General features: G+C 46.2%; 1 protein-coding gene across 1 annotated transcript; it reads right to left on the bottom strand.

The window, feature by feature from the left end:
- Nucleotides 1-24,728: 24,728 nt before the first annotated feature.
- Nucleotides 24,729-134,865, bottom strand: LOC147726527 (granzyme A-like). The gene is made up of 5 exons (XM_086962945.1): nucleotides 134,723-134,865; nucleotides 132,173-132,317; nucleotides 89,478-89,622; nucleotides 77,301-77,567; nucleotides 24,729-24,981 (listed from the first exon to the last, which is right to left on the bottom strand). The coding sequence occupies exons 1-5, from the start codon at nucleotides 134,787-134,789 to the stop codon at nucleotides 24,823-24,825; spliced, it is 783 nt and encodes a 260-aa protein (XP_086819071.1). The 5' UTR covers nucleotides 134,790-134,865; the 3' UTR covers nucleotides 24,729-24,822.
- Nucleotides 134,866-144,179: the final 9,314 nt, after the last annotated feature.

Below are 144,179 nucleotides of genomic sequence, written 5' to 3'. Positions count from 1 at the left end.
CCTTTCATGCGAATTCCCAAACCTCAAAAATAATTGTGTTATAAAATTCCCAGGGTTATATCATCTCACTGGGAGGCCCATTGGAATCCCTTGGTTACATCCACAACTGATGTTAGTAGAATTCACCCCTTTGGGGCTCCAGATGTCTATTTGGATTTGTGGACAATAGGCTAAACTTGGATTTCATAAGTTACAAGACTTCTTATAAAGTGAGAGTTTTATATCCTAGCAGGAAATTAAAGAGCAGAGCATTAATACAAATACCTCCTTTCTTTTCAGCTACATTCATATTAAGAAATTCTGTTCAGGTTTAATAAACTCAGATAGTAGCGACGGCTCTCAACTGGGGAAAGCTTATTTAATACTTAGAAGTAAAGGACTGGGGAATCGGTATAGACTGTTTAAGTCCGCAGAGAATAAACAAATATTTTTAAATCATTTAGACAGAATTTTTGAGTCTATTGGCTGCTGCCTTAATTTCCAACAATGGTAATGATTTAACAAAACGAGCTGCAAGGCAGTAAGAGCAGCTAATCTAAGGAGGATGGCATTTTTCAGTAACTGGATTATCTACTAAACTCTCTCCAGACTTCATAAAATCTATAAAGCAGTTGACCCTGAGTGTTTCAGATGTCAACAAGCAATTGGGGGACTGGTTACATGTGGTGTTCACATGTACCCACTTAATACATTTTTGAAAGAGTGTTTATTTGGAAATTGGAAAAAGTCTGTCAGTCAATCTCCCTCCCAATGCTTCTGCTGCCCCTTTAGGGAGAAAAATGGTTCATTATGAATTCACTCTTGATCAGCGACAATTTATCTTTATTGCCACCTTGGTAGCAAGATCGTTAATTGTTGCCAATTGGAAATCGATGACTATACTGACAATTTCCTAATGGTAAATCAAAATGCAAATAGTTTTTAGGTGGGAAACTACCTATTCAACAAGTATTTACAATACAATGGTTTCGCCGTTGGAAAAGTTAGAGCTATTGGCATTGCTCATGACATTTCTTTTTTTTTTTTTTTACTTATAAATAAATGGCATTTCCACGTGTCACTTTTATTCTCTCCCAGGAATGTGCTGCCATCATTCTCACCTAAGATCCCATTACTTGTTAGACATGAGGGCTGATAATCGAAAAAACAAGTGTAAGAGCTCATATGTTGAGTAGTTCTTCTTTTTCAATATGTATTGCTATGAGTGTATGCGTGTTTGTGCTCACATCAATTAATTTAGAATATATTTGTAAATTAATCCACCTGCCCTGGCCACTCCCCACTCCTCTCCCACCCTGCATTGTTATGGTGGGCGAGAAGGTTTATTATTTAACTGACAGGGGAAAACTTGGTCAGCAAATGCTATGAGAATCAAAGTAGATGCAATGCCCCCATGACTCTCCAGCCGCACTCTGGGACTGCATACCTTTGCTTCGCCCACTCGGGCGACCTCATAGACAGTGGTCATTAGTAAGAATACAGTGAAACTGACTGAGGGAATACACCATTAACTACTAAACACCTTTCCCTAACACTGAGTCTCAGAGAACACACAAGGCCTATGAATGAATCTGCTACACACGATTAAACGCGCCAATTAGCGACTTTAAAAATTACCCGTTTTACCTGCTCACTTCGGAGCTTACCTTATAACGGGGGGGGCGTAAATAGAAGTGGCGTAGTAGGAGGTAGAACTTGTTGGGGTTGGGGGGGACTGGCAAGTATATGGCGCCCCACCACCCCCCTCCCGATACGCCACTGGGCGCAGCGTGAACAGTGGCACCAGAGAGACTTGCCAAGAGACATTGATGTATTTTATTACCTGAATATCGGTAAGGGGGGCATTTCTCATTCCACAATACAGCTTTGAACATACATTTATTAGACAATGGTCACAGCCTTCTTTAGCAACTGAGGGAGATTTCAAAGTGGCACGTTTGTGGTGGGCAGACCGACATCTATGAGGGCCAACACTAGTGGCGTGGCCGGATAAATTGACTTCTTTGTATACACATCGCCCCACCAGTGCGCACCCCCTACGGAAATAATACACTGAGTTGAACAAAACACCCCATGGATAACTTAGGGGCATATTACCAACAAGTAGCGATATTTATCGCTAAATAGGCTTAGCGACGATTTTTTTATCGCTGCCTATCGCTGGATATGTTAGCGGAGAAAACATGCTATTAGCAACGTTTTTCTCCATTGTGCTAAAATATCCAGCGATAGCGGCTAAATGCGTGAATATCGCTGAGAATACAGCGATATTCAAGCACTAGCGACGAAATGCTCTTAGCCATGTTATTCACCTCCCATTGGATAACATGGCTAAGAACTGGTCTGGGCTGGTGTTAGTATTTGGAGATATTCGTGCTTAGCGCGAATATTTCCAACGCTACGCCTGCCTTGCTAATAGGCGATAGCGACGTTAGCGACTGCTTTCAGTTGGTTGGGTACGCCCACTTTGCATGTCATTAGCGATAAACATCGCTGACATGCAAAGCGGGCCCCAAACCGCTCACTATCGCCTAAAAGCTGTCGCTAACATCAGTTAGCGACAGCTTGCTAATAGGGCAATAGAATTATTGCCGCTTAGCGGCCGAAAACTGCCGCTAAATCGCTGATAATTGCCTATCGCCCCCCCCTGGTAATATGCCCTTTAGTTTTTCTTATTAGTGATAGGAATAACTCCACTGATCCATACCCTTTACCAACACAACCCAAGAGCATGCTAATATCATAATGTCGAAGTATTTACCTCTGCTTCTTTAGTTGGGAAATGAGAACATTTCGCAATCCCAAAATATAGATCTTCTTTGAGATAGTAAAAAAAAGTTGTTTAGTCAGATGAGTTAAAAAATGTATTACATCTAGAAGTATGCTACATGGCCAGAGAAATTATGGTGTTTTTAATGTATATGCTATGCTATGTTATAACGATTTGTATGGCCTAGCTTATCACCTGGGAGGGCATCCAGGCGCTGGAGCAGTAACTGTGCTCATGGGTGGTGCTGCTGGTTAAACAGTCAGGTCTTAAGTTTCTTTCAGAAATTGAGAAGCGGAGTAGCAGTCCTGATATGTTGAGGAAGTTCATTCCAGTTCTTGGTAGCGGTGAAAGAGAAAGCGCGCCCTCCTGTCTTACTTCTGTGGACGCGGGGCACTTGTGCAAGGGAGAGAGAGGTGGAGCGTAGCTATCTGGAAGCTTTGAAGAGTTGAAGTCCGTTGTTGAGGTATGCTGGTGAGGTGTTGTGGAGTATTTTAAAGCTTGGAGAAGCAGCTTGAATTTGCAATCTTTCTGGGTGGATAGCCAGTGTAATTAATTGAGGTAGGGATTGATGTGAGTGCTTCTGGGGGCATCTAGGATGAGTATTGTGGTGGTGTTTTGGAATGTTCTGGAATCTTTCAGTGAGCTGGTTGGAGATGTCAACGTAGAGTGCACTGCAGTGGTCGAGTCTACTGGTTATGAAGGCCTAGGTGACCATGCGTCTTATGTGTTTGGGAAGCCACTTAAAAATCTTGCGGAGCATTCTGAGGATGAAATAGCAGAATGCAATCACAGAGTTGACCTGTTTATTCATCGTGAGTTTTTTGTCAAGGATGATGCTCAGGTTACTTGTGTGGTCTGTGGAGGTGGGCATGGGACTTAAGGCATGTGGCTAATAGGAAGAGTCTGAAAGGGAGTTCTTGTTTCCAAAAATCAGAATGTCCGCTTTGTCCGTGTTGAGTTTAAGGTTGTTCTCTCGAATCCAATTGGCCACACTGGATATGCAGGAGGTGAAACTGGTCATTGTGGTGTTGTGTCAGTGAGGGAGAGGATGTGTTGAGTATCGTCAGCATAGGAGACAATGTTGATGCTGTATGCTCCCAAGATGCAGGGGAGGGGTGCCATTGTACACCTTAAACAGGGCTAGGCTGATGGAGGAGCACTGGGGTATTCTACAGAGGAGGTTCCTGTGTTTAGAGGTGAAAGTGGAGAGTCTGACCCATTGAGTTCTTTTGGAGAGGAAGGAAGTGATTCAACTCAGGGCAGGGCCTTCAATTCCTGAGTGCTGGAGTCTGGCCATGAGGGTGCCATGGGAGATGGTGTTGAAGGCTGCTGAGAAGTTAAGCAGTATGAAAGCAGCTGTTTCCCCCTCCGTCCATGATGGACTGTATGTTGTCTATTGCTGCCAGGAGTGCAGTTTCTGTGCTGTGGTTGCTGTGGAACCCTGACTGGGTGGAGTCTAGGAGGTGGTGCTCTTCGTGATGGGTGGAGAGTTGCCTGTTGATCTCTTTATCCACGGCTTTGGCCAGGAAAGGAAAATGGGTTTGTCATTGAGGGTTTCGTCAGGGAAAATGTTACTTTTGCATGTTTCCAGATGTACGTGAAGTATCCGCTAAGGTCAATCAATCAATCAATCACAGCATTTGTAAAGCGCGCTACTCACCCAGGAGGGTCTCAAGGCGCTGGGGGAGAGGGGTATGTTACTGCTCGAACAGCCAGGTCTTGAGCTGCTTCCTGAAGGAGAGATGGTCTTGGGTTCGTCGAAGGTGGGTGGGGAGGGAGTTCCAAGTCTTGGCTGCCAGGTAGGAGAAGGATCTTCCTCCGGCGGTGGCTCTGCAGATGCGTGGTACTGTGGCGAGGGCGTGGCTGGTCGATCGTAGCTGGTGGGTGGGCGTGTAGAAGGTCATGCGGTCATTGAGGTACTTGGGGCCCAGGTCATGGAGAGCCTTGTGTGCGTGGGTGAGGAGTCTGAACGTGATTCTCTTGCTGACGGGGAGCCAGTGCAGGTCTCTCAGGTGTCCGGTGATGTGGCTGTGTCGGGGTATGTCCAGGATGAGTCGTGCGGGGGCGTTCTGGATGCATTGGAGTCTTTTTTGAAGTTTGGCTGTGGTTCCGGCGTAGAGGGTGTTCCCGTGGTCCAGTCGGCTGGTGACGAGTGCCTGGGTGACGGTCTTCCTGGTTTCAGTGGGGATCCATCTGAAGATCTTGCGGAGCATGCGCAGGGTGTTGAAGCATGAAGATGAGACGGCGTTGACTTGTCTGGTCATCGACAGGGAGGAGTTTATGATGAAGCCCAGTTTGCGTGCGTGGTCCGTAGGTTTGGGAGCGGTGCCCAGGGCCGGGGGCCACCAGGAGTCGTCCCAGGTGGAGGGTGATGATCCTTGTCTGAGTTCAGTTTAAGGCGGCTGTTCCTCATCCAGTCGGCGACGTCTTTCATCCCTTCGTGTAGGTTGGCTCTGGCTGTGGTGGGGTCGTGGGTGAGAGAGAGGATCAGCTGGGTGTCGTCGGCGTAGGAGATGATGTTGAGGTTGTGTTGGCGTGCATTGGCTGCGAGGGGGCTCATGTAGACGTTGAAGAGGGTTGGACTGAGTGAAGATCCTTGTGGTACACCGCAGATGACTTCGGTGGCCTCGGATCTGAACGGAGGGAGGCGGACTCTCTGGGTTCTTCCGGCGAGGAACGAGATGATCCACTCCAGTGCTTTCTCTCGGACTCCGATGTTGCTGAGGCGCTTCACTAGGGTGCGATGGCAGACAGTGTTGAACGCCGCAGAGAGGTCCAGGAGGATGAGGGCCGCTGTTTCCCCGTTGTCGATCAGGGTTCTGATGTCGTCGGTGGCTGTGATTAGGGCAGTCTCGGTGCTGTGGTTGGCCCGAATCCCGGACTGCGAGGGGTCGAGGGATCCGTTCGTCTCGAGGAAGGCGGCAAGCTGTCTGTTGACGGTCTTCTCGATGACTTTGGCCGGGAAGGGGAGGAGCGAGATGGGACGGTAGTTCTTGAGGTCGATGGGGTCCGCCGTTGGTTTCTTCAGGAGGGCGGTCAGCTCGGCGTGCTTCCAGCTCTCCGGGAAGGTGGCGGTGTGGAAGGAGGAGTTGATGATGTCTCGGAGATGGGGTGCGATGATGGCGTCGGCTTTGTTGAAGACATGGTGTGGGCATGGGTCGGTTAGTGATCAGGAGTGGATGGAGTTCATCGTGCGGGTGGTGTCTTCGGTGCTGATCGGGGTCCAGTTGCAGAGGGTGGTGGTGGCGGGCATTGGTTCGGTGGTATGGTGTGTGGTCTGTGCGTTGAAGCTGTTGTGTATTCGGCGATCTTGCGGTGGAAGAACGAGGCGAGTGAGTTGCAGAGGTCTTGCGAGGGAGTGATGTCGTTGTTTCCGGCGCTGGGGTTGGAGAACTCTTTGACGATGCTGAAGGTTGGAAGAGTTGATGATGGTAATGAGGTTGAAACTGATGAGTGTGCTTCCCAGGTTGTACATGTGGTGAGGATAGGGGGTCTGTGGTGAACCCTGAGTCGATGGTCTGCCTAATTCTGGTGGTGTCATCTGTGATGAGAGGGGACCAGTTCATTAGAAGGTGGGTGGGCATGGTGGTGGTGGGGTTTATGTGATGATGTCTTCCATAGTGGATTGGGGTGCAAACATTGTATGGATCATGAGTATTGTCTTGTGAAATACAAGGTTGTCACAAAGGAACTGGAAAGGGGTTATGGTATTAGAGGCTGCTGTTGATTGGTGGATTCTTTGACAATCTTGAAGAGTTCTTGGCAGGAGTTGGCGCAGGATTTTAGTCTGCGCACGAGGGCAGCTTTCATGGCTTCTTTGATATGGGTGTGGTACCTTTTGAGTGCAGATTCGCAGATGTCTCTAGAGGTGCTGTCATGGCTGGTTCGCCATTTTCTTTCTAGTTTGTTGCAATAGAACTTGGAGTTTCTTTTGTCTTCCATGTACCAGCATGCTTGGGCGTGAATTTTGTATGCCTGACCTTCTTAATGGAAGCCAAGGTTTTGACGCAGTCAGAGATATAGTTGTTGAAACTGGATAGGTCGTTCTGTAGGCCGCCTGTGAGGATAGCCTGGTTGGATCAGAGAGTGTGAGTCCAGTCTGCTTCTGTTATGTTGTTCCAGTTGCAGCTAAAGTTGATGGCTGGCTTTGGTTTGCTGAAGTGGGGTGTGTTGACAAGTGTACGATGGAGTGGTCCATCCATGTGAATGGGGTGAGGTGGCTGAAGGTAATCTTGTTGCTGGCTATGAAGACTGGGTCGAGTGTGTGTCCTACGATGTGAGTCGAGCCTTGTACGAGCTGTGTGAGTATGATATTGTCAATGTTCTGCAAGAGGTCACTGGTGTTTCGGTCCTACGGGTCATTGAGATGAATGTTGAGGTAGGAAGTTGTTGGATCTAATGGCAATTGAAGTGATAAAGGCAGTGAGGAGGTTACTGAACATGGTGTGGTGTCCTGGCAGTCAATAAGCAAGGCTGCCTGAGATGGTCGTGAAGAGCTTATATATAGTTGCAAGTGCATGTGTTCCATGAGAGCGGTTGATTTTTCATTACGGTTTTACAGGTGTTCAATTACTTGCACCCACAATGTGTGTCAATGCCTAAGAAAAGATGATCACTTCACCTTTGAGTGCATTCTGGTATTTTCAAACCAGACTAGTTCCTTCAGATATGAAGTGGGCATACTACGTAATTCATTTAGTATGTATGGCTCTTAATGAGATCCAATAGGGTGAATATCATTTCCAGAATCTGTTTACTCACTGCTACCATGTTACAGTCGTTAGTGATGATGCTTTACACATGTTATTCTAAATGTGCATTATTAATAGCATGGTGAACAATAGATCTACACTGATATTCATTTGTGTACACTGACATGGAGGTAATGCGGTTGAAAGCTATTTGCTATGATGTTTTAAAGTGTCTTTTCTTGATTTATGCTAAATAGCCCTCAGTTAGATCTCGAAACCATTTTGTTAAAAAAGGAAGTCACAGTATCATCATGTTTTCTACTGATGTTTCTGCTGCATATAGTCAACCAAGAAGAGGATTTGTTTATTCTTGAATTATACTGCTCTCGAAGATGGGCTTCCAGTTTTGTTACTGTTTTCAAGGACCTTCCACTATTGCATTCATTCATTCACAGTGATTCGCTGTTAATTATGTAATCACCTCCAGAAGACATTCAGTCTAAGGGTCTTAATAAATGTTCATGTAGTGGGTTAGTTCTAAGATGGTAGGGTTGCATGACAATTTAACGGTCAACAACCTTTACAACGCGGTCAAAACACCGCAGTGCCATCACAACGCAGATTTTGAAAAACGCAAGTGGTTACCATAACTTGCACTGGAGGGCGCTCTAGACTAAGGAATAGTAGATTTACTATTCCAACACCTTCCCTACTGTACGTAGGTTGAAGTTGGAATAGTAAATTATACTATTCCTAAATTCAGCACCCTACAGCTCAAGTTGTGGTAACGACTTGCGTTGTAAAAGCTGCGTTGTGATGTACCGCGATCATTTTGATTGCGTGGTAACATCATACATCCCTACTATTGATGCTGTCCGATTTCTGACTGGTTTTCCTGCACATTTGAGACTTGGCTGATTTTTTATTTTGCTTCTTATTTTGCATTGTTCCTACCACTGAGAGCTCTCATAGCAATGATTTTATACATTTAAATGACATTTGCTCGATCTGCACTTTATAATGTCTCTTTCGTACTTTTTTAATTTTGTAATAAACCTTCATTGTTTTCCTAAATTCCACTCCGAACACACTTTTTGAGTCACTCCTTTCTTTAGTTGACTGTATTTTCAAATGCTGTTTTACATCTTCTCTCTTGGACATAATAACTTGTGCTTTGAGGTTAACACTGTCCCTGATCCACCTAACTCCTGGGCACTATTGAGATGTAAAATTTAGGGATGCAATGAGTTCCACAGTTTTGAGGTAGCAGCAAAGGGTTTCAAAGTTAAGGGGTGCGTTCAGCGACAATTTTGGCTGCTATTGATAGGCTGGCTTTTACTAAATTGGTGAGCCCACCTTTGGATGCTTTGCTAAATCCTTACCTGCTCCAGTGCTATTTCTGAGCAAAAGGATTGTTAGCATCAGAAGAATGGAATGATTCTTTGGATTGAGAGTGCTCAGTGTGCTAGTGATGCATTGCGGGATTTGTAGTTCATAGTGAGATCTGTGTTGAGTAATGAATTGTTGGACTGTGTGTGAGTATTTTTGGGTTTGTGCTGTTGATTCTTGTTTCAGTTTTTTGTTCGAATAATGTGATTTGGATGTATTTGTCATATTGGTATTTGCTTAGAAAATCAATCAATCAATCAATCAGAGGGCTTAAAGCTTGCTACTCACCCGTGAGGGTCGCAAGGCGCTAGGGGGAGGGGAGATTCGCTGCTCCATGTCACTTGAAGAGCCAGGTCTTGAGGTCTTTAATAAAAGACTACAAAACAACTATTCTTCAAACGAAGGCAGAATATTTCTCTGCTAAAATATTAGCCTCTACTAATAAAACCAAAGACATTTTATCTATAGTGGATGAACTTTCAAAGCTAGATCGAGTCATTGCCAAACCTGTTCCATCGCAATCTCTGTGACTCAACACTTTTTTTATTGAGAAAATAGTTACCATCAAATCTAGCATCCCGAAATCCTCCACCCCTCTGGCCTCTTTTCACTCTTGTATGAATCTGGCATTTTTAGACCAAATTCCTTTAATCACCAGAGAAGGCTTCCCTGCCCTACTTAAAAAAGTGGGATCAGGCTCGCCTACGGATATCTGTTCTCCCCCCATTTTGCAGGAAATCTTTTTACGTTGCCCGGACCCTCCTCTACTTCTTCTCAATTACTCCCTTGTTCAAGGAATTGTTCCTAACTTATTTAAGATGGCGGAGGTTGTCCCCTTTCTAAAAAAAACAGTTTGGATTCTTTAGCACTCAGCAGCTACCGTTGTATTTCTTGGCTGCCTTACCTGAGTAAGGTTTTGGAAACTCATGTTGCCACCTGTCTTAGTTCTTTTCTAGAGCAATCCCATTACCTGGATTCTCATCAGGCTGGTTTCAGACCAGAACACTCTACTGAATCCGTGATTTTGGCAGTTATGGATGAGTTGAGAAGAGGAGCCGATCAGGGCTCAACCCAGGCCCTGGTACTTCTTGACCTGTTTGCGGCCTTCGACGCGGTGGATCATCTTCTTCTGATCAACCGTGTCGGCTGCACTGGAATTCAGGGTATGTCTCTGAAATGGATCACTTCATTTCTTAGTAACCATTCTCAATCGGTGCGTCTTGCTAGTTTCAGGGAAGAGCAGACAGAATTGACTTGTGGGGCTCTGCAGGGCTCCTCTCTCTCACCCTTACTTTTCAATCTGTAAGTCCTCCCCTTAGTTCTGATATTGCGTAAAAGAGAGGTCGTGCTCTTCAATTACATCGTGATCTTCAATTACGCTGACGATCTTCAGCTGATTTTTAACATCAACACCTCTGCATCATTTGTGTCCAGCTTCCAAACTACTATGGGCCTTATTTATGAAGGACTTGCGCCGCCGCTGCGTCACTTTTTCCCATGTTAAAAGTGACACACCGGCGGCGCAAGTCCTTCATAAATAAGGCCCTATGAATTTTATTAGGGATTGGATGAACACCAATCAGCTTAAGTTAAACCCAGACAAAACTGAGTTGATTTTGACGGGTGGTTTGGCCAACCCCTGGAATTCCAACTTTTGTCCTCCACCCTTAGGAGTCCCCCTCTCCCAGTCAGCTCGGTAAAAAGTCTGGGAATTGTCATCAGTAATGATTTAACTATGAAGGCCCAGATCAGCTCAGTGGTCTCTGAATGTTTTTTCCATCTCCGAAGAATTCGGAAAATTAGCAGATTTTTGTCCACCGCAGCTCTGACCCAAGTGGTGCTTGCTTTAATTATCTCTCGCATTGATTATGCGAATTCCCTCTACACTGGTATTCCAGCTTACCAGTTACATAGGCTGCAATTGGTACAGAATCAGGCAGCTAGGCTTATTTTTGCTCAACCTAAGCCCCTTCGTACGAGCCCATTATTGGAAAGCCTTCATTGGCTTCCTCTACCCCAACGATACCTATTCAAACTTGGTCTGTACCATCTATAAAGCCCTTTCTAGATGCGGCCCTTCCTTCATTGCTTCTAAAAAACAGAGGTATATTCCAGATTGTGATCTACATCCATCAAATGTAAATCTGCTGGTTTACCACAGTTTTAAACAAAAGAAAGATGGAGGTCTCAGATATACCATTCTGGCCCCCCAGTTCTGGAATACCCTCCCTTCAAATTTGCTTACCGCCGGCTCTTACACTGAGATTGGAAAGCTACTTAAGACCTAGCTATTTACTCAAGCATATATTTAAAGTCGTTCACTGTTATATATCTGCCGTCTTTCCTCAGCACCAAGAAACCGCCTGGTCAACGTGCGCTCTACAAATTACCTATAACATAAGATAACATAACATAACATAACATAACATAACATAACATAACAAAGGTAAGTACAGGTAATAATAGCATAATAAATTTCCTTTTTTCAAATAAATAATTCAGTTGAAACGCAGTACGACAAGCTCCTTTTTAAGATGTCCGCCAGAAGCACTGTCACTCGCCTCTGTCTGTGTTCACTTCTGATGCCTGCATTGGCTGCAAAGTGCAGGGAAGGCAGCCAAGAATTTACAATGCCCAGTGACCTCAGCACACAGTTAAGGCTCTTTGTCTGCTACTGCTTGCGACTATCACAGAAGTTTTCACCTGGACCCCTGGCTACTGCTTATTTAAGTGGAGGAACCCTTAGCCTTAGATCTTAGACTGTGCAAGAGGTGATCTTGATGGTTGCTGCTGCAAAGGGGGACGGTACAGAGGAGTCCCCTGTACGACGTTCGGTGCGGAGGTTCTCCTACATTAATGGACAGTAGTTTCTGAATGGCTTTTGTGTCCCTATTGAATCAGTGCAGTAGCAGCGCCTCAGGTGGAGCTCCAGAGGCCTGGAGGATAATTATTCCAGCGATAGCGATGTTTTCCATGGAACATCGCTGGTTTTCCAGCGATGTTCCATGGAAAACGGTGATAACCTTGCTGATACGACCCTGTGGTCGTATCAGCATATTCCACCTCCAATATAAAGTATAGGTAAGTCAGCATTTTTGCAGATGTTAGTTTTTGGCGAAAACCGCGGTTTTCGCCAAAAACTGACGTCTCCAAAAATGCCTACAAGGAGTACTGCCCAGTGACGCCCACTTTACATCTCATTAGAGAAACAAAGTGAGGTGCCGGGAAAACGGGTGCTAACATGCGATAATGCATGTTAGCACCACCTTGTAAATAGCGCAATTAAAATATCACCGCTTTAGCGGCAAAAAGTGCCTCTAAAGCGGCGATACTGCCCTTGTTAATATGCCCCTCAGTACCTGATGAGTTGTCAAGTGAAGGCAAAAGTCTAGCAACACATTTCCTAGAGAAGTGTGCTCTTCTACAACCACCAAACACATTGAAAAAACTCCAATCAATATTGGGTTTTCAACATTTTGGCAGAATATACACACCAGTTTATACACAAAGGGTAAAATAATTTCATGATTTAATTAGTCCAGACTTTTCAAGCACGCATTAGACACCACAACACACAATTCGGTGCTCAGTACAAGCTGACATACTTGCTTCTAAACACTTACACACAAGTGTTAACCCCACAAATTTGGTTATGTGTGTCATTGAGGGACCCTCAGGTTACACATATCACATTCAATGAGGGTGACACTGTGGCAATTGCATAAATATCACACCTATACACAAATGCAGAAATGTGTTTTGCACCAACAGAAAAGATACTGATTGCTGTATTGAAAGAAAGATCATTGGCTCAGGGAAAACTAATAATTGTCATGACCCCGCTTCCAGCCTTAGAGGCTGTCACACAGGCCTGCATTCCTAACAAAAAAGCTTTACATCCAAGAAGGATACAGTGGGCCAATTCACTAACAGCAACAGATGTAGATTATGTCTTTGACTCTACATTACAGACCGAAGCATACCTTCAAAATTAAATGAATATTCTATGCCCAATGAAATAATGCCTCTAGATCAGTATGAGTTCATAATCCATACTGATGGTTCTGCCCAGTCTGCAGTAAGGACAAAACATCACTACTTAGCTGCTTGCATCGCAGTTAAGGGTAAAACAAAGAGTGGAGAATTCCAGCCTCGTACATTAACACACAGTCACTGGGTGATTGCATTGCACAGCTGGCTGAGCTGAGAGCTCTACTTCTGGCACTTGAGAATACAGATCCTGAATTCCCCACACTGAGAGTGTTCATTTTGTATTATTGGGTCCAGTCTTTTAATGAGTATCTGTACTATAGGAGCCAGAATGAATTCAAAGATTCAAAAGGGTGCACAATTAGGCATAAAATGCTATGCAAGCAAGTGGCAAAACTCAACGCAAGTTTACCACAGGGTCATGTTCTTCACACGCTGAGCAACCAATATGTAGAATACACTGTAGGGAATTCACAGGCTGATGAAGCCATAAAGTCAACGGTGCAGACTGCTGCTATCACTTCAGGGACTCGTTCCAGCACAAGTATAGATTGAGACAATATAAAGGCTGTCATGGCCTTTACTGTGGTACTCCATACCAAAAGGTTTTCCAGCAAAATACTTCTATTAGCCAATTGTGCAAAACATTCCGTTCCTTCATCTTCCCAGAGTGGGGGATAGAGTAATACCTAATTCTGATTGCAGGTTAAAGCAGCACATGAGGGTCTAGCATCTGTTCATACATTGATAGCAACAATAATTTCACGATTGCAGCAAATCTAATAGTGGTAAGGTCTGCTTCAAGCAGATGTAAAATTTTGACACAGTGGTATCCTAAAAGTCACGCAGTGAAATCTTGTAAATTTCACTGCGTCACTTTTATGAGGCTTTCCTGTGTGGGAACGCCTACCCTGCATAAATTATACCTGATGCATGTATAATGTCACGTAGCGCTTTATAACATGACACATCTCCCTAGATGTATCACGTTGTAAATTTGCCGCATTTTTTATGCCGCAGTTGCATCACAAAAGTGATGCAAAGGCAGTACAAAAGTGCTGCATGGGGCTGGTAAATCTGCCCTATGTCCTTAAATGTGACATCTGTAAACAAATAAAGGTTCCCCCTTAGCTTGCCCATCACTGACACCTCTATAAGCTGCTGGCTTGTGTCTATGTGGATACCTGTGCACTGCTAAATTACTATTGTTCTATAAATACATCATGTTAACGGTAGATTCCAGCAGCCTGATTCATGTAGGTAAATTGCACTCGCAAAGGGCCAGATTCTCCGAATCTGGCCCTTAGCGAGTGCGATTTTTGCATTTGGTATTCATGATACCAAATGCAAAAATCGCTATGTAAGAATTCGCATATTTGCGTGGAATGGCATTTAAGGAATCTCTAATAGAGATTCCTCAAATGCTATTCATGACACACAACAAAATTGCGATTTTGGACTTTTGGGGCCGCTATTTACCGACAGGTCAGACCTGTCGGTAAATAGCAAAAACTCAGAAAAATGCTTTTAAAAGCATCATTCAAAGTTGCATGTAGCACACACACATGTCCTTTGGACATGTGTGTGCGCAACACCTGTCCAAAAGTGCATTTTAGGGGTGCTACAGGGCGTCCTTTGGACACCCCTGGCACCCTTAAAATCGCTATCTCAGTTGCGAGTAGCAAATTGCTACTCGCAAATCCCCATTCATTCCAATGGGCCTCTTGGCCCATAGGAATGATTGGGGAGTATTTGCGAGTAGCAAATTGCTACTCGCAAATAAAGAACATGTAGGAATCGCTATTTAAGTAGCAATTCCTACATGAATGCCGTTTTGCGTGTCCTCAATAGCGATTCGCTATGATTCGCTATTAGGGACACGCAAAACGGCATGTACATGAATCAGGCTGCTGCTCTCCAATCCTATGGTTTTGGCCAAAATTATCAGCTGACGCTTGAACTGTTACAAAGGACTTGCAAGTCTTTATGGGCACATATGTTGTAGTCACATTCCATTCAGATCAGGGTCTATTGTTTGCCTCTAAGACTTTCCGAGATACCATAGGTGTGACTGTGCACTACTCTTCCCAATACCATCCTGAGGGAAATGTGATTATGGAGAGAAAAATCCATGACTTAAAGCGGTCTTTAACAGCTAAAGTATTAGGTTCAGGTCGCTGTTGGGTCCATCACGTGTTTGGGGTACAGAGAGTCTTAAACAATCTGCCAAGAAGATACTTGGGTGGTTGGACTCCCTGCGAAGTCCTATTTGGGATTAAGATGTAGACCCTGACAGTCACAGTGGTGGCGAGAAAGCCTTTTGATATCAGTGAACGTTTGGCTGTCTTACAAGAACTGAACAAATTCCGAGACGGACACAGCAATGAACTGCAGAAATGTTCTGCCATTGGTACAGTGAAGGTAACGCCGGCAACTCCTGGTTGGATACTAAAGATCGGGGATCTAGTGCAGGAGAAAATACTGGACAAGAAGAAGTTCAGGCCATCTTACAGAGTGCCAGTGCTTGTCCTGGGTGTTAAAGGTACCAGAAATGTACTTTTACCACCTCTTGGGGCAGCAGACACAAGAGATTTGTTTTGATTGATCTCATCAAAACACACTTATGTGCTGGTTCTACAAAGTAGGTTGCAAAGTATCTTGGGTAGTTACCTACCTCTAGGTACCATGCACGAAATCTATATCCAAGCTTTAACTAACAATAACGTTTGTTATACCCAGTTGGGGACAGCTTATACTGTAGTTTCAACACTTCTATTTACGTCTACAAACACCACAAAATTATCAGGTTGGATTTCAGCATAGCAAGCAAACAATGAAGTTCTATATAACATCCCACAATTAGAGTTATCTACCAGTTCTACACAGCTTCCCAAGCCTCTTAAATTTGAATAAACTCCCTCTGGCTACTTTGTCGACTTAGATAACTTTTCTTCAGATTCGTCTAACCCATCGCCACACTGTGGACGATGTGCATTTTTAATTTGCCTTTGAAGACATACTTTATCCTACTCTGGGTATATTTGGATTATAATTTTGTTACTTTTCCTCTTCCTTTGGATTGGTTTTATGAATGTCTTTTTCTTGCTTCTGAATGGACTCCATCTCCCAGAATGATATGCTGTTGAACTGGTAAATGCGGTTTCAAAGTCCCATTCTTCATCACACAATTGTGAAGAAACATGTCCCTTGTGAACATTCCTGCTGTTCCAGTTCCTCTTGGAATTGTTTGGGCTTTGGCACCCTATGATATCTTTGGACCAATGGAAACTTTAAGAGTTCCTTATGTTTTTCACATCACACTGAATGATGTCAGCACTCTTGGCAGCATCTCTATTTCACAGATGTTGATACAAGGGTATGACTTTTGGAAAGATAACATTGATTTGAAATCTATCTGGGGAACTATAGATTTGTTTTGAGCATGCCTTAAACCAAAACAAATTATTTTCCTGATCAAAATGGTGCAGCAGACATCTTAGCTCAGCCAAAATAAAGGATATGAGAATTTGGAACAATTCACAAACTACACAGAGGAAACATTCAACAGTATGCGTCAGAATGGTAAATACAATTCTTCCACTTTCGGTCCAGAGGAATGGCTAGTGTAGCCATTAGAAACTAATGGATATAAAAACAATAGGTTGACAATGGTATAGAATAGTGCTAGCAAGTAAAAATAACACATGTAAGGCAGGTGTGATGAAGACAGAGACACTATGCCATCCCAATACGGTCTGGTATAGGGGGAAAGCCCATCTATCCAAAATATTTAAGGAATGTCCGGAGTACCACCACAATCATAGTAAGAAGGTCCGTCACTCAAGCGGGTCCGATCTTGTAGACTCAGCTTCGATCCACAGAGGGTACACACAGACAGATTGCTGGTTCCATTCATTTCTATTCCATATAAATGATTAACGACAGCCAAAGCGTATTTCATTGCATTCAACAACTTTTTCAAGGCTTCAAAGCAGTCTGTCAAGACAAGTCATCAACTGGGACTGCAGGGAGGATAATCTCAGACTATCGAAAGTCAGTTCAAAGTCTGAGCTGTTGTAAATACATGTGTAGTCAGGACCTTGATAAGTCAGGAGCACTAAGTGTGACCAAAACCAGACCGCCTCGATTGCGCATGTCTCTGTGAGCAGAGACACGTGTTTATATAGAATAAACACATTAATCATTTATATGGAATAAAAAAAATAGAACCAACAATCTGTCTGTGTGTACCCTCTGTGGATTGAAGCTGAGGCTACGAGAACGGACCCGTTAGAGTGACGGACCCTCTGACTGTGATTGTGGTGGTGCTCGGGGCATTCCTTAAAGTTACTAATGGATGTCCTGCACGTTTTCATAACAATGCGGAAGAGTTTAGGATCAATAGGGCAGACCCACAACACTCAGGAGTGGTAACACCATTTAGCATTGAGAAGTTATGCTTAGATTTGCTATAACACTCAATGTCAGATGAGGTGAACCAACACTTGTCTCTTCCTTCTGATGACATGGTCCTGCAGGATTTCTTGTTAGGTCCTTGAAAATGAGGTCAAACGTGTTTTTTGTATGTAATATACAATGAAGTATGTATGTTTTCGCAGCAGGAAGCTGCTGAGGTAATCTGCTATTGACATCATACAGAGTGACATGTCCCTTTTATGAAATATGTCTATTATGCTACTGAGCTGGATTTGCAGCATTGGTTGCATTCCAGGAAAGTATTTAAACGCCACAAATGTGTATTTCCCATATAGCTTGAAAAACGATGGCCAGGAAAGATGCAACATACACGATGTTACACATATAAAAACTAGAAAAACTCCTTTCACTGTAGCGGAGACACCATCAGCAGAATAAATAACACATAGGTTTCCTTCTCTGCTTATTTAAACTTTTCACTTTAAAGACTGCTTACAACACTATCAGTTAGGCAGGAATGAGGCACTAGGGGAGGGATTTGTACATGAGGCGTGGGCCTTACCTTTCACTTACAATGTAGAAAAGGTACAACCGAGGTTTCTCTTAGCGGTAAGACTGCAAGAACATTATAGGTCATTCTTTGGTTTGCTAGGAAGTTATACTTCATGGGGCATGTAATATATCCAAGGCAAATTTGTCCTGTGATCAGAAAAGTTCCCCAGCTGCTGTAATTTGTCCAGCGTTCAGATTGCTTTCTAATGAGAGGTATTTGATATTGAGCAACCAAGGTTGCTGTGGGATGAAACCGGGAATATCGTTTTTGGTGATGGTTTCTAGGGTCGTGATTTGTTCTACACAAGTAATTTTTCCACCAGCCCACACAGTTAGGGAGGTGACAGTTTTGCCTTCAATTACAATTTCAAACTTGAACTTTGATGCTTTAAGTAGACTGAAAGCCATATTGTTTTAAAGGAAGTTGCCTTAACATCTGCATGGAAGATGTTTGATCTTCAGTTTGCAAGGTCTTCTGAAATATAGTTGTTATTCCACACTAACCTCCCAAACCATTTCAGGTAGCTTGTGCAAGGGAAAATCAGGAGAAAGCACTCAGGAAAATAGGGGAGACGAAGGACAAAGCAGTAAAAAATTAGGCAATAGCAGAAGAAAGCACTCAGAAAAATGGGGGGAAAGGAAGGAGAAAGGAGTAAAGAAATTAGGCAAAAACAGCAGAAAGCACTCAGAAAAAATTGGGGAGAAGAGGGAGAAAACAGTAAAAAAATAAGGAAAAGCAGAAGAAAGCACTCAGAAAAATGAAGAGGAAGCAGAGCAGCAGCACGAAAGAACTGGACATGGGGCCTGCTGATTGGGGTCATGCTGCGGCCTCCATTAAGTAGGTCCTGGGAGGAGGGAGGGGCACTGGGAGGCAGGGTTAGGCAGGAGCAGCAACTGAGGAAAACACAAGGAAAAGCAGTGAAAAACAAGGGAAAAGCAGGAAAACACACACAGAAAAACAGGGAAAATTATGGAAAAAGCGGTAAAAAACCCGAGAAAAGCAAGAGAAAGCACCCAGAAAAACAGGGAAAAAGAAAGAGAAAGCACTAAAATACCAGGCAAAAGCAGAAGAAAGCATCCAGAAAAACAGGGGGTTGTAGCTAGAGAAACAAGCATTGTCATAGCCAATACGTCTCGCCTTTGGGACCTCATAAGTGTTTAGACATGCAACAGTTGATGTTTAGCACCAAGGATATTGTACTGCATAACTAAATACTTATAAGAGTCCAAAGGCGAGACCTATTGGCTATGCCAATGCTTGTTTTGTTTGCAGGGGAGTGATCATATTTTTATAGTGCTATTGCCATTTGTATAGCTTTGCGGTGCTGGAGAACCAGAAAATAGGCAATTGGTTACAAGGGAGGGGAGGTGGAATAGAAAAAAATGACACAAATGGAAAAAGGGATTAAAATGAGGTATCTGTAGTTCATTAAAACAGGGAGCAAGTGTCCTATTGTGATGTGGAACAAAGTAGGTTATGTTTTAGTTATAAGCAAGTTTTTATTTGCATTTCATGTTGTCCTTATTTGGTGTTTATTGTAAGATGTTGGGTACATGTGTGGTGGTAAATTCACTTTTTATTGTGGTACATGCCCTTGAGCCACCAGCAGTAGGGAATGGTAGAGACAGACGCAGAAACAAGCAGGCCAGAATGTAACAAAACTGGTATTATGGCTGGGGTTCACAGAAGTGTAGTAAGGGGCCCTCAAACATTACTTGTTTGGTCCTTGACTTCAAGGACTAAAGTCTAAAGGGCTAAAGTCTAAAGTGAACCATGCACATGCCATCGGTTGTAAGGTAAAAGAAAATACAGGCAAAGGCTTGCCATGAAACGTTTCACTTTTCTCATTGAAAACCAACACATAAAAAGAGCCCCGACCTCAAAAGTTTTTCAGCTTGTTGAAGAACCGTTGCATTGCTGTACCCTGCTAATTCAACCGAGTTCCAAGACTTCTTGAGCGTGCGCCTTAAAGCTACTATCCTACTGTGTATGAAATGCATAAACATTGCTGCTCACTGTTTCAGATAAAATGAACGTCCCTATTCAAATACAGGAATTAACAGAACACAATGGCTTACATGTATTACCCATTGTTTTTAAAAACACAAGTATATAGGAATTAAGAACATGGCTCTCTGTAAACTGTAATAATATTATTTTTTTCAAAGTATTTACCAAAAGGGAAGGTTTCTTCCACCCAACATAATCAGTTTCACATTAATACATCATACCTTTGTTTATCAGCAGTACTGGGCACCACACATGGCGACTCAATTTTAAGATAACTTCACATACATTTAATCGTGTGCCTGGTCTGGGGAGAGAATTCTATGAACCCCGTGAAACTAAATGACAAAATCAGGGACACTTCAGGGTTATAGTTTGGGCAGGTCCTAGGGTAGTAATGGAAAAAAGAAACTAAAAGGACTCATCTGAGACATTTATATAAATCAGCTATTTTCCTGGTGCTGGGCGAGGAGTTCTTTCTTCCTAAACAGAGGTGGGAATTAGGCACAGATATTTTCTGTTTGTGTAGGTGTTGGGAACACTCAACCTATCTTTACCTTTGTCTTTTGCATCCCACAGACCACAGACAAGGGACAAAGTAGTTCTATTGTGGTCGGTCAAGTGACCCCCGACTAGCCTAGCACGCACCAGAGAGCGAGAGGCAAGCCCTGCCCGGCTGATGCACCGGCTGTGCTGCTGCCTTGCCTCGGCTCTCTCCCAATGGTAGCAGGGTAGCATGTCAGCTAGAGCAAAACATGAAAAAAATTGAAAATACTCACTGGCTTGCGTGCGGTCTGCGGCTAGCAGGACAAAGAGCAACACGGCCCCAGCAGAGCAGCGGCAGCCTTCATTATGCTCGGTGTGCGGGAGCCCCAGCCTCGCTGGGGCGCTACTGTAGCCTGTCTTCCTGCTCGGCGCTCTCCGGTCTGTTCTTCCCTTGCTGCTGCCTCCGGAGCCAGTACATCCCAGGCCTGCTCCTGCAGGGGGGGAGTTAGGCTCGATCTCCGGCCTTGCCCAATCGCTTAGAAAGTTTGCATACATATGCTAAACAACCTGGAAGCAGGCCTTTCACTTTCGCTTTCCCGGTGGTGTCAATAAAAAAATGTGTTAAAAAAAAAAGAAAACAACAGATGCGGCTTCCTAGACGTGAGCAACACGTGTCAGTTCTGCCACTAGGTACTGCACCCATTTGCTGCTGTCATCTCGAGCCCTGAGAGATTTTTACTGAATTTTATGCAGACTGGAATGGAAAAACGTGAAAAACGCCAAAGAACATCAAAATGTTCCCCTTTTCTAGGTTCTGTTTCGATTTAGTCCAAACTGTTCGTCTCCACATTAATCTTTCTAAAAATCACAGTGACCTAGCGTTGCCCGTGCGCAGCCTCTTCATCTGCATTACCCTCCAGCTGCATGTGCCATGGTAACGCAGCCCTGGAAATCATACGTTATTAAAATGACAACAGCATATGCAACTCTCTGTTATAAGAATGTTGTAAAGTAAAATAACAATCTCCGTCGCAGGAAAGGGAGTGGAGAGAGGAGGGGGCCTGCGCCTGTTTCCCTTGCAGGAGCGAGCAGGAACCATCTCTTAATTACAAACAGATGGTTTTAAAGCTCGCTCCTGCAAGGGAATCGCCAAACGTGCACGCGTTGCCATTGTAAGCAATGCAATGCGTGCACGTTTTTTGGCCCAAAAAAGTGAATCGATTACTAAAGGTCCCCCCTAAGCAGTGCGTGCACGCTGCGTAGGCGAGACCTAAAAAGGATGGTTTACTACTTTCGAAAAAGTGCTAGAATCCTTTGTCTTCCCTGCATACTCCAGGTCTTCCCAAGCTATAGTCCTTATTTCTATTTTTCTAGTTGCAAGAAAAAGCTTGAAGGTATTTCTGGTGAGTATTACTTGCCCTAATTCTAACTTAAGAGTTTTATGAGAAAGAGAATCTGCATGATTAAACCAAACAGGTTTGGTTAAAAAGGGGTGTTTGCTCATGGTTACTCTTAATGTAATATAGGTCCTAAGAGAAGTAAATGCCTTAATAGTATCACTAAGGGAACCCTCCTGTTGAAAACTATGTTTAATTGAGGTCTGATTTTTTGCCACCAGATCCCTCATAAAATTGTTCCTTGTCCACCTGATTACACTTAATATGGACCATCCCCCTATTCTTATTGCTGCTTTAAATGTGTTAGAATGTGGGTGGAAACATGTAGTAGGCTATCATTTTCAATGTGCTTCCATGACTAGGCCCAAACCATTTTTCTTTTGACTCTTGCTTACAGCTAAATAGACGTTTATTTAGAGTTATTTGCTTAGCACCATCATCATACTAAAGAATATGCTGGCTTTAAGATTATGTTCTTTTTGTCTCATTACACCACATTAGCTCACCCTGCTTTAACAATGAATCTGCTGTGGATTTATAATGAATAAGCTGTTAGAATAAAGAATAAATCAGATATATTTTATGTATGCATAACTAAGACATTGTCGATAGATTAGTTTCATTGCATTTTAACTAGCCCTTTGAATTCACAATGGGACATTGAAAGCTGCTAACACCTCAAATAAGAGAGTTCTCATGAGAACCTTCCACCATGTAACCACTTTTGCAAAATTAAATTAACTATGTACCGGCATGAATGTTTAACCTGGGAATCAAAAGGAGAAGCAACGGATCAGCACCATCAGATGAGTGGTTTTCCATTAGCAGGAGGCAGTCTACACCTCCTAATTTTCAATTCATTATTGTGCATTTTCATATTATAATCGAGTGTTCCTGGAGCGAGCATGCGTCTTCTTTTTGAGAATCTTTTCTTCCACCACGTTGCTGAAAGCTACTGCTAATGGTGAATTTACCCTCCTTCATTCTGACTTTTTGGATCAATGCTACTGCAGCAATCATTCCTCTGTCACTGATTTATTTTAACGGTTGCTACCTCAGCTGTGGAAAACTTGGCTGAGTCTCCATAATGACTCTTAGTGAGAAGTTCTATGCTCAGAAAATCTTGCTTTTTTCTAGAAGGGACTCTTCATGGGTTCTCAATAGGGTAGGTCAGGCTTGTGAGCTAGTTTTTATGACAATTTCCCCTAGGGAACACGCTGTTTGATTTATGCTATAAGTAACCAATCTTTTTCTTGATAATTCTGTAATTTGAACTAATTTGAAAAAAGAAGACAAAACCATACCCACTCCTTAAAGATAAATAAAGGTTTTGGAAACCTATTCAACTTCACGTCATTGACTGAAAATAAAGAATCAGACAGTTGATGATATTCATGACCTGTCCTTCTTTTTAAGCTCCATCAGGACCACAGTGGCAAAAGTCCATCCAACCTATCAAGCGCCTCAGGATTGTAGCTGTACATTGGGGTGTTTGATTTGAAATCTGATTTTTACCAATCATTGGGTGCTAGCAGGCGCATTCCTAGATTTACATACACAAGTAAATCTGGGAAGGCGCCTAATTGCTCAGCCTTTCCAGGAGAGGCGTAACTAGGAGAAAAATCTTTATTTCTCATTGTTTTTCATCTTTCTACATGTGCTGCATTCTGCAGCAATGTAGAAAGAGGAGAAAGCCTCAGAACATTGTTTTTGTGCAAGAATCTGTGCATTCCTTCACAAAAACATTCCTGACTGCAACGCAGGCACCCTAGCCGATGGTGCATGAGTGCCTGCATTGGAGCTAGGTTGCACTCAGTGCGCCAGCGCAGGGAGAGAGCCGGAATGCAAATATCTTAGCAGATATGACGCATTCCTTCTCCCTGTAACACAAGGCAGTGCTTGACTTGTTTGTAAAGCTGGGTCTCATTCTCATTAAACACCAAGAACATGTTTATGACAGTATGGGGCCCATTACGATGTCAGGCGGATTGCCCCCACCAGGCTGGCGGTAGCCACCTCCAGCCTGGTGGGGGCAATCCGCCCGACATCCATAGTCGTTTCCCCCCCGCAATAGCAGTATGGCGGGGGGGACCTAGGCGGACGGAAAGACTGTCTGCCGCTTTTCTGCCCCGGTCGCCTTGCGGCCGGGGCGGAACTAGAATAATATGGCGGCGGTGTCTATCAGACACCGCCAGCCATATTATGATGGGCCCAATCTGATGCCTTTCCGTGGCAGCATGGCCACCACGGAAAGGCATGCGGTCTTCATTCTGGGGGCCCCCTGTGGGCCCCCAGAGTGAAGGAGGGGTGGGGGGTGTACACGGGGGGTACCTGTGGTACCCCCCAGCATTTGCATACATGAAGCAGCAGGCACCGCGCAGTGCCTGCCGCTTCGTGTATGCAAATGCATGCATGGATTTTTAACATTGTGGTGGGCGGTGCAAGGAGCACCGCCCGCCACAATGTTAAAAATGAGTGATGCGCCCGCCACTGTGGCTGGCGCATCCTAATGCCAACATCGGGACCCCCGCCCTTAAGGTGGGCGGTCCGTCTTTCCGATGGGATGGCGGGCGGGCAAAGTCTGCCGCGTTCCTAATGAGGCCCTATGTTTGTTTATGGCACAAAAAGGAAGAATCTTTGTGTTACTGCACATGCTAACCTATATCTGAGTTTTGGAAGTGACTTACCCTATAATGTTTTACATGTGTCTGCAACAAGTTACAAACTGCAGGTTGTTGCATTTATTTTCAACATGTCAACAACTAAATAATGTCTTGAATAAAGAGGCGTAAGGAAGCTAGAATTTAAATTACAGTTATGTGAAGGTGATGGTGTGGCCTAGCATGCACTATATTGCATACAACACCTTATGTCACACTTAAGAAGGGCATTGTAACTGACATCAGAGTTACATTATCTTATAAAAAGAAATTTGCATTTGACCTTGCTCATCCATATTATCTCATAACACCTCAACAACTTGCATAAGATATTTTATCCCACATTTTCACCAAACATGCCTTTTATTTAGTTTTGAAACTCATGTACATAATATAGATTTACTGATATAACCTTAAACTAAACAAAACAAAAAAATCAACATCACAAATCTCCTCCCGTCATTTTCCTAATCCATTTCAGATAGCTATTTGTGAGAAGTGTGTAGACACCAGGCTTCCCAACAAGGCCACACTTTGAAGGGCCAAATGAGGTGATGCCTCGGAGTTCTCTATTGCAGATCAATGGGCCGCCGGAGTCTCCCTAGGAAGAAAAATGCACAATGTTGAAGTATGTAGAAAGACTTAGTAACATTCAGAAAGAATATCTTTTCTTTAAGCCAATCATTTGTCAACATTTGGAATTGCTTGACATGGACAATGGAATATTACTCAGATTAATGAACTGGGCATTCGATGAAATGACCAAAGAGAAGAAGTTTGGCAGTCCATGGAAAAATAGTAGAGAGTATGGATCTCGCACAAAGGTGCATATGTCCTAAAACAATTAGCAGGTTAATACCTTTAATACAGAGCAGAGCTCTAGACTGACAGGGGATTTTCGAATGGGACATGTAGGCTTACTCCAGGACACCACAATTTAGACACACCGGGCCCGATTCACAGAATGAACTTAAGACTCAATCCTAAACTTACTACTATTTTGGTATTCACAGAATGCACTTACTACTTTTGGCATTCACAGAATGAACTTACTACTTTTGGTATTCACAGAAGTTAGGATTTTGTCTTAAGTCTGTCTTAAGTCTGTCTTAAGTTTGTCTTAAGTCTGTCTTAAGTCTGTCTTAAGACAAACTTCAGACAAAATCCTAACTTCTGTGAATACCAAAAGTGGTAAGTGCATTCTGTGAATGCCAAAAGTATTAAGTGCATTCTGTGAATACCAAAATAGTAGTAAGTTTAGGATTGAGTCTTAAATTCATTCTGTGAATCGGGCCCACCAAATCAATCTTTCAAAGGCATTGTTACCTTCAAGGTACCATCACCATGCCTTGCTATAAATATATGTCAACATTTTGTGAAGTGTTTGCCATGAATCCAGTGTAAGATAAACAATTTTCTATACACTTTAAAAAAACAGACTGCCAAAGCCAAAAAGTCAGGCTTTTTTTGCCTTTGAGAAAGAGTGAAATAGTTGCTTCACTTTGTGTGCGTTGCCCCCATCTGTCCTAGAAAGAAAGTGCCTCATTTACCACATTTTGGCACAGGGCAGCTCGGGAGGGTTTCTTGCTGCGCTGCTCAGTATCAAAAGGAAAGTGCAGGGATGCACTATATTAATGAAATTATGTGCATTTTTGTCTTCTTTGCCTGCACTGGCGCACAAATTGGTGCCTAGCACCAACGCAGTTAACCTTGCACGTGTCTTTGTTGTTGGCAAATTGTTTGTGTGCAGGAAGGGACACCTTTAGCACACATAGAAAGAAGAAAAAAAGAGGAGAAAAAAGATATTCCTCCTCGTTAGACCTCCCTGGGGAAGCTTACAGTTTTGATGCTTTTCCAGGTTTACAGATCCGTGTAAATGTGGGAATGTGTCAAAACCCAAGAGTGTTGCGTGGGAAAACCCACCACAACACAATGGAACGCCTTCTTGATGTAAAGTATGCCTGACTCCATGTCTCTGAGGCAATGCTAAGCTATGCAGCGTGGCCCTGCGTTGCCTCATAGATATGATTGATAAAAAAAGTGACACACTTGCGTCACAAGTCTCTTGTAAATGAGGCCAAAGGTCCCACTATAAAGAAACACATTTGACTCAACAATATGGAAGCTAGGAGCATTGACTCTTTGCTAAACAAATTTCATTAAGAAAGTCAAACTGTATCATGAAAGATAAGAATCTTATGAAAGGAGCCAGAAGATGAAGTGTACATTATAATTTGTGAACATTTACACAACATTGCAAATTGCATATTGTCGCTAAGTGTAGCGGGAAAGGGTGCCTTTTTACAATGCAGCGTTAAGCCACTTTACGTCCTGAAAAGTAATGCTGTGGTGGTGATAGGGGCTTGAAATATGCCCCTACATTTCAGTATTTTAAAAGATATAGATAGCAGAGCTAAATAACACCCATGAGGCTTTTCACAAAGGTCACTTACACTTGTGAGTAATTTAACTTTGTAAGTTGTAACTCTTACACTTATGTAAAACTTTACTGTTTTTGACTATTCGCAAAATCTAAGTGTAAAGTTAATCAAAAGTGTAAGCTTACGCGCCTCTGCTGCCTGATAAATGCCAAGCCAAATTTACAAGTATAAATTGCTAAGGCAAAAAATTAACAGTGTAAGCCTAGCACGACATATGCACAGCCACTGATACTGCAACACTCTTCCACAGAAAATAGTGAAAGCAGGGAGTTAAAATAAAACCCATAGGAAATAATGTTAAGTTAAATTCTTTAAAATACTTAAAAATATAAGTAAATATGGAGGCTCTGCAGAAATGCTGATATCGCCATATTTTATAGCATAGCGAAAACTTTAAAAAATGATTAAACCTGTATAAAGCATTTTGGTTAAATATTATAGTAAACTGATTTTATATACTTACTTTAAATGCAAAACAAAAGAAAAAATGCTACAGCATAATTAATATAATTTTACATTAAATTTGATTAATTTCAATATATTAAATTACTATTATTTTTCTAAAATTTAAACTAAAATATGGAATTAATTAAAATAATATAGTCACGATGTATTACCATTTAAAGTTACATACATTTGTATTCAAAATTGTTTTTAAAATGTTTTAGAAATATATGATAAACAGGCTTAATGTTTATATTTGTGCAACATTCAATTACATTTATTTATATTTTTAAATATTTAAAATAATATAATTTAATTTAGCATTATTCTCTATGTTTTTATTTTTATTTTAAGTTCCTATCTCCATAATTGTCTATAGAAGGGTGTTGCTGTACTAGTCAATCAATCAATCAATCAGCATACTTGTAAAGCACTCTACTTACCGTTGAGGGTCCCAAGGCGCTGGGTGGAGGTGGGGATGCTGCTACTGCTCGAAAAGCCAGGTCTTGAGGAGCCTTCTGAAGGCGAGAAGGTCTTGGGTCTGCCGTGTGTGGGTAGAGAGTGTGTTCCGGGTCTTGGCGGCGAGGTAGGAGAAGGATCTGCCGCCGAAGGTCGTTCGTTGGATGCGAGGGACATCTGCGAGGGCGAGGCTGGCGGAGCAGAGCTGGCGGGTGGGGGTGTGGAAGCTGAGTCTGCTGTTTAGGTAGGCTGTTCGAGGGTTGTGGAGTGCTTTGTGTGCGTGGGTGAGGAACTTGAAGGTGATCCTCTTGTCGATGGGGAGCCAGTGTAGGTCTCTCAGGTTGGGTGGTGATGTGGCTGTGGTGGGGGGCGTTGATGATCAGGCGGGCGGAGGCGTTTTGGATGCGTTGTAGTCGTCGTAGGTGTTTGGCTGGGATTCCTGCGTAGAGTGCGTTGCCGTAGTCCAGTCTGCTGCTGACGAGGGCCTGTGTCACCGTTCTTCTTGTATCGGTGGGGATCCACTCATAGATCCTGCATATCATGCAGAGGTTGTTGTAGCAGGACGAGGAGACGGCGTTGACCTGCTTTATCATGGAGAGGGAGGAGTCGAGGATGAATCCTAGATTGCGTGCTTGGTTGGTGGATGTTGGTGCTGTTCCCAGTGTGGTCGGCCACCAGGAGTCGTCCCAGGCTGGGGGGGTGGGTCCGAGGATGAGGTCCTCTGTCTAGTCCGAGTTCAGCTTTAGGCGGCTGCTCCTTATCCAGTCGACGACGGCCTTCATTCCCTCGTGGAGGTTGGATTTGGCGGTGTGTGGGTCCTTGGTGAGGGAGAGGATGAGCTGGGTGTCGTCGGCGTAGGAGATGATGTTGAGGTTGTGATGGCCGGCCACTTGTGCGAGGGGGGCCATGTAGACGTTGAACAGCGTTGGACTGAGGGATGATCCCTGGGGGACGCCGCAGATGATGTCGGTGGCTTTGGAACGAAAGGTGGGAGGCGGACGCTCTGGGTTCTTCCTTCCGAGGAAGGTTGTGGTCCAGTCAAGAGTCTTCTCTTGGATTCTGGCTTCTAGGAGGTGTGTCTTTAGAGAGTGATGGCAGACCATGTCGAAGGCTGCTGACAGGTCCAGGAGGATGAGGGCTAATGTTTCGCTGTTGTCTAGTTGGCGCCTGATGTCGTCTGTGGCGGCGATGAGGGCTGTTTCGTGCTGTGGTTTCGTCTGAATCCAGACTGGGACGGGTCCAAGATGTTGTTGTCTTCCAGGTGGTGGGCCAGTTGCATGTTGATGATTTTTTCGACGACCTTTGCCGGGAACGGGAGCAGGGAGATGGGCCGGAAGTTCTTGAGGTCCTTGGGGTCCGCTTTGGGCTTCTTGAGGAGGGCGTTTATTTCGGCATGCTTCCAGCTTCCCGGTATTGTCGCTGTTTCAAAGGAGATGTTGATGACCTTCCGTAGTTGGGGTGCGATGGCAGTGTCTGCTTTGCTGAATACGTTGTGTGGGCACGGAGATCCTGAGTGGATGGAGTTCATGACCTTGCATGTCTCGTTGTCATGGTATACACTCAAAATATCGAGTTTTAAATATCGATTAGCATTAACATTGGATAAAAAATATAGAATGGACACACTATCGAATGGACAGAATATAGACTACAAAAATATCGAATAGAATAGCAGTAATATCAAATTCAAAATATAGAATGGACAAAATATCGAATGGACAGAATATAGACAACAAAAATATTGAATGGACAGAATATAGACAACAAAAATATCGAATTTGAGGTCAGTAAGTTAATATAAATTTTTTAATAGTATCCAATTTTTTAAAGTGTTTTTTATGTTAGTATATGTGTGAAAAGTGTAAATTGATTTTAACCTCATCACTGCTTGACATATTCCCCTCCTGTGCTGAGGTTCAATGATAATGGGTGTGGTCATGATGGAACGGTTCCGTCATGAGCACAGCTCCACTGTGCCTCATGACGGAACCGTTCCGTCATGAGCATCGAAGGGGTTAATTAATTAATTTTATGGTATTTAATTTTTGCATAATATAATTCTGTAGCGGGTGTGGATTTATAGGGGAATAGGGTGGGTAGTAATTTAATTATAATTAATTAAATATGTTAATTTATTTATTGGTATTTATTTTGAATTATTTGTTAATTCATTCTTAATTGGTAATTAATTAAAATATAATTGGTAATTAATTTTAATTAATTGATTAATTGATAATTATGTTAATTTTAATAAATTATTTTCTGTAGCGGGTTGTGGGTTTATAGGGGAATAGGGTGGGAAGTAATTTAATTATAATTCAATACATTTTTTATTTTATTTATTGCAATTTATTTTGAATTAATTGTTATTTGAATTTTTTATTAGTAATTAATTAAAATATAATTGGTAATTAATTTTAATTAATTGATTAATTGATAATTATGTTAATTTTATTAATTTATTTTCTGTAGCGGGTTGTGGGTTTATAGGGGAATAGGGTGGAAAGTAATTTAATTGTAATTAATTATTCTTTTTATTTATTTATTGGTATTTATTTTTAATTAATTGCTAAATATTTTTCAATTGCTAATTAGTTAATTGTGAATTGGTAATTCATTTGTATTAATAGGTAATGATTTTTATTAAATATTTTTTATTTGTATTTTTAATTTATTCATTATTATAATGTATTAAATTGGTAATTATTTTTAATAATGTGTAATTGGTATTATTTTTTTTTGTTATTAATATATGAAGTATTTACTTTCCCTACTGTAGCACTCACTGGAGTGGGAATAGTAATTTTTACCACTACGCTATCCAACGCTTTCCCTATTGTTGCACTCTCTAGAGTGGGAATAGTAATTTTTACCCATACGCTATGCAACGCTTTCCCTACTGTTAGACTCCCTGGAGTGGGAATAGTAATTTTTACCCTCCCACTATCCAACGCTATCCCTACTGTTGCACTCTCTGAATTGGGAATAGTAATTTTTACCTCTACGCTATCCAACGCTTTCCCTACTGTTGCACTCTCTGAAGTGGGAATAGTAATGTTTACCCCTATGCTATCCAACGCTTTCCCTACTGTTGCACTCTCTGGAGTGGGAATAGTAATGTTTACCCCTATGCTATCCAACGCTTTCCCTACTGTTGCACTCTCTGAAGTGGGAATAGTCATTTTTACCCTCCCGCTATCCAACGCTTTCCCTACTGTTGCACTCTCTGGAGTGGGAATAGTAATTTTTACCTCTACGCTATCCAACGCTTTCCCTACTGTTGCCCTCTCTGGAGTGGGAATAGTAATTTTTAGCCTCCCGCTATCCAACGCTTTCCCTACTGTTGCACTCTCTGGAGTGGAAATAGTAGTTTTTACCTCTACGCTATCCAACGCTTTCCCTTATGCAGCACTCTCTGGAGTGGGAATAGTAATTTTTACCCCTACACTAGACAACGCTTTCCCTACAGTTGCACTCACTGGAGTGAGAAGAGTAATTTTTACCCCTATGCTATTAAACGCTTTCCCTACTGTTGCACTCTCTAGAGTGGGAATAGTAATTTTTACCCCTACGCTATCCAACAATTTCCCTACTGTTGCACTCTCTGGAGTGGGAATAGTAATTTTAACCTCTACGCTATCCAACGCTTTTTCATCTGTTGCACTCTCTGGAGTGGGAATAGTAATTTTTACCCCTACGCTATCCAACGCCTTCCCTACTGTTGCATTCTCTGGAGTTGGAATAGTAATTTTTACCCCTACGCTATCCAATGCTTTCCCTACTGTTGCACTCTCTGGAGTGGGAATAGTAATTTTTAGCCTCCTGCTATCCAAAGCTTTCCCTACTGTTGCACTCTCTGGAGTGAGAATAGTAATTTTTACCCCTACGCTATCCAACGCTTTCCCTACTGTTGCACTCTCTGGAGTGGGAATAGTAATTATAACCCCTACGCTTTCCAACGCTTTCCCTACTATTGCACTCTCTGGAGTGGGAATAGTAATTTTTACCCCTACGCTATCCAACGCTTTCCCTACTGTTGCACTCTCTGGAGTGGGAATAGTATTTTTTTTACCCTCCCGCTATCCAATGTTTTTCCTACTTTTGCACTCTCTGGAGTGAGAATAGTAATTTTTACCCCTACGCTATCCAACACTTTCCCTACTGTTGCACTCACTGGAGTGAGAATAGTAATTTTTACCTCTACGCTATCCAACACTTTCCCTACTGTTGCACTCTCTAGAGTGGGAATAGTAATTTTTACCCCTACGCTATCCAACGATTTCCCTACTGTTGCACTCTCTGGAGTGGGAATAGTAATTTTAACTCCTACGCTATCCAACGCTTTTTCATCTGTTGCACACTCTGGAGTGGAAATAGTAATTTTTACCCCTACGCTATCCAACGCCTTCCCTACTGTTGCACTCTCTGGAGTGGGAATAGTAATTTTGAGCCTCCTGCTATCCAAAGCTTTCCCTACTGTTGCACTCTCAGGAGTGAGAATAGTAATTTTTACCCCTGCGCTATCCAATGCTTTCCCTACTGTTGCACTCTCTGGAGTGGGAATAGTAATTATAAACCCTACGCTATCCAACGCTTTCCCTACTATTGCACTCTCTGGAGTGGGAACAGTAATTTTACCCCTACGCTATCCAACGCTTTCCCTACTGTTGCACTTTCTGGAGTTGGAATAGTAATTTTTACCCCTACGCTATCCAATGCTTTCCCTACTGTTGCACTCTCTGGAGTGGGAATAGTAATTTTTAGCCTCCTGCTATCCAAAGCTTTCCCTACTATTGCACTCTCTGGAGTGGGAATAGTAATTTTTACCCCTACGCTATCCAACACTTTCCCTACTGTTGCACTCTCTAGAGTGGGAATAGTAATTATAACCCCTTCGCTATCCAACTTCTTCTCTACTGTTGCACTCTTTGGAGTAGGAATAATAATTTTTACCCCTATGCTATCCAATGCTTTCCCTACAGTTGCACTCTCTGGAGTGGCAATAGTACGTTTTTTTACCCTCCCGCTATCCAATGTTTTTCCTACTTTTGCACTCTCTGGAGTGGGAATAGTAATTTTTACCCCTACGCTATCCAATGCTTTCCCTACTGTTGCACTCTCTGGAATGGGAATAGTATTTTTTTTACCCTCCCGCTATCCAATGTTTTCCCTACTGTTGCACTCTCTGGAGTGGGAATAGTAATTTTTACCCCTACGCTATCGAATGCTTTCCCTACTGTTGCACTCTCTGGAGTGGGAATAGTAATTTTTACCTCTACGCTATCCAATGCTTTCCCTACTGTTGCACTCACTGGAGTAGGAATATTCATTTTTACCCCTATGCTATCCAACGCTTTTTCATCTGTTGCACTCTCTGGAGTGGGAATAGTAATTTTTACCCTCCCGCTATCCAACGCCTTCCCTGCTGTTGCACTCTCTGGAGTGGGAATAGTAATTTTTAACTCTACGCTATCCAATGCTTTCCCTACTGTTGCACTCACTGGAGTAGGAATAGTCATTTTTACCCCTATGCTAACCAACGCTTTTTCATCTGTTGCACTCTCTGGAGTGGGAATAGTAATTTTTACCCTCCCGCTATCCAACGCCTTCGCTGCTGTTGCACTCTCTGGAGTGGGAATTGTAATTTTTAGCCTCCTGCTATCCAACGGTTTCCCTTCTGTTGCACTCTCTGGAGTGAGAATAGTAATTTTTACCCCTACGCTATCCAATGCTTTCCCTACTGTTGCACTCTCTGGAGTGGTAATAGTAATTATTACCCCTACGCTATCCAAAGCTTTCCCTACTATTGCACTATGTGGAGTGGGAATAGTAATTTTTACCCCTACGCTATCCAACGCTTTCCTTACTGTTGCACTCTCTGGAGTTGGAATAGTAATTTTTACCCCTACGCTATCCAACGCTTTCCCTACTGTTGCACTCACTGGAGTGGGAATAGTAATTTTTACCCTCCTTCTATCCAACGTCTTCCCTACTGTTGCACTCTTTGGAGTGGGAATAAAAAATGTTACCCCTATGCTATTCAACGCTTTCCCTACTGTTGCACTCACTGGAGTGGGAATAGTAATTTTTACCCTCCTTCTATCCAACGTCTTCCCTACTGTTGCACTCTTTGGAGTGGGAATAATAATTTTTACCCCTACGCTATCCAACGCTTTCCCTACTGTTGCACTCACTGGAGTGTGAATAATAATTCTTACCCCTACGCTATCCAACGCTTTCTCTACTGTTGCACTCACTGGAGTGGTAATAGTAAATTTACCCTTTCCGCTATTGTACGGTAAAAATATTTTATATTTTTTATTAATATTACGTTCATATATATGTATTAATGAATCAATTTGTATGTTTTTTAACTCACATTAATTATGTATTAATGTTAAGGTTATTTAAGTATTTTAAGTATGTTTAAGCAATTATATTTATTATTTCATTAATTTTTAATTACTTTAAAGCATTTATAAAAATTCGATATTTTGACTAACTATATTTTTTCCATCGATATTTTTGATTCGATATTTTTGTACTTACCTGTTTGGAGATAGGTAGTCGATATTTTGGCATTCTATATTTTTTACTCGATATTATGGTAGTTCTATATTTTTGTTATCGATATTGTTTCAGTGATCCGTTGTCGTTGACGTTAGACCAGGAGGTCAAGCGGTTGGTGTTGGTGGTGTTCATAGGGGGGGTGGAGTCTGGCGTAGTCGGGGTGGTCGTGGTGTTGAAGCTGTCGTGGATGTTAGCGATCTTGCGGTGGAAGAAGATGGCTAGTGAGTCGCACTGTTCTTGTGAGAGCGGGATGTCGTTGCCGTTGGCGCTGGGGTTGGAGAGTTCCTTTACAATGCTGAAAAGCTCTTTGCTGTTGTGTGCGTTGTTATCCAAGCGGTCTCTGAAGGAGGATCTTTTGGCTAATCTGATGAGGTGTATGTGTTTGCGGATGGCGTCCTTGTGGGCTGCGTGGTTGTCCGGTGTGCGTTCGTGGAGCCATGTCTTCTCCAGTTTCCGGCATGCGCGTTTGGAGGCCTGGAGCTCATTGGTGAACCAGGTGGCTTTTTTGTAGGTGTGGCTGTTGGAGGGTTTCTTGAGCGGGGCCTGGGTGTTGGCGCAGTCGTCAATCCACTGTCTGAGGTTGCAGACTGCGGGGTCTGGCTTGGTGGGGCGGGTGTGTGGGTTCTTGGCAAGGGAGGGGATCACCTGGTCTTCGGTGACTTTGCTCCAGCAGCGGCGAGACAGCTGCTGGGTGCGGTGGTGTGTGGTTGATTTCTTGAAGGTGAAATGGATGCAGCGGTGGTCGGTCCAGTGGAGTTCAGTGGTGTGGTCGTAGGAGACGTGGGAGCCTGTGGAGAAGATGAGGTCAAGCATGTGGCAGGCGGCATCGGTGGGTGCGGTGACGGGTTGTCTGAGGCCGAGGTTGTCGATCAGGGTGGCTGAGTTGGCATCGTTGTTGTTCTCGAGGTGGAAGTTCAGGTCCCTGAAGAGGATGTAGTCTGTGGAAGCGACTGCGTGGGTGCTGGCGAGGTCGGCGATGTAATCGCTGAGCTGAGCCCAGGCTCCCGGGGGTCTGTAGACGAGGGTTCCTCTGAGGGTGGTGTTGAGGTTGGTGTGGATCCGGAAGTGCAGGTGTTCGGCGGTGTTAAGGGTGTCGTCAACGTGGGTGGCGACCTTGAGGGTGGACAATGGCTTTTCCTCCTCTGATTCCGTTTGCACGGTCCCTGCGGGTGATCTTGTAGCCGTCCGGGATGGCTATGGCGATGTCAGGTCTCGGTCAGGAATGCCACGTCTGGGGCGGAGGTGTCGAGTAGATCCCAGAGCTCGACTGCGTGTGTGCGTGCGGGGCGGGTGTTGAGGAGTATGCAGCGGAGGTGGTTGGGTCCAGTCTTTGGAGGTTTGGTGGTTCTGCTGCAGGTGAATCTGCAGGTCTGGCAGGAGAAGGGTCTGTGGGTCCGTTCCAGGGCAGCTTGGAAGCAGGTGTGGTTTCGGCCGGTGTTGAGTGCGTGGAGGGTGCTGGAGTCATAGCGGATTCTGGTGTTGTGGCGTTCGCGGGGACCAGGGGTTCTGGCGCTGGGCGCGGGCCTGGCGTGAACGGGCGCAGGTGAGCTTACCTTAGGTGCGCCTTTGGCACGCCCGTTGCGCACGTCCGCTGCGCGGTCGCTTTCTCGGACTGTATATGAGATGACTTGGAAGGGAGGAGCAGCTGGGAGGCGGGAGCAGGGAGGCCTATGGGTGTGCGGGGGCAGCGGCCAGATGGAACGGGAGCGGTGGGTGGCGGGGGAGCTGGCGCATGGGCAGGGGGAGGCGAGGAGCAGCTCAGGGACACAGAGGGACACAGAGGGACACAGAGGCAGCAAGGCAAAAAGTGATGAGCAGCGGTGGGGGGGCGACCTGCCTACAAGCAGGGTCAGAGGTCGCTCCTGCTACTGCTGTTCGTCCTGTCTATGAGGTGGCTTGGGAAGGAGGAGCAGCTGGTAAGCGGGAGCGGGAGGCCAATGGGTGTGCTGGGGGGTGCGGCCGCAGGGACGCAGTGGCGGGAAAGAATGGAACGGGAGCGGTGGGGTGCCAGAGGAGCTGGCGCACGGGCAGGGGGAGCCGAGGAGCAGCGCAGGGACACAGAGGCAGCAAGGCAAAAAGTGACGAGCAGCGGTGTGGGGGCGACCTGCCTGCAAGCAGGGTCAGAGGTTGCCATGTGTGGTACTGGACTTACTTCAGCTCTGAGTTGGAGTACTATACTACTGTTTTGGGCCCTTTTTAGCAGTAGGAACTTTTGAAGTACAGTTCATGAATAGCAATGGGCTTACTCTTTGTGGCGGATCCAAAGCCCTGCCTAAACTCCACCCTTGTCCTGCTAAAATCCTCAAATTCCAGCTACTTCCATCTGTTCCTCCCATATTTATTACTAAAACGTATACTTAGTGTGTGGAGACTCTGCAGATGGGACAGAATATCCGCACAGAGAGAGGTGGAGGTGCAACAACCACACATACGTTTGAGAACAGCATTTTGTAGTACATTTGTAGTACTACTGGAGAACTATAGAATAAATTACAAAATCCAGTTTGTGACTAGGTCCCGAAGATTTTCTAAAAGATTAAAGTGAAATCCATGCAGAGTTAAGGGGGAACATTAATGGAGCTCAATTCATCTGTGTCAAAGTGAATATTCAGTACTGTAAAGGGCCCTCTTGATTAGATCATGATAATACCACCACTTCATGGTTCAACCTCTATGAATAACATCTGTTAGTTTTATTCCACATGTGATCGTCTGGCTCACAGAAACAACCAGAAATATCTTGGTGGTATTTGCATGATACTAGAAGCTGATCCCTCTCCATTGAGCATCAAGCCCAAATGCAAATGTTGTGCATGACCCTGCCTATGAATGGTGAATGAAAGGAGCACATTTAGGCCGCTGGAGCATCTCTTTTGTGACACTCCAGAGGCGCAGAGTGCCAGATATTATTTACAAGGCCCTGCAAAGCCACCCTGCATAGCTTTTCATGGCATTGTAAATATGGAGTAAGGAAATGCCTTACTCTGTGTGAAAGGGGTGTCCCATGGGTGTTGTGGTAGGTATTCCCATGCAGCACCCATGGATTTTGCTGCATTCCCAGAGTTACAGTTATTTGTAAACCTGAGAATGCATCAAAAGACAACGCCACCCCAGGGGAGGGGTACAATTGGCAGAACGCAGAGAAATACCTTTATTTCACCTCGTTTTTTCCTCTTTCCACGTGTGCTAAATTCCGCAGCGCAGCGCTTTTGTGCAGGAAAGTGTCCCTTCCTGCATGAACACAACCATTCCTACAATGCACGCACCCTTGCACCATAGTGCAAGGGAGCCTGCATTTGTGCCAATGCAGAGCAAAGCACAGTGATGTGTCGTATTGCTATCTTTACAACGCATCCCTGCACTTCTCTAATGACATAGCTCAGCGCTGCAAGGTGGCTTGGGGAGCCGCTCTGTGCCATTATTTTATAAATACGCCCCTAAGTGTCTTGTTATTAATTCGATTTTTGCCCTTTGGCATCACTTACTCATTTGACAGCATCTCTGCCTTGCACATGTTATTTGAATTTCTGGGTCTCATCTTGATTAAATCTTTTGTGGTATACAGCACCCCACTGAACCCATGAATGCCTTGGTGCTGTATAGTTGCATATCTATTTGAGTCCTAACTACAACTATAATGTGTGTGTGTATCTCTCACGCACCCTTCTCCATCATCTTGCTAAGTGATTTGACCCAAGGTAAGAGCCCCTCTTTGTTCACACACACAAGACACCAAAATGCTTCCCACATGGGATCACAATACACCACTACACCAACCATGCTCTGTTCCATATTGTATCATGCTGTGCATCTGAACATTCATGTTATTGCCCACTTAGGGATATGTAGTTCTTTATAAATATTACAACGCAATAAAAAAAAATTGAGTTCCTCTGAGAAAAAGGGTAGAAAAGGTGTTGATCACCAATCTCTATGTACAGGTAACCCAAAGCTGTTTTAAATTATTGTAGTAGGAAGAAAAATCACAACTTACAAATGTGCAGCACTACCTGAAGGGTGGCCCCTAAGAGTAAATGAAATGATAGATATCATCCTAAAAATGGGTTGTGCAAGTAACAGGGGTCATGTTTGGAGGCATGACAGAGTGAGCTCAAGTATATCTCATCTGTTGGACAAACACACACTCCTCTAATTACATAGCAGGGATTATTTTATTTCAACAATAGAGATGTGTTAGAAATTGGGTGTCTGATTGATTAGGGTATGAGGCCAGGTCAGGTTGCAACTGCACTCTATTCAGGGTAAGAAGCAGGCAAACCTAAATTAACCTATGCTCACCCTGAGGTAGCTTGGCACAGAAGAGTTAGGGGTAACTTAGAGGCAATGTGTAAAGTTGTTGTGCAACACTTCAAACAGAAAACAGTGAAAACACCACACAAGACAGTGTTATGTTTTTGAGCATTCTAGTAGCTGGGCGTGGGCGGAGTCACGGGGTGGAGGAAGAGGCGTTCAGACACAAGAGCTATCTGCCACCTCGGAGGGGCTCCTCCTGAGAGACCATTGGATTGTCATCCCGAGGCAGTTACGACAAGGAGTCATTAACCTGGCTCATGAAGGTCACCGGGGAGTGGTTGCGACTAAAAGAAATCTCCGTGAGCGAGTCTGGTTCCCGCTGCTTGATTCCATGGTGGAGGCCACCCTCAAAGACTGCCCCCAGTGTCAACTAGTCAGCCATGGAACACCCCCGGCCTGCTTCAAATAACTAAACTACCAAAGGGAATCTGGCAAGAACTAGCCATGGATTTTTACGGACCCCTTCAATCGGGCAAGTATGTGGTGACTATCATGGATGAGTACTCAAGGCTTCCGATAGCCCGATTTGTGCCCTCCAATAATGCCTCCTGCACCATCGCAGTACTTAATGAGGTGTTCGCCGCCTGGGGTGTCCCAAAGGAACTCAAAACGGACAATGGTCCTCCTTTCAATGGCCAGGAGTTTAGTGAGTTTGCACGACACCTTAATTTAAGACATCGAAAGGTCACGCTTCTGTGTCCACAGGCTAATGGCACTATTGAGAGGTTCATGGCAACTCTAAAGAAAACATTCAAACAAGCCACGCTTGAAAAGAAGGACTTACAAGTTGCCCTCAACGAACTCTTGCGAGCCTACCGGACTACACCACATGCCACCACAGGAAAGTGCCCGGCCACTCTCATGCTGGGGCGACCCATCAGGACCAGGATTCCGACGTGGGAAGTTGCTCTGCGACCAGTGTCTCCGACATATGTCCACCAAGAGGTGGCTCTTGCTGATCGCACCAATAAGAACAAGATGAAATCATATGCGGACAATCGACGGCGAGCCAAGTCTCCTTCCTTGCAGATGGGGGACTGGGTGGTGGTCAAACAAGAACAATCCCGAAAGACAGATTGCACATTCAAAGACGAACCATTGGTTGTCACCCAACAAAAAGGCACCATGGTCACAGCGGCATCTGAAAAGAGAAAGATTACCAGAAATGTGTCCCACTTTCAAAAATGCACGCCAGGCCTGAAAGAGGCTCTTGAACAGGATAGAGACATACCGGACACACAAGGATCCAGTCAAGTGGGCACAGCCCAAAGACTTGTTCAGCAGACAGGCTGAATTGGAGGCTGGCGGTATGAGTCTGCGACCAAGGAGAAACATTCACAGACCTCAAAGACTGATTGAAGAACTTGAATAAAGTTAGTTTGTTCTTTTGTTAACAAAGGGGGAGATGTTATGTTTTTGAGCATTCTAGTAGCTGGGCGTGGGCGGAGTCACGGGGTTGAGGAAGAGGCGGGGCATGAGCAGGAAAGGGACAGTTAGAGTAGGGACAGGGACGAAGAAGGAGTGTGTGAATAAAGCTCTTTGAACATCAAGTAGTGTCTGTCATTATTGCATGCACGACACTACAGCTGGCGACGAGGGTGGGATGAAGTAACCTGACATCCCCTCATTGAGGAAGCGAGTGCCCTGTCCCTGGGCAGCACCTAGAAGTAGTTGCCGTCGCGATACGTGTGCCCCCAGAGAAGATCGCCGCCTGAGGACCCAGGCCAGCGACAGCTGTGACAGCTCCACGATCCGTCGATCGTGTGGAGCGCTGCCGAGTGAGTGCTGAAATAAGTTTGCTGCTGAGAAGTCACTTCGCGCCAAAACGGGAGATCAGCCCTGATGCGTGCAACTTGGCAAGGCGTCGGAAGTGGCAGCGAGTGAAGCGACAGAATCGTGAGCCTACCGTGACCCCTTCGTGAAGAAGCTCCAGAGAAAGCAAGTGGACCGCAGCTGCTACAGTGCTGCTGACAATATCGGCGATCCGGTGAGTCTCAGTAACTGGATCGGAGCGAGGAGAATGAATGAAGTTGAAATCCCACGGGAGCCAAGATTTCACTAGCGGCGGCCATCTTGAAGTCAGGCAGCCCACAGGACAATCCCTATGTGTAAATGGGGAGCGGCCATTTTGAAGTCAGGCGGCTCAGGACTCCAGCAAACAAGCATTGGTGAATGCGAAACAAGCACTGGTAAATGCAAAAACAAGCACTGGCAGATGCAAACAAGCATTGGTAAATGCGAAACAAACACTGGTACATGCAAGGACAAGCACTGGCAAATGCAATACAAGCCTTGGTAACTGCGAATCAAGCACTGGTAAATGCAAAAGCAAGCATTGGCAAATGAAATAAAATAACGCATTGGTGAAAGAAAACAAGCACGGGTAAATGCAAAAACAAGCATTGGCAAACGCAAACAAGCATTAGTAAATGCGAAACAAGCTGTGGTACCATAAAACGAGTTCTGACACAACGACTGGCACCCGTAAAATAAAAGGTGACATTGCCAATCCCGCTAAAGGATGTCGAATCCACAACCGCAAGAGAATGGCAATGCTACAGTGGCTACCTCGACTGAGCCTCAAATATCACATTTGTGTCCCCCTGAACCACTAATGTTCGTGGCTGGTGGGAGCATGGGCCCTCGATGGCAGGAGTGGCTAGAAGATTTTGAGTACTATCTTGAAGGGTCAAAGGTCACTATAGATAGAGAGAAACTCATTGCACTGCGTAATTTAGTTGGCAAAGAAGTCGGCAAAGTGATTAAGGAACTGCCAGAAGATGACAAAGAGACTTATGTCAAAGCACAAGAAGCGCTGAATAAGAAATTCATACACAAAAGGAATGTGGGCTATGAAAGGTATGTTTTTCATCAAGCTCGTCAAGACAAAGAAGAAATGATGAGCACCTTCATCTCCAGGTTACGACGACTGTCTCAGTACTGCAACTTTGATGCGTTCTCAACGGAAGATGCTATCCGACTGCGAGTGATCGAAGGTTGTCACTCCAAAACACTCTGGAGGAGGTTGCTCAGAAAAAGCCATAATCCTGATGCTATAGAAGAAATGACAAGGGTACATGATCAGGCGGAGGAACACGCCAAATGCATGGAGACAGGAAGAAGTGAGAGAAAAGAACAAGTCTTCTGGACGCACAGCACCAAGACTAGCAGGAGGTCAGGTGAACAGCAGAGAAGGTCCAGACCTGCCTCTCATCATCAACACAAAGGACACAGACGCTACGGGTCTAGCCGGAGAGCCAAGAAGGCCGAACATGCAAAGAAATTGGACAGGTCTAGAAAGTGCTATCGATGTGGGTACGATTATCCGCATTCAGACGTCTGTCCAGCCATGGGTCAACAGAGCCACAATTGTGGGAGAAAGAACCACTTTGAAGCAATGTGTGGTGTATATAATAAAGAAAGGAGGGGTAAAACGAACCGGCGGCAGTCTGACCCCAGAAGACACCACGCCAAAGCGGTGCAACACCGGGCGATGTCATCCTCTGGATCGTCCCGCTCCAGCGGAGACTCTCGTGAATCTCAGTGGACCAGAAGGTCACCGAAACGATCACTGTCGAGAGAGTCCAGATCGACGTCTGCAGAGTCTAATTATACTGATGAATATGTTTGCATGGCATCAGACCCTGATCAACTAAAAAAGTATCCCCCATTGGACATCAAAGTGGGGACTCATGAGACACAGTTCATGCTTGACAGTGGGGCATCCCTGAACTACATGCCCTTGACAGAATATAACAAAATGAAATCACCACCTCACCCGAGCCCAGCACACGTGAGAGTCTTCACCTGGATGGCGAAGAAACCACTTCCATGCTTGGGCAAATTTGAAACAACTCTCACACACGAAGACAAATCGGTGACAGCATATATCCATGTCATTGAAGGTCCCGAGGCGGAGTGCCTCCTCAGCCTGCCGACGGCGGAACGTCTCCGCCTTGTGGAGATCCTTTACAGAGTCAGTGATGATCTGGACATAATTTGCAAGTTCCCTAAATTATTCATGGGGCTTGAGAAAATGAACAAATGCCAGATCCGTCTCCACATCAATGATCAAGTGCGTCCTGTATCTCAACACCCTCTACAAGTGCCGTTTCATCTTCAGCAAGCGGTGGAGGAGCAAATTCAGTAGCTTTTACAAACTGACATTATCGAAAAGACAGATGGTCCTACGCCATGGGTGTCTCCGGTTGTCATAGTCCCAAAGAAAGGCACTCCAGACAAAGTGCGTCTATGTGTGGACATGAGACTTCCCAATACTGCCATAGAGAGAGAGCGTCACCCAGGACCCCACCTGAGTGACATGATAACCGCCTTGAATGGAGCCGGAGTATTTTCCAAACTTGATTTGAACAAGGGCTATCACCAGCTGGAACTCCATGAGAAATCAAGATATATAACGACTTTCGCTACACATTTAGGTCTGTTTAGATACAAGAGACTAAGTTTTGACATTTCATCAGCTGCTGAAATCTTTCAAGAAATGATTCGACAGACCATCAGACACATACCCAACTCGCTGAATTACAGAGATGACATTCTAGTATATGGGTCAAATACGCAGGAGCATGATAAGGCGCTGGATCGAGTATGCCATGCTCTTCTGGAGGCCAACTTGACTCTAAACAAAGATAAGTGTGATTTCCACCAATCCACTCTCAAGTTCTTTGGCCATGTGTTTTTGGGGGCTGGCATGAGGCCTGACCCGGAGAAAGTGACTGCACTGAACACCACCAAGAGTCCTCAAGATGTCAGTGACATTCGTTCATTTCTGGGCATGGCGAGCTATTGTGCCAGATATATCAAAGACTATGCCACCATCAGTCATCCCCTGAGAACTCTCACCAAGCAAGGACAACCTTTTGTGTGGAGTTTCCAATGTGAGAGGGCCTTCCGGGAAATCAAACAGGCCGTCGAAGCTGCAGACAACCTGGCCTACTTTAGCCCCAAAAGAAAGACTGAAATAACAGTGGATGCCATTCCAGTAGGTCTGGGTGCCATCCTGGCCCGGTATGACAAAGACAATGATCAACGGCACATTGTGGCCTACACCAGTCGCAGTTTGACTGAAACAGAAAAGGCCTATTCTCATCCGGAAAAGGAGAGTCTCGCAGTCGTCTGGGCGTGCAAGCATTTTCACGTCTTCATCTATGGTAAACATTTCACCATGATAACAGATCATCAGGCGTTGGTCACCATATTTGGCAACCCCATGCCAAAATGCCACCTAGGATAGACCGGTGGGGCCTGCGCCTACAGGAATACACATACGCAATCATACACAAACCGGGGAAAGGGGAGAATCCTGCGGACTACATATCCCGACACCCTCAGGAATCCCAGACCTCGCCTCCGTCAATTGCTGAAGAATACATCCATTTTGTAGTAGGATCAGCCCGACCTCCGGCCATTCCCTTAGAGGCAATCCAGGAAGCCACTTCCCAAGACGGCATTCTTCAGAAGGTCATGCGCCAACTGTGCACTCATCGATGGAGACATGACAGTGAGGAAGAGAAGACCGATCCTCAGGTCCGCCAAGAAATGCAGACGTTCAGACACATCTGCGAAGAGCTATCTGCCACCTCGGAGGGGCTCCTCCTGAGAGACAATCGGATTGTCATCCCGAGGCAGTTACGACAAGGAGTCATTAACCTGGCTCATGAAGGTCACCGGGGAGTGGTTGCGACTAAAAGAAATCTCCGTGAGCGAGTCTGGTTCCCGCTGCTTGATTCCATGGTGGAGGCCACCCTCAAAGACTGCCCCCAGTGTCAACTAGTCAGCCATGGAACACCCCCGGCCCGGCTTCAAATGACTAAACTACCAAAGGGAATCTGGCAAGAACTAGCCATGGATTTTTACGGACCCCTTCAATCGGGCAAGTATGTGGTGGCTATCATGGATGAGTACTCAAGGTTTCCGATAGCCCGATTCGTGCCCTCCACTAATGCTTCCTGCACCATCGCAGTACTTGATGAGGTGTTCGCCGCCTGGGGTGTCCCAAAGGAACTCAAAACGGACAATGGTCCTCCTTTCAATGGCCAGGAGTTTAGTGAGTTTGCACGACACCTTAATTTAAGACATCGAAAGGCCACGCCTCTGTGGCCACAGGCTAATGGCACTATTGAGAGGTTCATGGCAACTCTGAAGAAAACATTCAAACAAGCCACGCTGAAAAGAAGGACTTACAAGTTGCCCTCAACGAAGTCTTGCGAGCCTACCGGACTACACCACATGCCACCACAGGAAAGTGCCCGGCCACTCTCATGCTGGGGCGACCCATCAGGACCAGGATTCCGACGTGGGAAGGTGCTCTGCTATCAGTGTCTCCGACACATGTCCACCAAGAGGTGGCTCTTGCTGATTGCATCAATGTTTATGTTTATGTTTATGTTTATGTCGGTTTATATAGCGCCAAATCACCCACAGGTCTCAGGGCGCTTTTGACCGCAATGACATCACAGCTCAGGCAGCAACAGGAGGCGCGCCAGGTCTATACTGAGCTCAACGCTGTTCTAAATAGAGTTGTCTTTAGGGCTTTCCTAAAGCGAAACAGGTTTCCTTCCTTGCGAAGAGCTTCAGGCAGCTCATTCCACATTTTGGGCAGTAGGACCGAAAAGGATCTCCCTCCTTTTGTTGCTAGCCTGAACCGAGGACATACAAGCAACTGAGCCTCGGAGGACCTTAGGCTTCTTTCGGGCCTGTAGATGACTAGTCTTTCCTTGATATAGGAAGGGGCTTGCCCGTAGATGGCCTTGTGGGCTATGCAGAGACTCTTAAAAGCCGACCTTTGTATCACTGGTAGCCAGTGAAGACTCAGCAACAGTGGGGATGCATGTGATCTCCTTGGAAGTCTGAAGATTAATCTTGCCGCATCATTTAAGACTACCTGCAGTCTGTTTGTTAAGGCTTTAGGTAAGCCCAGGTAGAGCGCATTTCCGTAGTCCAGCCTCGACAGTATGGTGGCAGAAACTATCGTGCGGATCATGGACTGGGAAAGAAGTGGAACAAGTTTGCGCAGTTGTCTTATGATGCTGTTGCAGGTACCCACTACCGCAGAGATTTGATTGGTCATTGAGAGGGCACCGTCTATTCTAATGCCAAGACTTTTGACCACGATTGCTGGCTTAGGGGTGGGCCCTAATTCCTGGGGCCAGTAGAGGTCACACCAGGGGGAGCAGGTGGATGACACAATTAACACCTTCGTTTTCTCGGGGTTAATCTTCAGGAGATTCCTGGACATCCAGTTGACTGTGTACCTGAGAATCTCCTGTGCCAGCGACCGGGCCCGTACGGTGTCATCTATGCTCAGCAACAACTGGGTGTCGTCTGCATAGTTAAACACCCGACAGCCCATCTCAACCAAGGTGCTTATTAGTGGTTGCAGGTATAGGTTGAACAATAAGGTGGACAAGGCGGAGCCTTGGGGTACCCCACATGTCAGGTCTCCTGCTCCTGATACCTCCTCTCCCAGCTGAATCCTCTGGGTTCGCCCGGACAGGAAGGATTCCAGCCAGAGGTAAGCAGAGCCCCGAAACCCAAACCCGACCAACCTATCCAGGAGTATGGTATGGCTGACGGTATCAAACGCCGCTGATAGGTCTAAAAGTATCAGGGTGCTTGGTTTCTTTCGGTCAGCCAACCCTCTAAGGTCGTCCAGCACCGAGAGCATGACTAACTCGGTGCTATGGTGGGCACGGAACCCTGCCTGCATCTCATGGAGCAGATGGTTAGACTCCAGGAACGCAGCCAGGGACTTCAAAACATGCTGCTCTAGCACCTTGGATAGAAATGGAAGCTGGGAGATGGGCCGATAGTTTTTTAATACTTTGGGATCGGCCCCAGCTTTCTTGATTAGGGGCTTCACTCGGGCCTCTTTAAAGCTAGCTGGCAGCTGTCCCGTGTTCAATGACCTGTTTAGCATGGACAGAATGCGTTCTTCTAGGCTGAGGCGGGCTAGGCGAAACACACTAGGAGGACATGGGTCGGCTGGAGAGCCTGACTTTGTTTTCCTCATTAAGGTTTCTAGGCTCAATGAATCAATCGGGGGAAAACTAGACAAGTACATTCCACCTGGAGTTTTAGCAGGATGTAGTTCAGTAGAGCCAACTCTGGTACTTGTTATTTCTTGTAAAATAATCTCAACCTTTTCTAGGAAATATTTCAGAAAGGTGTCGCAATTGAAGGTGGTCTCTATAGGTTGAGTTCTTTTACTTAGTTCCGTGAGGATTTTAAAAGTTTCCTTCTGAACGTTATCTGCCTTATTAATGCGATTTTCGTAGAATGTCGCTTTAGATTCCTGTATATGTTTTTTATAGGCTCGAAGCAACTGCCTATATTGTTCACAGGATTCAGGGTCTTTTTTTCTCCTCCAGTTTCTCTCAACATTTCCCAAAACTTTCCTATGCTCTCTTAGAGCTGGTGTGAACCAGGGGGCTCCCTTCCCACCACTATTCATTTTCTGGGACTTCACTGGTGCAATCTGATCAATTGCCCTTATTAGATCACCCATTAGATCTCTACACTCTTGGTCTATGTCGGCGCCTGGCGCCGTGGGTTGAGTGAATTCCCTGAGCGACAAAGTCAAAGTTTGTGCATCAACATTTTTCCATTGACAAGTCTTTTTAATTTTTGGTGGGGGCTGTGGGGGTTTTGCGCCAATAGGGACATCGCAATATATCAGGTGGTGGTCTGACCAGATACAAGGGAGAACTTTTACTGAGGTGATCTTGGGATATGGCCCTTTATGTGCGTAGGAGAGTCTACCAGTTGCCTGAAACCAAGCGAACACATTGTTGTCTCCAAAGAGCTAGCTGCTGGCTCCTTTTTCTCCTTTTCCCAGTGTAGATTAAAGTCTCCCGTGACTACAATGTTCTTATAACGTGAGCATATATCCGATATGCTGGCCATTAATAGGTCGTTAAAGGCCGAGGTGGAATTTGGCGGGCGATAGACAGTGAGGATGAGTAAACACAAATTGTCAAACATAATTTTCACTGCCAGCATGTCGGCCAGGTCCACTGTTTCTGTCAAGATTTTTATTGCAGCTAGGTTTTTCTTAAAGAGTATAGCTACTCCTCCCCCACGGGCATTCCCTGCGCGATTATGCCAGTGTATGTCATAACCTGATGGAACTGCTGCTATAATGTCTGGTAGTGAGTTTTCCCCGAGCCAGGTCTCAGTCAATGTTAAAACATCGATTTCTCCAGCTTGGAGTAAGGTGAAAATCTCAAGACTATGGCACTGCAGTGATCTGGTGTTTCGGCTAGCCAGATTCAGGGTATGGGAAAGGGAGGTGGACTTACTGCTACATGAACGGCGAATAGAGAGTTCTTCTAGTAAGGCTAGCGTGGTTGGATCCAGTGACTGGGTTCCCCTCTGTAGGTGGTATAAAGCATCCCGTGTGTACGAAAGCCTGCAGCCAGGAGCCCCAGCCCCTGCACCCGTTCGTGCGCGGACGGGCGCAGACGGGCTGGACTCTGGCGTGACTCCGGCGCGATTCAGGCGCGCCCGCTGTGCGCCTCCGCTGCGCGGAGTCATGACTAACCGTTTTTATACATGAGACTAGAGCGCCGAGTCAATGTAGCCCTATCAAAGATGGCCACCGTCAAATTCGGCCGAGCAAAATGAATGAATGGCCCTAGAATCGGCCACAGGTATCTGAATCACCCCCAAAGCAATAAAATGCCCCAAAATGCTAGGGAGGGATTGTGTGTCTGTCCTGGGTATTGTGGGTGTCTATGCTGGCTCAGATGTCAGAAAAACGGGGGGGGGGGGGTCGGACACAACGGAACAACAGTGCAATGCAATGTAAAATGTCTAAAAAACACAGGTTAAAAGTTAAGAACAAGATGAAATCAAATGCGGACAATCGACGGCGAGTCAAGTCTCCTTCCTTGCGGATGGGGGACTGGGTGGTGGTCAAACAAGAACAATCCCGAAAGACGGATTGCACGTTCAAAGACGAACCGTTGGTTGTCACCCAACAAAAAGGCACCATGGTCACAGCGGCATCTGAAAAGAGAAAGATTACCAGAAATGTGTCCCACTTTCAAAAATGCACGCCGGGCCTGAAAGACGCTATTGAACAGGATGGAGACATACCGGACACACAAGGACCCAGTCAAGTGGGCACAACCCAAAGACAAGATCAGCAGACTGAGGCTGAATTGGAGGCTGGCGGTTTGAGTCTGCGACCGAGAAGAAACATTCACAGACCTCAAAGACTGTTTGAGGAACTTGAATAAAGATAGTTCATTCTTTTGTTAACAAAGGGAGAGATGTTATGTTTTTAAGCATTCTCGTAGCTGGGCGTGGGCGGAGTCACGGGGTTGAGGAAGAGGCGGGGCATGAGAAGGAAAGGGACAGTTAGAGTAGGGACAGGGATGAAGAAGGAGTGTGTGAATAAAGCTCCTTGAACATCAAGTAGTGTCTGTCCTTATTGCATGCACGACACTACAGAGAGGAATCCACGCCATGCTAGAAAAATGTAGTTTCATTCAATGAATAAAATAAGACAAAAAATACAAAAATTCAATATGTAGAACACGAGATATGAATTTTTAAAGAATAAATTGCGAAATAGCGCTTAGAAGCAATAAAGCCTATTTGGGATATCTGATCACGCTGGACCAGGGCAAAGTCAAAAGTTCAGCCGGACCATTATGAGGCAAGGCCTGATAAAGGGACCCACTTAGGCCTGCTGAACAAAAATAACCTTGATCCTAGTTTGGGTTGACTTCAAGGGAGATGTGGTGTGCAGCTGAGGCAATGCGTTTGGTGAAGTTTGATCCCGCAACAGAGAGAGATGCGTTCATTTTCTCTACGCAAAGTCGGAGATGTGTCGGTTTCAAGAGCGATGAGCTGATCCCGAATGTGAGGTGTCGATTCTGCTCCTGTAGCAGAGGAAGTGTCGCTTTCGAGGGGAATGTACTGCTTCCGAATGAAATGCGCCAGGTCCACTCCACGCAATGACAAGGATGCACTGGTTCCGATCAATGCAAAGGTGAAGATTCAATGGTACTGATTTCTGCAACAACGAAAATGTGCTGATGAGGATGTGTGGGTTTGCTGATGAAGCACCTTAGGCCTCACATCCAAGGGTCCAGGACTGGGGTAACACCACTTGGCAGTGCAGACTCACAGATGGCAGAGTCCAGGTGCAGATGCAGGTAAGTTGGAAGCATTTCATGTCCTTAATACTTCAAATCAGGAAGCAAGCCAACGCTGTTGGAGTCACTCTGTGTTCAAGTGATGCAGGTCCAGATCTTCTCGACCAGGCTGGGGAACAGTAGGCAGCAGGCCAGCACATCAAGGCCAGAGCGCAGCAAAGCAGCAGTCCAGCAGAAGGGCAGTCCTTTCGCAGCATAGCAGTCCTTCTTCCGTGCAGTTTTTACAGGTCCAGAAGTGTATTGAAGTGTGTTGTCAGAGGCCCAGTACTTATACCCAGCTGTGCCTTTCAAGTGCGGAAGACTTCAAAGAAAGTTCTCCTTTCCTGCCCTGGGGGGTGTGCAGCCCTCTGTGTAGGGACAGGACACAGCCTATTCAAGTGTAAGTGTGAGGCTGTGTCCAGCTTCTCCTTCCCGTCCTCCTCAGGATGGCGCATCAGGATGTGTATGGTCCATCAAGTCACACCTAAACTCCCTTTATGTGTTGTTGTCTAGAGGGAATGCACCAAGCCTAACTGTCAACCCTACACCCCAGACATGTATTCAGAGAACAGGCAGAAGGCACAAAATGACTAAAGCAAGAAAGTGGCAACTTTCTATAAGTGGCATTTTCAGAATTGCAATTTTAAATCCGATTTCATCATAAGGGTGCAAAGACACCAAACCTGAAAAGTCTAACACTTCACAATTGGTAATTACACTTAAAATATGTAATATGGTTATCCAAATGTTATTGTATGGGAGACATAGTTCTTGCAGTAGTGAAACGGCTTTGGAAGTTTTTAAATACCAGGGCATGTAAAACTTAAAAGTACATGTCCTATCTTTTAAATACATTTCTCCCTGCTCTCTGGGTTACCCAGGGCGTACCTTATGTGTCCTTATATGGACGGACCATCGGAATCAATCAAACACTCACACCCAGTCAAAAGATCTAGGGGCATATTACCAAGCAATAGCGATAATTATCGCTATTGCTTGGTTAGAGACAAACATTTACCGCAGCGCTGCGGCGATTTTTACCGCAAATAAACCTTGGTATTACCAAGGTTTAACGCAAATGCGGTAAAAATCGCCGCAAAGCATGAATATTGCTGGAAAGTCAGCGATATTCATGCATTAGCGAGCTAATGCTCTTAGCCATGTTATCCACCTCCCATTGGATAACATGGCTAAGAACTGCTCAGGGCAGGTGTTAGCTTTTGGAGATATTCCCGATTAGCGCGAATATCTCCAAAAGTTGGTAATAGGAGATAGCGATGTTAGCGACTGTTTTCAGTCGCTAACATCTTGGCACGCCCACTTTGCATCTCATTAGTGATAAATATCACTGACATGCAAAGTGGGGCCCAAGATGGTCGCTATCTCCTACTAGCTGTTGCTAACTGGTGTTAGCAGCAGCTAGGTAATAGGGAGATACTTTTATCTCCGCTTTCTTGGCTTTTAAAGCCAAAAAAGCGGAGATAAACCCCCTTGATAATATGCCCCCTGGGTTTAATCCATCACCGTTCTTTAGCCCACTCTGCCACCCCAGTTCAGACATGGCTATTTGCAAATCAGTCTGCCCCTGTGCCTCATTGGAACAGTCCAGCCCAAACTGCAAAAGGGAGTGCTCCGTCCATCACCACCCCCTTTTGTACCGCTTTTGGCCGCCATAGGTGTGGCAGGGTATGCTCAGACGTGAGTCCCTTGCTCACTTTGCCACTGGATTCAAGCAAGCCGGGCTGGAGACGGCTGGAATGCCAGAAACCGGTCCTCGGAAGCTTGTTTCCGGTCCAGGGAAGACATGGCTTGGCAGTTCGGGCTGGACTGTTCCCATGAGGCACAGGGTCAGACTGATTTGCATATAGCCATGTCTGAACTGGGGTGGCAGAGTGGGCTAAAGAACGGTGATGGATTAAACCCAGATCTTTTTTTGACTGGGTGTGAGTGTTTGATTGATTCAGATGCTCCGTCCATCACCACCCCCATTTGTACTGCTTTTGGCCGCCATAAGTGTGGCAGGGTATGCTCAGACGTGAGTCCCTTGCTCACTTTGCCACTGGATTCAAGCAAGCCAGGCTGAAGACGGCTGGAATGCCAGAAACCGGTCCTCTGAAGCTTGTTTCCGGTCCAGGGAAGACATGGCTTGGCAGTTCGGGCTGGACTGTTCCCATGAGGCACAGGGTCAGACTGATTTGCATATAGCCATGTCTGAACTGGGGTGGCAGAGTGGGCCAAAGAACGGTGATGGATTAAACCCAGATCTTTGACTGGGTGTGAGTGTTTGATTGATTCAGATGCTCCATCCATCACCACCCCCTTTTGTACTGCTTTTGGCCGCCATAAGTGTGGCAGGGTATGTTCAGACGTGAGTCCTTTGCTCACTTTGCCACTGGATTCAAGCAAGCCGGGCTGAAGACGGCTGGAATGCCAGAAACCGGTCCTCAGCAGCTTGTTTACGGTCCAGGGAAGACATGGCTTGGCAGTTCGGGCTGGACTGTTCCCATGAGTCACAGGGTCAGACTGATTTGCATATAGCCATGTCTGAACTGGGGTGGCAGAGTGGGCTAAAGAACGGTGATGGATTAAACCCAGATCTTTTGACTGGGTGTGAGTGTTTGATTGATTCAGATGCTCCATCCATCACCACCCCCTTTTGTACTGCTTTTGGCCGCCATAAGTGTGGCAGGGTATGCTCAGACGTGAGTCCCTTGCTCACTTTGCCACTGGATTCAAGCAAGCCAGGCTGAAGACGGCTGGAATGCCAGAAACCGGTCCTCTGAAGCTTGTTTCCGGTCCAGGGAAGACATGGCTTGGCAGTTCGGGCTGGAATGTTCCCATGAGGCACAGGGTCAGACTGATTTGCATATAGCCATGTCTGAACTGGGGTGGCAGAGTGGGCCAAAGAACAGTGATGGATTAAACCCAGATCTTTTGACTGGGTGTGAGTGTTTGATTGATTCAGATGCTCCATCCATCACCACCCCCTTTTGTACTGCTTTTGGCCGCCATAAGTGTGGCAGGGTATGTTCAGACATGAGTCCTTTGCTCACTTTGCCACTGGATTCAAGCAAGCCGGGCTGAAGACGGCTGGAATGCCAGAAACCAATCCTCGGAAGCTTGTTTCCGGTCCAGGGAAGACATGGCTTGGCAGTTCGGGCTGGACTGTTCCCATGAGGCACAGGGTCAGACTGATTTGCATATAGCCATGTCTGAACTGGGGTGGCAGAGTGGGCTAAAGAACGATGATGGATTAAACCCAGATCTTTTGACTGGGTGTGAGTGTTTGATTGATTCAGATGCTCCATCCATCACCACCCCCTTTTGTACTGCTTTTGGCCGCCATAAGCGTGGCAGGGTATGCTTAAACGTGAGTACCTTGCTCAGTTTGCCACTGGATTCAAGCAAGCCGGGCTCAAGACGGCTGGAATGCCAGAAACCGATCCTCGGAAGCTTGTTTCCGGTCCAGGGAAGACATGGCTTGGCAGTTCGGGCTGGACTGTTCCCATGAGGTACAGGGTCAGACTGATTTGCATATAGCCATGTCTGAACTTGGGTGGCAGAGTGGGCTAAAGAACGATGATGGAATAAACACAGATCTTTTAACTGGGTGTGAGTGTTTGATTGATTCAGATGCTCCGTCCATCACCACCCCCTTTTGTACTGCTTTTGGCCGCAATACGTGTGGCAGGGTATGCTCAGACGTGAGTCCCTTGCTCACTTTGCCACTGGATTCAAGCAAGCCCGGCTGAAGACTGCTGGTATGCCAGAAACCGGTCCTCGGAAGATTGTTTCCGGTCCAGGGAAGACATGGATTGGCAGTTCGGGCTGAACTGTTCCCATGAGGCACAGGGTCAGACTGATTTGCATATAGCCATGTCTGAACTGGGGTGGCAGAGTGGGCTAAAGAACGGTGATGGATTAAACCCAGATCTTTTGACTGGGTGTGAGTGTTTGATTGATTCAGATGCTCCGTATATCACTACCCCCTTTTGTACCTAGAGGCTAAGGCACATGTTTTACTTCCAAAAGTTGTGTCTCAAATCTACTAGTCAGGAGTTGCTTAAATCTCCAAAAGGTTCACTCACTGAAAAGTGTATTGAAAGCACTTATATGTTGATTGAATCACTGAAATAGTCCCTCAAAAGTGCTCAGTTACTTCACCAAGGGGCATATTACCAACAAGTAACGATATTTACCGCTAAACAGGCTTAGCGACAATTTTTTTATTACTGAGCATCGCTGGAATTTATCGCTGAGATAACGTGCTATTAGCAACGTTTATCTCCAAAGCGATACATTTTCCGGCGATAGCGGCGAAATGCGTGAATATCGCTGAGAATACAGCAATATTCATGCATTAGCAACGAAATGCTTTTAGCCATCTTATCCACCTCCCATTGCATAACATCTCTAAGAACTGGTATAAGCAGGCGTTAGTTTTTGGAGATATTCGCGCTTAGCGCGAAAATTTCCAACGCTACGCCTTGGTTGGTAATAGCAAAACAAAAGGGGATGATGGACGGAACGTTTGAGCAAATCAAACACTCACCCCCAGTCAACTGATCTGGGTTTAATCCATCACCATTCTTTAGCTCACTCAGCCACCCCAGTTCAGACATGGCCATATGCAAATCAGTCTGACCCTGTGCCTCATGGAAACAGTCCAGCCCGAACTGCCAAGCCATGTCTTCCCTGGACCGGAAACAAGCATCCTGGGACCGGTTTCGGATTCATAATCCTCATCAGCCAGGCTATCTTGAATCCAGTGGCCAAGTGAGCAAGGGACTCACGTCTGAGCATACCCTTCCAACTTAGGGCGAACAAAGCGAAAAAAAATCGGATGATGGACGGAGCGTTTGAGCAAATCAAACACTCACCCCCAGTCAACTGATCTGGGTTTAATCCATCACCATTCTTTAGCTCACACAGCCACCCCAGTTCAGACATGGCCATATGCAAATGAGTCTGACCCTGCGCCTCATGGGAACAGTCCAGCCCGAACTGCCAAGCCATGTCTTCCCTTGACCGGAAACAAGCATCCTGGGACCGGTTTCGGATTCATAATCCTCATCAGCCAGGCTATCCTGAATCCAGTGGCCAAGTGAGCAAGGGACTCACGTCTGAGCATACCCTGCCAACTTAGGGCGAACAAAGCGAAACAAAAGGGGATGATGGACGGAGCGTTTGAGCAAATCAAACACTCACACCCAGTCAACTGATCTGGGTTTAATCCATCACCATTCTTTAGCTCACTCAGCCACCCCAGTTCAGACATAGCCATATGCAAATCAGTCTGACCCTGTGCCTCATGGGAACAGTCCAGCCCGAACTACCAAGCCATGTCTTCCCTGGACCGGAAACAAGCATCCTGGGACCGGTTTCGGATTCATAATCCTCATTAGCCAGGCTATCTTGAATCCAGTGGCCAAGTGAGCAAGGGACTCACGTCTGAGCATACCCTGCCAACTTAGGGCGAACAAAGCGAAACAAAAGGGGATGATGGATGGAGCGTTTGAGCAAATCAAACACTCACCCCCAGTCAACTGATCTGGGTTTAATCCATCACCATTCTTTAGCTCACTCAGCCACCCCAGTTCAGACATGGCCATATGCAAATCAGTCTGACCCTGTGCCTCATGGGAACAGTCCAGCCCGACCTGCCAAGCCATGTCTTCCCTGGACCGGAAACAAGCATCCTGGGACCGATTTCGAATTCATAATCCTCATCAGCCAGGCTATCTTGAATCCAGTGGCCAAGTGAGCAAGGGACTCACGTCTGAGCATACCCTGTCAACTTAGGGCGAACAAAGCGAAACAAAAGGGGATGATTGACGGAGCGTTTGAGCAAATCAAACACTCACCCCGAGTCAACTGATCTGGGTTTTATCCATCACCATTCTTTAGCTCACTCATCCGCCCCAGTTCAGACATGGCCATATGCAAATCAATCTGACCCTGTGCCTCATGGGAACAGTCCAGCCCGAACTGCCAAGCCATGTCTTCCCTGGACCGGAAACAAGCATCCTGGGACGGGTTTCGGATTCATAATCCTCATCAGCCAGGCTATCTTGAATCCAGTGGCCAAGTGAGCAAGGGACTCACGTCTGAGCATACCCTGCCAACTTAGGGCGAACAAAAGGTTGGTAATAGGCGATAGCGATGTTAGCGTCTGCTGTCAATCGCTAACAGGTTGGGAACGCCCACTTTGCATGTCATTAGCGTTAAATATCGCTGACATGCAAAGCGGGCCCCAAACCGCTCGCTATCGCCTACAAGCTGTTGCTAACTGCTGTTAGCAACAGCTTGCTAATAGGGCAATAGAATTATCGCCGCTTAGCGGCCGAAAGCGGCTTCTAAAGTGGCAATAATTCACTATCACCACCCTTGATAATATGCCCAAAGTTATCCTGGTATTGTCACCAGTAGAATTAAGATATCAAGTGCAATGGTTTAGGAATACAGAGGGGTTTACTCCAAAAAGTGAATCTTAATAGCTTAATAATAGAAGGACAAGATATGCAACTAAGAGGTTTAGGTCTTATTCTGACCAAAAACTGAAAATTCATTAACTGGATATTGAAATATGGTGCCTTAAAAGATTAGAGAACTGCCAGATTTTCTGGTTAGGAAACATTAGAAGGTTCTTAACTAATAGGAGCCGTAGGGGGAAGGAAGAGGTTTAAACAGGTCGCCCCCCACTCAATACTATTTCAACAACAAAAGACCTGCCCCTATTCTATGTGAAAACAAACGTCTTCCATATAGTTTAACTGATACCTACTTTAGGATATCGCCCACGGTGGATTCGTTTGCCCTCCTGCTTCAGTGTGCTCAACAAGTCACGGACTTAAGTATATAAAATACGTGCGGTATCATGGTAACCAGCATACCCTCTTTACAGGTGAAGTAAATCTACAGCCCCTTCTATGAAAAACTTTCAAAAAAAGGGGGAGGGGAAGTTGGCAGTGCCTCACGGGAGCAACACCCGGGGAGGAAATCACAGACTGGTACTCGCCTGTGTCCTCACGTTCTCATCATCAGCATCTGCCAACTAGAAACAAAAAAGGGATAGACAACAGTGCAGATAAAGTAAATAACCATACAAGTGCTCTGTGTTAGTGACCCAATGAGGTTTGCCAAACTCTATCTTAGAGATTTGGTGCACCCACCAATTAAAAAGAGCTAAGCTTCACTGGCTAAACAACTTTTATTTCATGCTGTGTGCCCGCTCTATTAAAACCAACATGTTTCATTGCCATATTCAATTTACCGGCAACTTCATCAGGGTTTGGGTCTGCGTATTCTCTGCACAGTAATTCTTCATTTATTGTACCAGGTAGCTGCTGATCGTGTATGTACCAGTGCCCCCGTAGAAGAAACTGAAAGGTCCGGTGCCTGTAGGCACGTTGCAGGTACCGGATACCGCCCTCGGTCAGTCGATTTGTGCAGGTGAATGGCCTCCGCTCAGAGCGGAGGCCATTCACCTGCACAAATTACAACGCAGGTTTTACCACGCGTTGCTTTTACATCGCATGCATTACAACGCATGCGATGTTACAACGCATGGTAAAACCATGCATACCATTACATTTCATGCGCTTTTACAACGCATGCGATGTAATGTGTAATGGCGGCGGCGGGGGCGGCTATTCACGTCGTTGTGAGAAAACTTAGGCTGTTTCTTCAATGTGTCCCATTGCTCCATTGCAATGAAAAATGCCTCTTGGACCATGAATTGGCTTATATTATTCAGTACTTAGGTCTAAGCTCTTTACCTTCGTATCTGGAGTGGAGAAGTGTTTTAAACTTGTACTTTTTCTTTTGCTGCATCGCGCCCGCATCTAAACCTGTACTATTTGAGCTGCTGCTTACCTCATTTCTCCCGCTCTAGACCCCGGTCCGCCCCGGCAGAGTGCCGTCTGCGCGGAGGGTCCCTGCACGAGCGCCACTTCCGGATTTGCACCACTTCCGCCCTGCCTCTCCACCGTGCAGGTGAGCGGGCTAGTGGTTAACGTCGACTAGCATAAATGGCAACCTGGAGGACGCGCAGCGGACGAGCGCAGCGGGAGCGCCGACTTCGCGCCGAAGTCGCGCTTAAGTCAAGCCCGTCTGCGCCCGTCCGCGGCCGACCGGGGCCAGGGGCCTTGCATGCTGCTCAACGCATTACTTACACCTCCCTGGAACTTCGTTCATGTTTTTCTCGTGCTCCTCCTCCCCCTCACATGATTGCCATCGCTCGGACTCATGGTATTCTCTCCCCTCTCTCACCTAGCATGCCTCCGGCTGCTCCCTCTACTTCCCTCCCCCCCAACTCTACCACTCCCACACTTCCTAGGTCTAGCTCCTCTGGTACGGGCTCTATCTCTGTCGTGTACCTTAACACCCGCTCTCTTCCCAAACATCAGCTTGAGGTCTTCCAACTTCTCGAGGCTGGCAACATTGACATCCTGCTCCTCGTTGAAACTTGGCTACATGCGGACTCCTACCCTGACATCTTGGCCGCAATACCCCCGGGCTACTATATCCTCCATTCCAACAGGACCTCTGGTAGACCGGGTGGGGGAGTTGCTGCCATCATTCGCTCCAATCTGCAATTCACTTCTTTAACAACCACCCCTATATTGAATTCTGATATTCTTATGTTGAAATTTCCCTCTCCCAAACACTCCTTCATTTGTGTCTTAGTGTACCGTCCCCCTGTTAACATGCCCTCTTTCCCATCTTTGTTCAGCGATCTTATTTCGCAACTAACCATTAACTCCGCTAGGATCCTGATCATTGGTGATTTTAATTACTGGCCATCTGATCCTTCTGAATCCTCCGTGTCACTTGAATTTTCTGGTTTTCTATCTGGCCTAAATCTTTCCCAACACATCTCAGTCCCGACTCACATCAAGGGCCATACCCTGGATCAGGTGTGGACTACTAATCTGGACATTTCCTCTCCTCTGGTGTACCCTTGTACCTGGTCCGACCACTTTTTCATTTCTTTTTCCCTACAAATCATTGCACCCACCCGCCCCCCTCCAACCTCCAATTTCTCTGCACGCAATTGGAAGCACGCTGATATTTCTCTGTTCCACTCGACCCTTGCTTCCACCCTACCCCCTAGCCACTCCGACTTGAACTCCCAAGCAGCCGCTATGGACCTATGGCTGTCTCAAGCCAGTGACGCAGTCGCTCCAGCTAAATCCATTAAATCGAAGCTGCCCCACGACGCTCACCGCTGGTTCACTGACCAACTCAAGGCCAGCAAACTCCTTCTTCGTCAGTCTGAGCGCCGATGGAGGAGTAACTATGATCCCTCGTTGAAGTCTGTTTACATCGACTTACTTAAATCTTATAAAAAATCCATCATCCTAGCCAAATCTGCTTATTTCTCCCAAAAAGTAATTAACTCTGCCTCCAAGACTAAAGAAATCTTTTCAATTGTCGCTGAACTTTCTCTTCGTGACCGTGTAACACCTCAGCCTCAGCCATCACAAGCTTTGTGCGACTCCCTCAATTCTTTTTTCATTGATAAAATTGCCACAATCAAAAACAATATTCCCCCCACCACTATGTCTCACATCAGCGCCCTTCCTCCTCCGAACCCCCACTCCCTGAATGTTTTTCCCCCGATTTCTTTAGACACCTTCCGTTCACTACTCTCGGCTGTGGGCTCAGGCTCCCCCAAGGATTGTTGTCCCCCCCAAATCCTTAGAGATGCCTTCATGTCATGTCCCGACCCTCCTCTGGACCTCTTAAACCGGTCACTCTCCACAGGCTCTGTCCCTAATGCCTTCAAAAGCGCTGTGGTGGTACCTATTCTGAAAAAACCCGGTTCCGATCCTGCGGTACTGGGTAACTACCGACCTATCTCCCTTCTCCCATATCTGGGGAAGGTCCTGGAAACCTATGTCACCCGTTGCCTGAGCTCTTTCATCGAGGAGACTCATTTCCTCGATGACCAACAGGCTGGTTTCAGACCCTCCCATTCTACGGAGGCAGTGGTGACAGCGGTTATGGACACGCTGAGACAGGGGGCGGATAAGAACTTGGCCCAGGCCCTGGTGCTACTTGATCTTTCGGCCGCTTTCGACACGGTCGACCACGACATCTTGGTCGACCGTGTCAGAAATGCTGGGATATCGGGCCTGGCCCTGTCCTGGATTGTGTCCTTTCTCCAACTCCGGACCCAATCTGTTCACCTATCCTCCTTTTCTGCCCCTTCCACCTCACTCTCTTGCGGTGTCCCCCAGGGTTCTGCTCTATCCCCCCTCCTGTTTAATCTTTATATGCAGCCTCTTCTGGTCTCCCTCCGTCACTCTTCTGTTACCACTTTTAATTATGCAGATGACTTACAACTTATCTTTCCTATTGACTCTTCTCCTCTTTCCTGCTCTAATTTCCAAACCACCATGCTCTCCATCTATGTGTGGATGAACTTCAGCCAGCTGAAGCTCAACCCTAGCAAGACAGAGCTGGTCCTGATAGGCGGGCCCCCTCATCCTTGGACTTCCAACTTCTGGCCCCCTGCCCTCGGCCCCCCCCCCTGCCCAGTTGACTCCGTGAAGAGCCTAGGTGTTGTCATCTCCAGCGACCTTTCGATGCGGCCGCACATCAATGCTGTTACCTCGGCCTGCTTTTTCCATCTTCGCAGGATCGGGAAGATCCGAAGGTACCTGTCCCCAGAGGCTCTTATCCTTGTCATCCTGGCTTTGGTTACCTCACGTTTAGACTATGCCAACTGTCTATACGTGGGGATTCCAGCCTACCATCTTCAACGGCTTCAACTGGTGCAAAACCAGGCTGCCAGATTAATTTTTCAGCAACCAAAACATCAACATGTCACCCCACTGTTAAAAACTCTGCACTGGCTCCCTGTTGCGCAACGATGCATCTTCAAACTTGGCTGCACCGTTTTCAAATCTCTTTTTGTCTCCGCTCCTGCTTTTATTTCTCTTTGCCTACACCCTTACATCCCTCCCCGACACCTCAGATCCTCTGCCCACAATCTGTTGGTCACTCCTAGGTTCAGACGCAAGAAGCACGGTGGTGCTGGCTTCTCCTTCCTTGCCCCATCTACTTGGAACTCCCTTCCCCTCCCCATTCGGCTCATCCCTGACTATCCCTCCTTTCGCAAATCTTTAAAAACTCATTTGTTCCGTCTTGCCCACGGTTAGCTGTCCACACCCCCTGCGCCCTAGCCCACTGTCTTCGAGCGCCAAGAAACCAATTGGTGTATGAGCGCGGTATCAAAATCCTTTAACATAACATAACATAACAGAAGTGTGGCTCACTGGTTAGAGGAGGCTTACCCTGAAGCAGAGGTCAGACCCGGGACCAGGGTTCAATTCCTGACGCGGCAGGGTCTTGAGCCCAATTGTCCACGGACTCGATAATTCTCGCTTCGGTGCCCAATCTAATCACGGGTTCACACTCTGCAACTCTGGGCATTAGCTTGCTTAATCTCCACAAAGGCCCCCCCCCCGCGGCGGGATGCCTGGCTTTCACCTTGGGGATGCCCAGTACGGGTTATCTCACAGGGAAAAAGCCAGGACGGGTTCCCACGGCAAGCACCGAGATGCTCTAGGGTAAGTCGAGCGCTATATAAGAACACACATACATACATCTGTTCAACATATGAACTGTGGTTATTTTAATTCTAATTTAAACAGTGAGTCAGCATGCAAACTTTTCTCAACTTATTCAAACTACTTCATACAAAATATTTTATTTTCATCAGTACGTTATTAACTTCATACTTTGGTTTTTTGTTTTTTCTTGTTCTTTTTAGATTCACACAAACATAATTTGACAATGGTACTGTTTTGTACATGTTAGTGCCTAATTGTGATACATTAAACACTCTGTGAACAGTGCACAGTTGAAAGAATACAAAAACAACCTTTACAGACATTACATAAACAAACTTATTACAAATCTGAAAGGTCCTACTACTTTGTTGTCATGTACCGGGATATTTTGACCTACTTATCCTCGATACTTGTAAATTAATCGGTCCAGATGGTGTTGAGGTCAGAGCACGCCTGAGTATATTTTGTGTTAGTTAAGCCACCATTAGTTGGCTAAACTTCAATGTCCATAGTCTCTTTTGAATTTAATGTAGAGATGTTCTTGGCCTCATGGAAAGAATTGGAGGACTGATGGGTGTGCCGACGCGTTTCGACCTTTGTGTGGGGACGTGAGGATTCAAAGAAGGTCTTCCTCAGGGCTGGAAACTTTGGTGTAGGACACAGGAATTAAAGAGTGAGAAAATGTGTTAATCTCTTGTTCTGGGTTATGGCAAGGATTTTATGAAAACCCAACCTTCTCTTTTTATGCACTTCAGACACCCCTCTAGCAGGCCCAAGGTAGCCCCTGGGCAAGGTGCAGTGTATTTGAAAGGTAGGACATGTACTGAGGTGCGTACCATGTCTTGACAGTGAAAGGCTGCCAAATTCGCTTTTCACTGTTGTAGGGCCATCTTGCCTATAGGACAGAATGGGGAATGCTGTGTCCCATGGTTCCAGTATGTCTTCCCATAGGCATAATATGGAGAGATGGAGTTTAGTGTGCCTGAAGTCAGAATTTAATAACACATCTTTTTGTGAAGATGGTTTTTAAATTGTGTGCTTAGACACCACGTTTTTAAAAGTGGCTGGTTTCCTATCTTGAACCATCGTGGGCGCCTCTACCTGGTTGTATATTGCCTGCCTGGGTTTAGATGAGATAGGGTCTGGAAAGTGTCTTGACCCCAGGGAGGAGAAGGTGAGACAGCAACATCCTGGGCCTGCTTTTGATGTAGGGGGAGGAGTAGCTCCCTAGATGTGAAGAGGGCTGTGTTGCTGCCACAACAGGATGGCTCCACCTCCTGCTGAGCGTCTGGACCCCAGACCTCCACTATCAAAGGAAAAAGGTGTGCCCTGGCAGGACGACACCCAGAACTGGTTTGGAATGGGCTCAGAGCCCCCTGAACACAAAGACTTCAAAGGCATTTAGGAGTATACATGAAAGAGCTGAAACCCCTAAACTCAAGACTGCAATCCATACTGAAAAAGGATTAAACCTACTTTGTGATCAAGAGGAACCTCTGCCAAGGAAGAACAGCTGAAGAGACTGAAGAAAAAGACTGCCCTTGCTGTGTGTTCTGGGGCTGGCCTGCAGTTTGCTGATTTGACTAAGGAGAGGACAAGGGACTTTGCTGTGTGCTGTGTCCCCCTGCTTGTGAGGACTTTGCTGTGTGCTGTGTCCTAAAGTAGTGTGACTCCAAGGGCCCGAGGAGTGCTGGTCCCCTGTTGTGGAAACTCAGGAACACAAAAGTTTCCAACCGTGTCTCACCGGCGCTGTGTGCGTGGTGCTCTTGCACGCCTGAGTCTGCTGTGTGGCCAATGGTGCTTTTTATGAGGGCCCCATGATCGCATTGCCCCTGCAGCGTGAAACATCGTCCAAGCTGCTGCCTTGCTGTTGTGGACCAAGCTGTCACCGTACATGAGGCTGTGAGTAAAGATCTCCACCGCCGACCCGAGGCGCAATGTGCCAAAGGACTGTTGGAAACTAAGACCTGTGTCTCAGTGAGCTGTGTGCATGGTGCTCTTGCACGCCTAAGACTGCCGTGTGGTCCGTGGTACTGTTGACGAGGTTCCCATGATTGCATTGCCCCCGCAGCGTGAAACATCGTCCACGCTACTGTATTGTTGTTTATGGCCCGAGCTGTCATCGTACCTGAGGCTGCGAGTAAAGATCGCCGCCGCCTTGCCCGCACTGCAACGTGCTAATGGGGTACTTGGAAATGAGGACTGTGTCTCAGCGATGCTATGTGCGTGGTGCTCTTGCACACCTGACTCTGCTGTGTGGTCCGTGGTACTGTTTACAAGGTTCCCCGGGATCGCATTGCCCCCGCAGCATGAAACATCATCCAAGCTTTTGTTCTGCTGTTTGTGGCCTAGCCATCATCGTAACTGAGGCTGTGAGTGAGGATCACAGCCCCCGGCCTGAGCCAACACGTGCTAAAAGGATTGTCTGGAGCTAAGGAAGCTTCAAGGTGAAATGGATTGTGATCGTTGGTCGTCGAAAGGAATCGGCCCAAGATCATCAGCAACGGAGAAGGCAGCGCCGTAACCTGTCCGTTTACAGCGCCGCCTAGAAACAGAGCCGCTACGAGATTGGGATTGCCCAGCAGGACGTCCGATGAGCGGGGAGCGAGGGAGAGCAAGGCAGTGCATCCCCCTCCCCAGGTAAGGCTTGGACTCCGGTCGGGAGCCGCAAGCGTGTGTGTCCTCGGGAGGCATGCAGGAGGAGTACAGGAGTGCTCCAAGCTCTCTCCCTCTGCACCACGTTAGACCCGCTGAGTCCCGAGCGGACCGGACCTGCCCAGCAGGACTGGGGCCGCCCCTGTAAGTCTATGACCGCTGTCTCTGCTGTTGGGGCCTAGTGGGGGCACAGGTTGCATCACAAACCGCATTCCTATTGCATTTTGAACTGCCTGATTCTTGCATTGCGAATCACATTATTATTGCATTACGAACTGCCTGATTCTTGCATTACGAATCACATTTTTATTGCATTACAAACTGCCTGATTCTTGCATTAATGACTGTCCTATTATTACATAATGAACTGCGTAGCATTACATTAGGACTGCATTGGAGATTGTAAAGTGCTCATTAATATCGCTTGAACCTACAAGTGATTGCTGGCCTAGTAACCGGCCAAGTGAATTATTACATATTTTGGTTTTCTGTTGTTTGGTCTCATCGTATTCCTTTTTTTAAAGATACTGTCATTTGTGGTGTTATCACTGCGCTACTGGAAGTGTGGCTGCAAATACTTTACACATTGCCGCGGAGATAAGCCTGTCTGCTCGTGCCAAGCTATCAGGGGGTGAGCAGGGGTTATCTAAAGGTGTGTCCCTACTTACCCACACTAGAAGCAAGGGTCCCTATTTGGACTAAGGTACCAACCTCAGCCAACTAGAGACCCCCAGTTCTAACATGTTCCCTTTGTAAATTATTGTTATGGATTAGTGATTCCATAATTGCCATATGTGATTTACTAGTCAGTCCATGTGCAGTACTCTGTGTGTGCCCATGGCATGTAAATTAAATGCTGCTGGTGGGCTGCAGCACTGAGTGTGTCACCCACATAAGAAACCTGTAAATGTAACTCAGGCTTGCCATTGCAGAGCCTGTGGAAGTCTGGTACTGCCATGTTCACTTGGCAAGTGCACCCACTTGCCAGGCTCCAACCTTCCCTTTTCTTACATATAAATCAACCCTAATGTAGGCCCAAGGTACCCCTGTGGACAGGGTGCGGTGTATGTGAAAGGTAGGACAGTTGTGCCGAGTTGTGAGGCCACAACCCGCTACCATGCTTCCATCTCACATGCCAACCAAAGCGGTTGTCCCTGACCGGCTCATACCATCATGTCAGCCACAAGAAGAAAGGTACTGCCTCCGAGTCTGTCGACGCTTTTGCTAATCCATACCGACGCAGGTGCCAGGAATTGTTAGGCTCTGTTGTGTTCAGTATAGCAGTAGCCCCCAAAGGAGGAACTGTGGGGCATATTATCAAGGACCGGTGTTAAAATTATCGCTGTTTTATCATCAGGAAACTGCAGATAAAACGGCGATAATGGGCTTGAAATTACGCCCTTGGTAATTCCCATAGAAGCCCATGTTAACATCAGAACATGGGCTTCTATGGGAATTAACAAGGACGTATTATCGCTGTTTTATCAGCAGTTTCCTGCCGATAAAACGGCGATCATTTTAACATCGGTCCTTGATAATATGCCCTTGTGTTTTTCATGTTATTCCTGCAATTTATTGGGTATTTTGAACAGTAACTATTTTTACAGTATTGTATGTAGGATTTGTGTTGTTTTTGGGTCTTGTTGATTTAGATAGAGTATTGCTTATTTTTCTAAACTGGCGTGGTGTCCATTTGTAGTGCTTTCATTGTGTTACTGTATGCATGCACAAATACTTTACGGACTGCCTCTGAGATAAGAGTGTCTGCTCGTGCCAAGCGAGTAAGCAGGGGTTATTTTAGAAGTGAATCCTCCTTACCATGACTAGGAAGAAGGGTCCCTACATGGATAAAGGTGCAAGCCCTTGCCAACTAGAGCCCCCCATTTCTAACATGCAGGAAGGTGTTCCTTCCTACATAAAAACAATCATGCTAACAACACATGGTGGAAGGGTGTCTGCATTAGCGCACTGCTGCAAAATCCAGTACGGCGAGGGCTGAAAAGACAGGAATACGATAGATAGGAAAAGATAGGAAAGACAGGAATACGCCATCTCTTGTAAATGCGGTGCCTTCCTATGCTTTCTAATTGGTATAGGCCAGCGCAGAAAAATTATTTCCAGTGCTGCCCTACACCAATTTCTTGTAAAAATGCCACCGTGGTTCTCCATTTCCACTGCAAAGTAACCCACAAAGCTCATTTTCAAGAGTGGCAGAAGTCTTTGTCGAGTCACCCCAATCCCCCTTTGTCCTGTGTTTCCCCTCACCCTCCTTAATCCTTGAGAGGAAATTTCACAAGTCAATTTAGTGTCTATTTCACCTTAAGTGCATGGGTTCAATCACTGCTCTTGCAAATTTGAAATAGCACAAGGAAGAGTCTTTACATTAATCGATCTTTACATTATTACCACGATTTGCATTAGGGGCAGATTTACATGAAACTGAAACATTTATACAAATGTGTCAGTTTACCTGTGCCTCCATGCGAAACCCTTGCGCCACCATGGATGTGCTCATTTAGAATATGGTGCACAATGGTGCAAGGATTGACAGATGCATCAGAAATTCAGACGCATCTGTTGGTGCAAAAGTCATGCATTGCTGGAGTTGAGTCGTAAGCACGACACAGCTCCAGCAATGCACGGCGAGGCCATTTTCCAATACTCTGTGTCACTGCTTATGCCTGCTCTAAGCAGGCGTAGGGTTTTAACGCAGTGGTAACTTAAAACTTACTCAGTAAAATCTAGATTTCACTATTTCACTTTTACGAGTCTTTCCTGCATGGGAACACCCACCCTGTATATATTATACCTGATGCAGGTATAATGTGGAGCAGGGTTTTACAAGGGGAAGCATCTCCCTAGATGCATCACGTTATAAATGGGCCACAACATGGCGCATTGTTCATGCTGCCATTGCGTCACACAAAGTGACACAATTCTGGCGCAAAAGTGTCATAAGGGACTTGTAAATCTGCCCCTGAGTGTTTTACATTTTCCAGTGCCTCAACACCCTTTGAAGTAGCAGGAGCGCTTTAGAAATACAATTTAATTCATTAATTCAATACAAGTATGTTTGATTAAGATCTGGCTGTGAGACTCTTCCCTGGCTAGCTCACATTTGATTAAGTGTGTCACTACTAAAAGAAGACTTCGATCAATTTACCTTTGCTTGAATGGGGTTTCGATTACATTGGGATAGAAGGGTGACAAGGGACTGGAACAGCAACAGCGCCGCCCTATACTGTACCCAAGTAAATAGGGTTTGGACCAAGGATTATCCTGTCAAAACATTTTGATTACACCAAAGCCGGGCCTGGAGTCCTGAATCTTTCGGCGGAAACAAGTAAGGCAGGTGATGAGATGAGAAGATGGCAGGTGAAGGAACAGAGATGGGGATGCAGTCAGGGATTCAGCAACTAGTCTATAAGAGACCAGAAGAAGGGGAGCGCCCATTAGAGATATTTCTCATGGAAGTCCCAAAACTCACTAGTAGACACTCTGAAAGCCAGGAGTCGCTTAAAAACAATATCAGACACTGGCTTAGACTCACACGCCAATGTTACTCAGTAATCAGGGAAGACACCAGAGTGGTTAGGAGATTACCATTGACAAATACCACAAGGGATACATTAGAGGTCAGCTTCTATGATGCTTCTATAACCACTGGTCTGCTATCCATGGGTGTCCGCACAGTCCCCCCAAAAACCCAAGTAAAACTATTAAATATAGACCACCACATGGTGACCTCCCTAGTACCCCCTTGTCCCCCATCATTGACCCTCATGAAGGCTTGCATCCTTTTGACCTGGGGGTGGTTCCCCGTAGGCCCATTCTGCTGAATAGGGCAGATGGGAAGAGGATCAGTTGACCCCCGGGCAACAAAAAGCAAACATTTGGGGATAGGCAGGATTCCTCTAGTACCCAACTGCAGATTAGCCTCAATGAAAATAGAACCCCACCCTCAAATCCTACTCCTTTAGCCTGTGTTTTGGAACCATCTGTAGGTATGCACACTGACTGTGTAGTCATTGCTGAACCCGGGACGGAGGCAGGTTTGTACAGAGGATAACCAACAAGACCTGAGGGTACCAAAGGGGTCCTGTCGCAGCCACCTCCCCTTAGGGTACTGGTTTGGAACGTGGCACGCAGTCCTAGATTTGTGTACATTCATAGACTCCTTTGATGTCATCTTATTTCAAGAAACATGGAGCCTTACATACCCGTACAGAACTGGCTTCTCAACTCACGCCAAAGATGCCAATAGAAAAGAGAGAGGTAAACCCTCAGGAGGTTTAGATGTCTAGGTGAATATTGAACTAGGGTGCAAAGTTAGACCATTGCAGTTGGAGTCGGAAGACATACTAGCTCTGGAGGTCAGCTTCAAAAGTGGTGCTAGAATAAGAATTTGTAATGTTTACAATAGGGTACAGAAGGGTATGGCAGAAACGAATACTCTGTGTATCCTTGATACTGCATTAATGCAACACTCCAACAATTCCCAGTTATTGGTGTGTGGGGACTTCAATAGTACATTTGAACCACTGGCTCCGATTCCCTCTAACCTGACTGATGAATGGGACAGTGAAAGGCATGTCCCTCATTTAGACTTGCCCCTGGTAAGGTGGAGCGTGAGAGGAGCGCAGTTGTTGACTCTCACAATGCAACATGATTTTAGGGCTACCAATGGTAGGACCCCATCAGACATTATAGGGGACCCCACTTTCAATAGGAAAGCCCAGGAAAGCAGAATTGACTATTGTCTAATATCCTTAAGCTACTGGCACCTTGTCATGGATATGGCTGTGGCCAAAAAGGTTGACAGGCCCTAGGCGCAGTGAAGAGGAAAGTTTCCACATTTCTGGAGCAGGTTGACGAGGTGATAGGCTTTAGTCATGAACTGCTATACAAAGAAATTAGGGATCTGCAGGGCTGGCATGCAAAATGGCTTAAGACCCAGCCTAAAACAGACACAAGATCAACAGGGTACATGGTATACCAAGGTCTGTAGGCTCTCCAAGCAGGAACTACTAAAGGCAGTCAAACTAAAATCTCACCCTGAAATAGTGTCTTGCAGAGCCAAGTATTAACAAATAGTCAATCTGCCAAAGGGGAGTGGGAGGGTTCCCTATGGTCATCTCTGAGGAGAGCATTGCTAGACAGAGATTCAAAAAACTTTTTGGGCCCGATTTACAGAACTAACTTAAGAAAAAATCCTAAATTTACTACCATTTTGGTATTCACAGAAGGCACTTACTCATTTTGGTATTCACAGAAGACACTTACTCATTTCGGTATTAACAGAAGTTAGGACTCCTAACTTTAGGACTCCTAAATGCCTTCTGTGAATACCGAAAGCCTTAAAATTAGGATTTTTCTCAATTTAGTAGTAGTAAAGTTAGGACTCCTAACTTTAGGACTCCTAAATGCGTTCTGTGAATACCAAAAGCCTTAAAATTAGGATTTTTCTCAGTTTAGTAGTAGTAAAGTTAGGAATCCTATCTTTGGGACTTCTAAACTGAGAAAAATCCTAATTTTAAGACTTTCGGTATTCACAGAAGGCATTTAGGAGTCCTAAAGTTAGGAGTCCTAACTTTACCTCTACTAAACTGAGAAAAATCCTAATTTTAAGGTTTTCGCCATTCATAGAAGGCATTTAGGAGTCCTAAAGTTAGGAGTCCTAACTTTACTACTACTAAACTGAGAAAAATCCTGATTGTAAGACTTTCGGTATTCACAGAAGGCTTTTAGGAGTCCTAAAGTTAGGAGTCGTAACTTTACTACTACTAAATTGAGAAAAATCCTAATTTTAAGACTTTCGGTATTCACAGAAGGCATTTAGGAGTCCTAAAGTTAGGAATCCTAACTTCTGTGAATACTGAAATGAGTAAGTGCCTTCTGTGAATACCAAAATGAGTAAGTGCCTCCTGTGAATACAAAAATGGTAGTAAGTTTAGGATTTTGTCTTAAGTTAGTTCTGTGAATCGGGCCCCTGGAGTCTAGCAGCATATTGGTTAAATGGTAAATAGCGACAATTGGAGCTTACAGAACACCCTGGGGCCTGGGAAACCCATTTTGGTACCTTATATGAACCCGGGGATGTGGTACCTGTGGGACAAGACGAAGGCCTGATCAGCGATGTTGTGGGGGCAATCGACCTCTGTATTACCCTAGAGGAGACCAAAGCAGCAATTGCCTCCTGCACCTTGGCTCTGGCGCCAGGCCCTGACCGAATTCCCAATGACCTCTACAAAGAGGTTGTGACTATCTGGGGTCCATATATAAATGCATTATCTAATTCAATACTCCAAGGTATCCCCATTCCTCCATTGTGGAAAAATGCTGAGATTGTTCCGATCTACAAAAAAGGGAACAGAGCGAAGCCTTCTAGCTTCAGGCCAATAGGTCTTATTGATTCCCTACAAAAGATCTTCTGCAAGCAGATCCTAGCTCGGCTGCAGGAATGGATCATAGAGTCTGAAGTTTTGAGTCACCTCCAGGCAGGCTTCTGAGCCAAAGCTAGCACCTTAGACCAAACTTTACATTTGTCATGTCTATATTGGAAGGAACTATATATCAAAGGAGGGGAACTCTATGTGGCTTTTGTAGACTTACGGTCTGCTTTTGACTTAGTCCCAGAGCAAAATTGTGGAGGGTTCTTAAGAAGCAAGGTATGCTACAGAATCTTTCAGATATTTTAATCAGACTCCACACACTGAACACAGCACAGGTGGGATGGGGTGGGAACAATCAACTCACTGACACTTTCCCAGTCAAGTGTGGTGTGAGACAAGGCTGTGTCCTTGCCCCCCACACTTTTTATTCTTTTCATCAATGATATCATCAAGTCTTTAGATAGGGATGGGTATGATGCTCTGAAAGTCAGCAGTTGGAGAGTTCCAGCTCTCCTCTTTGCCAACGACACCATTTTATTTGCATAGACTCCACAGGGACTTCAGCAGCTCTTAAATGATTTCATTATGTTTGGTGACGAGTGGGGGCTGGTGCTGAATGAAGCTAAAACCAAATATATGGGGCCTCATGTTATGTTGTGCAATATTGTAATATACCTTTAACCTTGCACATTCCACATTCAATTCAACACCTCATTTATGAGAAATGGCGCATCGCTGCGTGAAAGCAGCAATGCATCACTTCTCAGTGCGCGCTCCTTGTGACATTCCTGATGCGTCATATTTAATGTATGAAGCATCATGTCACAAGGAGTTACAGATACATTAGTATTTCTGACGTATCTGTAAGCGCAAAAGTGACGCATTGCTGGAGTGTGTCACAAAAGTGACGCAACTCCAGCAATGTGTCCTTTCACATGGGGCAAGGCCCATGTGAAAGGGCCTGCGTCAGTCTTACGCCTGCTGTGAGGTGAAGATGCAACTCATACACCAGGCTGCAAACTTGGCCAAAATACACAGAAATACATTTTCAAGGCAGCTAGCGCCAGCCCTTGAAATGTACAACACAAAATTCTTAGGGGGCGCACTTTATGGGGCAGAACTATGGGGCACTGGCTCATGTAATCCCCTTTCACTAGTAAAAAATCGCTTTCTCAGATCCCTGACAGATCTTCCTGCAAGCACACCACTTGCCCCTTTGCCTTGATTTAGGACACAGACAGCTGGCCCACAAGATCAGCTATAAGCTCCTGATGTTTTGGTATAGAGTGTGGACCATGGAAAAGCTCTGCCCCTACCGGGAACCACTTTTTAAAGCTCATGAAAATGCCCTCTATTATAACAATCCCTTGGTTTAGAGCCCTAAAGATGTTTCTAGGGAGGCTAGGAATGTCGGGAGTTTGGTCTGACCCTGGAAGTATGATCTTCATATTGAGACCCCAGCTAAAGGAAAGGTTTTGGGAAATAACACTTCTGCAAACTGCACATGACGCCGAGCATTTTCACCACTAATTTCCTCAATTTTAAATGTGTTCCTCGTTTTGAGGACACATTGGATTAAATTGTCCCTCCATTGCCCCGGAAGCTGTTTTTCCAGTTCCGTTACAAAACACTACCCCTTAAAACTTTTTTGTAAATAATGGAGGAAGGATATAGAGAACGATGATCAATGCCCCGCCTGTAATGCAAGTGCTGAGTCTGTCATCCACCTCCTATTCTTTTGTCTGATGTATAAATCTCTGAGGGACAAGTGGATCTTTCCACTCTGCAAAATTGTTGGGACCGGACATTTCTTGGAGGTGCTTAGATCTCTGAGCACGGACACGAACAGAGTTGTGGTTTTTGGTTTGTCTAGATATTGGTATGCGCTGTGGTTGAAAAGGTCTAAATCTTTGCCCTGATGGATGCTGTAAAGTGATGGACAAAATCGATATAGACTTTAGATTAAATCCTATTGAAGCAACATGTGATCATTCTATACGGACTATATGACGGCCCACTTGTTTTTCTTATTCTTATTTTATCTGAATTCTTATACCTTTACTTCATATCGATCACTATGAACTGTATTTCCTGCCATGCTGTGTGTACTTTAATGATCCTATGGTCGAAATAAACTAAAAGATGATGATGATGAAATCTATGAGATTTCATTGCATCATTTATAGGAGGCAAATGCGTCAATATCTGCCTCACAGCAGGGTTAAGACTGACGCAGGCACATATGAAATGGAACATGCCCGTGTGAAATGGCCCATTGCATCACTTTTGTGATACACTCCAGCAATGCGTCATTTTTGCGCCTACAGATACGCCAGAAATACTGATGTATATGTAACTTCTTATGACGTGAAGCATCATACTGTAAATATGACGCATCCAGCATGTCACAAAGAGGGTGCAATGAAAAGTGACGCATCGCTGTTTTCGCGCAGCGATGCGTCACTTTTCATAAATGAGTACCCAGGTGTTTAGAGTCTCAATCCGTTGGCTATGTCCTTGTCCCTGCTTTAAAGTGCATGAAATAAAATAAAATATCAATTTTCAGAAAAAAGCGAATTGTTTAGTGATGTTGACTTCCTTGGTTGCAATATTGATATAACTCCTCCAGGGAGGGATACTCTTCCCGCATGAGAAATTTATATTTTTGACTTATATATATCCGTGTGCTTTTCGCCCGGTTTCTATTTTTGTTAATTTTAGGATCTCGTGGACGCCTGACCTTAAGAGTGAGCACATATTGTCTGTGGGAACGATACAGAGCGTGCTAATGCTATATCACAATCGTTCTGGTACCATTTGTCTTAAGTAGTTTCAATATATGATACTTTTAATACAGTTTACTTATCTTTAAAGGTTGTTTCAAAGTGCAACTTAATCAGCTATTATTTTAAGCAACTATCTTTTTCCCGAGTTATAATGCATATATGAAAATACAAAACTGCACAACAGACCCGATTTAGATGGGAGACTCAAGCGTTTTTTTAAGCCAAAATGGCTTTATTTCAGCTGTCTCCCACCTAGAATTGTCTCTGTTTCAATAGAAGTTTATGGGGAAAATACACCTTCCTGATTATATTTTGAAAAATTGTCCCACTTTCCTGTTCTAAAATGTTGGCATGTATGCCAAAGTTAGTTTGCATGTCAGAGAAGATTTGCAGCAAGATTCACAGGTGGACTGTAATGGCACACCAGTCTAAAAGCAGCAGATTTTCCTTCTGCTCCACTAGTGGTCCAACTGCCCCAATATGGAGTTCCCTACATATGGAATCTGTAGCGCAGATTCCTCCGGCTCCACCATCAAGCTACGGTTATGAGGTAACTGTCATGAATGGTGATGATCAGCTTCTCAATAGGTATATTCTGATTAGTCAACATTTCTGGTGGAGCTACCTCCAAGAAAGACTGCCAAGGAAAGGGTAGATTTTCATGAGTAAGCATGGTGTCCTTACCATACTGAGTGCCACCTCAGCTCAATACAGAGACCAAATAGGTGGGCACTTGGAATATATTATTATGGCACACAGCTAATGGTGAACTTCCCATCACCTGATTCTGGTGTCTCCAGGCTAAAATGTGCTAGCGCATTGAAAGTGCACAACTAACATGCCTGCAACGTGTGAAGGAACCCTTACATTGCCTGATGGCTGGGACTGTCTTGGCTGATGTGTGGACTGGCTTGGCCATCACCTTACACAAAAATTCTCCCCAAAGTCGTTTCTCCCTTTGCAGGCACAGCCATTTTTGTGATAAAGCCCCCACTGCCATTGCTACCTTTGAACGTATGAGATTTTCCAATTTGACATGGCATAGGACATCACATCACCACAATGGTGGACGAAATGTCTCCCAGGAACAAATTAAAATCCGGTATTAACATCAGATACACAAGGTTTCTGGGAACTGCTATTATAGTGGTAACTATATGTATAAAACCAGTTGATGTTTCAATATTTGCTTAAGAAGAATGTGCAGCCTGATTTAGACCATGGTGGATGGTGAGCCGGCCTAGCAGGAAGCCGGATGGCATGAACTATGCCACTGTGGCTGAGGACCATCCACACTGATGATGAGGATCTCTGTGCAATGAAGGAAGCCACTGCCATGGTGGCTATCCACAGCCCTCAAGGTTTGGGGAGCAGGTGGCACATTTAGGGCCTCATTTATGAAGTGCCTTGCGCCGCCGGAATGTCACTTTTTGTGACTTCCGTGGCACAGGAGCCTGCTCCATAGTTATGAGACAGCACTAAGCACTTTCTTTGGCTTAATGCTGCCTTGTAAATATTGTGCCCTTTAACGCAGTTTTCTGCATTGAAGAAGCATGCAATGGGTGTTGCTGGGGGCGTTCCCAGCAAAATCCATGGCTTTTTGACACTGCCCCAGATTCATGAGAAAACGTAACTCTGAGGCAGCGCCAAACACATACGTCTCGTGATTGTTTTTGTGCAGGTAGGTTTCCCTTCCTACACAAAAATAATCGTCCCTGAAATGCAGGCACCCTTGCACCATGGTGCAAAGAGGTCTGCGTTGGCACATAGCAGCTCATTGTGCAAAGGGGAAAAGGACAGGAATACTCTGTATCTGATGGAAACTGCACATTCCTACCCTTTTCTTTTGTCGTAGGGAAGCATAGCAGGAAGGACTGCGGCACTGGCCTAAGGCAAAACCACATAAATGAGGCCCTTAAAGTATCTACTCTGCAAAGTGTTTGCTCAGGGAAAACAAACTCCCCATTAGGGATTTTTCTTTTCTGAAGAAATGGCACAGATGTGTCGTTTTCCCTGCCTGTATCTGTCATGCCTCACATAAAAGACGTGGGTAAGGATAATGAGAGCAGAATGGGACAATCGCCACTATGCCACAGCAGTCCTGTGATGGACAGACTGCTGAGTGAAGAGTTATCCAGTGGTGGCTCCTCCGCTAAGGTTAAGAAGCACTGCTCCACTGCATTTTTTGCAGTGGTAAAAAAAAAAAATTATTATAACACTACGTTACTATCATTTTTTGTCACCCTTAGTAAAACGCTTTACGGGGCGGGGCTTGCTGTCATCACAGACAGCAAGGGAAGAGATGGTGGGCATTTAAGTGAGCATGACTGTTTGGTCTGCCCACTTGGGCCGGCCAAATAGTCCTGTGCATGTTGCATGTTCCTCATCAGGCTGCATTATGCAGCCTGCTGAGGAACATGTACAGGCTCCCATTCCCTGTCTGAGCGCCAATCCAGGGCGCTCAGACATGTCACAATCACAATTCTGCATTGCAGCATTGCAGCATTGTGATTGGCTTAGGGCAGGGAGCCTGTACTTTCTGCGTCAGAAGATGACGTGAGGCAAGGCTGCGGTCTGGCGGCTGGTAGCAAGGTAAGCTTATTTTAAATTATTTTTCAGTCTCCCCCACTCGGTGGCAGCTGCCCCTGGAGTTATCGTTTGCAAAGCCAGCCGAGGCTTGCCAAACAGAAACCCTGCAGTTCCCCAACACTAAATAGAGCGGGAAAACCATGGGTTGGGTGGTTCGTATGGATTTATGGCTTACTAAGTTCCACGCTCCGCTAAGCCCTAACTGAAGCCCCTGGTTTGTCGCCCCAAGGGGAAAAATACTCGGTTTTGCAGCTGAGCATCAACATGTACCGCAGCTTCCGGACATATATCATGATACATCCGCACAGCAATTCAAACTCAAGAGGTCAGGTCGAATTTTTGTAAAATTTTAATTTTTCTTCACACCCCAAGTTTATTTATATTCACGAGTTTTTCAGTCATGGAAAGTTTATTTTAATTCCAGTTTAATTGTGGCAAACGTATCAGTGCTGAAAAAAAGATGTTTTACACCTTTTTTAAACCAAATAAAATGCCACAAACCTATCCCACCTTAACGCCTTCAATTTAACCCATCCCCCTTTCCTGCTATCACTTTCTTTATTAAGCCTTTCAAACACATTTTTTTTCTTGGCTTCTTTTTCGGATGTTATCAGGGCCGGACTGGCCGTATGGGCATCGGGCAATCACCCTGTGCGCCACACGGGTGGGGGCCGGTTTTGTGCTCCTGGGGGCCGTTTTTGTTAAGGAGCCATTTTTGCAGCATAGCTGCAAAATCGCCCCGTAACAAAATCGGCAGAAAACCGGCCTCGGCAATGAGCTTAGCGGCCGAGCACTTTGCCAGGGACGGTTTTGGTTCCCAGTCCGGCCCTGGATGTTATATCCCATTTGCCCCACTCTGCTGCTATTGTACAGCATGACAATTGCTGTTTTCCGTATACATTTTACAATATTGAAAAGATTTAACTGCACAATGCATTACATTTGAAGGGGCAGATTTATGACGCCACGTTTACGCCGTTGTTGCGTCACGCAAGGCGGCGTAAACGTGGCGCATTCCTACAAACGATTTACAACGTGACGCATCTAGGCAGATGCGTCACGTTGTAAAGCCCTGCACCGCTTGTGGGCGTTCCGGCGCAGGGTGGGCGTTCCGGGGCAGGTGCGCCTCGCAAAAGTGGCTGAGTGAAATCTATGAGATTTCACTCAGTCACTTTTAAGCCAATGCTGCGTCGAAAGCCTGCGCCTGCTTGAAGCAGGCGTAGGTCTTGACGCAGCATTGTTAAAATGGGGCACCCCGAGCCTTGCTGGAGCTGCGTCGCGCTTGCGACGCAACTCCAGCAATGCGCCACATTCCCGGCACAGATGCGTCACGCATCTGTGCCGTTTTTGCACCATGGTGCGCCGCATTATAAATGCGGCGCACCATGGCTGGCGGAGCTGTGGCGCACTGTGGCGCATGTTAGCTGGCGCATCCCTGGGGATGCGCCAGTTAACATAAATCTGCCCCGAAGTATTTTATTTGACTGTTTTATGGGAAATTACATTGTATAAATATTACTTACCTTGCACGTGTCTTTCCCACCTTGCTTGTCACCCGCGCACAGCATGCTCATTGTTATGATCGGGTTTGAATTGTAGTGGTCATTGCAGGTGGTTCTACTTATGATGGTGACATTGACTGCCATTAACGCTTTTGAAGGATTTCTGTCCATATTTTTTTTCCGACCCCATCCTGCTGCCTCGCACACTGTCCCTTCCTTGACATCAGCACCTTTCCCCGGAGGTGGAAATGGAGATACAGCTTTACTGCGCTTCAGTTTCTTATTTAGCTGCAATGAAAACCCATACAATTCAAACATGGTTATGGAAAACAGATGTGTTTCTCTGATTTCAATTTATATAATAATTTACATTGTATGGACTATGTACTTATAACTTCATTTTTTTTAAAAGGTAAAAAATTGCGTTTTTTGCAAAACTAAAAACCCCAAATTTATTGGAGTCATTCTACAGCTTCTTTGTAGCTCTGGTCTGAACCTTTTAAACTCAGCTGCTGCAGAAAGAGAATCGCCAACAACCCTCTGAAAGCTGCTCAATCCCTTGGAATGCATGCCTCGCTGCAGCGGCTGTGGTAATCAGCTGGCGACTCATATATGTTTGCTGGTGAAGACTATCAGTGTGTTGCAATCACTAGCCCTAGTGCTTTAAAGGTACACATTTATGTGATGGATTCATTTGCCATGATGTCTTCTAGGCCACAAGCAACACTTCCTCCATATAGCTGCAGTCATTTGATGCCACATCAGTGGTGTTGGAACAACTTTCAGAGTGGGGTTGCTGCTATCAATGTTACATTACTGCAAAAATAGGGATTGTGAAAAATCCATTGTCACGCTGTTGTCAAGTGGAATATTAGTAGTGGTAAATATGCATCTACCACTGGCAATAAGACCACTAACATAATATAGGGCTCAGAATAGGTCTTAGAAAATTATTCCAATGCTCAGCCCTTGGCGGCTTGGCTGCAAGCAGGTAGGCTTAACTTCAAAGACAGGTATGTAAAACATTTAAAACAGTAAAATAATTAAGACACAACACATCATAAAAATCTAACACCAATTTATATAAATAGAAAATATTTGTATCTTTAAAATGACACCAAAATGAAAAAGATCCAAGTAGGTAACCGGAGATATGATTATTTAAAGGTGTCGCATATTGGGACATCTGGTCATGCTAAACTGGGACAATGTCAAAGTTTCAGGCCAACTGCGATGGAACCCAGCCCGGCTACCCCTCATGGAAGGTTTCGGTCAAAGTTTTTACCTTCAGACTTAGCAACTTTTCTGGAGCTTTTCTTCCCGGGGTTCCTCAAAGCTATCAGCCGGTACCGATTCGGTCAGGGTTTGCCGGCTTGACTTGCGACGAGCTCCCAGTCAAACTTGTTAACGTCCGGCATGCACAGATTTCCAGCAGGAAGAACCAGAGATCAAGGCCGCCTCCTGGTTGAAGGTGGGTGGTTGGTTCTGGTCACCTCCTCTATGTTCTGGCTTATAAAATGTTACTGAGCTTTTTCTTGCTGTGTACCTTGATGCTCTTCAACAGCTCAGATTCGGTGAGAGTTTGCAGACATGGGTTTCCACTAAATCCCGGTCAAACTCAGGAAGTTGGACCTGCAGAGCTTTTCAGTGGGACGAACCTGGATGGCAGGCTGGCTTGCGGTCGAGGGTCGCCATGTTGGCTGGCCAGGTTGAGTTGGTCCACTGATGGAGCTTTTTTTCAAAGTTGCTCCAAACTTCTTCAAACTTTTGGAACTTCTTCCTGAAGTTCGTTTGGGGATCCTAAAGTGTCCATAACTTACTCCAAGGGTCTGGAAGCTCCGAGATGGTCATTGAAAGTTTGGGACTTCAATTCCCACAACCCACTTGGACAAAACCCTTACAAATCCACTGGTAGTACTCCAGGCTGGGGATTCTTGGTGGTGATGTCCAGTTGAGCTCTGTTAACTTGTAGCTTGCAGGGACTCCACTCTTTAGTCCTTTTGAAGTAGGTTTTATCCAAAGGGCTGGAGCTCCAGATTGAGCAGCAGGTGCAGTCAGTCAGAGTGCGGGCTTGGTTCATGCACATCAGACTTCCAGCATGGACCTTTCTTCTTCTTCATCTAGTTTCAAACAGTAATCTGAGACGCACTGCCCCTCTCAGATAAATATTCAGTATTCTCTGGGGCCACACAAGAGGGCACTTCTGTCCAAAAAGGTGCAGGATGACACCTCACAGCACGACCATTTCCTCCAAAGTGTGGCACAATGGTCTCCCAGAAAGCACTATTTCTCCAAAATTCAATATGGCTGAAGTTCTAGCAGAGAGGAAATAGCTCCAGGATGGCTAATCTCCATATTCTCCTTCCCCCTGGCCTCAGCACTTTGCCTGCCATCTGACTGGGTTCCAAGAGTAGGGGTGTAAAAGAAACTGATTTCTCCTGCCTGTCTCCTCCTTCTACTGAAGATTATTGTTTACGACCCCTCCCCCTGGCTGTGGCATTCCTATGGGGCAGAAACTTCTCCTGCCGGAATAGCTCTTTAACCCCACGGGCTACTTATCACCTCTTTATAGCAGCCTGGCTGATCCACTTAACAATGGCCAATCAGGACAGAGCACTGGAAGGCTGCATTTTGGCTTACGCACAAGAACGTCTTATAACTTCTTGTCTGTACATTTTAGCTTAAGTTCAACAATAGTATATTGTTGGATTTATCAATAACATTCTAGTGAGTCCTTGAATAATATTTTCCAGATTCTCCTGGCAGGGATTAGTAAAGAATAACTTCTTGCCATGTTAATCTATGTGGCTGGGGATTTGCAATGTGCAAAATGACTCGGGCAATTGTTACAACATCAGGGCTTATAGAACATCTTTTATAAGGGCCCTGCCTATATCTACAGGATCCTACACCTCTGGGATACCTAGGGGAGACTTTAGCAGTTCTGAAATATGTAAAAATGTTGTAGATACTCACTCCACAGTGCTCCTAGCACAAACACCGATTTTGGGAAGCACTTTACTACAATGTGAGGAGTATAATGTGCAATTTCACAAAACCGAAGGCATATAAAACCTATTTTATAAGGGTTCTTCCTATAAATACCTGCCTCCCCCCCACCACCACTGCGATACCTAGAGGAGACCCCGGGAGTACGTAAGAAAACTGTGTAGTTTATTAATTTTTAAGTGCCCCAAACACAATTATCAAGTATGGGGACAATTTGCATTTTAAAAGCAGTCCTGCTACACAGGGCTGTTTTCAAACAGACCTCAGGAGTCAACAGTGCACACATGCAAGTTCAAAAAGGGCTTCAGGCCTCTCAACTGCCATGCCTTATTATATACTAGGGACTTAAAAGTAGTGTTGATCTCCGTGCCCTATTATGTAAGGGCCTTATAGAGGGGATCATGCTAATCATAGAGGTACCCTAACCCATAATGTACCCTAATGTATGTAGGTGTTTTCACAGTATCCTAAGAGTCTTTTCAGCATAGCACTGGCCCTGGGCCTGGTTAGGCAGAGCCCAGGGACAGTCAGAGTCAGCTACCACCAGTACCTGTCATCAAAAGAAATGGGGATGCCCAGGTCAAAAGGATGACTTTGCAACACACACAAAGAATAAGGGTAGTAAATGAACATGCTCATTAAGCAGAAGAGTGGTGTGGTACGTAGACAGTGGTGCATTTTGAAGCACACTATTGGCAATATAATTCTAAAGCACAGTGTGGTAGTGCACTGTCATTTACAAATAGCAGGCTTTCATTGTAATGGGTACTACATTTGCACATACATGGACTTTCACTCATAAAACTGTCTAGGAAACACACAACAAATAAATGTGGGGGGTGTAGTAAAACCTTCTTTTCCATCACACTTCAGAATACAAAAAACTGTTCATCTACTGGTAATTCACATTTGTGTGTGTGTTAGGAAAAAATAGACATCCTACATCTTTTCCTTTCTTATTCACTGTACACCAGTACAATTGTCACATAGTTTACTTCAATAAATCCCCTCACTTTGTAGTCAGAGAAAGAGAAGTAAACACCATTCTCCATGTTAAAACAATTAGCAGTAATTTGACAGAAGACACACCCTGACTTTTGACCTCTGTCTTTGAAGCATAGCAAATGTGACACAATAAAATCCATATACAATAGCATCTTTATTGCTCATTTTCCTCCTGAACACTCGCATGGCTATTCTGGGGTGCTGCATCACCCACAGCAGCACTGCTTCCAGCGCCAATGGGCATTTCATGATTGACCACCACAATTCTATAGCACACACTAGCAAGTCGGGTCTCTTAGAGCAAATCATAGCAAACATCCCTAGCCAAACAAGTTAGTCTTGTGCAGTTTCTTGAACCAGGAACTACGGCTGCCAGTCTGTTGTCTAGAGGGAGAACATTACACATCCTGAAAACTCCTTCTTAAAACATTTTACAGCCTCGTGAGTGTAAACGAAATTTGGTTACCTTGTTAGATGGAGCCTTCATAACAGTGCAAATGATCTGGTTGCAAAATACCTATTCTGGGCTTACCAAGAACGTACATAGGCTTCCGAACTCGTCCAATGATTACCATTGGTTGGATTTATTGTCATTGATGTGCTTGCTTATTTTTCTATGGATTTCCCTTTCATTGCGTGTAAATCTTTTGTTGGTACCTACCGTGGGGCATAGCCTCTAACCCATCTAACCCATGTACCCACCCATCCATCCATTCAACCATCCATCCATCCATCCATCCATCCATTCATTCATCCGACAATCCATCCGTACACCCACCCACCCACCCACCCATCCACAATTAAAATAATTGTGGCCTAATAATCCATTATTTAGAGCAACTGTGCTAATAAACACACATTCATAAATTTATTACTACAGAGCAAAGGGCACATTTGAGTCTATTAGCACAGTACAGCAACAATGACTTGAGAAAAATACTTCGTACAGCCTCACAATTTCATGTTTCAATTACTTTAAAAATGGACACACCTCCACTAATAGTGAAATATCTCTTAAGTGTGATGTTGCCTTGCTGAACAACTGTAACCCCTTGCATCCTGGTGTTGGTTAAATACATGTTTTAAAACAAATACATATGGAAAAATGCCAAGGCATAAACCATATAAGCAGACGTACAGAGGATAAAATGCTATTTATTACTGTTGTTGAGAGAGTGAGGGAAGGGGCATCATGACTCATTTGAGGCTTCACCTCTCGTGAGACATGGTTCCTCTCCTCACTCAATAATAGTAATAAATAGCATATTGCACTCTGCACCACTGCATATATGCTTCTATTTGTGTGTGCGTACTGTATATGCAGATGCCTTGAACCTAATATGCTCTTTCTTACCATTCTTGAGTGCGGAGGGGGGTGAGGATCCATGAGAGAAGAGGCAAAGCATCCCTTTGGAATGTGCCTCGAGGTGTGCTGAACCTCCACCCGTGGAACGGGGATTGAGGTCAGCAGAGGCCCAGCCGGGGCCCGTGCAGGTGAGAACGGTGGGGCCGTGGGCGGATATTCGACAGGCGACCACGAGGTAAAATTAACTAAACAATTCATTTTTCCCCATCGTCGTCTGTCAAAATCCTCCCCCACACGGCCCCACCGCTCTTACCAGTCAGGCTGCATGTAGCAGAGTGGCGAAGGTGCAGGAATTGAAGTCTGGAGCATGCAAGGTAATAAGTTACGATTCATAAAAGGACAGATCTTGATGAGCAGACTGTTCTGGAATGTCTCCAAATTTTAAGAATGACATGTCCAGCCGGACAGAGGTCATTCAAGTTTTACTTAATAAACAATGTTTCTGAATAACATAAAGATACCTTCCACAAGAGCCCTGTGTGGTACACAAGCCTGTGCCCAACACTAGCGGGGTGTTTACAGTTGGTGGAAAGTTAAACGGGTTTTTAAGGCAAACAAGCGTTGTTCTGTTCAAATTTTAGTTACACAGAAAATGTCAAACAGCACCATTACATCAATTTAGCAATCAAAAATGTGTATAAGGTGCTTAAGCAAGTCGACGGCGTTTCGGTCCCCCTAAACAGTTATGGGGACCATCATCAGGACAAAATATAAATTGCCTTTTATCGCTAAACCTCAAAAATGCCTAAAAGGAAAAGAAAGGAAAATACATACTTAAAGAACAGAGCACTAATTATTTCTAAACAAGTGACTCTTTGTGCAATGTGCATTCAACCGTTACCGTGGTGAAGGTGTTGCAGGGTTTCCACGAGAGGCCAGTGAAGAGGTGGTAACAACGCGGTGGAGTAAGGGATCAAGTGTTCGAAGTCGAGGTGAGACAGGCTAGTAGGCATTCTATGTCAAGGCTAATTGTGCCTATAGCGTATGTGCATTCTGAATCTCGACAATGGGCGTAGTTAGTTTCAAGTCCGCGAGCTATCACTCGAAGTGGGTTTGGTGATTACTAGTGCCTAATGCGATAGTGCGCACTCAAAAGGCAGCGGTAGGACGTGAAATAGGTTGAATTACTAGTGCCTATATCGTGACTGGTCGTAGAGTTAAGGAACTCAGTTAGCTTACCGAGGTGACATAAGAGTAGTATCTAGTCGTCTGGAAAAGCGATTTTGCCCGGACCAGCAAACTTATATGGGGGAATAATCTACAAATTACCAAGGGATTAACCAGTGAATGCTACCTGAGTTGCGGGACTCGAGGCATGCACTAAATCTTACCCAATTAGAATGTGGGTTGCCGCGTTACTCAATCGTAACATGGCGACGCCAGGGTAAGCCTGTGGAAACAAAGGGGGATTTAGGAACCTTAGTTGCAGCGTTCCGATCAAGGAGTAGTACCTTAAACTGCTTGCTTACTCACCGATATGGACGGTCTTGGAATTCTTCACTGGCGTGCTTGTGCGATCGAACCAGGAAGTAAAAAAGGGGCGGGTGTGCGGTGATTGGTCAAGACAAGTGAGGCTTGAGACATAAACATAAACGAGGGGTGCAAGTTGTGGTGGCCATTTTGAGTGAGTCGTATTTCCAGTGATGTTGCATGCAAGGTGACAATTTACTACAGCATTCAACAATGCATTTCAAGGAGTGTAATTTTTAAAAAACAGTACATTTCCAAGAGTATATTTTTTAAAGACAGGGGATGCTTGGCGCTTTCCCCAGAGTCTCTGAAGCATCACTTTGGTGGATTCAGGTTAGAGCAGTCCATTCATCCTGCAAGTTCAGACCAGAGTTCAGACTGTCTGTCTTCAGAATCCATTTCAATTCTTCTCTGTTAAGCATACGGGTTAGGTCGCCTCCTCTGGGTGGTATAATGATTTGTGTAATCAAAGTCCATCGGATCTCGTTCTCAGTATGCCCTTTGTACAAAAAATGTTCAACCAAGGGAGAGTTCAATGTTTTGCACCTAATGCGGCTGCGATGTTGGGATATTCGCAGCTTGATTTTCTGTTTTGTCTGGCCAACATATATAAGATTGCACGGACAAAAGATTGCATAGATGAGGTTACAACTGTTGCAATTGCTAAAGGTGCGCAGTTCGTTTTTTACATTTTTTAATACAAATTCTTTACCGTCAATTGAAAAGTCACACACCACACATGAGCTACACTTGGAATGACCATGTAGAGGGGGTAACGACCAATGATCATGGAGTGTGGTATTTTTGCCAATTGTGGGTGGCAAAGCTGCCCTTACCAGTTGATCCTTGAGAGTGTGTATAAAACGGGAGTTCTTGGGTTGGTAAAGTTTAAGAAATTGTACTCATGTTTGCTTAAAATGCCATTATCTAGGGCCTCCATTGTGATGTCTTTAATAAGCTTTTGAATATCTTTAGTGGGGTTATAAGGCAATCTGTAGTAATGGTTAGTGTTGGATACCTGACGTTGGAGCTCGTTTTTATAGTTCTCAATATCCTGTAGAACTATCCCACCACCTTTATCTGCTGATTTAATGATCAACTTGGTGTTATTTTTGAGGGAGCTGATTGCTAACTTTTCTTCCAGCGAGATGTTGTACGGTATGAAAAGATGGGATTGCTCCATGCTAGAGATTTCCTTAAGAATAACCTTTTCAAAAGTAATTATTTCTTTTGGAATCATATTAGATGTAGGCGAGAAGGTTGATGGTGGTCGAAATGGAGTCGTGACAGTTCTTGGTTCCGAAGGATTGAGTTCAAAGTATGAACGCAGTCTCAGTTTTCGGAAGAAGCCTAGCAATTCAGATTGGAGGTTCAGAAAATTCGGGTAGGTGGTTGGGACAAAGGATAAACCTTTGCTGAGGATGGATAACTCCTGAGTAGAAAGTCTATGGTTAGAAATGTTGAAAATGGGAATAGTGTTAGGATTAACAATATCTGTTACCACTGGTAACATTTCTGTCTGGTCTGGGGTTCTCCTGGGGAGAGAAAGCTTATTAAAGACATCACAATGGAGGAGCTGGATAATGGCATTTTAAGCAAACATGAGTACAATTTCTTAAACATTACCAACCCAAGAACTCCCGTTTTATACACACTGCCTAAAATCCATAAAAGGGTGGATAGCCCCCCGGGTAGACCAATACTGTCTGGATGTGGTTCAGTGCTTGAACCACTAGGCCATTATGTTAACTTCTTCCGGAAGGACTTTGTGCCTATAACTGAATGCTACATCAGAGATAGAATGCACATGATTAACTTTATTGAAAATTACTCTGTTGATCCTGAGCATGAGACTCTATGCACATTAGACGTAGAGTCTCTATACACAAACATTCCCCAGAAAGACTCCCTACTTGTAATGGAAAGCATTCTAAACACCAGGACACGTCCCCATAGGGTGCCTACCCTATTCATAATACAACTCCTGGAGATTTGTCTCACCCAAAACTTCTTTCTCTATGACTCACAGTATTACCAACAGTTGCGTGGCACTTCCATGGGGGCTATTTTTGCCCCCACCCTGGCGATACTGTATATGGGCTGGCTAGAAACCAATACCTTTCTGTCCAGCAGTAACCCATTCCATCAGGGCATACATACATGGAAGCGCTACATAAACAACATCTTTCTAATCTGGGGTGGCTCTACTGAGGACTTCCCACGGCTATTGCACTGGTTGAATAACAATTGCAATGGCCGCACGTTTACCTTGTCCCACAGCAAAGAAAGCATTCCCTTCTTAGACTTAACCATCCAACACCATGACGGGATTCTATATACATCCCTGTTCCGTAAACCAACGGAAAGAAATACCCTCCTTAGCTACAATAGCTGTCATCCTAGGGCACTAAGGGATAGTTTACCTTATTCACAATTCCTTAGACTAAGAAGAAACTGTTTTAAGAAAGAGGATTTCTTCACTGAGGCCAGCACCCTCTCTGAGAAACTGAGGACTAGAGGCTACCCTAGACGTCTGATAAAAAACTCCATGAAAAGAGCCTGGTATTGCCCTCGAGACACTCTCTTGGAGCCCAAACCCAAGGAAACCATTGAAAAAACAGTATGTGTAACCACCTTCTCCACCATATCCAATTGCGTGAAACAATGTATTAAAAAGAACTGGCACATTCTGAACTCAGGTCCCCTCAATTGGGAAATCCCGCTCTTTGCTTTCAAGAAAAGCAAAAATCTCAAGGATCAACTGGTAAGGGGTGCTTTGCCACCCACAATTGGCAAAAATACCACACTCCATGATCATTGGTCGTTACCCCCTCTACGTGGTCATTCCAAGTGTGGCTCATGTGTGGTGTGTGACTTGTCAATCGGCGGTAAAGAATTTGTATTTAAAAATTTTAAAAACGAACTGCGCACCTTTACCAATTGCAATAGTTGTAACCTCATCTATGCAATCTTTTGTCCGTGCAATCTTATATATGTTGGCCAGACAAAACAGAAAATCAAGCTGCGAATATCCCAACATCGCAGCCGCATTAGGTGCAAAACATTGAACTCTCCCTTGGTTGAACATTTTTTGGACAAAGGGCATACTGAGAACGAGATCCGATGGACTGTGATTACACAAATCATTATACCACCCAGAGGAGGTGACCTAACCCGTATGCTTAACAGAGAAGAATTGAAATGGATTCTGAAGACAGACAGTCTGAACTCTGGTCTGAACTTGCAGGATGAATGGACTGCTCTAACCTGAATCCACCAAAGTGATGCTTCAGTGACTCTGGGGAAAGCGCCAAGCATCCCCTGTCTTTAAAAAATATACTCTTGGAAATGTACTGTTTTTAAAAAATTAGGGGGCATATTATCAAGCCTGTGCGCTAAAATTATCGCCGCTTTATCGGCCGAAAACGGCCGATAAAGCGGCGATAAGGGGCTTGATAATATGCTCTGTGGAATTCCAATCGAAGCCCATGTTAGATGTCTTCACATCTAACATGTGCTTCGATTGGAATTCCATAGAGCATATTATCAAGCCCATTATCGCCGCTTTATCGGCCGTTTTCGGCCGATAAAGCGGCGATAATTTTAGCGCACAGGCTTGATAATATGCCCCTAGATTCCTTGAAATGCATTGTTGAATGCTGTAGTAAATTGTCACCTTGCATGCAACATCACTGGAAATACGACTCACTCAAAATGGCCACCACAACTTGCACCCCTCGTTTATGTTTATGTCTCAAGCCTCACTTGTCTTGACCAATCACCGCACACCCGCCCCTTTTTTACTTCCTGGTTCGATCGCACAAGCACGCCAGTGAAGAATTCCAAGACCGTCCATATCGGTGAGTAAGCAAGCAGTTTAAGGTACTACTCCTTGATCGGCACGCTGCAACTAAGGTTCCTAAATCCCCTTTTGTTTCCACAGGCTTACCCTGGCGTCGCCCGGTTACGATTGAGTAACGCGGCAACCCACATTCTAATTGGGTAAGATTTAGTGCATGCCTCGAGTCCCGCAACTCAGGTATCATTCACTGGTTAATCCCTTGGAAATTTGTAGATTATTTCCCCATATAGGTTTGCTGGTCCGGGCAAAATCGCTCTTCCAGACGACTAGATACTACTCTTATGTCACCTCGGTAAGCTAACTGAGTTCCTTAACTCTACGACCAGTCGCGATATAGGCACTAGTAATTCAACCTATTTCACGTCCTACCGCCGCCTTTTGGGTGCGCACTATCGCATTAGGCACTAGTAATCGCCAAACCCACTTCGAGTGATAGCTCGCGGACTTGAAACCAACTACGCCCATTGTCGAGATTCAGAATGCTCATACTCTATAGGCACAATTAGCCTTGACATAGAACGCCTACTAGCCTGTCTCACCTCGACTTCGAACACTTGATTCCTTACTCCACCGCGTTGTTACCACCTCTTCACTGGCCTCTCGTGGAAACCCTGCAACACCTTCACCACGGTAACGGTTGAATGCACATTGCACAAAGAGTCACTTGTTTAGAAATAATTAGTGCTCTGTTCTTAAAGTATGTATTTTCCTTTCTTTTCCTTTCAGGCATTTTTGCGGTTTAGCGTTAAAAGGCAACTTATGTTTTGTCCTGATGATGGTCCCCATAACTGTTTAGGGGGACCGAAACGCCGTCGACTTGCTTAAGCACCTTATAAACATTTTTGATTGCTAAATTGATGTAATGGTGCTGTTTGACATTTTCTGTGTAACTAACATTTGAACAGAACAACGCTTGTTTGCCTTAAAAACCCGTCTAACTTTCCACCAACTGTAAACACCCCGCTAGTGTTGGGCACAGGCTTGTGTACCACACAGGGCTCTTGTGGAAGGTATCTTTATGTTATTCAGAAACATTGTTTATTAAGTAAAACTTGAATGACCTCTGTCCGGCTGGACATGTCATTCTAAATATAGATTTGACTCCGTCTATATTTATTGGTTCTAAATTCGAATATGCACGGGACCACTGTTGTTTGAATGAATATGTTCCCCGAGGTCCCCTGCTGACTGGATTGGGACCCCTTGTTGTTTTCAATATACAAATTTTAAGAAACACCTTTCAATGACGGTGTTACACCTGTATTTGATAATTTATGCTTGAGATGAAAACCAGGTGGACACTGTTGTGGCTATCTCATGTTATTTTCCTAGCTACAACGCAATGGCTACTCCTCATTAATGACTATGCATGGAATTGACAGCCTTTTTTAACTTGCATGTTATGGATCAAGGTGACAAGCTCCAGTGTAGAGGAAACTGGGTAACGTGATTAAAAATATATCAAACAAAAGGATATCAACTGTACCTGCAGAAGCATGATGTCATTGGTATGCTTGGGCCAGTTGAATCGTGGGTGTGGAATATATTGTTTGATTGTGAATGTCTGCTGCTCTGCTTCTTTCTTAAACTGGAAGTGAACTCCAAGAACAACCCTGGTTGTTTTTTTTGATCTGAAAAGAAATGAATATTTATTAATGACGCTCTGATAGATACTAGAGCTCCCAAGATACAATGGTTTTACAATTGGAAATAAAAAATAAATTGCTTTTATATTCAGGTTCTCTCTACATGGATATTGGGTACAGTGTGGGACTTTACAATAACAACACTGTGATGTGTGTGCATGATGAACCACAAAAGCACCAAGCCCCCCTCATCCTTCCTCCCCCTTCGTCTGTTTAGTGATAGTAATGCTATTGATGGTTCTGAGTTGTGCTCTTACCGCATGTTATAAATAATCCCTCAAGGGGCCTCTAGTGGGATACACATGTAGACATCAGTGTGATACCGCCCATTTCCACGTGCTATTACTAACCCTGGGCGGAGTTCGCGGAGTTGCGCTACAACTCCGCAAAGTGCCAAAAAAACTCTGCCACACTACGTGGAGCTCCGCAAGCGCCGGAGTTCCATAGAAAAATGCCGTTCGTAGGTGATTGCACAGTGGGGATGCTTGTCTGCGATCCCGTTTCATCCATTATAAAAAAATTTACTATATGCTATGATTTATTTGAGCTCTTCTTTTATAATTTTTTTTTATACACCTACAATTGTTACCAATACTGCAAAAACCACAGCTTCATTTATACAAACATACACAAACAATGTAAATAATGATAATAGCAATAATACTAAAAATAGAAATCTATGTTTATTTGGCAGCCATTCTATGAATAAGTGGCAATCGTCATATGAATAAATAGGCATTATGGTGACACCATTACACCACAGCTGTGAATTAGGAGGTGAGTTTATTATCAGCACAAGCAAAGTGACCACCAACACTTCACTGTACAGTATTAATCACCAACTGTCAGTTTGCATCTGCCGAGGGGGGGGCAGGAAAATGAGGAGGGTGTGAGCATAGAAAAACAAAATAAAAAATAAAGAAAACACTTACTGGATTGTGACAGACAATGTCCACCTCACTCCAGACCGCTTCTGCTGGGACTGCAATGCAGGCCCCAGTAAAGTCTGACAACCAATCCTAGCCTGCTCACATGCTGTTATTCAGCCTGTGAGTAGCTCCTTGATTGTTGGAAGCGAACTCTTACGGCACCCCAGTGCACTGGTGGCCTGCACTTGCTGTCATGTCTTAATACATCTGGGTGGAGAGGTTTAAAGTGCGCATGTTGGGATGGCGTTGCCAGACGGTTGGCCACAGAGCCATGCACATTTTAAACAGTGCAAAGGCAGCCCTCTGTCCATCTCTCCTCTCTGCAATCACTCAGCAAGGCCCCGCTATATCCTGACGCTTGGTTTAGGGCTGATTAAAAATAAATTGTTAATGAATTACCATCTTATTTTTCATCTCTGGGGTTTTGGGGTGCACTTAAGTAGGTCGTCACTCCTCCACTCCAATGAAGGAGCACCCCTACCAACTGTCACCCCCCAATCCTTCCAGAGAATAAATTCTATATCGTCATAGCATTCTAAGCAAGCCACATTGAGTGATCCATTTTTTTTCCTTACCCTCCATTTGTCGATGCACAAATTCAACTTGGTAATCAGGAACTCTTACCACTCTGTCCTTATTTTACACCCTACCATCACTAATATGCACATTGCTAAACCACACCTTCACAACTTACAAGAGAGAACTACATTTTGATTCCCTATATGTGACACAACCCTATTTTGTTAATTCTTAATGTTAGACTTGGAATCTTTGGTGTGGTTTCCCATGCTGTGCTGGATTTCGTTTTTGCTGGCTTAGATGCTTTGGGCACTTTGCCACTGCTGATCAGCATCAATGTAAATTGTTATTATGATTGATTCTCACTGATTGGCATATTTGATTTACTGGGCAGTCCCTAATAGAGTGCACTGAGTGTGCCATGGCTGGTAAATCAAATATTACTAGTGGACCTGCAGCGCTGATTGTGCCATCGACATGAGTAGTCCTGAAACTGTAACTCAGACTTGCCACTGCAGTGTATGTGTGCAGTTGTTAACTGACCTGCTGACTTGCCAGGCCCTAACCTTCCCTTTTCTTACTTGTTAGTCACCCCTAAGGTAGGCCCAAGGTATCCCTGTGGGCAGGGTGCAGTGTATGTGAACGGTAGGACATGCCCTGATGCGTGTGGCATGTCCTGATAGTGAAATACAGCCAATTTCATTTTTCACTATTGTAAGGCTATCTGTCCCCATAGGAAAGCATGGGAGTTAATTTATAACATCTTATAAATATAACTTACCGTTGGGACCAGATAGGAAAATAAAGTTTAGTATGCCTGCCCTCAGAATCTACAGATGCACCTTTTAGGAAAGGTGATTTTTACATTCCGAGTTTGAAAATACCACTTTAGAAAGTGGCTATTTTCTTGTTCAACCATCCTGTATGCCTCTGCCTGTTTGTGGCTTGACTGTCTGGCTTTGGAGTAACATGGGGCTGGGGAGGTGCAGTGGCTGTGGCCCCAGGAGTCTGGATGAGTCAGCACCAGGTTGAATAGGCCTGATCTGCATTGATGGGAGGAGTAGCACCCGTACCTGAATAGAGCTGTGCCTGCCTTCCACAATGCCGGCTCAACCCACCTGTGGTGTGTCTGGAGCCAAGGCTCATACTGACAATGGATGTTGTTGTGCACTTGAAGAGTGCCCTCCAGAACTGGTTTGAACTGGGCTCAGAGCCCCTTGCACTAAGAGAACAAATACTTTTTGGGGTATAAGTATCACACCCAAAACCCCTGAACTTTAGACTACTTCTGGTATCAAGAGGAACCTGTGCCAAGGAGAAAAGCTGGAGAAACTGAGGAGATGTACTGCCCTTGCTGTGTGTCTGGGGTTGGCCTTCAGTTGCTGTTTCTGCCAAGGAAAAGAGTAGGACTTTGCTGTGTGCTGTGTCCCCTGCTTGAGGAAGGGCTTGAGTAGAGCTTCCCATCTGTTTTGAAGTCTCAGGAACACAAAGACTTCAACCTCAGCTTCCCTGGAGTTCTGACCTGCCTGGAGTCCCTGTGGGGCCTCTGGAGAAGGTTTCTGCTGGATGGGAGCTGGAAATCAACGCAACAAACAAGGAAGTTGGTGCATCGCTCTTCTGGCAACAGTTTTCCGACGGAACGCCGTGGTGCAAGAAGAATCTCCCCGCACCACTGTGCCGCTGCTGAAACCGACGCAGCTCCTGTCACCGCTGCAAGAATCGACGCATTGAGGGATCACGGCTGGAAATGTCGATGCAGCTCCACTTGCCGCTGCGCATCGTTTACCTATGCATTTCCATGCATTGTCCCTGTGCCGCAAGTTTTCCCCAACGCATCACCCGCGGATCAGAGTCATCTTAGAACTGATGCATCGCTTCCCCCTACAGACCAGCAGAACTGTTGCAGCGCATCCACAAAGGTCTCAGGAACGATGCATCTCTTTGTTTTTTTACGCTTCTTATCGCTGCAGCTGTTTGGCTTGGTGACTTTGTCACAACAACAGGTACTTTGCAAGAAATCACGCATCAATAGTTTTCTATGGACTCAGTTGCTAAAACCTTTTGAAAGTCATTTTTCTTAATACTTGTATGTTGGATTTTTGTCATTTTGGTCTTGTTAAGTTTAGATAAAGATGCTTTATTTTCTAAACTGGTTGGGTGTACATTTGTGGTGTTATCACTGTGTTACGGTGAGTGTTGGTACAAATACTTTACACATTGCTTTTGGGATAAGCCTGTCTGCTCGTGCCAAGCTACCAAGGAGGTGAGCAGGGGTTATCTAAAATGTGTATCCCCTTTACCCTTACTAGAAGCAAGGGTCCCTATTTGGATAAAGGTGCCTACCTCTGCCAACTAGAGACCCCCATTTCTAACACTTACCCAACAACCTTTCTTAAATATGTTTTCGATCACACCTCCATCCTTATTTCAAATGAATACATTTCCTGATATCCTCCACACCTTGGAATAGCTTAGGATGAATGGAAGACAGGCCCCTACATTCTTAATTCAACTTAGTACAAGGCACAAGTCCACATAACAAAACAAAAGAAAGACACACCAAAACATGTTGTTAACAACATCCTACCAATTCAACTTGTTAAAGAAAGCCAATTACAGCTGCCCCCTTCAAAGTATGCAACCCATTACTTCTGGAATGATAAAGGGGAGCTCTGACGTGTTTAATTCTCATCTCTTCTAAAAACATTATCATCTCATTTGACACTAACTGCCAGCTGCAGCTCTTGCAAGTTAGCGTGGTGGGGCGGTGAGGGGAGTGGGATGACTTTGACGGACAAGAACGAGGGAAACCTAATTATTTACTTAATTGTTCTTTCGTCATCGTCTGTCGAAACCTTCCCCCACCAGGCCCCACCTCACCACTGCTCTTACCTGAATGAGCCGCAGCTGCTAACTGCGTCCCATAGACAGTTAGTAGAACAGAGGGATATCCCTCTTTCCTGAAAACCTTCTGCAAAAAATGTATCACAACTTGAGTATTTGTGTTACTCACCACACCCATTTCTGGCCATTTGAATAAATAATCAGTTAAAACCAAGGCATATTTAGCAGTTTCACCAAGAACGTTATGTGGACCAGAAATGTCCAAGAATAACTTGTTTCAAGGAACCACTGGCAAATCCACAGGCATAACTGGGAAGTGATGCATGACTTTTGCTTTTTCCCTTATAGCACAGCCAACATAGTCCCAGACGTACACCTCCACTGCTTTGTCTAATCTAGGCAACCAAAATTCCTCCCATAACCTCTGTTTCATAGCACAAATACCCAGATATCCTTCGTGAGCTAACACCTTTGCAAACATGACGGCACCACGAATTTCTGCACATCTTAACAATTCTTGTTCACAAGTCAATTCCTGAGCAATTTGGAAATACGGAGTAAACCCCAACAATAGGTGATTGTAAGACTTGGCCCTTTTTGCAGGGTCATCCCAGAACTTTTTCCCTTCCTCCGGTATTTTTTTCTGACCTGTTGTTGGTGATTTTAGGACTATGGGCACTGTATCACTGCTGTTCAGTGCTAAAGTGTATGTGCTCTCTATGGTCAACTTGGTAAGATTGGTCTCCCCCTGTTTGGCATATATAATATACCTGTAGGTCCCTTGTAGAGTGGTATCTCAGATACCCAGGGCGAGTAAATTAAATGCTACTGGTGGGTTTGCAGCGCTGCTTGCGTCACCCACCAAAGTAGCCTGTCAAACCTGTCTCAGGCCTCTGCCACTGCAGGGGCTGCGCGCGCAGTTTACTGCTGCTGTGATGTGGTACATAAAGTGGTTGCCACGTCTGTGACTCCCCCTTTACTACATATCAGTAACCCCTAAGGTAGGCTCTAGCTATCCCTATTGGCAGGGGTGCAGTATAGGTAAAAGGTAGGACATGTACCTTAACTGTGTGGCGTGTCCTAGTAGTGACAAACAGCCTATTTGGTTTCTCACTGCTGTGAAGCTGCCCTCTCATAGGAATACATTGTCGCGCAGCACTACTACACCCATGGTTAGTGTGGAGTCCATTTGTGGTGTCATCATTGGGTTGTTGAGTGTGGTTGCAAATACTTTACACATTTACCTTGAAGGTAATCCTGCCTGCTTGTGCCAAGCTACCAAGAGAGTGAGCGGGGGCTTTCTCAGAAGGTGTCCTTCCTTTCCCTGATGTGGAAACGAGGGTCCCTATTTGGCCAAGGTGCCTACCTCAGCCAACCAGGGAACCCGGGTCTAACAACCACCAAGTGCCTTTGTTCTTCCCCCTGGCACAGGGCTCTGTGCCCAGTCCAAGTCAATTCTAGGAAGCACTTACACACCTCTTTTCAAGTGCACACCCACCTCTATTGTTAGTGTAGGCCCTGGCCCCTGACACACCACGGGGGGGCGGAGCCATCATTGTAGAAGGCAGACACAACCGTATTCAGGTTCAGGTGCTACTCCTCCCACTACTCCAACTGCAGATGAGGCCCTTTTCAGCCTAGCTCTGACTCACGCAGACCCTCTGGAGCCACTGCACCTCCCCAGCCCCTGTCACGCCAAGGCCAGACAGTCAATGCACAACAGGCAGGCACAAAGACACAGAGTACACACAAATGTCTACTTCCAAAAGTGCCATTTCAAAAATAGTGATAATAAATCTGTAAATGCCAGTACGCAGCATTTATCGCCACTATGAAGTGTACTTCGTAGTACGCGAGCTACGCGTAGCACTACGCGAACTGCGCAGTACCCTATTCGCACGGTGCAAGATGCCGTTTTCAATGACTGCACAGTGCGGACAAGCATCCGGCACTGTGCAATCATTGAAAACAGCATCTTGCACAGTGCGAGCTGTAGTTTTTTGCCGCTCGAGTACATTTTTACTCGAGCGGCAGTTTTCTCAATGCGGACTGGTAGTTTCTCATCACGAGTGGTCGCGAGCATACACGACCACTTGCAATGAGAAACCTGACCTCCCCGCGTTGAGAATCTTGGTTGGGAGGTTTATTTCCCACGATCGCAATCGGTAACATGATGTTGCCGATCGCGAATGAGGAAAAAGTCTCGCCAGGATGTCATTTTGCTTGCTCGCTGTTGCCAACTTGATGTTGAGGACCGCGAGCAAGCAAAAAATGACCGCTGCACTACGCTACGCGTGTTTGCACTGTGCTATATGCAGTTTGTGTAGTGCAAAGTAGCGCAAACTACGCGAGCGTAGCCTAGTGCTTTGCCCAGTGTTACTCCACACAAGTTTTATAAAAACGAGTATAAAGTTTATATAAAAAGATATACAATAAGACCAAACAATATAAATCAAACATATGAGTATGTGTAATATTCCTCCTGACTGGTGTTAGGCCAGCCAGCCCTTTTAAGTTCTAAAGGGGCATATTATCAACTGCCAGCAACAATTATCGCTGGCAGTGCTTAGCAATAATTTTATTATCGCAGGCTATCTCTGTAATTTATCGCCCTGGCAGCGCGGTATTAACAACGCATTTCTCCAGGGCGATCAAAATTCCGGAGATAGCGAGGTTATCGCTGTTTTGCAGGGAACATCGTTGGTTTTCCAGCAATGTTCCCTGCAAAACGGCAATAACCTTGCTGATACAACCCACAGGGTTGTATCAGCATAAACCACCCCCAATGTTGGAGATAGGTAAGTCTGCATTTTAGCAGACGTTAGTTTTTGGAGAAAACAGCTGTTTACCCGAAAAACTAATGTCTGCTAAAATGCTGGGGCAGCCTTCTAAATATCGCGATGTGAAGATCAGCGATATTTGCAAGGTTGTCCATCCGGGGTACGCCCAGTGGTGCCCACTTTGCATCTCATTAGAGATGCAAAGGGAGGCGTTGGGAAAAAGGGTGCTAACGTGATTATGCATGTTAGCACCATCTTGTAAATAGGGTGATAGTTTTATCCAAAAAAGCGGAGATAACGCCCTTGTAAATATGCCCAAGAGATATTAATGAGCACTTCTAAACATTCCACTGTAGTCCTAATACCCTGTTAAGCAGTTTGTATTGCTAGAACCAAGCTCATTGCAATTGAAAAGTAATAGAATGCGTAACACAACAATCAGGTACTTTGTTATGCAGAAATAAGGCAATGCATAATACACTAATCAGGAAGTACATTATGCAGGAATAATGCAATGCGTAATACGCTAATTATGTAGTTCGTTATGAAGAAACAATGCAATGTGTCATACGACAATCAGGTAGTTCATTATGCAGAAATAATGCCATGAGTAATACATTAATCAGGTCGTTTGTTATGCAGGAGTAATGCAATGCGTAATACACTAATCAGGTAGTTCGTAATGCAGAAATGATGCAATGTGTGATACCACAATCAGGTACTCTGTTATGCAGAAATAAAGTAATGCGTAACACACTTCAACACAGATCACGGTGCCTTAGGCAGCCTCTCCGCCACTTGTGCTGACTCACAGTTAGCCTCTGTCAACATTTGCCCCCAACACGGGTATGGTATGACAAAAAGTGCACTCTGGCCCCGGTACTGCCACTCCCTTGGCAATTACGGGCCGCAATACGAGCCGAAGCAGAGGCTCGCACTGCTGGAATGAGAGAGAGGCCGAGAGTGTCTCCCTCTGAGCCCGCATCCTACCCTAGGCGTCGACGCACGTTACCTGGGGGGTGCAACCTCACTCTCCTCTCCTCTTCCAGGGACTTGGGCCTCCAATGCAATCTTTGTGAAATGGCAATGGCGGGCTTGAGCCGGCGGCTCAGGTTCTCCGGGGCTGCCGGGCCGCTACTGCTACGAAGATCTCAGGCAGCCACAGGGCACACACACAGCATCGCTGAGACTCACTTGAGCTTCAGGTGCACGGACAATGGGCACTCCTCATGAGGGTCTCAGGCTGCACGAAGAACATGCACACAGCGTCGCTGAGAGTCACTTTAACTCTGGGTGCACGATAACAAGGCAATCCTCATGAAGATCCCAGGCTGCACAAAGCACACGTACACAGTGTTGCTGAGACTCACTTGGATTCTGGGTGTGCACACTAACAAGGCAATCCTCATGAAGGTCCCAGGCTGCACAAAGCACATGCACACAGCGTAGTTGCGACTCACTTGGATTCCGGGTATGCACGCTAACAAGGCAGTTCTCATGAAGATCCCAGGCCGCAAAAAGCACACACACACAGCATCGCTGAGCCTCGCTTGGACTCCAGGTGCCCACGATCACAGGGCACAACTTACAAAGGTCTCAGGCTGCAAAAAGCACACACACACACTGTAGCTGAGACTCTCCTGAAAACTTGTGTGTTCCTGTGTTTCCGCAACAGGGAGCCAGCTGACCTCGGGCCCTTGGGGATAAGTTACTTCAGGATACAGCACAGCAAAGTCCTTTCAAGCAGGGGGACACAGCACACAGCAACGTCCCTTTAGCCTTTCCTTGGTTAAAACAACAAACTGTAGGCCAGCCCCAGAACACACAGCAAGGGTCAGTCCTTTCCTTCAGTCTCTTCAGTTGTTTCTTCCTTGGCAAAGATTCCTCTCCACCACAAAGTAGTTCCAGTCTTGTTCAATCTTGATCAAGCCATTCTCCTCAGTTCAGGGGCTTCAGCTTTCATAAATATACCCCTCAATGGCTTTGAAGTCTTTGTGCTCAGAGGGCCACGGACCCCTGTTCAAATCAGTTGTGTGCGTCCCTGCCAGTGACACCTTCTTCCTTTGATTAGTGGGGGTCTGGATTCTCAATCACTCAGCAGGAGATGGGACAATTGTTTTATGGCAGCAACCCAGGCCTCTTTACCTCTAGGGGCTACTCCTCCCCCTACACTCCAGATTCAGGTCAGCCTCTTGCTGTCTCACCTCCTCCCCTGGGTCAACACATTCCCCAGATCTCTTTCAAATCCAGACAGTCAATCCACATCCAGGCAGAGACACACAAAAATGTTAGAGCACAAAAACCTAGCCACTTCTAAAAGCGTGGCTTATAAAGACACAATGCAAAAACCACCTTCATAGAAAGATGTGTTATTACATGGTGATCTCAGGCATACTCAAGTTCACCTCTCCATCGTAAGCCTTTGGGAAGATAGGCTGGAAACATATTACACAGCCTCCCCATTCTGTCCTATGGGTAAGATGGCCTTCCAACAGCGAAAAACAAAATGGAGATTATTTCACTGTCAGGACATGGTACACACCTTAGTACATGTCCTACCTTTCATGTGCACTGTACCCTGTCCAGGGGGTACCCTGGGCCTACCATAGGGGTGTCTGATGTGCATAGAAAGGGAGGAGTAAGGTCTAGCAAGTGGGTGCACTTGTCAGAACAACATGGCAGGTAAACAAACCGCGCCCAGGCACTGCAATGGAAGGCCTTAGTTCCCTCTTTAAGGCTACTGGTGTGGGTTGCACAAGTAGTGCTGCAGGCTGACTAGTAACATTTGCATTACCACCCCTGACTCACATAGTGCACTTTACTAGTAAGGCAAACCTACCAATCATGGACAACCAATTACCATTATACTTTACACAGGGAACACTTGCACTTTGACGCTAATCAGCAGTGGCAAAGTACCCAAAGCATCTAAGTTGGCAACACCATGTCAGAAAAAAGGTCTAGGGGGAAAACAAAACGTTTAGGGAACTTTAACCAAAAAGGGCTAAGTCCTAAAGTGCTATAAATATTGGGGCTGTGACCTCATGTCTGTTGGACTCACTGAACTTCTGGAACTTGGAGAGCACACTGCGCGGAGTGCAGGGTGCCAGGAGGAACCATCACTGGGGACTGATATGCTGCCCTGCTTGGCAGCTAAAGGGACTGCTGCTCTGTGGTAATTACCAAGTGTGCTGGCCTGCCTGAACCCAGTCTTCTGGGATTTACCAGGGCTGTGTGGCTGGCCTTAGAGGAAATTGGAGTAGTGCTGCGCTTTCTTTTCTCCCCCCTATATGGGGTGATCCTCACCCAAGTGTGTGGTGAGGGCTGTGTTCTGCACTTCAGGAGCCCTTTCTGGAGAGAGTAGACAGCAGCCCCTTTCTCCTGCCACTAGGGAGAAAGAGTAGGGAGCGCTGCATTCTTGTACCCCTGAAGTGTGAGGACCCTGCCCACTAGAAGCGCCTGGTGGACGTTTTCCAAGTCATCCCCTAAGCCCGAGAAGTGAGCTCTACTTCTTTATGCTGCGAAAGCAGCCCGCAAACCGAAAGTCAGGCAGGGAAAACCTGACCGTAGGCGGGGCTCCCTTGTGGAAGGAGCCTGATTGTGGGCGTAGCTCCCCAGGGAGGGAGGAAGCTGACGAGTGCGCAACAGGAGGAAGAAACGTCTCCCGGTCCGACACAGCCGGGGACTTCAAGGTCCACAAGAAGCAGGACGCCTCGACCCCTCACTTGAGCGGGGTCCACAGCCGAAATGAGATGGTCCTATCGGTGCCCCGAGGGGCGAGGTGGTGCATTTGGTACTCCCGTCACAAGGTGGAGCACTTGGTAGCCAAGTTAGACCGGGGCTGGCGAGGCCCTGTTATGACACAGTCTCAATGGGAGGGGAGGGCCCGAGAGGCCTTAACAGGTGTCTGCCTCTACTCTGTTTTTCGAGCGTTGAGGAGGGGGGTGGAGAGAGCAGGGACTGTGTTGGTTGACTACCTGACCCCTCTCTACGAGGCTCCTAGTTGCGCTGAATTCGCTCCTTGAGCGGGAGATCCATTGCGGCCTCCCAGTTTTTACTGGCCGACATAAAGGAACACTACTGTTGAGCCATGATAGGGGCTCCGTGGCATTTTGGCCCTCTCTAGTACATTACTCCCTGTATTGCTGGCATTAGGAGCACAGAGGTCACTCCTGGGGGAATTCTCTTGGTGTTTCGGCCATTGCCCAGGCGGAGGGGACTGAGGGAAGTCTCCCGTCAATGGTGGGAGGAAGCTGTTTTCCCTCGCTGACCAAACTGCTCCACCGGATGCCCAGATGTAATGGTGTATCCCTCGATGGCCCATATGCACCGTATTGGTGTTCTGCATAATGCTCTCATCAAGGATTTTATGATATGAAGCAGCTGCTTCAGTGTGCTCCTGTTTGCAGAGATTTCCCTCGTCTACTCACTGCCTGCTGCCTGTTGCTCCGGGAAGCCAAGGAGACAGGCTCTTTCATTTCTTCACGTCGGAGGCTGCTTGACAGGGGCTGGGACTGCGAGACCCAGGGTTCAGCGCGTGGAGACCTGAGCGCACCTGGAGTCTCTTCCCGCCCCTGCTCCGCCCCAGTTGGTTGCCTGCCCTATTTTGATTGGCTAACAGCACTATTACAGCTCGCGGCCCCCGCTTCGCGGGAGCCGCTCGCAGCTGCTTCAGTGTGCTCCTGTTTGCAGAGATTTCCCTCGTCTACTCACTGCCTGCTGCCTGTTGCTCCGGGAAGCCAAGGAGACAGGCTCTTTCATTTCTTCACGTCGGAGGCTGCTTGACAGGGGCTGGGACTGCGAGACCCAGGGTTCAGCGCGTGGAGACCTGAGCGCACCTGGAGTCTCTTCCCGCCCCTGCTCCGCCCCAGTTGGTTGCCTGCCCTATTTTGATTGGCTAACAGCACTATTACAGCTCGCGGCCCCCGCTTCGCGGGAGCCGCTCGCAGCTGCTTCAGTGTGCTCCTGTTTGCAGAGATTTCCCTCGTCTACTCACTGCCTGCTGCCTGTTGCTCCGGGAAGCCAAGGAGACAGGCTCTTTCATTTCTTCACGTCGGAGGCTGCTTGACAGGGGCTGGGACTGCGAGACCCAGGGTTCAGCGCGTGGAGACCTGAGCGCACCTGGAGTCTCTTCCCGCCCCTGCTCCGCCCCAGTTGGTTGCCTGCCCTATTTTGATTGGCTAACAGCACTATTACAGCTTGCGGCCCCCGCTTCGCGGGAGCCGCTCGCAGCTGCTTCAGTGTGCTCCTGTTTGCAGAGATTTCCCTCGTCTACTCACTGCCTGCTGCCTGTTGCTCCGGGAAGCCAAGGAGACAGGCTCTTTCATTTCTTCACGTCGGAGGCTGCTTGACAGGGGCTGGGACTGCGAGACCCAGGGTTCAGCGCGTGGAGACCTGAGCGCACCTGGAGTCTCTTCCCGCCCCTGCTCTGCCCCAGTTGGTTGCCTGCCCTATTTTGATTGGCTAACAGCACTATTACAGCTCGCGGCCCCCGCTTCGCGGGAGCCGCTCGCAGCTGCTTCAGTGTGCTCCTGTTTGCAGAGATTTCCCTCGTCTACTCACTGCCTGCTGCCTGTTGCTCCGGGAAGCCAAGGAGACAGGCTCTTTCATTTCTTCACGTCGGAGGCTGCTTGACAGGGGCTGGGACTGCGAGACCCAGGGTTCAGCGCGTGGAGACCTGAGCGCACCTGGAGTCTCTTCCCGCCCCTGCTCCGCCCCAGTTGGTTGCCTGCCCTATTTTGATTGGCTAACAGCACTATTACAGCTCGCGGCCCCCGCTTCGCGGGAGCCGCTCGCAGCTGCTTCAGTGTGCTCCTGTTTGCAGAGATTTCCCTCGTCTACTCACTGCCTGCTGCCTGTTGCTCCGGGAAGCCAAGGAGACAGGCTCTTTCATTTCTTCACGTCGGAGGCTGCTTGACAGGGGCTGGGACTGCGAGACCCAGGGTTCAGCGCGTGGAGACCTGAGCGCACCTGGAGTCTCTTCCCGCCCCCTGCTCCTCCTATTTACGACACACCCTCCACGCTAAGCGGGACGCGTGCGGGACGCCGGGCGAAGCCCGGGCAAAGGGCGGGCCGTCTGTGGCCGTCCGGGGACGACCGAGGACGGGACGGGTCACCCCTCTTACATCGACTGCAGGAGATTGAGCCCACCTGTTTACTTGACCACAATACTCCTCAATGATGGCTTTGAAAAAATTGCGCTCAAGAACAATTTACATGAAACGCATGGGTACCGATGCAGCCATTAGAAAATCTGTCGATAAATCTATGAAACCTGGCCAAATTTCTAACACACCTGCAATAACCAAATACTTTTCTACTCTTTCCGAGAAAAACCACTCATCTCCTCGAACATCGGTAGAAGAAAATAAACATATTTCTATTACTATTGATAGTGAACGCCAGTCAGAATTATTTGCTGCACTAGGTAATCATAATCAAGAATCATCTAATCCAGAGATAAATCAGCCAAAAAATCCGCCCTCGGAAGAGTATTCTCAACTGATTCTAGAGATGTCGCAAATAACACCAATTAGACAACAGGAGAATAAATCAGCTAATGAGGTCTCCGTGAATATCATTACGAAGACCGAAGAGCAGAAATTAACGTCTCCGTTAAGAAAAAATCAACCATTCACTAGTTCCCCAGATAAATCACCTAAACTGTTCTCTAATCAATCCAATCTTACAAATCTTTATTTTCCTAACACAACCCTTCCAGCTGCCTTTCCACCCCTGTCCAAAGTACTCTTCTCCCTTCAAGACATTCTGGAATCAGTTCTCACACATCTCGGCCAAATCTTAGCCAACTCAGATGACACATTGGACGTCCAAATAGGCATTCTCAAACATCTGGTGGAAGAAAAAAAGAAAAAAGAGTCACCCAAAGCCTCATCCGAGGAACTAGAAACGGTCAACCAGGTACCATCTGAAGCTGGTTGTAAAAAAAGTTCAAGATCTCAAAAAATGCAAAGTGTAAGTACGCAAACATCAGATGCGAAAATAAAGGAGAGTGAATTTAAGAAATTGCAATCTAAGGGAAACCCACCCATAATCTTCTCTCTGAAAAAGCTTTTCAGTGAAGAAAAGGAATACACTTCTGAAAATAGTCTCAAAAATTATCCCATTTTCTCCAACAAAGAAACTGAGATTGGTTACGGTATGATATCCACCGAAAATAACATACATTTGTCGAAGGATAGCAAAGAAAATGAAACCAAACAGACAGGAAAAATTGAAAAAATCACTGAAGTGAAAGAAAATATGGGCAAGAAAAAGCGAGGACGTCCCCTGAGAAGAATCCATAAGAAAAAAGGGAACAAACTCAAATTTCAAAAACATACTTATGCTAATTTGGCGATCACTCCACCGACTAAAATAACTACGCCGGCGAAGCCTTTGAATCCTAATGCAGATGAATATTGCCAGCCAATAGTAAGAAAACCATTAGAGCAAAATATCGTCAATCCAAAAAATCTACAAGACTATATAACTAGGCAGTGGGACAGAACACTATCAAAACACTTAACTATCGGGGAACTCTTTCCAACTGATAATATCCCGCTCAATCGAGGAAGAATAGTCCAGCTATTGCAAGAAATTCCTTCCTTGATCTCTCTGACAAGTAGAGAAATAGACCTAGTACGTTTTCCAAAAATAGAAAATACCCAATTCGCACAAGTGTCATTCTTCTCTCCAGTTCTCCCAGGTCTAATCATGAGAGAAAAAGAAATCCTACAAAAACACGGATATGATGTAATCTCAATTTCAGACATCAAAACCAACTTGCAAAATTCCGTAGTAACTAAACAACATCTTACTGATCAAATACCTAACATAGAAAGGGATGAACGTACACCAAACAACATGAGGAAAGACAAATTAAAAATACAAGTAAGGCAAGGCGAAAGGTCGGTGTGGTCAAGGAACATTAATCCAAAAGAAGATGAAGATTACCAACAATCTTGGACGTGGTTACCAGAAGTATTAAACGGCAACAAAATGGACAATTTACATCAACGTCAGGTTTAACAAAGGTCTGAAAATATCGCTATGGAATATGGCCGGGAAAACTCACAATAAAATGAAAGGTGTCACAAAAGATAATCCAGATATTCTAGCGTTGCAGGAAACATGGTCAACCACCTCCTTTAAGCAAAAAGGGTATTACGTCTACGAAAATCCAGCAAAAAAATCAAAAAGGGGTCACGCGAAAGGAGGTATGGCAATCCTACTGAAAGAAGACTATTGCTGGTCACAAGAAAGTATTGATACATATTCGCACAACCTACAATGTATCAAAATTCAACTCAGATTACAGCCTACAGACACTTATAAGAAAATATTACTTTTCAACATTTATGCTCCACCAAGTAAAAAACATGACTCTTTATTCGATCATCTCTTAGAAACCATATCTAACATCCTCGAAGATCAACATCATCTACCATATATTTTGATGGGTGACCTAAACGCCAAAATATCAAATAGCGAAATAAAGAAATGGTCATCGTTATTTAAGGAGGAATCACTGGAAATAGCACTCCCGCAACTTCCAAAAGGAGTGAAGTCGGATAAAAGAGGAAGCCTGTTATTATCGTTCCTCCCAAGTATAAATGGGATAATTCTAAATGGAAATATTAATGGAGACAAGCCAGCTTCATTCACAAGACAAGGAAATGGAGTCTCCTCCATCTTAGACTACTTTATATGTGGGAATGAGCTAAGAGAACAAATTTCTGACTTGTCTGTCAAATTTAATGATGAAAGTGATCATGCCATTCTCTGCTTAACAACACTCTGGATGCCACCAACCACTTACCAGACCGACCCAATATTCAGTAATCCCATAATAGAAGTAAATCCAGTCCAGCATCGGATTTATTGGGAGGCGGAAAACTTGGACTATTTGAAAATATTGATTACACAATCCCAATTGTTAACCAATATTTACTCTGAAGATCCTATCAAAAACTATGAAATTGTACTAAATGAACTCAAAAATGCAATACAAAGCAAATTAAAACAGGATAGACCTGCACAAAGAAAGTGCGTCAGCAAGCACAAAAACTGCAATCAGCCAACGGTAAAAATGCTAAACAGGATGATTCGGGCTCAGTACTTGTGTAAAACACCATTATATAAAGCTGAAATAAACAAATTAAAGAACCAAATCCGTAGGCAACGTGCTAGACAGGAAAGGTTGATACAGGACCGCAACTGGATGGACATCCAAATAGCAGCAAGGCAATGTAACCAACGAAAATATTGGTCCTTGATAGCTAAGATGACGGGAACTAAAAAGAAGCTCGAAGCTATCCCCGTCTCAGAAGAAGACTGGGACACATTTTTAAATGATCTGTATAAATCCAACATGAAGGGTAGGGCGACAAAGGCATTTGAACAGAAAAAGGAAAACAATGATATAAAACTCTCCAGGGCCTCGGCAGAGTCAATTGCCATGAATATCAAAAAGGCAAGAAGCACGGGTGCATCCGGTCCCGACTAGATCCCGATAAAGGTTTATCAAGCTGACCATAAAGCTTGGGGTCAGATGTTAGCGCCACTATTTAATTACATATTCGACTCTGGGAACATTCCAAACTCGTGGAAAGGAAGCACAATAATTCCTATTTATAAAAAAGGAAAAAGGACTATTGCTGGCAATTATAGACAAATTGCCTTAATGGATTCTGGCGGAAAGATCTTTGCGGCTGAAATTCTTGACCGGTTAAAGCTTTGGGCTTTTTCAATTGGACTAATTCCCATGTTTCAAGCCGGGTTCCGACCGAACCACTCGGTTACGGATAATATAGCTATCTTTCAATTTCTACTAGATAAATACGTAACCGGGAAATCGCAAACAATATATGCAGCCTTCATCGACTATTCAACAGCGTTCGACAGGGTCGATAGGCCGACACTATGGTCGAAACTGAGAAAAATGGGTATCTCAGAGCCTTTATTGCAATTAATCGTGAACCTACATAGCAATACCTGGTGCCGTGTCCAAATGGGGGGCGAGAGGGGTATGTCAAAAATAATACATACATCTAATGGCCTAAAACAAGGGTGTCTGTTGGCCCCGATTTTATTCTCTCTTTACCTGAGCGACCTGCCGTCGCACTTACAACAAGGGCAAAGCACCCCACCGAAAATGGCATCTCATCCGATACATTGTTTACTTTATGCGGACGATATTGTCTTGTTTGATCTGACACCCTTTGGCCTCCAAAATCTCTTGGACACTTTATACAATTACTCGAAAGATCATTTTCTAACTCCAAATATAAATAAAACTAAAGTAGTTGCATTCACAAAAAAGAATAAAGAAGTGAGGTTCCAATGGAAACTGGGAAGCGAGATCTTGGAACAGACAAAGGAATATACTTATCTTGGAAGAATCTTTTCGCATAACTTGAGTAACAGGAAGCAAATCACCCATCTAAAAAGGAAATGTGACCTACACGCAGGTGCTATATCACGCCTGTATAGGAAGACTGGAAGTAGGCATTTCTCAGCACTAATAAAAATTTATAGAGCCAAAATATCTCCGGTTCTATCTTACGCCTCAGAACATATTCCCCTAAAACAATGGAGTTATATGGATACAAATGAAGGGAAAACACTAAAAAAGTTATTGAAAGTTTCCAACTCAACACCTGTACAGGCCCTAAGGCTTGAATGTACGATCACCAGCGCATTTGCAATATCAATAGCAAGCCTCATAAGGTGGGCCTATAACCTTCTGCATTCTAATGCGGGTACCCTACGACATCTGCTAAAAATTGAGATCTTTAGAGAGGATGCCATCAACTCTACTTTTGTGAAAAACTTGGGAGAGGCGTTCTGTCTAGCAAAAATTAGTGCAGAAATGTTATCCTCTTGGACACCCGCACAACTCAAACTATTTTTAAAAACATTTTCCCCAAAACTAAGTTATGAGTTAGATCATTTACATTGTACTAAACTATCTTTGTACAAACCTTATGCTGACTCCCAAGAATATAAGTTAAAATTGCCATATCTGGAATACACTCTTACCCATGGCGTAAGGCGTACGATCATGATGTTACGTCTGGGTATTCTCCCTTTGTTATCCTTTACCTCCACCTGGAAACCAAACAGTTCCTCTCAATGTAACCTGTGTTCGGGGGGTAAACAGAACTTAGAACACATGCTCTTTGTATGTCCAAATAAAGTTGTTGTTACTGCTAGGGTAACATGCCTAGAACCAATATATCGGTCCTGCAGGATCACGAAAGCAAGGGATTTCATCTCCATGTGTGCTAATCCACCTAACGAATATGTTTGTAATAAGATTTATAAATTTTTTTAAATAACACTGAAAATGTATTAAATTGTATGTAAATGTAATATGTATTTTCTTTTTAATGATTTTGTGGTCCTCGAAAGAGTACCGAAACAAAATAAAAACTTTTGACTTTTGACTTTGACTTTGTGTAGTTTACGCCTAAGAGGGGCCTGATGTACGTATGGTATTCAGGATATGTGCACAGCTGCCAGTGGTTCATATAATATACTGCTGATGATATGTTATGCCTAGAGGTGGTGTGCTCAGTGCACCCTCACCTGGTGGTTCTCACTAACTGTGAGTTGTGATGACTATGACAGTGACCCGATTGGTCTAATGATTTGTGTAATCTATAAAGTCATCAGCCGGTTCTGGTGGCTCAGTGGACTAATGCATCCACTGCAGGGGCCTGTGTTCGACCTCATCATCACACGTTCAAATCCTGGGGGCTCTAATCAGCCTTTCATCCATTTGAGGTCGATAAAATGAGTACCCTTGAGTTGGGTAACAATAAGCATCTGTTATTCAGCGCCAAGAGACCTACGGGTGGATGTGTGCTTTCCAAATACATGTTATGATAAGTGCCTGGTGGCACTGTGTATATATGGGATTATGTTCTAATTTTTTTTATGCATAATACAAAGGCTAATTTTTTTATAACCTTGTGTGGAGTTTCCTTTATGGTGTGCCTAGTGTGTCGCTGCTGTGTGAGTGTGTTGCACAAACGCTTTACACATTGCATCTGGCATAAGCCTAACTGCTCTGCCAAGCTAGCAGAGGGGTGAGCAGGGGTTATCTTCAGTGTGTAACCCCTTTTCCTTGACTTGAGTGGTGGTTTCTACCTGGCTTAGGCGCATGCCCTAACCAACCAAAAATCCCATTTCTAACATCGGTTGTCAGATGTGAGGATAGGACATGCGTTTGAGCAGTACCACAGTGATCCATGGTTGCACTACAAACTCTGCATTTAGACAATCACATGTTTTGGGATTTCTCCTGATTTTTTATTTCTTCTCAAAGTGTCATTTTTGAATTGTGTACTCCTGTTGCAGCTCTTAAATCTACGTCCCTTGTGTTGCACTTGTGTTTTTAGGGCCTTGCCAAAATGGAATGTGCCTTTATCATAAGGGATCTGCTCACATACACTATGGAGGAGTTAAAGGAGTTCCCTGAGGAGAGATGCATAGCAGTGAGTAGGTCAGACACCCAACTAGACCTTCAGGAAACCCTACTCCGATGGCAAGAGAATGAATGGGCATGGGAGGACCATGAGAGGAAGGGCTCCTAGTCTGCATTTCAAGAGGGTGGTGGGTCTGAGGGTGGCCCTGAAGAATCTGTGCAGGAGGAAGAAAATGACAGGGCAGGGACGCCAGTAGGTAGTGAGGACCCCATAGAGAGGGAGTCCTTTGCTGGGTCTCGTGCCAGGGGTAGTGGCCCTTCCCTTTTGTGGTCCCCAGAGGAGTTGCTGGACAGGCAGAAGGAAATGGAGCACCAGCTGGAGTTAGAGAAGCTCAAATTGGAGAATGCCAAGGGGCAGCACAGCTGGATGCGGGACAAAGAGACGCCCAGAGAGCCTTAGAGGAGAAAAAGGCCTTTTTGGCACAGGAGTTGAGTCTCAAGGAGCTGGTCCTTGAAGAGAAAAAGTTAGAGACTGAAAGGGTCCTAGCGCAGGAGAGGATGAGAGAGGCAGAGAGGGCCTTCTCCAGAGAGAAGCTAGCTGTACCCTGATATGTACCCTGAGTATAGTTTTAGTAGTCTGGATTCACCAGTGAGGGTGGAGTCCAGTGGTGGTAGCAATATAGAGTCCAGTGTAGGAAGTACCACTCCCAGATCCCAGAGCTTGGTACCTAGTTCCCAGGAAGAAGCTGTCACACCTGAGGGGTATAGGTTGGGGTTCAGGGGCAGTAGGAACCTGTCTCACCAGTCTTGGGGGTAGTTTGTGGATGAATGTTGTAGTGCACAGGAAGGTTGAGTGATGGGTAGCACGGCAATCATTTTTGAAGGGCTGTTCAATATGATTGTCAGAGAGCACATGTTCCATTGTTGTTTTCCAGGGTTACACCAACACCTGCTGGGGTGTGAGTTCTCTGGTTCCAGGGAGCTTGCACGGGAGGCAGACCTCTGGGTGAGTGCCAGAGGGTATAGAAAGGCATTTGCGAATGACCCTAAGGGGAATGGCTCAGGTATTTCCCAACCGAGAGGGGTAGGAAAGGTTCTTAGTCGCCCAGATAGGTCCTGGTGTAGTGGGAGGGGTGTAGGGACTCACATCCTGTCTCTGCGGAGAAGGAGTGGGAATGGGATGCGTCCCAAGGTGCCCGAAACCCAGTCTCAGGGCCTGGAGGGTTCCCTAAGGGAACACCAGGTGTGGAGCCAAGGCTGTACTGGTAGGCCATCCTTTGAGGGGGATCGCCTAGTGTCAGGAGAACTTGGAGCGTCTGTAAGCAGAGCTCCACCAGTTCTGGTGTATGGCTGTGCCACTCCTTAGTGGATTGTGCAGAAGTCCAGGTGGAGGGGTGAGAGGGGGATGCTGTCACACGTGGGAGAGCCAGTGGGTCAGGGGCCAGTCATAAGGGCTGAGCCTTCTAGAAGTGACCATGGAGACACCACTTCTGTTTTGGGGGTCTATGTGCACTGTCAGATGGGCATGGGTTGTGATCAGTGCCAGACAGACTATCATGCAACACATGAGATATGTGTTACCCTTGGCGGGGGGCATGCGAGCTCCCCAGGATGTCCTGGTGTGCCTGGCAAGTGGTCAGCCACAGGGTATAGTCCCTGGGTTGGGAGGCCAGGTTCAAGAAGATATGCCTTACCTGGAGGGAAGGACATCTCCAAGCAGTGTCCCTACCATTTTGTCTTCTGGTGGTACCACTCCATGGGGGTGCAGAGAGAGGGAGTCCTCATCTCTGGCCCCGGTTCAACCTGAGGGTTTGGTCTCTGGGTTGGGAGACCAGTTGCAGGGTCAAGGTTCTGAACTGGTGGGAGAATTTTGTGGGAGGGCTGACTCCAGCGTCCTGACAGTTTTGTGTTCTGAGGGTGCCTCTCCTAGGTGGAGAGTGCAGAACCCCAGTATAAAGGGTAGAGGGAGAAGAGCCTCATCAGTGACTGACTCCTGGTCAGCCTGAGGGTGCAGAACCTAGGTTGAGGGATCAGTGGCAGGACAGGATTGCACTGATGAGAGGTAGAGTGGAGAATGGATACTATATACCTGGGGCTACTGCCCCCCACTCTGTGAGATGGCAAGGACCAGAGCCATCTAGATGGCCTAGGGCCTGGGTCTGGCCACGGACAGCTAAGGAGTTCCAGTGGGGTAGTTTAGTGGGTCCTGGGAGCTTAGACAGAGGGAACCACATGGGTTCAGATTGGAGTAGAACTGGAGTGTGCACCTGCAGTTGCGGGCATGTATCCATGTTCAATCACCCCAAGCAGGGAAGCTTGTCAAGGTATTTTTACTAACCTGTTGTTGGTGGTTTTAGGACTCTGAGAATTTTATCACTGCTATTCAGTGCAAAAGTACATGCGCTCTCTATGGTAAACCTGGTAAGATTGGTCTACACCTATTTGGTATATTTAATTTACCTGCCAGCCCCTTGTACAGTAGTAGCTCAGATACCCAGGGCCCATAAATTAAATGCTACTGGTGGGCTTACAGCAATGCTTGCGCCCCCCACCAAAATAGCCTTTCAAAACTGTCTCAGGCCTCTGCCACTGCAGGGCCTGCACAAGCAGTTTACTGCAGCTGTGATGTGGCACATAAAGTGGTTGCCACATCTGTGACTCCCCTTTTACTACATATCAGTCACTCCAAAGGTAGGCCCTAGCTATCCCTATGGGCAGGGTACGGTGTAGGTAAAAGATAGGACATGTGCCTTAACTGTGTGGCGTGTCCTGGTAGTGACTAACAGCCTACTTAGTTTCTCACTGCTGTGAGGCTGCCCTCTCATAGGAATACATTGGAGATTCCCTGATATGTGCTTCAGTGGTAATTCCTGACATGAGAGGAGTATTGTGATCAAGTGTGGTATGTTTGGAATAGTGGTGATAAACGCTACATACTGGAGTTCACAGATTTATTATCACTATTTTAGAAATGACACTTTTAGAAGTAGACATTTTTGTGTGCTATGTGTCTTTGTGCCCTGCATGTTGTGTATTGACTGTCTGGCCTTGGAGTGGCATGGGCTGGGGAGGTGCAATGGCTCCAGAGGGTCTGGGTGAGTCAGTGCCAGGCTGATTAGGCCTCATCTGCATTTGGAGTAGTGGGAGAAGTAGCACCTGAACCTGAATAGGGCTGTGCCTGCCTTCCACAATGATGGCTCCGCCCATCTATCTCGTGCCTGCGGCCAGGGTCTACACTAACAATAGAAGTGGGTGTGCACTTGAAAAGAGGTGTGTAAGTGCCCCCAGAACTGGTTTGAACTAGGCTGAGCCCTGTGCCAGGGGGAAGAACAAAGGTACTAAGTAGTATACATATTGGGGCTGTGACGCCATATCTGTTGGACTCACAGAACTTCTGGAACTTGGGAGAGCACACTGCATGGACTGTAGTGTGCCAGAAGGAACTGCTACTTTGGACTGACCTACTGCCCCGCTTGGCATCTGAAGGGACTTCTGCTCTGTGGAAAGGACCCAGAGTGCTGGCCTGCCTTAGCCCAGTCTTCGGGGATTTACCAGGGCTGTGTGGCTGGCCTTAGAGGAAATTGGAGAGCGCTGTGCTTTCTTTTCTCCCCCCTGTATGGGGGTGACCCTCAGCTAAGCGCATAGTGAGTGCTGTGTTCTCCACCTCAGGAGCGCTTTCTGGAGAGAGTAGCCAGTGGAGTGCAGCACCTTTCTCCTGCCACTAGGGAGAAAGAGTGGGGAACTCTGCATTCTTGTATCCCTGAAGGTTTGGGATCCTGCCCACTAGAAGCGCGTGGTGGGTGCTTTGCAAGTCGTCCCCTAAGCTCGAGAAGTGGGCTTGTCTTCTGTACGTGGCGAGAGCAGCCCAAGAACCAGAAGTCAGGCAGGGAAATCCTGATGGTAGGCAGAGCTCCCTTGAGGAAGGAGCCTGTTTGTGGGCGTAGCTCACTCCAGGAAGGAGGAAGCCGACGAGCGTCCAACAGTAGGAAGCAGCGTCTCCCAGTCGGACACAGCTGGGAGCTACGAGGTCCGCAAGAAACGGCTGGAAGTCAGGCTGTGTCTACACCTGCTTGTGGGCGGGGCCCACGTCTGCAAGGAGATGGTCCAATTAGTGCCCCAAATGCCGAGGTGGTGCATGTGCTTCTCCCGTCAGGAGGTGAAGCACTTGGTAGCCAGGCAAGACCGGGGCTGGCGAGGCCCCGTTACACCAGAGCCTCAACAGGAGGGGAAGGCCCTGAGAGGCCTTCCCCGGTGTCTGCCCCCACTCTGTTTTCCATGCGTGGAGGAGGGGGTGGAGAGAGCAGGGATGTTGTTGGTTGCTCCCAGACTTCCCTTCACGAGGCTCCTAGCTGCACTGCATTTGCTCCTTGCGCTGGGGACCCAGTGCGGCCATCCCGATTTTACTGGCCAACTTAAAGGAGCACCACCGTTGAGCCATGATAGGGGCTCTGAGGCATCTGGCCCCTCCCTAGTACATTAATCCCTGTGTTGTGGGCATTAGGAGCACAGAGGCTGTTCCTGGGGGAATTCTCTTGGTATTTTGGCCATTGCCCAGGCGGAGGGGACTGAGGGAAATCTCCCTGCCAATGGTGGGAGGAAGGTGTTTTACCTCCCTGACCAAACTGCTACATTGGATGCCCAGATTTAATGGTGTACCCCTGGATGGCCCATATGCACTGTATTGTTGTTCTGCATAATGCTCTCACCAAGGCTTTTATGATATGTGCAACTATGACACAATGCATAATGCCTGATGGTGTTGTAATGTGTGCACCTTCTAAGGGTTGTAGTATGGTGTACTGCTGATGATGTTGTGTATGCATAACCTATTGTGTAGTTTACGCCTAAGAGGGGCCTGAAGTACTTATAGTATTCAGGATATGTGCACAGCTGCGAGTGGTTCCTATGGTGCACTGCTGAAGATATGTTATGCCTAGAGGTGGTGTGCTTAGTTCACCCTCACCAGTAGTTACTTTTTGTTCTCACTAACTGTGAGTTGTGCTGATTATGACAGTGGCTGATTGGCCTAATGATTTGTGTAATCTGAAAAGTCATAATAAGTGCCTGATGGAACGGTGTATATATGTGATCTATACTACTATTATAAAGGAAGAACTTTGAACCTTTGAGGCGGGTAAACTCGGGAACCACAGCGCCAATCCACACACCCGATACATCGTTGAAATTGTCAGGGTGTGCAGATGGACATAGGCTATATAAATTAAAAAAATATAAGTTATTTAAAAAAATTACGAGAAAAAAAAAGTAGTCCCATGGAAGTAGAGCCGGCCGCGACGTGCGTGCTGACATCAGGAGCGTGGTGAGGAGCGGCGTCCAGGAGCGCAAGGAGGAGCGGCGGACATGAGCACGGGGAGGAGCGGCGGACAGGCGGGGAGGAGCGGCGGACAGGCTGGGAGGAGCGGCGGACAGGCGGGGAGGAGCAGCGAGGAGCAGCGAGGAGCGGCGAGGAGCGGCGGACCGGTGAACTCAAGAGCGCGAGGAGGTGCGGCGGATGAGGTAAGGCTCCGGGGGACCCACGGAAAATGTCAGGCGGGCGGGGGCCCTGAAGCCAAGGTCGGGACGGGCTGCTACTCCGGTGGACCCACGGACAATGTCGGGGCGGGTGGGGGCCGGGGCGGGCGTGGGCCCTGAAGCCTGATTGCTCCCGGACAAGTTATGTTATAATGTGTTTTTATACATAGTACCAAGGCCATTTTTTATATAACCTTGTGTGGAGATTCCTTTGTGGTATGCCTAGTGTGTCGCTGCTGTATGAATGTGTTGCGCAAACACTTTACACTTTGCCTCTGGGATAAGCCTGACTGCTCTGCCAAGGTACCAAGGGGGTGAGCAGGGGTTATCTTCAGTGTGTAACTACCTTGCCCTGACTATAGTGGTGGTTTCTGCCTGGCTTAGGCGCTTTCCCCAGCCAACCCAAAATCCCATTTCTAACAGTGATTCAATATATGATATTTTTGTATGGGGCTTAAATATATGTCAGGTAATAAAGCAATTTTTGCTGTTATCCGATCGATCCATAGGCTACCGGCTCAGTTAAGCGCGGTGGGGCAGGGCAGGGCGCGCATGGGGGTGCCGACAGACGATGGAATAGGTATAATTAACCCCTTCGATGCTGATGACGAGCTCAGCTCGTCATCAGCCACGGGTGACGTGTGCGGATGACGAGCTGAGCTCGTCATGTAACGAACGCGGTTAATCGAAAACAGCCGCACAGCGCAAAAATAACCGCAGCAGCGATGCGGTTAAATAAATAAATATGACCTATTCTGACATCCATTGGCTTCCCCCCTGCCACGCCCTGGCCCGTTCCACCGCCCTACCACCACACTGCTCTTACCGGAGCCAGCCGCCGCTGAATCGATCCCACTCCAAAACAATAGCTGTAAGCAGAATAAAACTTGCTCCATTTTTCTTGAACTGTGCACCGTATTAAAGGCGAAGTCATGCTGTTCAGCAAGTTACCTTGCTTTGCTGCATGATAGGGAAAGGGCAGGAATGCAGTGTATTTAATTATTCAGTGTACTTTCTTTAGCTAAAGGCTGCAAAACAGTGCATGAGGTAAACCACTGTGTCAATCAAGCTGTATTAAACATACTCACCCCAGTTTTCCTTTCCCTCACAGCCATTTAACATTGTTTTTCGGCATTCCGTCATCAACCTAAAGGTAATCACTGTACACTAAATCCTGGAGACTCGGTCTATCTATCTCGGTATTTCACTGCATTTCACTTCATTATCATTATTTCAAAAGTTGACATCGGTCTTGGTTGTGAATTCTCAGCTTGTTGAATTCTCAGCAAATAGTTAAGGTACTTTTCTCTGTATGATTTGATTTCTATGGGCTATGACATACATTCTTTCATCATACCACTCATTCTATATGTCTATAAATACTCATGTTTAGAGTCACGTTATACACTCTGCACACTATTATCATATTCCTTTCCTGAATCAAGTACCTCATGTGGGAAGCAGACTTTAGCGTTTTGTGTTTGCACTATTTCTTCACACTCCGTTACACTTTTTTCCGGTCACACTTTTTTCTGGTCTTTAACAGGTTCTAGTATTACTCTGTGATATAATATGCAAGCAGGTTGATTATAGTTTATGCTTTGATATTCATTATAACTATTGATGTTGTAGATTTCCCTGATGAAGGGCAGATTTTCACCCGAAATGCATTGGGAAATGAAAATACTACTGTTATCTGATTTACTATGCTGAGAAAAGCATCATCACTTCCTTTTTGAAGAAACTCTGCTACGGATTGAATAAAAGCAGCTATTGATCACTTCTTTCGGCTGTAATGTTTCAGAGATGTACTGAGTACATTTGTTGAGGGAACTGATTCTTTGATTACTTGGTTAAAAAATGTTATAAATTACTAAAAGCATTCCGATTCCTTAAAAGTACACTTTGGATAAAGTGATACCTCAGTAGTGCACCTTGAGTTCCTGGACATGCTTCCGGGCTGACCTCACTTACTTGTAGAAAGTTGGCATTTCCTGCTCAGCCATTTTGTGCCTGTGTCCTCTTCCTGACCGTCCTGAAGCCTTCAGAAGCGGTCGCTCCTCACGCTGCTCCCTGTGGTATCGTGGCGCTTCACTGCCTCGCATTGCTCAGATTGATCTCTCTTATAATTCGCTTTGCTCCTGCATTCATTAGTGCCTGCTTGCTGCTAATTGTCGTATCGTAGCGCTATTTTGCGAAAGCGCGCATTCACTAGCATTCATTTGTACTTTGCTGCCTTTGCCTGTATTATTATTTTTTGCCTGATTGTGCCGGTGCCACTGCCCACTACATAGCGCTTATTAGGTTGTGCCCCAATCCAGTTTCGCTTTTGGCTTGCAGCCATTTTGGTGTTTGTTGTTGTGCCTCCCTGCCCGGCTCTCCACCCCGCTCCTGCCTCCCAGCTGCTCCTCCCTCCCACTGATACTGTAAGCTCGACCCTCCATGAGTAGCGCTGTGACCGTCCTGAAGCCTTCAGAAGCGGTCGCTCCTCACGCTGCTCCCTGTGGTATCGTAGTGCTTCACTGCCTCGCATTGCTCAGATTGATCTCTCTTATAATTCGCTTTGCTCCTGCATTCATTAGTGCCTGCTTGCTGCTAATTGTCGTATCGTAGCGCTATTTTGCGAAAGCGCGCATTCACTAGCATTCATTTGTACTTTGCTGCCTTTGCCTATATTATTATTTTGTGCCTGATTGTGCCGGTGCCACTGCCCACTACATAGCGCTTATTAGGTTGTGCCCCAATCCAGTTTCGCTTTTGGCTTGCAGCCATTTTGGTGTTTGTTGTTGTGCCTCCCTGCCCGGCTCTCCACCCCGCTCCCGCCTCCCAGCTGCTCCTCCCTCGCCCCTCCCCCCTCCACGATCCATTTATGACAGATGCTTTTGCGCGCAGCGGAAGCGCCCCATGCGCGCCGAAGGTGCGCCAAAGGTAAGCCCGTCTATGCCCGTCCGCGCCTGGACCGCGCCCAGCGCCATACCCCCTGGCCCCCGCAAAATCCACTCCGCCCGCATAACATACGACGCCGCAACCCTCTCAGCCCTTAACCCCGGCCGCCCTCCTAACTGCTACCAAGCCGCCCCAGGACACACCCATGGACCCTTCACCTGCCATTCCTGCAAGCTCGACTGCATCAGGACCCACACCAAATCCACAAACTCCAAACAGAGCTCCGACACTAACCAACTAAAGTGCATCCTGCTCAACACCCGCTCGGTCCACAGACACACCATTGAACTCTGGAACCTACTCGACACTACATCACCGGATGTCGCCTTCCTTACAGAAACCTGGATGAACGCCTCATCAGCTCCCGACATCGCCACAGCCATCCCGGACGGCTACAAGATCATCCGAAAGGACCGCACCAACCAAACCGGAGGAGGCATTGCCATCGTCCACAAGAACACCATCCGCATCACGACCAGTTCCGACAACTACCTCACAAACGCCGAACACCTTCACTTCCAGATCCACACCGACCCTAAGACCACACTCAGAGGCACCCTCATCTACAGACCACCAGGACCCCGCACACAATTCAGCGATGACATCACTGACTTCATCAGCCCACACGCCCTCCCCTCCGAGGACTACATTCTACTGGGAGACCTCAACTACCACCTTGAAAAGAAAAACTACTCCAACACCACCACCCTTCTGGCCAACCTGGCCAACCTCGGACTCGAACAACTTGTCAATACCCCCACCCACTATACCGGACACACACTCGACCCAATCTTCACCTCCAGCAAGCACATCTCCTTCAATCACACCACAGCTCTCCACTGGACGGACCACAGCTGCGTTCACGTCAACTTCAAAAAGACCACGACCCATAACCCCCCACAACCTATTCCCCGAAGAAACTGGAACAAAATTACCACCGACCAGCTCTTCACATCACTACACCAAAACCCTCCTGCCAAATCATCGGACCCAAACCAAGCAGCCACCAACCTCACACAATGGATCACCCACAGCGCAGACGAACTAGCACCCTTGAAGAACCATCAAATTAAGCAAGGTAACAAAAAAGCCCCCTGGCTCAACGATGACCTTAAGAAATCCAAGAAGTTATGTCGCACCCTCGAGAAAGCCTGGAGAAAAAACCCTACCACTGACAACCTGACCACCTTCAAAAACGCTACCCACAAACCCCACCAACTGATCCGATCCACCAAGAAATCAGCATTCAAGGATCGACTTGACAACAACGCCCACAACAGCAAGGAACTATTCAACATCGTCAAAGATTTTACCAACCCCACCGCCGGCACCAACGACATCACTCCCTCCCAAGACATCTGCGATTCCCTAGCCTCTTTCTTCTACAACAAAATCGCCGACATACATAACAGCTTTGAAAACCAGTCCGGAGACCAGTCCACTGCACCCACCCCCGAACCAATACCCCCCTCTAACAACCTCTGCGCCTGGAACCCAATCACCACTGAAGACACCATCCGTCTGATGAACTCCATCCATCCAGGATCGCCAACCGACCCATGTCCCCACCACATTTTCAACAAAGCAGACTCCATCATCGCACCCCATCTCCGAGACGTCATCAACTGCTCCCTCAACTCCGCTACCTTCCTGGAAAGCTGGAAACATGCCGAACTCAGCGCCCTTCTCAAGAAACCCACAGCAGACCCCACTGAACTTAAGAACTACTGCCCCATATCGCTCCTCCCATTCCCTGCCAAAGTTATAGAGAAAGCTGTCAACAGTCAGCTCGCCGCCTTCCTCGAAGCCAACAAATCCCTCGACCCCTCACAGTCCGGCTTCCGAGCCAAACACAGCACCGAAACCACCCTCATCGCAGCAACAGACGACATTCGAACTCTACTGGACAACAAAGAAACAGCTGCCCTCATCCTACTTGACCTCTCCGCAGCCTTCGACACAATCTGTCATAGCACCCTCATACAACGCCTCAGCAACGTCGGAATACAAGGAAAAGCATTGGACTGGATCATCTCGTTCCTCACCGGAAGAACCCAAAGAGTCCACCTCCCCCCTTTTAGATCAGAGGCCACCGAAGTCATCTGCGGCATTCCACAAGGATCATCACTCAGTCCCACCCTCTTCAACGTATACATGAGTCCCCTTGCATCCATCGCACGCCAACACAACCTCAACATCATCTCCTAGGCAGACGACACCCAGCTGATCCTCTCCCTCACCAAAGACCCAAACACCGCTGTAGGAAGGTACATCCTGACTATGGTTGCCCCCAACTTTTTGCCCTGTGTTTTAGCTGGTTTTGGACATAGTCGACCTGGGACCCTGCCAATCAGGACCCCAGACCTACTGCTCTCTCTTTAAAATGGATTCCATGTACCCTAGGTACATTTCCAATTGGTACTGGACCACCTTATCAGACCCTGTAACTCAGGGCATAGGTGTACCCAGGGCCGCCAGGGGCTGCAGCATGTATTATGCCACCCCTGGCTGGCCTCCTAAATTTGACACAACTGGCTGCATGACAGCTGGGGTGAAGTCGTGTAATCACCCTTTGCTTTAGATATAGTAGCTCTATATCTAACCATACAATGGACACCCGAGTTCTTATCAGTCACTCCTATGGCAGGCCTTAACAATCCTGAAGGCAGAGTGCGTGGGCTCGTGTGAACTGTGCTCTGGCCCGAGCCGAGCCCGGTTGCAGCTTGCGGATAAAAGACCCAATGGCTGTTCCATGATAACGCGTACCACATCGGTAACTTCGGTGTCGCGTTATCAAGACATGTCGAGTAAGGTGTCATACGAATCGGGATGCTGCCCTCTCACCAACCCTGGCGACGAGGTTAGCATTCCGCCCTTCTAGAGGGACACGACATGTACGTAACTGTGAACCCCGGTTAAAGTTAACTGAAGCCTCAGCTCCACAAAATGGATGCTGCCACCACAGACACGAGTCTGACCTCCTGCTGCTGGGAGTCCTTCCAGCGAGGAGCACTTGGACAAAGGGTTTCCTGTCGAGGGCGGTGTTCGCACCGTCCCAGACAGGGTTTGTGTATTCTGGGTAGGTAGGGCTTTTGCGTGAAGGTGACTACGGAGTGGCACCCCGGTGCTCACTACGCATCTGCCGGTTAGAACCAGTTCCAGGGGCGACAGCCCTGGCCTGGGGAAAGTCCGGCAGGGGAGAGGGGTGTAACTGCCCCCTTCCTGGTCCCACCCTTAGGGCAGGACCTAGTCATGTACCCACCCCTTTCTTTAGAATAAAGACCGGAGCGGGGACCCTTCCAAATTAGATCATCTTTGATTCAAGAACTACTTTCTACGAAAGGACATTCAAGACTCTTCTCAAGATTTCTCCCTTGTGACTAAGGAGTAGTCACCCTGCATCAGCGGGCACCAACTAAGAACTCTGCGGTTTGCTGTAAGTCCTTCCTCAAGGAATCCGACGGCCCAGCTCGACGAGAACCGGCTTCCCTGGCACCTCTGACCTCTACCCACAACATCAGCTCAGCTGTGATCCGTGGGTGCGACGAGACCTCGAGGGACCGGCCATCATCAGAACCTGCACGCTCTTAAAAACCAGCACGACCATCGAGGTAACTCTCTGGTGAGTGCTCTGGGGTCCGAGAAGCCCCGACCCTGAGCCGCTCCAGCACCGAAGTGCAGTCTCCCAGCATCTCCACGATCTGCGTGGGGCCCTTCTGCTCGCTGCTCAGCACGTTGTCTGGTCACTAGCCGCTGGCTTGTGCCCTTCTGTGACGACATCCGAGAATCATCACTGCTGGTCTGGTTGCTCCAGACTGGCCCTTGCTTCCATCTTTGCGAGAAGCACCCCGGACCCTCCTGGTCCACTCAAGACGCCATCTTAGGCCCACCACGTGGCCCTGAGATCTGCCAAGGCTTGTTGCCCCATCCTGGGCCCAGCGACGCCGACAGCATCATCCTTCGTGGGACAGCTCGCACCTCCGCCGTGGTCGCCGATAACGCCTCCTGGTCCGTGAGACTGCAGAGCCTAGCGTCGCCCACTCACCTGGTCGAGGTGACGGCCAACCGGTGCCTTCCTGGTACCCTCTGACTACTGGCTAGTAGTACGAACTTGGTCCCCTCTGCTTTCAGGTTTCTTCAATCTCCGATCCAGGCTTGGATCTCTACGAACTATTCAGCACTGGTCGCCGGCCAGCAACTCCTTTTTCTTCCGGCTCCTGGCTCGTCAGCGGAGACCCCGACGCCTGTAAGACTTGTGCAGCCGCAGCCCTCGTGGCTAGGTAACTCGGCATTTCGGTGCCTGCATAGCCTCCTTACTCTAGGGTCCCGAGTCCCTCGCTTCCGACTTGCCTTATCGGGTCCGCCCGAGACCTTAATCTTTCCGTGTCCTCGGACACTTGTTTCTAAATTGTGCACTTGAAGTATTTGCTAAAGAGATTTGGTTTGTGCTTAGTACCCTGTCCTCATAAAGAGTACAGGGCTGTTGTGATTCGTAATAAATATACTGTTTATTTTCATAACACTTGTGTGGTGTCCTTTCACTGGGTGTTCAAGGGGTACATGTGTGGTAAACAGCTGGCTTAACACGCCCTCTCGAGTCTTTAGCCTTAGACTGCTCGTATCCACGCTACTAGGATAGCTGGTCTATAGGTTGACTTACAACCAAACACCATAAGGGTCGTTGGAACGATACATAGGGGTCGCTAGAATAGCGAACGTTGCATATCGGGCCAACTTCTCACATTGGTGAGCAGCGGTTGGGATTTGAGCTTGCTGTTGTTTTACCACACGTATCCTAAGAATATCTTGTTGAAAGATCGCACAAAGTACTGTTAGTACATATAACTAAAAGCTTAGAATACTCTGAGTTCTACTGAACCAGCTGTTGTAGCTCCTCAAGGCTTAGCACACCTTGGCTACAACTCTTAGCGAGGGTACAGTAGGTAAACACGTAGTGTAGGTAGGTGCATCACTTACACCACACTAGAACCAGTATGTCGGACAAAGGAGGAAACTCTGGGTCTCCCCTTGTGTCAGTTGACCCTCCACAGGTCATCCCTTCAGGATATACTGTGCTGAGCTTCAAGGAGTTAAGACGGCTGTGTCACTCCAGAAAGATTCAGCAGGGGTCTAACCCCACAACGTCCTTTCTGATTGGTCTCTTGGAGACTTACGATGCCAGGAGAGCTGAGAAACTTCGTAGCTCTTCTAATCCAGAAGGAGACATGCCTCCCCTCGAGGGAACCCGAGACGATCCTGACCTCATTCACCTCGCAACTGAGAACGAGGATGTGGAGGAGGATGAGGATGAGGATCTCTCTGGGGATGAGGCAGATAAGGGACAGGTAGAAGTCGTCAGACTAAGCAGGTCCAACTTAAGCAAACATGATAGCGGTACTGGGGGACCCCTGGGGCCACTATCAGGTCAGCTTAACATTGGGAATGGACGAGCCCGATCTCTGTCAAGAGACTCTGGCGGATCCCTTCGAACCAATGGCTCTCACAACTCTTCTCAGAGAGGGATGACGTCCCCTCAGAGGAGAGTGTACGAAGCTAAGGAAAGGGCAGCTAATCTGAGGATCGAAAGGGAAGAACTTGCCCTGGCCAAAGAAAGGCTTGCCTTTGCTAGAGAGCAACAGTTAAGTGGGGCAGTCCCCACTGGTGGCAGCAATGTACCTAGTAATAGGGAAAAGAGTTTCGATACGAAACACCTTGGTAAGATAGTGCCCCCCTTTAAACAAGGGGACGACATCCACAAATGGATTACTGCGTTGGAGAGGGCCTGCACTGTGCAGGGTGTTCCCCAGAGTCAGTGGGCAGCTATCTTGTGGCTCTCCTTTGAGGGAAAAGGAAGAGACAAGCTCCTCACCACAAGGGTGGAGGATGCTAACAATTACCAAATCTTGAAAAATACACTCGTTGAAGGGTTCGGCCTAACCACTGAGCAGTACAGGGTGCTGTTCAGGGATACCCAGAAAACGCAGTCTCAAGATTGGTCTGATTTCGTTGATTGTGCCACTAAGGCTTTTGAAGGCTGGCTACTGGGTAGTAAGGTTACTGATTTTAAAGGATTGTATAATCTAATTATAGGGGAGCAAATCTTAAATAATTGTCGGAACCAGTTATTACACCAGCACCTGGTAGACTCTGATCTGACCTCTCCACAGGAATTGGGTAAGAGGGCAGACAAATGGGTCAGAACCAGGGTTAGGCCTAAAAACCAGGGTGGTGACCAGAAAAAGGAATCAACCAAGCCTCAAGAGAAGGGTGGGGATAAATCCATAGAGAAGACTTCCCAAGGGCCCCAAAACTCCAACAAGGGTGGTGGGTCCCAGAACACTCCTTCAGAACAGAAGAAACCTTATTGCCATACCTGTAAACAGGTGGGCCATTACAAAAGTGATGCCAAGTGCCCTAAAAATAGCAATAAGGAAAACATACCACCAGGTAATACTCCTAGACCTCCTGTTACCACTAGTGGTAATCCCCCAGGTGGTGGGAGTGCCCCCAAGAATGTGGTGGGCATTACTTTGGGAAATCAGGAGGACTGTGGCCTAGCCAGGTTCCCTGACCACACTCTTGTCTGTGAGACTGGCATGGGGTTTGCCAACTTCACTACTGGACCCCACATTTTGGGAAAGTATAGACAAGAAGTTTTATTGAATGGTCAGAAAGTTGAGGCATTCAGAGACACAGGGGCCAGCCTCACCATGGTGAGTGACCATCTGGTCCCCTCTGCTCAACTGACCCCTGGTTTTACTTATCAGGTGACAGACATTCATGGAATGAAGAGAAGGCATCCCATGGCAGTAGTCAAGCTCAGCTGGGGTAATGTCACAGGGCCCATGAGAGTGGCAGTGACAGATAACCTACCTGTAGATTGCTTACTGGGGAATGACCTGGAACTCTCAGCCTGGGCTGAGGGGCTGAGGTGGAACAAGAAACTCATTCCAGAATGATAGGCCTATCCAGACAGGTTAGTGGGGCAGTAATAGCTGCAGCCCCAGTCCAAGCACCATTCCTCCCTGAAAAGGTTGGAAGGGCAGTGGTAGCCACTGCCCAGGCTCAGACAGACTTTTCAGAACAGGATAGGAGGGCTGTGACAGTCACAGCCCAAACACAGACTGAGTGCCCTCCTGAAAAGGTTGGCAAGGTTGAAATGGTCTCAGCCTCTACTCAGACAGATAGTGAGGTTGTGAAGCCTGAAACAATGGATCACTCCACTCAAACAGAGAGCATTGAGGAGGAAGAAGAGTCTTCCCCCTCCCAGACGCTAGGTGAGAGCCAGCCTCCTCAGGGAACTGACTCTACCCCTGTTGAAGGAACTGCCCCAGAGGTAGTCAGGCCTAGCCTGGCAGAGCCCCTGATGGCAGTGGACCCTTCCCAGGTGGGACCCAGTCTGGAGCAGGTAACCTGCACCTCTCTACCCTGCCTCAGTCAGCCCAGGGCTGAAGAGATCAGGGAGGCCAGTGGTGGACCCCAAAGGGCCCCCTGTCCAAAAGAACCCCTTAATCAGCAGATTAGGATCACTGAAGCTGGTAACCCTAGCCAAGTGAAAATAGAACAGACTCCTGAGGGATCCCCCTTAAAAGTAGTTAGGGAACTCCCACAGCTGGACACTGTTGGGCACAGCCAAAAATGGGGCCTAAAAACCCCAGACCTGACCTGTCCCTTCAGTAAGCCAAACAGAGGGACTCAGCCTCCAGCTTTAGGTAGCCAGAGGCTGACCCTGAGAGCGCAGTGCATCTCAGCTAAAGAAAGAAAGGCACACATGATGAATGGTGATTGGAGGAAGTTGAGCCCAAAGGTAGAGGAGCCTCACTTCAGTACTCCATCCCAGCATCAGCCTTCCTCTTTCCCAAGACACACCAGAGACAGAGATTCCCTATGGTGGAGACCCTCAGATACCCTTAGGGTGAGGGGTTGCCTAGTGGACCATGACACAGGGGGAAACCAAGCCAGAGCTGGTCCTTCCTTATATGGCCACTTAGGTAATAGAGGCGTACCTGGACAAGGATAGCCTTATCTCCTTTCGTTTGGGGGGGGGTTGTGTAGGAAGGTACATCCTGACTATGGTTGCCCCCAACTTTTTGCCCTGTGTTTTAGCTGGTTTTGGACATAGTCGACCTGGGACCCTGCCAATCAGGACCCCAGACCTACTGCTCTCTCTTTAAAATGGATTCCATGTACCCTAGGTACATTTCCAATTGGTACTGGGCCACCTTATCAGACCCTGTAACTCAGGGCATAGGTGTACCCAGGGCCGCCAGGGGCTGCAGCATGTATTATGCCACCCCTGGCTGGCCTCCTAAATTTGACACAACTGGCTGCATGACAGCTAGGGCGAAGTCGTGTAATCACCCTTTGCTTTAGATATAGTAGCTCTATATCTAACCATACAATGGACACCCGAGTTCTTATCAGTCACTCCTATGGCAGGCCTTAACAATCCTGAAGGCAGAGTGCGTGGGCTCGTGTGAACTGTGCTCTGGCCCGAGCCGAGCCCGGTTGCAGCTTGCGGATAAAAGACCCAATGGCTGTTCCATGATAACGCGTACCACATCGGTAACTTCGGTGTCGCGTTATCAAGACATGTCGAGTAAGGTGTCATACGAATCGGGATGCTGCCCTCTCACCAACCCTGGCGACGAGGTTAGCATTCCGCCCTTCTAGAGGGACACGACATGTACGTAACTGTGAACCCCGGTTAAAGTTAACTGAAGCCTCAGCTCCACAAAATGGATGCTGCCACCACAGACACGAGTCTGACCTCCTGCTGCTGGGAGTCCTTCCAGCGAGGAGCACTTGGACAAAGGGTTTCCTGTCGAGGGCGGTGTTCGCACCGTCCCAGACAGGGTTTGTGTATTCTGGGTAGGTAGGGCTTTTGCGTGAAGGTGACTACGGAGTGGCACCCCGGTGCTCACTACGCATCTGCCGGTTAGAACCAGTTCCAGGGGCGACAGCCCTGGCCTGGGGAAAGTCCGGCAGGGGAGAGGGGTGTAACTGCCCCCTTCCTGGTCCCACCCTTAGGGCAGGACCTAGTCATGTACCCACCCCTTTCTTTAGAATAAAGACCGGAGCGGGGACCCTTCCAAATTAGATCATCTTTGATTCAAGAACTACTTTCTACGAAAGGACATTCAAGACTCTTCTCAAGATTTCTCCCTTGTGACTAAGGAGTAGTCACCCTGCATCAGCGGGCACCAACTAAGAACTCTGCGGTTTGCTGTAAGTCCTTCCTCAAGGAATCCGACGGCCCAGCTCGACGAGAACCGGCTTCCCTGGCACCTCTGACCTCTACCCACAACATCAGCTCAGCTGTGATCCGTGGGTGCGACGAGACCTCGAGGGACCGGCCATCATCAGAACCTGCACGCTCTTAAAAACCAGCACGACCATCGAGGTAACTCTCTGGTGAGTGCTCTGGGGTCCGAGAAGCCCCGACCCTGAGCCGCTCCAGCACCGAAGTGCAGTCTCCCAGCATCTCCACGATCTGCGTGGGGCCCTTCTGCTTGCTGCTCAGCACGTTGTCTGGTCACTAGCCGCTGGCTTGTGCCCTTCTGTGACGACATCCGAGAATCATCACTGCTGGTCTGGTTGCTCCAGACTGGCCCTTGCTTCCATCTTTGCGAGAAGCACCCCGGACCCTCCTGGTCCACTCAAGACGCCATCTTAGGCCCACCACGTGGCCCTGAGATCTGCCAAGGCTTGTTGCCCCATCCTGGGCCCAGCGACGCCGACAGCATCATCCTTCGTGGGACAGCTCGCACCTCCGCCGTGGTCGCCGATAACGCCTCCTGGTCCGTGAGACTGCAGAGCCTAGCGTCGCCCACTCACCTGGTCGAGGTGACGGCCAACCGGTGCCTTCCTGGTACCCTCTGACTACTGGCTAGTAGTACGAACTTGGTCCCCTCTGCTTTCAGGTTTCTTCAATCTCCGATCCAGGCTTGGATCTCTACGAACTATTCAGCACTGGTCGCCGGCCAGCAACTCCTTTTTCTTCCGGCTCCTGGCTCGTCAGCGGAGACCCCAACGCCTGTAAGACTTGTGCAGCCGCAGCCCTCGTGGCTAGGTAACTCGGCATTTCGGTGCCTGCATAGCCTCCTTACTCTAGGGTCCCGAGTCCCTCGCTTCCGACTTGCCTTATCGGGTCCGCCCGAGACCTTAATCTTTCTGTGTCCTCGGACACTTGTTTCTAAATTGTGCACTTGAAGTATTTGCTAAAGAGATTTGGTTTGTGCTTAGTACCCTGTCCTCATAAAGAGTACAGGGCTGTTGTGATTCTTAATAAATATACTGTTTATTTTCATAACACTTGTGTGGTGTCCTTTCACTGGGTGTTCAAGGGGTACATGTGTGGTAAACAGCTGGCTTAACACGCCCTCTCGAGTCTTTAGCCTTAGACTGCTCGTATCCACGCTACTAGGATAGCTGGTCTATAGGTTGACTTACAACCAAACACCATAAGGGTCGTTGGAACGATACATAGCGGTCGCTAGAATAGCGAACGTTGCATATCGGGCCAACTTCTCACAACCGCCAAAACCAACTTACACGAAGGAATGAAAGAAGTCGCCGAGTGGATGAAGAACAGCCGGCTAAAACTGAACTCGGACAAAACGGAAGTCCTCATCTTAGGGTCATCCCCATCCGCCTGGGACAACTCATGGTGGCCACCGGCCCTGGGAACCGCACCTATACCTACGGATCACGCACGTAACCTGGGCTTCATCCTGGACTCCTCCCTCTCGATGACCAGACAAGTCAACGCTGTCTCATCCTCATGCTTCAACATCCTACGCATGCTCAAAAAAATCTTCTGATGGATCCCCACCGAAACAAGAAAGACGGTCACCCACGCACTGGTCACAAGCCGTCTGGATTACGGAAACACCCTTTACGCCGGAACCACAGCCAAACTACAGAAAAAACTCCAACGCATCCAAAAACGCCTCAGCTAGACTCATACTGGACATCCCCCGTCAAGCTCACATTTCCGGTCACCTGAAAGACCTCCACTGGCTCCCCGTCAACAAGAGAATAACGTTCCGTCTCCTCACCCACGCACACAAAGCCCTCTACGACTTAGGACCCGAATGCCTCAACACGCGACTGTCCTTCTACACCCCCACCCGACAACTTCGATCATCCAACCAAGCCCTCGCCGCAATTCCCCGCATCCATAGATCCACCATGGGAGGAAGAACCTTCTCCTACTTAGCGGCCAAAACCTGGAATTCTCTCCCCACCCACCTCTGCCTTGTACAGAACCACCTCTCCCTCAGAAAGCAACTTAAAACTTGGATATTCGATAAGTAAAATACCCCACCCCCCCTCCCCCAAGCGCCTTGAGACCCTCTGGGTGAGTAGAGCGCTACACAAATCTCTGAACTTGAACTTCATGGATCACATGACTCTGTAGCTGACAGATGGGCTTTGTGTATTCCTCCTAAAAAACCACACACAGTAGAGAGCTTTTGTATGCCTGGATGGACCATCACTGGCAGGATGGGAGGGCAGAGCTGGGCACAGCCCTACCTAAACTTAAGTAAGCTGTGTCCTGCCTCCACACAAAGAGCTGCATACCCCCTGTAGGCAGTCTGGAGCTACGGCAGAGAAGGCAGGATGCCTGGGTACTTCAAAGGGAAACCTATAGAAGCTTCTCCCACATAAAAGGCAGAATTGGGTATAAATATTGGACCTCAGTCACCAACTCTTCAGTACACTTCTGGATCTGTGAGTACTCTGCCAGGAAAAAGGACTGATGTACTGCTGAAATGACTGCCACTCTACTGCTGCTGCTCTAAAGTACTGCTGCCCTTCTGTGCAGACCTGCTGCCCTCTTGCCTGCGTTAGAACATGTATTTTTTTGACTATGTGAATATTTGAAGTGTTGTACAAATACTTTCACATTGCCTGACTGCTCTATACCAAGCTACCCGAGGGTTGATCACATTTTAATTTAGGGTTTCTTTGGGACTTACCCCTGACAAGGAATGTGGTTCCTGCTTAAGTAGTGTTTCACCCCCTCAACTAGTAACCCAATTTCTTTAAGGTGGCATTATTGAAGTAGACAGAGGGCAGGCATAAAAGGTATTTCGACTTCACTAATTGCAAAACCTAAAAGGGCTTTCTAAAAAGGAATTTTGTTGATGCAAATGAAAAATTGCAAAAACATTAAAAGATATTGAAAAGGCAGCGGTCCGGTGTTATGTATGTGGAAATTATTTTTTAAATGTTTATAGGTAAATATTAAATTATTGTTATGCGATACTCAAAAATGACATTCCCAGTGCCCATCCTCAGATCTAATTACAGCTAGTCTCTTGACTGTGGTGAGTATAGCTATCTGACCACAGAAATCTCACCCATAGAGGCGGCAGGATGACTGATCCCAATAATGACAGAGTTGGTTGTGAATTTTACCACGTAGGGCTGGTAGGCATTCTCCACACTAGGGTTAAAGGTAGCAATCTGACAACTATAGCTAAAATCATTTCCTCCAACCACTAGTCAAGAGTTTGACTCCCATCTCCTACAGAGTTGAGCATGCCAGTGGAGAGCACAATTTTCCAGAAAGTAATGTCACCCTTTTATGTCTAGCACTCTTCAGGAGCCATATTTACAGATTTTGAGATAAAGTGAGATGCAAAGATAACATTTCTTCTTTTTTTTCTTGTCTTTGTTCATGCTCCATACCATGAATGAGATCAATTTTTATATGGAAACTTAATAAATCTCTTTCTGGCAACCTGCCGTGTCCTTAAAATGAAGACATTTCGGAGCTGAGGGCTAAGGACATTTCTCAGTCCCTGGCCTCGCGACAAAGCAAAATGTCATAGCTGACTGTGTCCTTCTTAGTTTGCCCTTGGAGTCTAGAAGTTATTTGCTAAGTTTGTGGTTTTGACGTGTTAATTTGTGTTCATGTCATTTCTGAGTTATTCTTTTGGATTCGTTGTCACTAATAATGTTTCCACTTAATCAAAGAGGGGGAAAGAACATTTGGAAAATATTTTTTCCTTTGACACATTAACAGCAAAATATTCATCCTTTAAATGGTGTAATGTAAGTAAGTATGTGTCCTGTTGCTCTCAAAAGTGACCAATTCTGAAAAAGTTAGAAATATGTGTGCCTGTGCTTTAGCAGGCAATTCTGCCGGTATGGATATTTACAGAATCATTGGTATGCTTAGAAATCTATGCACATTGTAGATTTCCTTTTGTGCTCCTCCACCACCCATGCTCCTCAGGATAATCCGCATGTGTAAGTGAAGAGGATTTGTGTATCTTCAAAACCCTTTTTTCCACGATGGAAATATTCTTCCCTGTGGATAAATTCACCCCCATGAAATTCGGAGGTGATCTCTTCCCTTTTCCATACTGGACATGCATGTGGTAATGCCTGGTATTGGAGTAACCCTAAGTATGTTCCACAGTGGGAAAAGCCTGCAACATGTTTGTCAATACCCACGGTTTTACCTGTTCTACTAATCCCAAACTCACTCTCTCCCACCCCAACCCTTAACGACCTTCTGAGTAGCTCTGATGTTTATAAGTATTAGCCCTTTAAATACAGATCCTGTGATTTAAGTAAATGGGTTATTAATGTGAGCCTTAGGACTTGCTTTTATAAGCCAGGCCCAGATTCTGTGTGCCTGTCCTTGGGTGGCCTCACTGGGATTAGAGCACGTTTAAGGCTTCACTGACCCCCACCTGACAGAACTATCAGAACAGTTCAGATCCTGGGGACTGATCTAATACTAAGTTTTACCCCCAGTGCACCTGAGCAGAATAAGGAGATCACCGTTTTATGTTAGAATTAGGTCTGGGCAGAACTTGCAGAGTTTTACTCTATGGAATTCCACAGAGTTACAGAAAAGCTCTGCAAGATTTCGCGGAATTCCACAAATGGCCATAAATAGACATATCGTACTGCCATGCTGTTATTTAGCGCCGGGTGATTGTTCCGTGCTGACGAATTTTTGCGAGCTGCACCATGTGGCGGGCCATGGCGCACAGTGTCTCACGTTGATTTTGCTGCTGCTCAAGTAGATTTTCCACTCAAGCTGTAGCTTTCAGACTATGAATGGTCGCAACTGCCCGTGATTGCCCACATTGGAGAAATCTCGCCGGGTGCCCTCCTAGCGACTGAAAATCATGCTAGGGGATGCCAAATCTCGCTCGCCAACCTAATGTTTTTGAGTTGCTTGTGAAAAAAAACGATACCATGTGGTAGTTGGCCGAATTTGGATGGAACTCTGTGTTACATGTGTAATGCAGAGTGGCGAAAATTCCACCCATTCCGCTGGCGGAGCAAAATGTATCACCCATCTCTATACTTGCTGCTTGTATGTGTAAGACCCTTGCATCTGAATGTGCTGGTTCAACTGGGGTGCTAGGCATAAGCTGTACCATGTAAAAGTACTATAAGCCAGGGCAGAAGCCCATTTATCCCCCACTTCCACCTTTGAAGACAAACTTCAAAGTACAATTATTGCTTTCATGTCTATCAACTGTGCAGTAACACAGTCATTTTTTTATTAAATTACTTACATATTGCAGTGCGCAGCTGTTAAGACCCATTCATCTTTGATCAAAGTTCCTCCACAAATAGGGAAATTGTTGACCTTTATCAGAGCCATGTAGGGTCTGGAATGTGGAACCACTTCTTTTCCCCCAATGATTTCCATGCATTGATCTGCGAAAACACAACCCAGTAACACATGGTTAAACATCAGCAGCAATCTTCACAAACATGCTCTACCAAGGCCAGTATTTTACAAGCTGCTGCAATGAAGTTGTAAACTCGTGGAAAAGGGCATATATACAGAGTGTGGGTGGTGGGTGGACTGTGGGAACAAGGCCTTGACTAGGGTCATCAAGGGCTTCCCAAATGCAGCCCTCAGTTCAGTTTGGAGACTTTCTGATATTTGTACTTCCTCTCTGTTCGCTCCATCTAGATATTGTTCATAGTGCTCACTTGAGCACATATGTAAGGAGACTCCCCGATAGTCTTAACCCCATGTGTTTCCATGCTGTTGCCAACAACCAGCATAACATGAAAACCAATGTGCAATGAGATCACTTGATTCGTATATACTATTGTATGCAGCCAATAAACAGGTCATTCTCTATATTTTGCAGGTTTGACTCTGAGATTCTGTATCTGAGGGACCACGAAGAAGCCTGGGTGAGCCATGAGGAGGCGGGGGGAGAGTAAATGCTTTGGGGGATCAACCGTTTAAGAAATCAAGAAATTTGGTCCAACTTTGGTATGTCTAAAAATTAACATTATGTACCTTTAGTAGAGTTAGTTCTGATGAATATATATTTTTGTGTGGTCAGGTTTATGTTGCTAAACATTTTTACACAGTAACAGCACTGGTATAATACACAACCATGGCTGCCTGACATCAAAGTCAGGTTTGGATTATAACCTGAAATATTCTGTCAGCAGTGGTTTCAAAACTAAACTTCATAAGAATGATGTAACACTCATGAATAATTGATTCCACATAACTTTCAGAACTTATAATTATTCCTGGTAATAATGGATGCAAACGATCAATAATCCTAGAAAGTAGAGCTACTCTACAACATCTACAGTGTTATGCAGTACTACTTTCAAATCCAATTTCCCTATTTAAAAAAACCCAGTAATAACAGAGATCTAATAACAGGTAACAGGCTATGAGGTGCTGGTTACATTTACAAACCACTCAGGCTCATGGTTGATCATCTTGCACCAGAACATCCTCACCCCTCAATGGTATTTTAGGACTGAAATATACAGCTCCCTGTAACACACGTCCCTTACAGATACTTATTATTACAGTGCAGTAGTCTAGGTTAAGTTACACTTTCCATAAGGTTTTCAAAATCCATTGTGGTTCTAACATTCGGAATTTTGAATAACCTCATACAATCTTCATTTCCTTACACGTGCAGTTTGCTGCACATTGCTCAAATATTTCAGAGGCACAATTTTCTAAAAGTTGTTCACATCAAATTTCATAATATTCGCCTGCTCATGTTTTGTAGGTTTGGTTTGGCGTTACTTAAAGAAGTTGGTACAAAGCCCACTTAATTAACTCTCGGGAATACATTGAACTTGCTTTTAAGATTAACGCACAAACAATTGTAGATGTTGTCTAACTACTTTAACTAACAAAGTACAGTATTACCCGCACATGACAATTGCAGCGAAGAAATTAGTGTATTTCAATGAATGTACATCGACAGAACTAAATGCACATTTGTAGCATTTAAGAGGATTCGATTACATTTACAGGCGTTAACTGATCATGTAAACATTAAACAGACCATTAAAGAAATGAGTCCAAGAAAATACAATAGTGATGGAACACTGCCTCTTCTAAAGGTAATGTGTAAAGATTCATATTCAGACTGTAACTCACTCGACTGTTCACTGCGCAAAACATAACTCACTGTCAATTATGTGATACCAAGTTTGCAGCTGGTGTTGAGGATAAAATGGTTGCAAATTGCAAAACTTAAAAATATAGCACTAAGTAATAAAATAGAAGTTAAGGTGTTTTTTGAGGAAAATACATACCAGATTCTTATGTATAATTGTAACAAATTCAGAATGTTCATCAGTACACAGCGAAACATGATTTTAAGGTATTTATATAGTTCTGAGAAATTATTCTTCTGCTTTTTTGAGGGAAACAATTAGAGTTAAAGGCACACCACCTATAGAAACCAGCACGTCTTCTCCTGTACACAGAGTAAACACCTTAAGGTTTACAGCGTGCAGAGAGATAGTACTGTGTGCATCAGCGTGTCACACGTGAAAACATAAACTCTTCGCGACTTAAATGAAAACGTTATAGTGGGCCAATTTATATACTAGCAGTGTAGAGAGTGTGTGTGAGTAGGTGTGCGAGCCTGCGTTTGTGTAGTTCCAATAGTACGTATATGTGCAGACGTGTGAGTGAGCGTGGGTGTGCTGAGCAGGGTTGTCTGTTAGAGAGTGTGCATGAGTACGCATGTGTATGTGTCCATTGTGAATGGGTAGTATGCACGCGTGTGTGACAGACTGCGTTTGTGCGTGCTTGTGTGTTTTCGAGAAATACTCACCTCCAGGAATGAGCAGAAATACAACAAGGGCTGCAGACGCAGCAGCGAGGCTGACTGAAAGACGCATCCTTCCGGACCTCTCGTCTTCCCTGCCTCGGGCGGCAGGTGCCCTCACATATATTGCTGAGGGGAGGATGTGCTGCGGGTTCTGGTCAACTCGCGTTGGTGGCTAAAGCATCAAGAACTGTTCAGGGCTCAGTTTCGTTCTTAGCCTCGCGCCCTGTGGCTTTTGCTCGCTCTGATGTGGGCCTGAAGGATGTGAATCATAGAAGGTACCACGGAAATATTGCACCGTCACGCGAGCTGGAGGTAGCGTGGATGCAGATTCCTGGCAATGAAGGATCTAAGTGTCAGTTAGAAGCCCGGGAAGACGTGATGAGACCTCCGGATGAATACGTTAAACTTGATCTTTGCACTTGTTTATCTCTCCTCTTTGGCTTGATAGTCGTGGATGTCAAATAAAGAAAAAGGTGCACCATTCGATAATTGTATTTTTCATATCAAAGTCACTAAACAGTTCAAAACGATTTTCAAAGATGCGTGTAAGACTTCTTTTTATTCAGTCAAAATTCATGTATGAGAGGCAGAATACACTTAAATTGGATGCTTCAAGGGTGGATTTAAATTGTCTATTCATCCATTATTTACCTATGTACATGGTACTCTTGAACAGCGGGTCTGTTATCTAAGACGCAATTATTACGAAGCGCTAAGACAATGCACAGCTCTGACAGTGAGTTGAAGCATCACCATTACTTACTTCATTTTAATTCTCGCCCTGAAGAAGTCCAGCGTTCTGGACGAAACGTTGCCTTTTTTTTTTGCTGAACCTGCCTCTCATATGTGAATTTTTACTGTATAAAGAGAAGACTTACACGCATCTTTGAAAATCGATTTGAACTGTTGCAATAAAAGAGCCCCTCTTGTGATTTCTGCACCCCATGATAACCCTCAACCACCACCTTTTTAATTGATTTTAGTGTGTTATTGCTAGTGCTAGCCTTAATGTAGGATGTTACTGCTTCTCTTCTGTTCGATAATCTTGCTGTCTTTCAATGGGAGCTGTTACGGAGTGGTACCGTCTTGCCAAGAGCAGAGCATGTGGGATGTGCATTTGAAGGCGTGCAGTTGTGCAGGAATGTGTACTGTATTGTGCATTGGTGAGAATTATGAGTTCTTTGACATGGTTTATGTCATTCTGTTTTGTGACTTTATCTTGCTTTATAGCAGAGCTTACTATTTATTAGCTTTGACATGCTTTCATGTCATCTTGCTGTTTATTACCATCTTGCTTTGGGCCTTTCTGTGTGCATGGCCTAACTAACTCAATTTTCATGACTGAAGCTATTTTCTGTTCTTGCACATAGCTGGAAAGTGGGGAGGGCATGTTCTGCTCTGCCTCCTGTTTTTCACACTTTACTGACTAGAGAAAACCGGTCTTATCAGAGGAATGTACATGGTCCGTCTCAAAGCCATAGCAAAGGCCTGATCAACCGATGCCATGGCCTTGGAGCAGACTGGTACTGGCTCTCATGAGAACGAGGGGGCGAAGCTTGCTAGAAGCTTCGTTATGTTTGGATTTGTATTTATAAGGGGAGCCTCCATTGGTCTGGTGGGAGTTTGGAAGTTTGGATTCTGAGCGAGGGCAGACGTATCTATCTCGGATTGAACCCTGATTGCTGAGCTCTGATCCCCGGCTGTGTGAAGACTTCCCCCGGCTAGAAGGGGGCAGTGAATGCATCAGGTGATGTATTGAGTTTTGTGGTTCAGTGACTGTGACCATTTGAGGTGTTTTCTTTGTGGAGTGGGAGGTGCACATCCAGAGTGATCATCTAATGCATAAATATATATATATCTTTCTGATCTCTTGCAGGACGTCCAGTGTATCTTTTCTTATATCAGTTATTGCTTGTTTATTAATCAGTATTATAGTTTGCTCAGTTATTGATTCATGCCTTTAGATTATAAGTTTGCTACATATATGTGACTCTTATGCATTTAGCATCTGAGACAGCCTTTGTTTAGAAAGTATTATGTAATAAACCCCAAGCCTTATTCAAAAAGTGATAGAGTCTTTGCATTTTGTTAAATAAAACCCCTTTTGAAAAGGTGCTGTTTGTTTTGTGTTGAAGTCTTGCTGTGTCATGGGTGGTAAGACATGCTCAAAAGTGTATATTATTCAAAGGTGCAGTGGTATATTTGCCTCCCAGGTGGGAGTGCAGGGATTGGGTGTGGCTTATAGGCGAGAAGCCACAGTCAAATCAACTGTTAAGTGACTTTGATATCAGAAATACAATTATCTCATGGTGCACCTTTTCTTTATTTGAACCTATATAGTCCTTTTGGGCTGCACCTGGGCAGCAGGTGTTGTAATTGTGTGCACAATACAGGAACATGGTAGTTCTCTTGACACATTGGGGATAACAGGATAGGTTTGGTCTCTACTAGAGGCCCTGCTGTCGAGTTTAGGTTTGATGTGATTTGAGGGTCACCAGGGGGTCGCTACAGGGACCCATAGGCACCCTTTTGCGACCTCTGCAACCTGGTTTGAAACCCCTGGCCTGGCTTGAGGCTCCCAATCACATCCTACAGGATATAACACATCAGATGTAGGTTAGATTTAACATAATTTTATTTCACCTCCCAACAGCGTTCTGCTGGGCAGTGTAAGTGTTGCATTATGCAGTACAGAAAACTCCTCTATTTCGCCTTGGTTGTATATAAAGAGACTTTCTCGTGTTCACAAACTGTACATTTATTTGGGCCTTTTGTAAACAGTTATTTGTAAATAAATTGATATTGTTTAATAAGAACCCCCATTTTTTTCCTTTTTGTAAGAATTTTCTCAGTTTATAGAGGACTCTGTCTGAAGAATATGGAATTACTAATTAACCAAATAAAGTGAATGGGATGCTGTGTTGAACCAGCTTTGCAATAGCCCTACCATCTCTTTCCAACATTATTAGTTCTCCATGTCTAAATGAACACTTTTCAAGCAGCGAATATAACGTGGTGCTAGCCACAAAAATATAAGAACTCCTTCAAGACAACTTTAAAATGCATGGGCGCTCTGAGCATCTACAGAGGAGCTTCTCTGGCAGATGTGCATGGCTAGGTTGGTCTTGTCAATCACCTTAAACTCACCCCTGACCCAAAGTCTTTATTACAGAACCTGGTCTCATCAAGCATCATGTCAACTCAGCTGCTTCTATTTGACCTCAAAGCCTTTGACTTCTGATTGAGTGCTTTGCATATATGCACTGGTGAGATGTGTAAATATCCCTTTTAAAACTAGTAGTCAGAATATGTAATATATGAATTATACCCTTCTGTCTATGATTTCATGGAGTGACCATAACAAAGAATTACAATTAATGCAAATCTGCCAGAAATGTTTAAATGGCCCCACTTTCCCTCATAGAAGGACCATGCTCAGCAGTTGTGTAAATTGACTTAAATAAACTATTAACCTTAGGTGATATCAATAAACTTCTTCAAATCAGTTTCAGAATTCTGCTGCCAGAGTGGCAAGCCAGCTCGGTATCCTTGTACTCATGAAAACCACTGGCCGATATGAGGTTTCTACTTGTTATCTGACTTCACTGCAATGCCCCGCACACAAATACATAGGGCCTCATTTAAGCAAACTGTTGCATCGCTGCAATAAAACAGCGATGCGACAGTTTTCACTCCACCCTCCTTGTGACACGATGAATGAACAGCACTCCATTTCGCAAGGAATGACAGATGCATCAGGAATCCTAACGTATCTGTCAGCTTAAAAGTCATGTATTGATGGAGTTGTGTCACAAGTATGATGCAACTCCAACAATGCATGGGGTAGGTCTGTGCCTATGGCAATGAGTAAGGTTTTGACACTGTTGCATCCTAGAAGTGTTGCAGTGAAGTTTCATAGAGGGGTGATGCTCCAAAACTGGTCCCAGGATGCTTGTTTCCGGTCCAGGGATGAACTAGCTTGGCAGTTCAGGCTGGTCCGTTCCCATGAGGCACAGGGTCAAGACTAATTTGCATATGGCTGTGTCTAAACTGTGTTGGCATGGTGAGCATAAGAACAATGGATTTAACACAGATCTTCTGACTGGGTGTGAATGTTTGATTTGCTCTGCATTCCGTCCATCATCTGTGTGCCTTAGGCTTATATCAGAGGCAATGTGTAGAGCATTTGTAGATAAATACACAGTAACAGTGAAAGCGCTACAAATGGAATGGAGCCCACACCAGTTTAGAAAAATAACCACTCTTTATCTAAACCAAACAAGACCAAAACAACAAAAATGTTTAAAACATTTCAGTCCATATAAAACTATGGATGCCTCATATTTAGCACAAAGTACCAGGGGCCTCATTTATGAGGCCGTGCATCACTTTTACGCCGCCGGTGCGTCACTTTTTGTGACGCACCAGTGGTGTAAAAAAAGCGCCTTGTTGCGCCATATTTACAAAGTGACGCATCTAGGTAGATGCGTCACTTTGTAAACCCCTGCGCCACATTATACCTGCGCCAGGTATAATGTATGCAAGGGGGGCGTATGACGCAAGGAAGGGCCGTAGAAGTGATGCAGTGAAATCTATGAGATTTCACTGCGTCACTTTTAGGGCGCCGTTGCGTCAAAATCTTGCGCCTGCCTCACAGCAGGCGTAAGACTGACGCAGGCCCTTTCACATGGGGCTTGCCCCATGTGAAAGGACGCATTGCTGGAGTTGCGTCACTTTTGTGACACACTCCAGCAATGCGTCACTTTTGCGCCTATAGATTCGTCAGAAATACTGACGTATCTGTAACTCCTTGCGACATGATGCGTCATACATTAAATATGACGCATCAGGAATGTCGCAAGGAGTGCGCACTGAGAAGTGATGCATCGCTGCTTTCACGCAGCGATGCGTCATTTCTCATAAATGAGGCCCCAGGGGTGCATCAAAATCACACTGGCAAGCAGGCAAAGGAGAGGTGAGGCCCCAGAAAGCAAAGCGATGTGCCAGTTTCTTACATGCAAGGAAGGTGATGCATTGGTTCCTTACACCCAGGGAAGATGATACGTCGGTTCCTTGCTACCAGGGGAGGTAATGCGTCTTTTCCTTACTGCCACGCAGAGGAGAGGATGTGTCAGTTCTTTACTGGGAAAGAAGGTGATGCGTCAGTTCCTTACTACGTGGGGAGGAGAGCCGTCAGTTTCTTACTGCGCAGGGAGGTAATGTATTGATTTAACAGACAAGCAGCCTTGGTACCTTACTGAAGCCCAGTGTTGATATAGACTTCATGCCCAGGTGCAATGCGTGGAAAATCCGGATGCGCTGGAGTCATTGCATTGGCGGTGAAACAGGCGCCACGTTGATTCTCTCAGCCGCGAACAGGCACTACCTTGATCCTTTGGCTGCGGCAAGGCAATGCAATTGCTTTCAGCCACACAGTAGGGCCTGCGTTGGAGTTGGAGCATGTGTCTCGGACGTCAGAGCCCGTGAACAGGCGCTTTGTCGGTTCTTCGGTAACGGTGAGGAAATGCGTTGATTTTTTCACTGCATGGCGAACTTGCGGTGGGAAAAACAGGCTCAGAAGATTGCAGTGTAGATTTTCCTTTTCTATATGCAGAAAAGCCACCTCCAAGGGCCCAGAACTGGAGTTGGTACCACTTGGCAAGTCAGAACTCCCAGCAGAGGAGTTCATGGGCTGCAGGTGAAGTCTTTGATGGTCCTGAGATTTCTAACAGGAGGAAAGCACACACTCCCCCTTAGAGACTCTTCTTAAGCAGAATGCCAAAGCAAACACCACTCCTTGTCCTCTTCAAGACAGAAGCAACAACTGCAGGCCAACACAGCAAAGCAAAACAGCAAAGGGCCAGTACTCCTCCTGACAGCTCTTCATCTCTTCCTCTTGGCAGAGTCTCCTCTTGATCCAGAAGTGATCTAAAATGTGGGGTTATAGGTCCTTTACTTATACTCTTTTTTGCATTTGAAGTAGGCATACTTTAAAGGATAGTCTTTGTAGTGCACAGATCCTGACTTTCCCTGACATGGCCCCAGACACACTACAGAGGTGTGGAGACAGCATTGTGATAGGCCTGGCACAGTCCTATTCAGCTGTCAGTGACAACTACGCCCATCACTCTAGCCCAGGAAAGCCCATCAGCCTGGAGATGGACAATCAAGATATGCAGGGCACACCTCAGGTCTCTTTGCGTGACTGTCTAAAGTGAATGCTAAAACAGGCCAGCTGTTAGACTAAGCCAGATGTGGATTACACAGGCAGGCAGAGGCACAGGATGGCAAAGCAAGAAAATGGTAGTGAACAAATTCATCTGACGCTTTCCACGTGTCTTCCGTATTTTAATTTTTTTTTCAATGCATTCACAACATTATAAATTCCACATGAGGTCTTTCTTTGCCGTGTTCCCAATGCATTTCGGGAATCCCTCCTTCAGGGGAACTATGTGGTAACAAATGATACATAGCTTTTACCACACTGTGTGAGCGCGACCGCAGCAATATGAAAAATATATATCGACTTTTAAGGTTTATTCCCTTCACCGTATTGTTTAGCGCCATAAGTTCATGCTGTGATTCAAAATTGTGTATCTTCGTAATGACAAGTGACTTGAGAAAATGATAACTGAGAGATTCCTTCATATACATCTGCCCCTAAGTGCGTCATGCTTCGGTTTCTGTGTAAGTTATAAAGGATAAACATGCCACTAGTGCATTATCTCTGAAACGTGCAACTCCTCTCCCTGTGAGAAAATAAACCAACCACAGCTGACACATACCTGGTTCTGGGTTGAACTCAGCCTCCGAATGGATAAATGAATCTATAACAAAAATCCATTTGTGATTTTTTTCCCGAAATGCACTGGGAACAAGGCAAAGAAAGACCTCATGTGGAATTTATAATGTTGTGAATGCATTGGAAAGAATTGTAAAATACAGAAGACACGTGGAAAGTGTCAAAGGAATTTGTTTACTGGTGTTTTCTTCTTTTTTTATGTATTATCATTGATAACATTGAAATAATTGGTTCACAGCTATTTGCTGGTTGAATGGTTTAAACATGGTATCAGTGTAAAAAAATGTGTTAACTTTGCATTGCACCACACGGGCAAGAGTAGTGCACCTTGAAACATGTGACAAAGTCTGTACACATTAGATGGTTGATCATTTAACCTGACAAGAGCAGGTTAGGGTAGCACACACTAGATAAATAAAAAATTCAGTCGCTCATATATTAGATATGCGTGGCGGCTCGCCAACTGAGAGCTGGGCAGTAAGGCAGGATGGGGGAGGGGCAAGGTGGGGGGGTAGTGGACTCAGACAAACGACGGACAGAACTTAGAGTAAGGCATATTCTGAGTTCTGTCCATCGTTTGTCCAAGTCCATTACCTCCCACCAAAGCAGAGACCAAAGCATATTCGACAGAAGAGGCTGAATCCATTTATGCCTTGGTAAAAGAAGTAAGAGAATTTGGTTCTAATTCCGGTACCCAAACACAACAACCTCGACAACTTGAGTAGATGATGCGTAAGGAAATTAACCACCGCTTACATGCCACCACACTCATTGAATAACATAAAGTAAAGAGGATCCCCCGAGGGCTCAGGATTGCCCTACGTTCAATGTTGTTTAAGTTTGACAAAAAGTTCATGGTGCTTTGGTACGCAATCCTGAATAAATGCTCTTTAGATTTGAGGAAATTTCCACAGTGTAGGGTGAACTTACATATGACATCAATAAATTGAAGGATGGGGGCGTGGCCAAGAGCGCGATGTAAGAGGACGTGCCCGGGTAGAGCTCCGAGCGAGGCTCCCCTTCCACGGGCGATTTCTCCTTCAATTCCAGAGCATTCGGGCCCAAACTCGGACCGAGTGCACCCGGGGACCTGCACTGCCATCCCTGAAAATTTCAGGAGGATCGGAGCACCGGACCCCCCGACCGTCGGCTGCTGCTGCACCTGCCCGCCCAGGGCTCACTTCCGGTCGGCGGCCCCATCTACCCAAGACCGGGGATCCGGCCCAACGAGGTAGGCCGCAACACGTGTGCACTCCCCGGCGCGATCCGGAGGGGAAGGAGACCGCGCCACAACGCCGGCCGCCCACCAGCGCTCCAGCCGTGCAGGAGCCCCAGATTCAGCTGCAAGGCATCCAACTCTGGCCCACGGCAGGCGGTGAAATCGGCCCGCCCTGCCGACCGACCCTGGAGGCATCCTGCCAGGCCCTGCGAGCACCGGAGAGGGGGACCACTCGGACACCTGGGGGTCCATTTGATCAGCGTTGCCCCTGGCTCCCGGCAGACCACAGCGAAAATTGACCCGCTCTGCCCCCTGGACCCTCACACTCGCCAGCCGCCTTGTCACTGGCCCAGCGAGGGGGACGAGACAGTACCACAGCGCCCGGTACCCCCGGTGAACCCACGGCGCGGGGATCCCAGAGACTACAAGCAGGCACGCCACACTGACCCGCGGCGCCCTGCACTGCTGACCCGCCCTGCCTGCCGGCGCTGGGGACTTCCCGCCAAAACTAGCGGGAGCCGGAGGACTATTGCACTCCACTACTTAGTGACCCGCACTATCGACGTCGCCCCTGGGCCTGAATGATCGGCGACGGTAGCTGGGCGGCCCCACCTCCTGGACACCGGAACCCACCCGCTGTACAGATACAGCCGCTGGTCAACGTCGGACCCATCCAGTGCTGAAGAGCCCGGCCCACGCGACACACGGACCGCGACCACGTCGAGACAGCCCATCTAGCAATCGGCCTTACACCAGGGGACCTGCCCAGGCCCACGCGGGTGAGAACCCAGAACAGCTCCGCATTCTCCACCTCAGCTAATCCGGCACCGAGCTCCACTGTGCCCCACGCAACGTCAGGTGGCATCCAGGATCCCGCACACCGCCCGGCACGGGTTGAGCGGACGGCCTGACCAGGAGAGGCTAGTACGCACGGGCCCCAACAGCGTTCACCGTGAAAGCTTGCCTGACCGGCTGCCTACCCGTGACGACCACCCACATGTCAGGGGGGACCAGAGCGAAGACCGGCACCGGTGGGACACTGAGCAAAGGAAAGATGGTGAAGAACACAGAGGCTGACCAAACCGCCTCCAAACTGGACACTATGCTGGCGGCCATGGAACGCCTGGAGGAATCCATGCAGCTCACCCGTACGTCACTGGAGAACAGGATCGATAAAGTGGCTGTGGACTTAACACTCCTTCGAGCGGACCACAAGAAACTGTCTGACCGCACCACGGCCTTGGAGCAAACGATGGCGGAGACCACACCCAAGCTGACGCAGACAGATAAGCACGTCCGTGACCTACTCAACCGGGTGGAATTCCTCGAGGATAGAGCGGAGGATGCTGAAGGTCGGGCCAGAAGAAACAATGTACGCATAGTGGGCCTGCCGGAACGATGGGAACGGAGGGAGACTGCGGAACATATGGAGATCTGGC

Source organism: Lissotriton vulgaris, chromosome 3_1, assembly GCF_964263255.1.
Source record: "Lissotriton vulgaris chromosome 3_1, aLisVul1.2, whole genome shotgun sequence".
Classification (NCBI taxonomy): domain Eukaryota; kingdom Metazoa; phylum Chordata; class Amphibia; order Caudata; family Salamandridae; genus Lissotriton; species Lissotriton vulgaris.
This window is presented reverse-complemented; position numbering and strand designations above follow the sequence as displayed.

Coding starts and splice junctions, on each gene's coding strand:
- LOC147726527 (XM_086962945.1), bottom strand. CDS start 134,789: ATGCGTCTTTCAGTCAGCCTCGCTGCTGCGTCTGCAGCCCTTGTTGTA. Junction 132,318..134,722: donor ATTTCTGCTCATTCCTGGAG/GTGAGTATTTCT, acceptor GTGTTTTCGCAG/ATCAATGCATGGAAATCATT. Junction 24,982..77,300: donor GTGGGAAAGACACGTGCAAG/GTAAGTAATATT, acceptor TTTTCTTCCTAG/GGAGACTCCGGCGGCCCATT.